We start from the raw sequence: 144,179 nt of genomic DNA, 5'->3' as shown, positions 1-144,179 counted from the left end.
ACATCAAGTCAACTCTCACATAGATTAATTTTAAACTCATGTTAAGTAAAGAGTCAAATTAAAAGGTTTTAATCTTGACACAAAATTTACCCATTAGGTCAGATTTAATAATAATACTAAATCATTTTCTATAGTTTATATATGTTTTGTTACATTCAATTTTTTTTATTCGATTCCTAGTATAACAGGGGTCTATAAACTAATATAATTCAAGACACTACTAATATTTCTCTTCTTTTTTTTCTTAATCTTCAATTTTAACCTCTCTTTTATTAAAAAAAAAATAAGAATAAAAACTTTCATGATCACACAAACTATATAGCACTGCATAATCTTAGCTAGTTGCATTTGCACAAAATGTAACATAAATTGATGGTGATAACTAGTGAAAGTTATTCAATATATTCAAGTTCATATTTTGAAACTGTGTATTAGGGATTATAAGTAACCTTTCAATTTTGCAAGGGTCATTTTGTATAAAATAACAAAGCTTCTTTTAAAAAATTTCGTTCAACTTAAGGGATTATATATTTTGAACATTGGGAGAAAGCATCACTCGAGGACTCTTTTGGCTTTGCCAAAGTATTTGTATCTAGCAATCATACAAAATATTCATATCAATGTTTCAATTAAATAGTAAGCATTAATGGCCTTATCATCCTAGAATAATTCTCTAATTGTTTTTATATCCCTAATTGATTTAAATATACATTACGTTTTGAATATATTTTTTTGACTAGATTTTCATGTTAAATTATTAGAATTAGTTAAGTGATTTGCACATGAGATTTTTATTTGTTTGATTGGTAAAGATATTTAGAAATAGAAGATAATCACGTGCAAATCAAGTAGCTAGTTATAATGATTTGGCTAAAAAATCTTGCTAAAAAGATAGATTAAAAACTTAAGGTATATTGTAGAATGAAATTGATTTAATTAAAAATACAAGAATAGATGTAACGTGTTCTCCAAATATGGTTGGTGTATCGTTAGTGACTCTTTCTTTTTTTATTCCTTTATTTTCTTCTCCTATTGTAGTAAATACATTATGGTCCAAATTGTTATTGTTATTTCACATTCAAACATTTTAGTTTTGAATTATTGTTTTTTAGTCATTTTTTTGTTGTTGAAGTTTTGTTTGTTTTCAATTGAACCCTTTGTGTTTAATTTGTATAAATAAGGTATTTCAATTTGGTCATTCTACTTTAAATTTCTTATTTTTTTCCTTTTTTTTGTCAAAGTTTTTATGGTTTTTGATTTTATCATTCAAATAAAGTTTATGATTTTTGTTTTTTCAATTATAATAATTATTTTAATTTGATCCATTTTCTTTTGATTTATTTTTTTTTTCTTGGCCCTTTTGTCAAAGTTTTTATAGTTTTCAATTATATCATTCAAATCAAGTTCATGGTTTTTATGTTTTCAATAATAACAATAATAATTGTAATAATATTCATGGCAATATGAATAATAATTATGATGCTAATAAAATAATAATAATTTTAATGTTAGTCATGATGATGATGATGATAAAAATTGTAATGAATATAAAAATATTATTGATTATAACAACAACAATATTAAATTAGTAGTAGTAGTAGTAGTAGTTATTGTTATGGTGGTAACAATATTGTTGCTACTACTACTATAAATAATAATAATAATAATATGAGAGAAGAAGAAGAATAGTGATGATGATAAAAATACTAATAATTGTTGTTTTGATGATAGTGATAATATAAATAGTAATACCAACAATAATAATAATAATAGTGATGATAATTGTGATAATAATTATTAAAATAGTAATAATATTAATGTTAGCAATAATTATGATGGTGGTGGTGGTGGTGGTAATGATAATAATAATAATGGTATCACTTATTAATAACAGTAGTGATAGTGATTTCGATCTTTATTTTTTGAATTGCTATTTTTAAACAAATATTTTGTATGATTATGATTTTTTTTATTTCAATTTGATCTTTTACAATATTTTTTTTAATTGGATTTTATAATTTTTCTAGATTGGGTGCTTCAACTTTAATAACTTGGGTTAGTGGTTTAAAAAGTTAACATAATTTTTATTAAAAGAATTAATAATTTTTTTATTTTTAATTGGGTTAAACCTAACTAGTGTTTTTACATATTTGTTATAAATAGTTTTTATATCTTTTTTTACTGGTTATTTTCAATACCTTAACATTATTTTTTGTTCAATATGTTCCTCCATTTACCTCTATGAACTACATAAAACTTGAAAGCAAATATGTCATTCCATTATCCTAGCTAGCATTTACTAAGATAAAGCTGTTAAGTAAGGTCCCAAGATATAATTTATATTATTCTCTAACACACCCGCTAAAGTGAAAACCCCTTAAACTTGAAACTTGCATAGGCTTACATTACCTTGTATTTAATTTTTGTATCAAATAAATGTGAATGATGAGATTCGAACTCATGACCACTTGATTATCAATGCTCTGATACCATATCAAATAATCATCTCAATCTAATAATTTAAGTTGTTAGATGCTAAATAAGGTCTTTAAGTACTGCTTATGTCTTGCTATGACACTAAATCTGTAGAGCAAATATTCGATACCCAAGAAAAACTACATCGTCACACACACACACAAGGGAAAGTATCCATGCATTTTTTGTTTGACGTAGACAAATAATATTCCAGCATAAAGAGCACTTCTAGGTTCAATTCATGAGCCACATTTTAGTCTTTGATGCAATCCCGGTGTGTATCTTGCTGTCGTTTCCCCCAGTGCCTGGTCTCTTTATAATTAATGTATAACCACGAAATTCATGATTATTTTTTTATTTAAAAGTAAGGAGTTGCATAATTCCTAAATAATATGAAACTTACAAGATTCATGAATCATGGCAACTTCCAAGGGTTCCACTTCCTAAATCAATTACATCAGACCACACAAAAGAAAGCTCAAGCTTCTCTTAATTATGCCAAAAACAATGCTCCTTTTATTTTCTTTTTTCCTTTTTCGACGAGCAACACAATTCCCCTTTTGTACTGCACTGCGCTCATTGATTCGTTACTAATTTACAGACACAAGTACATATGACACAGAAAAGAACCTGTTGTGTCTACATCAATGCAGGCACTTGTGTATACGTACTCATTGCATGCAGGCGACATAAGTAAGTAAAACCCTAATGCCCAAATCCAATCGAAACGGCCAAAGAAGAGCGGGTACATTCTGTGACGTTGACCCAATTTGTATGTCCATGCTGTTGCCTCAATTACACCATCAAATTAAGTTGCCAGATCTTACTTTATTCAATTAAAACACTCTTTGAGGGGTTTTTTTTTTTTTTTTTTTTTGGAAATCGATGAATATATTAACAGAAACACTCAACCAGCTAGCTGCTGGCTAGTGAAAGAAAGGATAGTTTGAATTACAACAAAGCACGAACTCTTCACTCCCTGAGTAGGGGAGATTAATCAACCCCCTTGTGGTTGATCTTGATGCAGATGACCATCATCAAGGCAGTGCATTGATACAGTTGTAAATTCTTATAAATCGTGATGCAGAAGCAACATTATTCCATTCACCAACACACAAGACATTACTTTTCCTAGTAATTCCAGCAAAAAAAGTACTCATCGAAAGGACAATCTTTAATTTCAAGCCAACTATGCATAGTTTCAGAGTCTAATTGATCAACTTGAAGAAAAATAAAACTCTTCTCGTTTCCTTCTATTGAAATGTATGCTCCTTGATATATGATCTTAAAAATTCAACGTGAGTGGAGAAAAACCGTTGTTAAGCAAGGGAGTTGAAGGATTATAAGACACGCGTCATATCTTTCAATTTGTTCGGTGAGGTATCACATTTCAGTCTCAACCATGGACTATTAAATGTAAATTCTTCAAGCACGAGCTTGTGTTGTGTGTTCCTCTCATCAGATAGCGATATCGCTCAGACAAGCATGTGTCCATATTTTCATGCTAAATTAAAAAGGTTTTCTATCCAATCTTGGCCTTTATTAATTATTGAAGGACATATGATCGATCTTATCAGAAGTTCAAATACTTCAGACACTTTTGAGAATTCTACGTATGTTTAGTATTTGGTATTGTGGTAGATTTTATGATTATAATTTAAAAAAAAAAATTTATAAAAAGCACTTTTGGTTGAAGTTGGTTTGGTAATTATATATGTTTGGTGAAAACTGTCGTTAAAATTAAGGTTGAACAAAAAATAGTTTAATATGTTTTGTTAAGAATACTTTTCAAATTGAGGTTATAAAATAATTTTAAAAAATATATATTACTATTGATGATTTTTAATTTAAATATTGTAGATTTAACTATTGTTATTACATCATGAAATAAATAATATTTTATATCAAATATTGTTTATTATTCCATTAAACTATCTACAATTCCATCACGTATGAAATACATCTGACAAGGATTACAGTTTCCTTAATTTCTTAAGTACGCAACAACATCAGGTAAAATATCATCACGAACAAAATTGGGATTGTGATCAAATTCTATAAATGTTACGTCATCAACTGATCTTCGTCTAATTTATATAGTGTCATTAAATAATGTTAAACACTAGTTTTTCGAATAAAACACAATTAAAAATAAAAAATAAATTTAAATTTTTTTTTTACTGGGTCGAACCTAGTTCAATGCATTTAGCCTTGAACCAGACCGGATTCGGCAGGAACAATGAAAAGTGTCTCCACCGTTCACGTGAACAGTGGAGACACTCTTCACGGCAATAATAAAAGAAAGAAGAAGCATCACATAGCTGCCTTTTAGTAACACTGCATTTTAAACATCAATAATGATGGGTCATGAACAATAAATTACGTTTTATTTGTTATTCCTGCAATTTACTTCAAAAAAAGAATCGATAACAGAAACAAACATAAAAGCAGGCAGAATGAAGGATAATGTTTCAAGAATCCTGATATCAATACTCCTTGTTTATCGTGTCGTAACTTTCCATGTCCTATGTAATTTTATTTTATTTTCCTTTTTTTAACAACCAACAATGTCCTATATAATTCAAAAGGAGAAAAGAAAGAAAGAAAGAAAAGAACTTCCCTAGTACTGGCCACATGCAGCGGGAAAGATGACATGAAATTAAGTCAGGCGACCTCCACATCTGGTGATAAATGCATGCCGTTCTAGGATTAAGTTCATCAAGTCCCATTATTAATTCAAGCTACCGCTGCCGAAAGGAAAAGAAAAGAAAAGAAAATGCATCAATAAGTAGTCAGTAGACAAATAAAACGTGTTCAAGTTTATGATTCAGACACGTACTCTTGACAAAATCAGGATCTCCATCATTTTCTGCGCATAAAACCAAAATTAAAAAATAAGGAGCTAGTCAAAACAGTAATCCAAGGAAAATGTGGAAAGCTAGTAAGATTGAAAGTTGGGAGACTGTGATAACGAAAGCCATCGGATTCATTTGTCTCATGTGGTGGTTTTGAAAGATACATCCACAAGGTTGGCCGTATATGTCCAATTTTTGCCTAATGGTTTTTGATGGGAATGGCGGCTGCCACTAGTGATGGCGATGGAGTATTTCAGGATCAATTTTCTAATATATTCATATTCCACTCACTAGAAAGTAATAAATTTAAATATTTATTAAGAATCACTATAGATTTAACTGTTTTACTGACGAAAATTTCTATCAGTATTTAAACTCACATTCCATCGATAAATACTTTATAGACAAGCTTACAGACGAAAACATACCGTCAAAAAAACCCTCATCAGTAATTTATGGTCTGTTAGTAATAAATATACTAATGGATTAACAAATTGACAAAGTGTGCTAAAAAAAGTTTACCAGCTTCATTCCATCGATATTTTCTTCGGGAAGTTTCTCATATAACCGATGGAATACCGTTTGCAATTCTGTCTGTATTTTTAATTTTTCGTCAGTATATCAATTGGTAAATACAACATATCACTAATGGAATACCATCTGTAATTTCGTTGAAGAGTTAACAATAATAGTGGTATTTGTAGTAATTCTTTTTCAACTTTATGAAATATATCGATAGAAGTATTCCGTCAGTAACCCCATCAGTAATATTTTTAAATATTTTAAAATATATATATTGAACAAGAGTAGAAAATAATTAAAATAAATTAAAATCAAATATATAAAAATAAATTAAAATAATATAAAAATTAAATATTTATTATAAATTTAAATATTTTTACATTCAAATACAATAAATGTAAAACAAAGACGACACTGCAAAAGGAGGAATAAATCTAAAACAGAGGTTGCACTAGAGGAGGAGGAGGAGGAGGAGGCTGATCATTGCTAGAATCATGGGAAAAATAAGGAGGAGCGTATGTATCACCCATGTGTGATCTCATTTCCATTACTACTCAGCAGAGTTCTTTATAATCTGTAATGCTTCGTTCATGTTTTTCATTGAGAATGGGTTATTCGACCCTATACTTGATGGTCTAAAATCGCCTTAAACTCGGGAGTTTGAGTGCTCAAAACCGATTGCAAGCATCCAACAGTCAAAACACTACGGGTCATCAGCAAGTTCTCGATTATAGTGTTAGAAAATCAATACACTCGATTTATATCGAGTCCACCGGATGATCTTACCTCCAACCACAAATCCAAATTGAAATTTGTTGTGTTAAAGGATTGTCCTCATATCTCTCCTTCAAACGGTTGTTATATGTATCATAGAAAGAAAAAATAAATTCATCAAATTTAAGCAAATTATAACTTAATAAAAAAAAATAGTTGAAAACCAACATACCACAAGGTGTTGAGCTTGGTTATCCATGAACTGTTGCACCCCTTTTTGACGGTCATCACTCCATGCATGCGTTTCAACAAAAAGTTCCATCATGCTTGCCTTGTGTCCAAGAATTGTAGCTTGCAAGATAAAAATGTTATCAATTAAATATATTTATAAAAAATAAAAAATGAAAGTAATAAAAATATCTTACTATCCACTTCACATGCAAAACAAACGGAATAGAGCCATCAATATACATTGTAACAAAACCGTGAACACACCAGTGTCAATTCTTCGTACCGGATTGTGACCGTCGAGTGAAATGCGTAGATGTCACATGCTGAATGTAGTCCACCCATACAGCCTCCAAGATGTATGGCGATCTGAAATCCTTCCAAACCATCACGTCATTCCAAACTGAAAGATATCTTTCTCTTGCATAATTTTTTTTTTTCTTTTGTATCTCGTACCAAAAAATCATGCAGCCTATAACCACTACTACTTCAACTCATCAATCAACGGCTGAAGATAAATATCTAAATTTCAACCTAAATTATTAGCATTGAGTATGATCATAGATAAAAGCATGAACTCCAGCCTCATACACATTCCTAGTGGCAAGTTGTGAGTATCACTAGTCAACAAGAATAAAGATCAACGAATGACCTGAATGGATTGAATCCGTTTATACATAACCCATAATGTACTTTCTTTTATTTCCACTGAAAAATAAGGATGCACATTATTAAAGTGTTTACAGGCTTTACTATCAAAAGGATGTATCATCACTCCATCCACTGCATCATGTGATTGGTGTCATGTCATGTGCTCAGCAGTCATTGGTGACATGAATAACCTCTGTAGTTTAGGTGTAATTGAGAAGTATCTAAGTTTTCTATGTGCGAAAAGAGTTCTTCCCCTATTAATTTTGGTTTTATAATGAGAATGCCCATATGTTCTGCACTCGATTGACTCTGTATTTTCAATGTAGTATAATATGTAAAAGTTTGGACACATGTTAATTTTCTGGTATCCTAGACTTAGAGGTTTCATCATGGACTTAACAATATAAAAGTTATCTTTCTATTTGTTCCTTTTAGGTAAAATGCTTCTCGCTCATTTGACAATTCTATCATAACCGACCTCACTCAACCCATGATCCAACTTGATGGTAAACACATGTGCAACAGCTGATAATTTACTGAGATTTGTGTAACTATCCCATAATAGTTTCAAAAGATTAAAAAAACTTGGTCGCGTCTATATTAGGCTCTTCCTCTATGATTGGACATTAACCGACATAACCCTGATTCATTCTCATCACATCCATAACCATATTCCTATAAGGATTACTATTGTCATCTATAACTCCATGCATGTTGCTAGCACTAAAAGTTAACCAAATCATCCTCTCTACCATGGTACGTGAAGAACAAATGGTTCTCTGTGTGCATACCAACACAGGTATTTCTCTATGAACCTTTTTTGTAAAAGATGCATCGTTACAACATTTAGCTCGATAAATTTTTATTCTTACACTTCTTGCATGGATATGTACATAAACAAATCATGAATCCATACAATAAAATTATATGAGAAAAAACTATAAAACAAGTAAACACCCAAACAAAATACATATACTATAAAAATATGAAGAAAAAAAATTTACATTTTAAAATTGTGTTCAAATAAAAAAAATGATAGATTTGCTTACTTAATGTAAAGAATCCTTAATAAAATTTGAATTAGAACACAGATGTTGACAAACCGGGTATTATGGTGATCGGATTTGTTGTGGAAGGTTGAATTATGTTAAGATTAAGGGGGGTGGATGTTTGTTGTAGGAAAAAAATGCATAAGAAAGAAGAAGAAATGGAAAAAAGGAAAAGAATAGTCTATCGCTAAGTCATAAATTAAATAGTACCGATGAATTTAGCAACAAAATTATTCCATTAGGCATTCTGTTGGTAAAAAATATCACGTCAATATATGATTTGTTTTTTTAAATCCCACTATAATATCATCTGTAATTCTGTCAATAGATACTTAAATCCCACTATATTCTATTTTTTTAATTCTGTCAATAGATACTTGAATTATTTTTATAAATGAACTTTACTGTTGGGCTTATTGTATCAGTAAAACCATCATAAAACTTGTGTCATTGTACTTTTTTGACTTTTTTTATTTTTTTAATTTTCTCACTATAATTCTTTCGATATATAATATTGGATATAACAATAAAAAAAATTATCAATAAAATTCACCGCAATATACCAATAAAAAAACTCCATCGTTGATCATGGTTGTGTATGCCAATTTTTTTATAGTAATATATACATATGAGGTTTATAGTCAAGTTTGATAATTCTCATGCTATATACCTAACATATTGGGATAGAAATTCCCGTCCCTAACAAAGCGACAGAAGCGGACCTATAACATGCCATTGTCGACCATACTTTTGACCTGGAAAGAGATAACAAGAAATATTAGTGAGATGTCACAGTTTTGTCCATGTTAAGGAAACAAAATTGAACTCACTTTCAAAAAGTAGCATTTATTGACTCAAAAGTCCCAGATTCCACTCCTTTAAAGACGACTCCAACTTTTAAGAGAGATAACCCTGCTGTCACACTTAAATAAGTGGAGCTTTTGGCACATCAGCTGCAGAGTCGAGAATATATCTGTATTCTGCAGAATCAATGAAAGAAACGACCGATGAGAATGATTGAAGAGGGAATGAATTGCACGAGAGCATGACGATATACAGACCGCCCCTCTAATACAAGACTGGGTCATGATTTATTTTTCCTAAGAAATGGCAGAAAAATCTTGAGCCAGAATATTCAAATCAAGAATCCATGTAATACCGCTCCTAATTTCTCCCAAACATTTCCAGACTCTACAATAACCCAAAATAAATTGCAGAACAGAATGAATTACCAAAATGGCCTATGAAGTCAACTAGTGAAATTATAATCGGACTGTATATGTGTAACAGACAGGCAGCGCATAAAGGAGCAAGTTCTCAATTGAAGCCGGGGAGAAATGAGGGAGGCTTGTTGGAGAAGACTTACCTGCAGCAAAGAGATAAGGTGAGCACGTGTATGGTCAAGATTGGATAAGAATTACTTACCTGGAAGGCTGAGATAATGAAGCTCCTGCAGCTGACAGCTGGCAATGAAGTAAGCTTAAAGGCAAACAACACCGTTTGAGAGAGAATATAGAGAGTGTGTTTGGTATTACAGTAGTTGTTATGATTATGATTTGAAAAAAATTATTTTATAAAAAATATTTTTAGTTGAGGTTGGTTTGAAAAAATAGGTGTTTGATTAAAACTGTGGTTGCAATTGAGGTTGAAAAAAAAAATAGTTTAACGTGTTTGGTTAAGAATGCTTTTAAAATTAAGGTTATAAAATAATTTTAAAAATATATATTAATATTAATGATTTTTAATTTAAATATTGTGGATTTAACTATTGCTATTATATCATGAAATAAATCATACTTTATATAAAATATTTTTTTATTTTTCCATGAAACCATTTATAATTTCATTACTTACGAAATACATCCGACAAAAACTACAGTTTTTATAATATTTTTAGCATGTAATAAAATTAGATAAAATATTATCAGGTATAAAATTCACTCTAAACTTATTTTTTTAAAAAAAAATGTTAAAAAATTAACACACTAAAAAAATATAAAAAATAAAAAAAGATTCACGCAGGCAAGTGAACAGTGCAAGAAAATTGCACTATTCACTATTTTTTAAGTGAACAGTGCAATTAACATGAATAGTGAAAAAAAAGTAAGAAATCGCTGTTTTTTTTACTGCGTTTCTAAATCAGAAATCAAGTGGGGCCTAGTGAATAGTATATTGCTTTTTTTCTTAACCAAACAATTACAAACTACATTTTAAATAAAACGCAACCGCAAAGCCAAACAGGCTTAAAGTCCAACTACAAAATAAATGAATAAAACAGCTGGCAAGCCTATTTGTTACTCTTAATTCTTAACTAACCGAGAATTACAATAAAAGGGGGAGGTAGGTCTGCAAAAAGGTAAGAAATTGTTTTGAAGCAAATTACATTCATTCAGAGGCCCAGGCCCGAACTAACTTGAAACTGCCCAGAAACTTAGTTAGGGTTTATCAACATTGCATTTTTCTTTCAATTTGAGTTCTTTAAAATATTTAGTTTTAGTTGTTATTTTAATTTCTCTAATTTTTACCTGTAAGCTTAGGTTAAAGAAAAGCTATAATAAAAATTCCAGTATCTTTCCCTTAATTACCAAGACCATTACAATATACTAAAAGTAAACAATTTTATACATCTCAGCTTCCCTTTTATATCTAACAAGGAAAAGCATACTCCCTGTATGTCTTCCTTTATGCAATAGCTAAATTAAAACAATAGCACAAAATGTTGAAGAAAAAGTTTAAGAAATGTAAACAGTAGCATAACCTCTAAAAATGTCAAACAACAGCTGCTGATCAACTGTCAAACTTATTAGCCGGTGCATTAAAGTGTATCTCTTCTAGGCATAATTAATCCATATACGTAGTCAATAATGTGATCCAATGTCCCAAACACTATAATTGCTGCAAAACAACATGACTCCCTGCATACCAAAATGGGAACTAAAACCCTTTTTCCATGTACTTGAATTATGAATTGCAAGAGAAGGTTCATCACAAGAAACTCTGAAAAAACAATCAAGATTTCCCCAGCTATAGCACTATCAGAATCCCACCTGCCCCGCCCCCAACAAACACAAATAAATAAATAAAACACAATGCAAGCCTCCTCGGTGCCTGAGTTGTTTAAACCTAAGCTTTCTCTGGTAGCTAAATAAAGTAAATAACACCGACCAATGTCCTCTAAAACCCATTGCTAAATAGCATAAGCTTGTGTGTATTGCTAAATAGCATAAGCTTGTGTGTATCTCAATGTCTACATCAATTTTATTTAGCATGGCCACTTGCAATCCCCTGGCTCAACTGTCCAAAATACTTACGAGTAGATGAATGCACCCAAAATTCATGTCCAAAACCCTGACTGATGAAAATAGCATGCAGAGAACACATTCACATGCAGGAACAGAATGCATGTAAGATGCAATGAAAGGGCAAAAGGTGTGGAACTTATGAAAGCTTTTTCAAAACCCATTTTGGCAGATGACAACTAAAATAGAGATCACCAACTCATAAACAGGACAGGTAAAGCAAAACAATAAAAATGGATGAGTGACCAAAAACCAAATGTTTAGGCTAAGACTGAGAAAGATCATAAGGTTTCCATGGGAATTGTAAGCAACATACATTGACTTAAAAGTCGAATTATTTATTCTGGGTGCCTCTGTCTTTGTAAAGCAAACAACTTGGAAACAAGTTGGCTTAATATATAGCATTCAATCATATTTGACATGCTAGTTATGCTATGAGAGAGCAAACAAAAAGATTTCTAAACAAAAAATTACCACCCTAACATCTGCATTTTATTTTGAGAGAAAAGTTGAAATGGATTATTGGAAAACATTGAAACCTAAATGTCACCCATCTCTCCTTCATTAGGAAGACCCCTAATAATAACAATGATAAAATATAGAACAGTTATGAGGTTCACAAAAAACCCCATATTACTTGTGAAATTTTATTTTTGCAAGGATAAATCAAATGTCGCTGAGGGATAGATTGATTACTTCAATGGACTATAGTTATTTTTATCAAAATCAAAGTGATGGACATACTCTGATAGGTGCTACCACAAAACTAACATATATCTCATCATACAGGCACTATTAGAAAACTACTCCTAATTTGACTCAGTTTTCAAAGATCTGGGATTAACACAAGAGTTTAAGACATGATAAATTGATAGTAAAAATTATAAAACTCTGCCTTAAGAGAGAAGCAAGTTCCATCAGAACTGGAGTCTATATACACACTAAAAATTAGGATAGGATCTCAAGAAATTGAAGTTAAAAATCATGTTTGAAGTTAAAAATCATCACTTATTAAGTAAAACAAGGAGGATGTATTTTTCGTTATTTTCCATGTTTAGCTACAGCTAGCTAGACATCTTCCCATATTCTGTTGAAAGTCAAATTAACTAGGAGCAAAATTCACTGAATACAAAATAGTTAATAAAGTCACTATCAACCAAATACCTCTCCTCAGCTCGCCTCCAAAAAATTAAAAGGGGGTAGAAACTTCAAATGCATGTAAATGAAACATTTAAAATAAAAAATGGAAGCGCAGATACTTGATGATCTGATCCTCGGAAATCAATTGCACAAATAACTTGCAGACACATTTTAGAAAAATGTCAGCATGAAATCGAAGCATAATGAAAGCCATGATTGACAGACAACTACAGCATACACTTAACAATCTCGTTCTCATTTCCAAAGTTTTGACAGTCTCCAAAACTTGAAGTGAGGTCCCAAATAATTCTTCAAAATATAATTGCCAGAATAATAACTACTACACAAATACATCATTCTCAAACGCAAGGAATTTGACTTTGGAGTGACACAATAGAGCACCCTAAAATAGATGTATAAAAATCATCAAACAGAGGCTTCTAGTCCAAAGTTTCTACCATGAAAAACATTTATAGGAAATATGAACAACTGATCCTATCTAATGTATACACTTGGCACTCGAAAAAAATCTATATATGTATATGTATCAGCAGAACTAAAAGTTATACCTGTTCCACTGTTCAGATAGGGCTCTCATCCATTTGTGCCATAAAAACCATTATCAGAGTTGGTCCACTACATATGTTACAGAACTATGGAACCCAGATCATCACTCTTGTAAAAATAAAAAATCAGAAAATTATCAGGGGAAAACATGAAAACTAGAGACTGGATGAAAGAAGAACGACAAATTCAAAAGCTTTGAAGTAAGATTTTAGAAGGGGAAAAAGGGCTGGTACCTTGACTATCCCATGATCCATGCACACAGAGATTGAAGGACCCCCAATTGTAAAACAGGCTCTCGAGACTATATCTAATTACGATTAAACAAAAAGAGCAATAACAGAAAAGAATGCACAGCATAGGTTATCGTACGAGGAAGTCCCATCAGAAGGCATCCCTAAGTATTGCTCCCATGCATCTGATCTCACCATCCTCCTCTCTCTCTTTCTATCCGTGGACAAATGCATCTCTATTTGAGATATCAAGAAAATGTGCCAGAGCAGCAGGACCTATCATCTACTTCAACAAAATAATATTATAACAACAATGATATTATTGATTTGCACCTGAAACCTAAAATCACATCTATTCAATAATTATCAACTTTCTATGTTCAAGTGACCATTGAATGGATTAGGCAGGTTATCTATCACCCATGCAGATTCTTTAACAATGGTGTCCTTCTATTTATCTTACAAAATAGATAATTGGATGCCCAAGCGTGCACCAAGGCAAAGCAAATAAATAAGACAAAATTAATTGTCTTCTCAGATACCTATCTATCAAGACCCACACTATGTATCTTTAGAATTCAATAAGCAGATCTAATCAAGAATCAATAAGAAGAGATTTATTGAACCATCTTGAATATATTAATTACAGATAAATTGAACATTACTAGTTAGCTCTAGCACAAACATTTACAAAGCCTCACGACTCTAATCAGCACCTGAGTCAATTACAGGCTACAATGACATTAAATGGTCAAAATGCAGGAAAGGAGTTTACTCAAAATGAACAACCAATTTATAAAACAAAATTGCTGACACCACTCCTTAAACTACCAATTTTGGTTCTTCCACCACATGACCTTGAGGTGTAGTAAACTTCAAGCTTCTAGCAACTTCAAAAAAGTGTGCAACAGCTTCTTCTGGTGTACCAACAAGAACACCATGCCCAAGATTAAGAATATGTCCCCTTGGCCCAGCACATCTCACAACTCTGAAAAAGGTAAAACAAATAAATGAAATCCAATCAAGAATTTTGAAACTCATCTTTAGTTTTAGTTAAGCACAACAAAATGCAAGATCCATGAGCCAATGCAGTTTATGAACATAAAATAGTAGTCCTATTTTATCCAATGTTATCTCTTACATCATATACCAATCTGGTTTGGAAGTAATAGTGCCTGGACAGATATCTCAAGCATGGTTTGGAAGTAATAGAACACCTTATTCTTGAGTTAGCAATCATCAATTGCACAGTTCCTGACACACTTGTATGCAACCATTTGTAAAGAAGCTAATTCAAGTAATCCATAATTACAAATCCAATTAAATGTCAGTAAGTATATTAACTAGAGGATAGCTTTCTATAAATTGAATTCAAGGAACATCGAATTCACTCAAGACAAGTTTCCATGAACTGAAAGCCAGGACTCAATCTAAACTAATTGAGTAGTCTTGAAGGTCAATCAATATGATGTTAGGCTACAGACAACAAGCAAGCATGTCTTGGCTCATGAATATTGAAACTCCAAGTACGGGCGCAACGGTAAAGTATGAATTGGAGAGAATGAGAATCAGATATTTTCTTAATTCATCTCACAAACCTTTTAATTTCATCGGTCAATGCCGGAAGTGGTGAAAATAAGTAAGCAGGGTCCACATTTCCTTGTACACTGATCCCACTCCCCAAACGCTTCCTTCCATCTGCCAAATCCACAGTCCAGTCCAGCCCAATCACATCGACTCCAGTTCCCTTCATACGCTCTAGAAGGCCACCATTTCCATTGATGTAAAGAACCAATGGTGTTTCAGGGCATTTATTCCTGACTGTACTGACTATCTGCAATTTCAGAAAGGCTAAATAGTCAAAAGACTCAAAACAATACAGAAGACATTTCTATACATGCATAAAGTATATAACTATAAATATAAGGCTAAATAGTCAAAAGACTCAAAACAAAACAGAAGAAATTTCTATATATACATAAAGTATATAACTATAAATAAATAGCATGTATAGCAGTTTTTCTGTCAAAACCAAAAGGCCAAGGCAGTACTGAAATAATTCTGAGATTGCTGCACTATATTTTGTCAATTTAGAAGCCATGTTGTCCTATTTAGTGTTAATGTATGGGGTAAGACAGACTGTGATTCATAACTAGTCAGGATAAAGGTAAAAGATAATCTCAACCAAATTAATAGAATCAGATCCAACTGACCTCTTCAATATATGGCTTTGACCAACGATCCCACATGTCAGGAGGTAGCTGTCCACCCCACGAGTCAAATATTTGTATGCAATGAGCCCCAGACTCAACTTGAAAAACAATGTAGTCAGATATCGCCTTTGTCAGATGTGAGAGGAGAGCCCTTAACACTTGTGGTGCTGTATGGCACATGCTCTTTATGTTTGTATATGTACGAGTTGTACCCCCTTCCACTATATAGGTAGCTATTGTCCAAGGTGCTCCTACAAAACCCAAAACTGCAGCACGCCCCTCAACCTGCATAAGACATTAAGATATTGATTCAGAAAAGTGAGTTGATACAATCTATTTTGCCCCAGAAGTATAATAATAATGATAATAATAATAACAACAACAACACTGATCTGAGATTTTTGAACTGATACATAGATATTTGAAAGGATGGAATTACCTCATTGCGCAATATCCTAAGCGAGTCTCCCACAAACTGAAGTTTCTCTAATTCAATCGGATGCAAAGCCTTCAAACCTTCTTCACAACGAATTGGAGATTGAATAACAGGACCCCTCACTTCTTCTATGTCAAACGGCACACCAAATGCTGGTAGAGGTGTAAGTATGTCGGAGAAAATAATAACACCATCAGGATGAAAAGCTTCCCAAGGCTGCAAAGAAATTTCCACAATGAGATCTGTCGTCTCTGACCTCTCTCTAAAGGATGGATATTTCTCTGCAAGCTTTCTGTAAACAGCCATATACCTTCCTGCTTGACGCATCATCCATGCCGGAGGCCTACTTACTGGTTCTCCTTTCGCAGCCTTTACCAGCAATGGATCTGATATGAATCAAATGACAACGTTATTAAAAAAAATGATAATAAAATTTTAGGTCAGGAATAAAAATGGAGCACTTAAATATAATAATTTGTTGTTAACAATTTCTCATTATAGTTTAAGCATTTTATATAATTATCACTACACGACGCTTAAATTTTAAGAATAAATTCCACATTGGAAATGCATTGATTTTAAGTAATTCAGATTTTGCTTCAACTATCCTAACCAAAATTGTTGATGAACTGGATTCCCGCTAAAAAAAATCAAGATTCAACAAAAGGAGTTGATTTGAGTAAACTCGCAGTGTATTTAAGAGCTTGAAAATTGCAAAGAGAAATGATAAAGTCAAATACCAGAAGAAGAGGAGGAGGATGAGCAGGCGATGTGGAATCTTCCGGGAGAAGATTTGTATTTTGTAGAGTGATTAAACCCTAGCTGTACGGGCACGATTGAAGAGGTTCTCCATGTTAAGCAACTGCAGGCACTGCAGCAATTTACAAAATCAGCTGATGAATTGGAGAGAGCTTAAGAAGTAGAATACTTTGAAATTCAAACTTAAGAACTAATAATAATAATAAAGGAATGATAATGTGAGTAAATTTTTATTGAATGAAGAAGATAACACCTTTTACCTGCTAAGAGAAGCAGAGTTCATCATTATTTCGTTTGTGAACGAGGAGGAGAGTTCCGTTATCTGTCTTTCCTTTCCTTTTTCTATTTATTTTTTCTTCTTCTCAAATTTTCTTCTATCAGTGAGACGGGGGGTGGAAGGAGTGGTTTTGACGATTGATTTGTTTTCATCAGCTCAATCAATGGCTGTGATCTTGCCACGTCCGTTGAATTATTAGAGTAAAACAGGCCCCTATGTATATATAGGGTCCAGGTCCAACGTCAACATGTTATTAGCTAATTATTAATCTTAATTTTAAAATTAAGTTATGATAATAACGTTGTTAGATGCATCGTGGAAGGGGTCTTTATAATGCGTTTAAAATATTGTTTGTTTAAAATTTAATTAAAAAAATATTTTTTTTATGTTTTTTAATAATTTAAAAAAAATATATATATATATATATTTATATTTTTTTTTAATATACCTTAAAAAAAAAAAAACTTTAAACACAATTCTATCTATCATCTCTTAAACAATCTTTTACTCTCTCTCTCTCTCACACGTATTCTATTTGAAAATGTGGTTATTATTACTTTTTAAATATTTTTTATTCAAAAATTTATTAAAATAATAATTTTTTTAAAAAAATTATTTGTAATATTAATTTGATGCATCAAAATAATCTAAATATACAAAAAATAATATTAATTTAAAATAAAAAATATATAAAAAAATTTTAAAAATACTTTTAAAATACAAAACAAACAATGCCACAATCTTCCAAATATAAAAGGGCTGCCCAACAATGGTGGGCCTTAACATCTAGCCCATGAAGCACAAGTCTTCAATGCTTTTTCTAGGCTTCTAGCTATGCACTTTGCTTCACACAAGTGCTAGAGCAATGTTTTCTTCTAGTGAAATTTATCTAATTGTGTAAAGCAGTTGCAGATAGTATTTAAAAATGTGGGCCAACTTGCATTTAAAAAAATAATATTTTTTTTTACTAAAAATTAATTTTTTCTATATTTTAAATCATTTTGATATGCTGATTTTAAAAATAATTTTTTAAAAAATAAAAAATATCATTTTGACATATTTCAAAATGAAAAGCACTTTAAAAATCAATTACAACTATACTCTCAAACAGGCCCTTAGCAACATAAAATATTTGAGGGGCAATTTGAAACTCAAGTGGCAAAATTACTTTTAGAAAAATTTGCATTTTTCATGCGTTTCAAAAAAAAGATGATTGCTATGCAAAATGATTTACCAATACTTTAAAAGATCTTGCTTCTTTGTTAATAGCTAATGTGGATAGGTGGCTCTACCTACTTAGCTTAGTTCTTTGTTTATTATAAAAAAAAAATGAAAAATTAGATGCACTTGTAATGTTATTTGTATAGACTAATGGAAAATAAAAGTTTGTTGTTATTATGTTAACGGTTATTTTTCAAATTGATTTTTATTTAGAAATATATTAGCTAATATAGATGGGATAACTCTACCTTCTAGAGTAGTTCTTTGTTTATTACCAAAAAAATAGCAAAATTACATACACATGTTAAGTTATTTAAGAGACTAATGAAGAATAATAGTATGTTTGTTATTGTGATAACAATTACTTTTCAAGTTTTTTTTTGTTTGAAAATACATCAAAATAATATTTTTTATTTTTAAAAGTTATTTTTTACACCAATATATTAAAATGATTTAAAAATACCAAAAAACTTAATTTTAAGCAAAGAAAAAATTTTATTTTAAAAAAAATATTACCCATTCAATAACAAAGAACTTCTCTATTTCTTTAAATAGAAAAATTCAAGATAACTTTCAATAACTACTCATTCACCTTTGGTAGATACTCATTCAATGTAACTTTTACTAACTACCCACTAATCCTATTTAAGGTAACTTTTGGTAGATACTCACTCATCCTTTTTCATTCTTTTTTTAAGGATCTTGTACCATATAGAGTCTTTATATCTTTCTTTCATCACCCATGTTTAAGTCAAGTCTGTACTTTATCAAGTATGGTCTACAATCAAAATTTACATGTTTTTCATGGTCCAAACTCTATAACTCTTTGGTCGATTTTAGTGTATGATGTTAGGCAACAAAAATAACTAAATGTATAGAATTAATAACTTTAAAAATGGATATCTTATATTTTGAGGGATAAGGCACCACAACTAGTATTACATATAGCACAAGAACCAAAAATGAAAGGTAACAAGAGCTATAGAAGTCCACATTGACTCTTACAACCTAAAAAAGGGTTACTAGTTTTAGTCATGAGATCTTATATATATTTTTTATCAAGAGAGAAAATTTTCTTTCTTAGATCAAGATACTTTAATGCCCAAGAAATATCTTAAAGTTCCCAAGTCATTCATCTTAGATTTCTTAGCCAAGTAGTTTCAAAAAAAAATATATCTCACTATATCAGCGTCGGTAACAAACATTTCGTCAATATAACAATATAATATTACCACCTTCCCTTTTATAAAACAAAGTGTGATTTACCAAGGCTTGTTTAAAATCACACTTCCTCATTGAGTGACTCAACTTGTAGAACCAAGTTCTCGACAATTACTTTAATTCATAAAGTGCATTTTTTAGCTTGCATGTTTTACCTTCTTCTAATATAAATTCTAGAGGTGGATCCATATACACCTCCTCCACTAGATCATCATGAAGAAAGGTAGTCTTTATATTTAGTTATATTAATGGCCAATCCTAGTTAACTATTGTTGTTATCTATTTTGGGACCCATATAAACATGCAAGGAAAAAAAAAAAGTACAAAAACAAATGAGGAAATGTTGAAGAAAAAAAAAAAAAAATATATATATATATATATATATATATATATATATATATATATATCAATGAGGAGAACATGGAGAATGCCCTAAAAACTACTAAAGATTGGATAATGAAGATCAAAATACACAAGATTGAAAAATTTAACAGTTAAATTTTAACTAATAAAGACCATATTGGTAAGAACATTTCAATTTAAGGGCAAAATTAAAATTTTGATATTTAAGAAGTCAATTAGAGTTTTTTAAAGTTTAATCAAATTTATTGAAGGCTTAATTGCAAGAAAAAATGATTTTTGAAGTCAATTTAGGCTTTAATTAGAATAAATTAAAGTATGAGGTTGAATTGCAATTTAAAATAGTTAGTTTGGTCAAATCATGGGCTTAGTTGTATAAATATAAAACTTTGATGAATAATTAGGGACTTAATTGAAGAAATCCAAAACCAAAGACCAAACCAAAAAAATGTGTGAATACAGAGGTTGAATTTGATCAAATCAAGGCCAAATTAAATAAATTAGAAGTTTGTTGATCAATCAAGGGCCAAAATGCACAATTTCATAACTAAGGACTAAAATAAATTAAGCAATCAACTTTGAGGTTGACATTTAAGTTTTGCAGGGGTAAAATTGCTTGCAATTAAAGGTTGAGAAGCAATTATGAATGCAATTAAAAGTAATTGAAAAAACAAGGACTAAATGGAAGTTTGCCAAGTACTATATTAAAAACCCTATTTTTAGGGTTTAACCTAGACAATGCATTGTTCGGCCACTATTTAGTTTTTTTTTTTTTAGCAATTTTGGTTGATCAAGTAGACATCTTTAGGTGAATGAATGTAGCATTTTCAACCACCATTAAGGTTGTAACCACCATCATTCAACTAAGAAACACCCTTTCTACAAAGAGTAACTACTTTTATAAAATGTTTACATCCTATTTTCTTCAACAAACTCAACAATAACTTGTCCTTGATCAGTCATCACTGTATTTTCAGATTATATGTAGATCGAGTTGGCACTTTCAAATGAATGAACAAAGAGTTATAAACCTCTAAATTGAGCAAAGACATGTAAAAAATAGGTACAACCTTTACCAATCTTAGGTGATCTCTGATGATGTTTATATCGGAGTTGCTCCGACAAAGCCTTTAAATTGATCAACTCAGTTAGCCTTGATTAAGATACCCATTTGTGTAAAACCACTCAGTTTTTTTATGTGTTCACACTTAATAACTTCCTAGAGGTCTCTTATCAATGGCTTAAAACATTTCTCTCAAGATCAAAGGTCCAAAAACACCTTACCCTGGCCTTTAAGTTTGATAGAACAAAAATCATTCTTAAGTTAGTTACAAAACCATCATCCTAAAACCATTGAAGGTATAGAGCTCATAATTGTAAAACATACCCGAAACTCTCTCATTTTGATCAAAAGGCTAAGTTTTGATGAATGAGGATCAATCTATGATCAAATCCAAAAACATCCTAGCTTGAAACCTTATAAATACCCCCTATAAAATCAAGATGGAGAGAGAGAGAGAAAAAGGAGAGAAAATGATAAAAGAGAAAAAAAAAAAAAAAGGAGGAAAGTATTGATAATGAAACCCTGAATATGAAGGTTCAAGAGCATAGCAACAAGTTTTCTCAACTTTGAGAGAATGTAGCAAACTTAGAAAAACAAAGTGCAGCAACCATTATTAGAGCTTGGAGGGTATAAGACCTTCACTTAGTCTAGTAGATGATATTCATAGATCTCTAGCTTATTCATGCATGTTTAATGATGTTTCTAACCATTTTTTTTTAATATATATCCCATTGATTGTGGTTTTGTTTAAACCTTGCTTAGAGTTGTTCTTAATGTTATTGGATGCAAAAACAATATGTTTGTGATTGATTTTAATAAAATAAAAATGGTTTTTTTTTTATTTTATCAAATATGGCAATAGGTGTTTGGTGTCTTTTTAGGGCTTACTGATGCATGTTATGGGTTCATGGGTTTTTGTTAAGGTCTTTTGAGTGTCAAAATGTTAATTTTGAATCCCATATTGTTAAATATATAGGTTGTTTTAAGTTGGTAATTTTAAAACTTGGAACTTCTTGCATGATTTAGACGTTTTGATGCTATTTGTTATGTTTTTATTCAAACATATTTGGTTATGGTAATGTGGTTTGTGAGGACTAAAAACAGTGTGTTTAGAAATCTAAAATGTCAGTTTTGAAGGCTTAACAGTGGTTAAGTTTCTAGGCAGTGGTTGGGTTTTCTAAGGCAATGTTCTTCATGTTTTTAGAAAGAACATTGCTTTAGCTCTATGGTTTGGATGACTTTTGGTCCATTCCTTTGCATTAAAAACTTTGTTGGACTTTATTAATTAATAATTTAGGTTTTATTTGCATCAATAACAAATTTTAGGGAGTTTTAATCTTAGAGTTTTAGTTTTGAACTGAAATCTATTTTGACAAAATCATGATGATTCTTTGATAATCGAAGTGAATGGATGTTAGATTATTAATCATTGCATGATTCTTAACATGTTTATGGCCTTCGTTCGATTGTATATGGTTTGGTTAGTGCTCATGTTGTTGGAATTTGTTTAAATGTTATTCGTGTTCTTTGTTTTTTTTTTTTTTTGTGTTTGATCCGATTTGACCAATAAATTTTTAGTTTTTGTGTTTGTTTTTGTTTAATATGTTTTTGGCTTTGTTTTTTGTTTCTGGTTTGTTTTTGGGTCAAACCCAAATCTTTGGTTCGGTTTATGGTCGAACCAAAGATTTCGGGTCAACCCAGTCAAAATCAGGTCAAATGACCAAGCCCTTTGTTTGGCTGGTAATGTTTTTGCTAAAGGTTTTATTTTTTAGGTTTAAAAGTATGTTTGGCAAACACCTCTTGAGACTTGTTTTGATAGTTTTATTACAAAGAAAAATAAGTTTTTGCCAAACAAAGCCTAAAGAAAAATTATTATATTTGACCAAAAATCCTTAAAATTATTTAATCATTTAAAAAAATATATATCGAAAATACTTTGACATGTTTTAAAAAAAGGTGTTGAACATATTTTACAACAAGTTTATAAAATTTGAAAGTGTTTTGGTCTATATTTCAAAAATATTAAAAATTAATTTTTGAAAAAAAGAATACATTATTCACTTGTAATTTAAGGATAAAAGACCTAAACAGGGTTAATATCCAAAATATTATTAGAGATAATAATTTATTATTACTTACTTTAATATAAAGATAAAAAAAACTTGTATAAGGTTAATATCCAAAATATTATTAGGAATAATACAAATTATTCATTCATAATATAATGATTAAAAAAAAAAACTACAATGAATTTTATCTAAAATATTATTTGAAATGATATGATAGCTAAAAATTTCAAATTTATCCCAAAAACACCTTAATGATAATTAAGAATATTTCATTATTCTAGATCAAGTTCTTGATCTACAAAAATCAAGATTTGTTCATCATAATAAATCCATCATCATAGGCTTTAAATTAGTCTTCTCAAGGTCAATTAATTTTAATTTGTTTAACAATGTGTGTGTGTGTGTATTTGCTTAATTTTGTTATATCCATCCATCCAAACATATCATTTTGGTCATTGACTACACACATATACTTTAAGTTTATCAAGATCTGGAAATTTGAGTGTATTTCTATTTTTATCAACCAATTCACCCCCTCTTGGTTTCTTCCATAGCTTTGAATTCCATGTGAAGTCCCACCCAAAAGCCAGTATCTCTCCCAATGCAAAGAATCGATCAAAGACCCTATCAAGTGGGGAGGTGTGTGTTTAATGCAGCATTGAACCAATTCCCCCAAAGACTTAGGCCCACCACAGCACCGAATAGAAGGGAAGCTGAAACCCTGAGAACCCAATCCAAACCACTCACCAGCCACCATCAACAAATTGAACTGGAAACTTGAAGTGGAGCCATTAACGAAACAGCTTCATTCCACATCGCCTCCCCCCTGAAGCTCAACAATGACACGAGGCACCTCCCAAGCACAGAGAAGCCACACAAACAACCAAGTCAAACTCACAAGAGAGGAGTGAAAACACATTACTCCAATCCATAGTGGATTGGCTCTTCATGTATAGTGTATTTCCCTTCTCTTTTGTAATTCTTTGTAATTGCAATGATAATGTATTTGTATTTGTAGTTTTCAAGATCATTTTCCATTGAAAACTTGTGCAAAATACTAAGCTAATTCCATGCTTCTAACTTAAAAAATCATTTATTTTTCTAACCTTTTGATCTTCCAATTCATTCCCGAACCACTCACATATAAAGCACATTTTACTAAGATAAATGTAGTTATATGTAAACCTAGATCAACTCAATTTTAACATCAATACAATTATCATTCATGTTTTTTTCTTTTTACTCTTTGCCCGCACAACTTAGATGGAAGGCGAAGAAGGCCCCCTTCGGCAGAGGTATGAGCCATCAGTGAGATACCACATTGACATTATTCTCTTAAACTCTAGTTAAAACATCGAAACATAGAGTTATGATACCTAGTAACACCTGAAATTTTTGTCATGAGTTTTCCAAATTAATCCTCCAGGACTCAAGATATAAAGTCGGTATATGAAAAATTGAGTATAACAGTTTTATATGCATGAGCTTGGCATTGTAATTAGAGAATATTATTACCCATAAGAGAAAAAGAAAGAACAGATAAAACTGTCCATGGCCATTTATCATCTGTACATAGCTTGTATACAGTTGCTTAATGAAGTTTCTTTATAAATCGTTTTCCTAACAAAAACTAGGTGCTTCCTGCCTGCTCTCGGACTTGTTTTCACACGCTTCTTACAGGGCCATAAGAAATTCATTAGCCAGGAGAAATTTCTTCTCAGAGGTCTGACATTTCTACTTGTTTTTCTTCTGGCAAAACTTGTAATTAGTTAGTTATGTACATATATTCTGAAGAAAATAGAAGGATGCCAGAAGAAATTATCTCAGTTATCATACAGCAAATAAAAGAGTACAATGCTGAAGAAAGAAAATGATTTACAAATTCAGTTAAGAGAACGGTTTAAAACTGACAATTGACCTGAGTCTCCGTTCAATAAGAACACTTCTAGAGGAACATATGGAGAGTCCAATGATGATCCAAACCTGTATGTTGGTTGCAGTAATTTACTACCCTTGCCACATTGAATTGTTAGCAGACGTGGTCCAGTTCTCATCTGCCAGACCTGCATACAGTGATTGGCCAATGAGAATAACTTCAATCAAGTCCGTATCTCAACTACCATGTAACTTGCAATTTCCAGACCAAGTACAATGTCAAGGCAAAATGTAGTTTTTGTACACATTATAATCTAGGAAGTGAAAGGCTATATTCCAGCCAGAAGGAACAATCAAGCAAACTAGAAGCATTGGACTTCTGAATATATAATACACACTGCAACAACACCTCCAAACCCTGACATGGGGTCACATATCCATGAAAGATGAATTTCATCAAGTCAAATCAGACCTTGCAGTGATGAATGGAAGAATATCAGCCAAAGTTGTAGATAATGGAAGCATCTTCTGATAAATTTTATTTAGTCAAAGCTTGCATGCTATGTTAGATGGATCCATAAAAAGCATTTGCTTTACTAAACAAACATAGAGGCCAATAAAGAAATTCTTTGAGAAAATCAATAGCAAGGTCAAGCAGTCTCACATTTGACAGGTAATTATCATGGCAATATAAATGATCTCACGAGGGAGACTTGGGATTAGTGCTCCCATTTCCACCTTGCCAACAAACAGGAGGAGATTTTCCAGCACCCAAAAATCTAAAATTTAATCAAATCTAGTCACCTCTTTCAATTCTCTTTTCCAGCCTTTCTATCAAATTTATGAGCAAGCTAACCATGTTTCATCTGATCACTTCTTTTCAATCCCTTAAAGTGCAAATCCACATTGGTCATTTAACAATTGTGTCTGTATATCTCATTCAAGAGACAAGGACTATAAACTATCATTGTTTTTTCTAGTTATAGCTTAAGCCAATAAGCCAGATGTAGCACCAAGACGAGAGAAAAAACCTTTTACATTTATGATCTATCAAGAACACTATACTATGAAGAGAAAAAAATTTAAAGTACTAAAATTAAGGAAACCTACACTCATCCACCATGTAGGATGAACACAAAAAAAAGGAATACCTCAATGATCCCTTTCCGAGGTGCATGAATTGCTAGACAGAGGCAATAATCACTCTTTGATGGTTCGTAGCGCGAGGAACTTGCCCCCGCACTGTTCATGCTAACTAGCATCTCCATAAACAGACAGTTAGCATCACGATATCCCTGAGAAGAGAGCGAAGTTCAGTGTTAGACTGGAGAGATGTTGCCCTTTCAATATATTAAAATTTATGTATGTTGAGAGTAAACCTTCCATAGTCGCACAACCACCAGTGCCTGAGTGTCCAATAACAATATACGACCAAGTGAATCTGTAATAGCAGCCAATGTTCCACTAGGTGATAATGTGAGCTTCTCACCTTTCCTTGGGTGATCCTTCAAACATGTTAAGGGAGAAGCTGTCACAAAATTACAGAGCAAATAATTTAATTCATCAAAAAAAAAAAAAAAACCATTTAAGAAGATTTTTTTATCAGAGCATGCAAAGATGGTCTTTCTTTATTAAAAAAAAAAGAAAGAAAAGAAAGAAAAGAAAAGCTAGTTGACAATTGCAAGACCATATTTCTTTTAACTCCCATCCATTTAAGCCTTGATCCCAAACTAGAATAAGAGGTCAGTCAAAATGACCTGCTTTCTTTATTCAGTTGTGATATCAGCAAAACAAAGTGAAGAATGGTTTTTGTGGGAAATAAAAGATTATATGCAAGAAAAGCATTGGCATTTTATGCATATTGGATGGTGGAGAAGTGTGACAGAATAAAGAATTACAATAACTTTTTTCATCTAATCACTTAGAAGAGCTTGACACTACATCATCATAATTCATCAAGGGAAAAGCATCTTCCTTTAAAGTTAGAGCTACTCTCTCACACTACAGATTCAGCATAGAATATTACACAAAAAAAGGTAAAGCAGGATGTTGAAAGATATAATTTACAAATGTTTTCTACTTATACATCATGAGTGAACATCATGTCAAAGCTAAAACGCAACTAAAACAGAATCAACTTGCATTACCTTTAGCAAATGATTGAGGCTTTACTTCCGGCTTTTTGGTTGGCGTTCGTTCACTCCGCCATATCATTTTAGAAACAGAAGATATAGTTGAGAATGCTGCGGGCACAACTTTTGACAAAATAGCTCCCACCAAAGACCTGCTTCTGTCTTCTGAAAGCCTTTAGCAGGTAGAAATTAAATTTAGTCATCATACAATTGCAAAGAAAACCGATCTGAAAATTGGAAGTAACAAATCAACAGGACAGTGAGGTGCAAGCACAAACCTATAAGCTGAAATCACAGCATCCTCTCCAATTGTGACTGCACGATAGTAACGTTGACTTGACTGTCCAACAATAAAAGCAGCTGAATTCAAATACCTGAAGTAATTGATAAATCACCAGTAACATTACATTGTAATGTAAAACTAAAAGGAAGAAGAACTGAACACAAGACCCGAAAAAGAAGAGCAATATGTTCCATAAACAAATCTTAGAAGCCCACATGATCATAACACAACATTCAAAGCCACTAATAAAGAAGAGATCTTGGATCCAATCCTAAGGCATAAAGTCAACCAATGGGAATGGCTACTCAAGAAAATACCAATAAGTTCATCAGTATAAGAAACCCATGTGATCACCTGAATTTCCATTAGCGGAGGAGGCATTATTCCAGTGATAGCTGCATCAGCACACAACCCAAATTTATCAACACTCCACAACTGATGAGGCAATCTCTTAAAACCATTTCCTAGCTCCTCGTAATCTCTCCTTTTCGACTTTTCATCCCAGAAATGCGAATTCGTTTCTTGAAACCAATCTTGCAATATATTCTACATTAGAAACAATACAAAATTTACCAAAAAAATAAAACACCTCCACCCTCATACCTCACTAATTGCAAAATTAACAACATCAAAATAAAAACAATGCCAACACTAATACCCGAATATTAGCGCCATCGAAACGCGCAATGACGCCTGGAATAACAACCGAAACCTCCTCACTGGACCCCTCATGACTACTCATCATATCTTTCTTAGTTCCACGGACTCTTAATTTCAATATACGCCCAGGATACACCAACTGTTAAAATTAAATAAATTTATCATCAAAACGATCAAACAGAATTTAAGAGAGAAGATGGATTAGCTATTTGGACAGACCTGTCTATGAATTAAAAGACCATCCAATGAATAAACCATGAAATACCCACGTGAAGTGCCAACTGCGATCACTTTAATCTCGTCAAACACTAGCCATTCTAGAGCGGAAATGATTTCCGATTCGATTGGGGACAGCTCGGGTCGGATCTTGATACGGGGCCCATCGTCCCACCCAGTGATTAAAATTAAAGACCGATTTGCAAGAGCGAGAGAGTGAGTGTCTAGAGCGCAAAGAAGGTTCGGGTTTTCAACGAGCCATCCTTCCTTGCCTGCACCGAGGTCGGTTAGCTCCTCGCTGGCTATGCAGCCGAGCTCCGTCGTGTGACTTCGCTTAGACGACATGTCATTCGACCTTTTGGAGTGGTGATGTGTTGCTGGGTTGGGGTTGGATTGCTTGCAATCTTTGGAAAGAAGGGAAGAAGAACGAGAAATGAAGCGAAGGATAAAGATTTTTAAAATATTTTTTATTTAGAAATATATTAAAATAATATTTTTTAAAAAAAATTATTTTTATATCAATATATTAAAATATTAAAAACATAAAAGAAAAAATAAAATAAATAAAATACTTATAAAAATATTTTTTAAATATAAAAATAAACAGGATTAAAGTATATTTAGATAGTATAGTTTTAGCAATTTTTCATTTGGGTCCTTATTTCAGATCCCCCACGAGGTGGCGACTGTTTTGCTTAGAATTAGAAGACTACGGTGAAATAATAATAATACTAATAAATTAATAATAATAATCAACGTAAATAACATGTTAGTGTGTGGTCGAATTAAAAAAAAAATCTAGATAATGTTGTTAAAAATTTCAAGAAAATGACAAAAGAGAGAAGTGAAGAAGAAAAGTAAATAAGAATATATATATATATATATATATATATATATATATATATATATATATATATTAAACATAACAGTGATTAGTAAATACAAATATAAGTTATGTTATAGGTTAGATAAAAAAAAAATCTTTAACATAATAAAAACTATATTGTTCATAGAGAATTATATAGTGTTGTTATTAAACTTGATATGGCAAATTAACCTTCAAATCTCTCAATTTAATTTCTTTCTTGGTACTTGTTTAAAATTAAATTATATAAATACTGACTCAGAATGACTTGATCAATTTTTTATATTAAAAAATAACTCGATCAACTAAAAAAAAATTTTAATAAATAAAATGAGAAAAAAATAAAATTGATAAGAAAAACATATTTCGACTCGACTTCTTACTTAATCTAAGTTATAAATTAAACTATTTAAGAATTATTTTAATATAATTAAGTTGATTATCATGTTCATCCCTCACAAGATTCATCCTTACTAGCAAGCAGCCATGCAAATTAATTAACCATATGCTAATAGATTCATAGAGAATAGTTACACAGTGAAGTCATCTTCCTATTTCTTATGAGAAACACTCATGTCGGACTCTTATTTCATGCCATTATACATCAAAAGCTAATAAGAAACTAGAGCATCAAATTATCTAATATGTAATCCAGTAATAAGAGTTTTGGATCAAGGGGTTTGCTCATGTTATGGTCTTAGGTTCGAGCTTTGTGTTTGCTAATATGATGGCCACTAAAGACTTACATGGTTGTTAACTTCAAGACCTGTGAGATTAGTCGAGGTACGCGCAAGCTAACTCGAACATTCATATTAATAATAATAATAAATAAATAAATAAAAACTAGAGCATCAGCCTTGAATTAAAGACAAGATCATATCCTAGTTACCAAAAACAGTTCTCTTGTTATATTAGAAGCTAAAGATTTCAAGGTACTGTTTTTAAGGAAAATATCATACCAGGGAAAAAACTTTATGCAAAAAGGATTTTATTATTATTATTATTAATATGATTGTCTGAACTAGCTTATGCACATCTCGACTAATTCCACGAGTTTTGAAGTTAACGACTATATAAGCCTCCAATGATCATCATATTAACAACTACGGGGCTCGAACTTGAAACCACAGGGGAAGCAAACCATATAAATTCATTTATATAAAAACATGATTTTAAACTAAAGCAATAAACAAAAAATCCTTCATTGTTCACCACTAGAACCAAATCAGCACCTAAAATAACATAAACCAATGACAAGTACTAAAGAAATCAACTCTGAAGAACTAGCAATGCCCACTTTGAGCCATTAGAGACCAAAATAACAAGAATTCATCGTCAAACTAGCAAAATAATAACAATATTAATAGCAAAACCAACCCAGAAAAGAAAAACCATGGCTTGAACACGGCTTTCTAATAATTTTAGCTTATTGTTCAAAACTCATATAGGATCCAAGGAAATAAAGTCCATCATTCTTGATTAGTTAAGGGGGCAAAAAATAGAATAATTTTGGTTTTCCCAAAAATTGTCATTTTCTTTTAAAAATGAAAATGAAGAGAAAAAAAAACAAGTAACTTGGCAAAAAAACATTGAGAAGGGTTTGAGATTTATGGAGGAATCAAACTGAGATTTTGAACAAAAATCAGGACCCAATTATATCCAAGATTAAAAGACAATGTAGATTCAAGGTTAAATTAAAGGATTATTGGATAGATTTTCATAAAAATTAAATTTAAGGACTTCATTAGACTTTGAATAGGATAATTTCATTTAATCATGAGCTAAATTAAAGGTTTAATTAAATTTAAAAATTGATTTGGGTCAGATTAAATGAATTATTTAAGTGCAAGGACTTAATTAGATTTTTAATTGGTCAAATTAATTTTATTGGAGATTTAATTGGTGAAAATTAAGTTTGAAAGCTTGATTTGGGCTTAATTAGAAATAGTAGAATTTTAGTGCACCAAATTTAATTTTTTTCAAACTCAATTGGGTGACATCAGGGACAAAATTTCAAGAAAATCAGAGTTTGAAGGTCAATTAAGTACTAAATTAAAGAAATTAAAAACCAAGGATCTTTTTCAAAAGGTGTGTTAATTCAAGGACCTAATTCAATTGAAAATAGGGGTGAAATAAAAAAAATTAGAAGTTTGAAAGTCAATTAAGAATGAAATTAAAAATATACCAGATTGAGGATCAAGTTGAAAATCTCGCTGAAATCAGGAGATGTTTTTGAAACTTGATGGGGCAAAATTGAATTGATTCTTAAAATCAAAAATCAATTGAGGCCATAATTGAACAACTTGAAAGATTAAGGGCTGAAATTAAAAGAGAAAGTTTAAAACATATATTAACCTTAAACACTAAAATGACATCATTTCATTTAAATGAAACAATGTGTTTTTGTGTTGTTTTGACCAAAACAACAAATTTCAGATAAAAACTATGTTATTTTGGTCAACAAAAATCAAAAAATAAATAGTGTCAGGCAACATGTCATCTGACATTATTCGTCATCTTCTTCAAAGGACCCATGAACAACTGCATGTGAAGCCACTTATCAGAGTCATTTAATGTCTTGTTTCTCCCCTAAACAAGACAAAAAAAAAAAAAAAACACACTACCTTCAAGACCTCACATTGTACTACACCTTTAACCCTTATCCCACTGATTTGCCACTCAGAAACCACTGAAAAGCTAACCTAAAGTCACTGACCTAACCAACCTTTACAATCTAATTTTACAGTTTATGATGGTGACTTTTGCCCAATGGTTGGAATCCTTTCTGTTTGAATCAAGGTTCAAGATTTATGCTAAAACAACACCCCATACCTTTTTGTCATCTCCTGTAAATATGATTGAATTTCATTGAGTGGGGAGGGAGAAAATTGGAAGAGAACAGAGGCAAAAAAACATTGTTTTTTTATATGCCCAACCAGCCACCTTTCTCTTCCTTCAGCAACCATTGTAAGCCACCACTAGCACTGACGACACCACCAACAACAACCCAACACCCCCCTAAGGCCAGGTAACATCCTTTTCTTATTTGTCTTCAATGTTTATGTCATAATTTTGTTGAGAAAACCATCTCTCATGCATGAAATAATAGCCTGAACGAGAGATGACATATCATTTGGAAAGAAAGAAAGAAAAAGCATGGGATAGACTCTATTCCAGCCTAACCCATATGGTTAGGCTAGGTCTAGCCATATAAAAAAAACAGTTTATTGGGTTATTTGTTAGTCCAAAAAATTAGTTTGGGTTGGGTTTGAGCCCAACACGTGTGTATGACATTGGGCCTTGGGTCCAATAGACCCGAATCATATAGTTGGGCTAAGCCTAACCCAAAAGCTAAAGGTGTGTTTGGCTCATGCCAATTTTGTTAAGGAAATATGACCTTATTTAGTCCTTAAGCAAACACACCCTCAGACACTTTTAATGCCTATGACTTTAGATTAAGGGCGTGTTTGGCAAAAAAAACGTGAGTCTTTTCTTTTTGGTTTTAATTTGTTTTTATTTATATGTCTAGCCAAACATACCTTTAAAAATTTTAAAAACTTCTAACAACATTTAGGGACCATTTTGAAATTATTTGAGGGTCTCTCGTATGTTTTAATAACAATTTTTACCTAATATCGGACTGTAAACTTACATTGTAAAATATGGACCCAATATTAAAAATGCCTGATTTTTTTTTAAATCAAAACAATTCATTTGTTTCATAAAATACAAAAAATATATTTTTTTCAAGAATTTAATTTCATATTGGGTTATAGACTTCCACTATAAGATACAGACCCGACATTAAAATACATAGTTTTCTCTTAAATTTCAATATATATATATATATAATATATATATATATATATATATATATTCCATGTATATGGCCAAATTCTAAAGGTTTTTCATGCATATTTTCTATAAAAAAAAAAAACAAATCATATTTTTATCATGTTTTATAAATATAAAATGAATATTGTAACCAGATTATGATTTTTCACAAAATACCAAAAATTCCACAATAATTTATTTATTTAATTGACATTTGGAATATTAGGATTTAGTTGTAGACTTTAATATTTGAGGGTATAAAATTACATTGTAAAGTATACCCTTAGGTATTAAAAATACATGATAGAAAATAAATGTGATGCTAAAATTAGGGCCTTAGAAAAATTGGGGTTTAACGTAATGATAGAAATATGACTTAGATTGGCAATCAATCAACAATGCGGTTTATCGTAAGTAGGGTGCATTGGGATGGTAGGTCTTTTCTTTGCACAACTAATCCCCTTACATAAACTCTTGCAAGCCAATAGGTTTTCTAATGACTATAATACTAAGTGGTAAGTTCCTTAAATCATAACTTTATAATTAAATCCAAAACTCTTTTAATTCCAAGAAATAGATCCACTATTCGATGCCATATATGTCACGACAACGTATATCAACAAGGAATGGTAAACTAAAACATTATCCATCAAACATAAGGTTCCATCTTTCTTAATCATGAAATAGGTTTATTTTTCCTTTAGACACCATTAAATAGTATGAAATGGTAAACTAAATAATATCCATAAAACATATTAAAGACATTCACTTTCAATTCACTCTCCTCCGAGTATTCTTCATCTTTATCCCTGAAATACAATCTTATCTTAGTTCACATCCCACAGGTTCATTCCAAGTATCCTCATTTATCACAGACACGTCATATGCCTTTGATTCCCACACATGTATGAAATCCACAACTGCATGTATTCAATCTTTCCAACCCCAACATATAATAAGCTAATAAATATCCAAAAACACTTATTATTTGTCATCATTATGCTTAATAATGACTTAAATATAATTAGCAACAAGATATACAAAGTAGAACCTAACTCCGACCAAAGATCACTCATACTATAAGAGTAGATGGAAGAGGGAGGAGAGGCTACTATTTTAGAAATCAAAGATCACACAAATTAGATACATAATTGTAAGAAAGTATAAACTAAAGATTAAAGAGGGAGGGGGAGAACGGTGGTGGACAAAGGAAATTGATAGTGGTTAAGAGAAAGCTTGGGTGAGGGAATATAGTTGAACTTAGTTTAGGGTTTGAGAAGAATTTTCAATTTATACATGATTTGGTTTTGGGTGATTTGATTTGGCTCGGTTTGGTATGTTCTAAACTTCTTAAACTATAACCAAACTTAACCAAAATTGTTTTTAAATCATTTTTTTTTTCATTTGGTCAAGGTTTTTTTGGTTTTTGGTTTTCTTATTTCTTGGTTATTCTAAACACCCCTCGTAGCATTACTATCAATAAAAGTCAAACTTATTGATCATAATATTAAAATCTAAGGAAAAAATTAGAAAGTGAAATAATAAAAGGTGGAATTTTAGTCGTTAACAATCTAATGTCATAAAGATATACATCCACTTTTCAAGAACTTCAAAGTTTTTCTTAAATAAAATCTGAAGTTTATATAGTAAAAGTTTAAATGATTAATAGAAGCTAAATGATAAGGTATTTTATTTTGTGAGATTTCACCATGCATGCTCTCACAATTCATTATGAATTAAAATAATGATTTTTTTTTTGTCATCAAATTTTTTATTTCAACCTTTTATTTTCTATTTTTTTGTGTGTTTTTCAATTGAAATTTTCTAACCTTTGCATTTCCTTGGGATATGAAGGTTTTGAAAATATTGTAAAGCTTGATTATTGATTGATTTAGAGGGCGTTTAGGTATGGTGGTGATTGCTTTTAAAAGTATTTTTTGCTCAGAAATACATCAAAATAATATTAAAAAAAACATTTATTTTTTGTATCAACACATCAAAACGATCCGAAAATATAAAAAAAATTAATTTTAAGCAAAAACAATTGAATTTTATCCAACCTCTATTTGGATCGCAATCCCAAAATGGAAGCTTTTAGATATGGTTTAAATTTGTGGTATTAGGACACAATTTAAAAATATGGACCAAACTAGGAAACAAAAGAAAATTGGGTGGCCTAACTCAAATTCACACAAAAGAGTTATTTTTAGTCCCTATATTTTGTGTTGACTTTGTTTTAGATCCTTTTAGTTTTGGAATTTTATGTTTTGATACAAGATTTCATTTTGTTCATGTTTTAATCTTTGAGTTTAAGAGAGGACAAAACAAAATCACTAAAAATAAAAAAAAGAAAAAGAAAAAAAGAATGTTGTTGGTTAATCATATTCTAGCAATGAAAAAAAAAACATTCATATTTCCAAAATTTTTATTTACTCTTTTGATGTCAATGAGTTATATTTAGCTAAAAGGATTCCACTGAAATGTTTATTTACCCTTCATCTTGCCAAAACAAAATAGGCCAAACACATAACTTTTTTTGAGTTTTGTCTTTTTTATTCTTCTATTTAATTACAACTCATTTAAATAAATTACTTAATAATTTATTTTGAATATTATTGTATCAAATGCCATTTTATTTTTACCTTATTTTCAAATAAGATCATAGTATTCTTTTTTTAATATTAGGAAGAACTCTTTTTGCACAACTTTTCAAATGTTTTTTGAACTTTTTTAAAATTTATTCAGTTGCTTCCTTGTGCATGCTGATTTTTATTATGATATGATTAAATAAATAAAGATTAAAAAAAATTATTAAATTCAATAATTATATTTAAGGAAAATGATTCCATTGAAATGTTTATTTATCCTTCATCTTGCCAAAACAAAATAGGCCTAATGCATAACCTCTTTTTGAGCTTTGTCTTCTTTCTTTTTTTCCTTCTATTTAATTACAAATCATTTAAATAAATTACTTAATAATTTATTTTGAATATTATTGTATCAAATTCCACTTAATTTTTACTTTTTTTTTCAAATAAAATCATAGTATTCTTTTTTAATTTTAGCAAGAACTCTTTTTGCACAACCTTTCAAATGTTTTTTTAACTTTTTCAAAATTTATTCAGTTGCTTCCTTATGTATGCTAATTTTTATTATCTTATGATTAAAAAAATAAAGATTAAAAAAAAATAAAATTATTAAATTCAATAGTATCTATGAATTGAGCGGCAAGTTTAGTGGGTGAACTCGAGTTAACCTAACTCAATTCAAGATGTCATCGTCTTAGTAGATATAAAAAAGAGGGCTAGGACTATGCTGTCTTAATTTTATTTTATTTTTGTGTTTTTAAGTCACACTGGGTTTTAACTAAGTTATATTTTGACTTGCTAGGTCAATCAAATCATATCAAATCAATTTTTATTTGGTTTGATTTGAAGCCTAGGCCGGGCAAGGATACAGATCTAATCATTTTCATACTAACCCTCTCATTAAAGGTAAGTTTGACAAAACTTTCAAAAAGTCTAATATGGCAACATGTAGGCAATGTATTATTTTTATATTTCTTAATACATATTCATCGAATATATCATGATATCAACTTTTAAATTAAAAGTTACTTATATGATTATGATAAGGTTTCTAAAAAAAAAAAGAATATTATGGTGGAAAAATACCAAAAAAAAATGAAGTTGATCAAATAAAAAGATTTTAATTAAAGAGATGTCTTTCTTATCCTTATTTCAAACTATCAAATATTTTTTTATATTTATTCTTATTTTTTATTAAATAAAGAACATAGAAAAAATCAATAAGGAAATGAGAAATCATATTAATGGATTACTTTGTTTCAAAGAAATTTAACTTATTACTATTCTTACAAAAAAAAAATTATTTCTATATGATTAAATAAAACAAATTGAAGAGCTCCTCTAAGTACAAGATTATATATGTTAATTTGCATCTGTCTCTCAACTTATTGATTTAGTATTTGATTAGTATAAACAATTCTTTTTAATAGTTAATGACACATATTTCTTTATTTTTTTTTTATTAAACACACACATCAAATTTTTAGTTCAAGGTTAAAGTTTTCTTGGTATTAAAAAAAACATGGATAATGCCTTCATATTTTTTTGCATTAAAAAAATTGATGTGACTAGTAACATACATGACAAATAATCAGTAGAAACATAAATGAACTAATTTAGGGTCAAAATATATTTTAGATTTAATTGCATCAAGCCTCTTATAGTTTGTTTATTTGTTTTATTTTACTTTTATTTTAAAAAAAAAATTTAGGGTTTGCATGATTCCATTTAATGTTAATTTTCTTGTGTAATAAAAAGAAAGCATATCAATTAGATTTTTTTTTTAATTTCTTTATGATTTAAATTGATGGGTTTTTGATACTTGAGTCTTTGTACAAACTCTCTCATTTGTTCAAGCACTGAGTGAAAATAAAAAATGCACTTTGACTTTTGAATAGCCACTTCACTTTTACACTTTGACTCTTTTTGTTCAAGCATTGAGTGAAAGGAGCGAGACAATAAGATAAAAAAAAGAAATGCATCACGCATTTTCTATTCTTAGACTGAAACTCGTCGTGTATATTTAAAAATATAATTGTGGTTGTTATTTAAAATATTTTTTATTTAAAAATATATAAAATTAAAATTTTATTTATTTTTTAAAAATTATTTTTAATATCAGCGTATCAAAATGATCTAAAAATATATATAAAAAAATTAAAGCAAAAATAATAATAAAATTTTAAATTTTTTTTAAAATATTTTAGAAACATAAAAATTAATAAAAAAAAGGAAAAAAATATGTATCAATTGGGTTTTGAAAAAGCACTTTGTGCACTTCAATTAATGTATTAAAGAAATTATTTTACCCTCGTACTTGTCGGGTATGGAAAGTTGTACATGGAGAGGATTTGGATTTTGCTGTGAAAACCATATTCAGATTTAGTATTGTTGAGCATGAGCGATGAAGAATTCTTTACCGAAAAATGTCATTTATTTTGGTGCTCTAATGAAAAAACAACTCAATTTGGTAATTTAATGTACTTTAGGCTATCAGAGTTTTAGCCAAAAGCCGCAAACGTCAGAAGACCATTATTGAAGTACTGCGGTCCAAACGGCTCTTTGTACAATTTTATTTTTTTTTTTTTTTGCTAAAATTGAGTTCAGTTTATACTTTCTGGATCGTTTTGATGTGCTGATATCAAAAATAATTTTTAAAAAATAAAAAAACATTATTGGCATACTTTTCGGCACGAAAAGCTATTTGAAAAGCAACAGCTACCACACTCCCAAACACCCTAGTCTCCAGACAATTGATAGGTTTAGGTGACCAGAAGAGGGGTGACAATGGTTGCTAGAGTTTTTTAATTTAATGATAAAGTTGTAATATTTAATATAAAAGTTATTTAATCATTAAATAACTTATATAATAACAAATTTATAAATAATTCTATTATTGATTATTTTTTGACACATCAGCATCGAAAGTTATGAAATCATATAGAAGATTTAGTGATACGTCCAAAGAAAAAATTCAATAAGAAAATATGGATTTTAGCTTTTACAATAATAATTATAATTCTCAATTCAACTATTAAATTGATTGAAAATTCACCCAGAGTTTCTTAGTATATTGTTTTATATTGGGGTAAAATTACAAGTTAGTCGGGGTTCAGAAAGGCTTTGCGATATAAGTCAAAATAAACTATATGAATTTTGTTATTTATTTTCTTTTGACTTGTAGACTTTGTATTTGACAATGATCATTTTCCTGTAAGGATATTACATCTTATTTTGAAAATTTTCTAATTCTATAAGGATTTTTAATGGGCTGCAACATAATCTTTAAATATAGCAAGGATTCATTAATGCTCCAAAATCATTTTCCTACAAAGATTTCTTATTCATCTTAGCTACATAAAAAAAAGGGCCAGTTATCTTAAATGTCAGATTGGTCAATTTATTTTGAGAAGTTTCCTAATCCTACAAGAAAGGTTAAAGGAAAGCAACAATGATTTTCATGTTTTGAGATGATTCTTTAAAGCTATAATTAATTATCCTAAACAAACAAGGGGACTAAAGGAGAGTTAACTTCAACAATCAATTTTCTAGTTTTTTGAAAATTTTGTTTATGACATTATTTAAAATAGAAAAAAATATTTATCTGAGGTTATTTTGATACATCAACTTTAGTTTATGGGTTAAATTTGTTATTTTTATTATTTTCTTCATGTTTGGGCTTAGTAAACATACTTTGAGTTTATTGCAAGTGAGTAAATATTAGCCTATAAGTTTTGGGTCTATTAGGGTTATTAGTTGAACCATTATATAAGGTTTTGTAAGCTGAAATTTTCAGTAATGATGAATTTATAAAATAAATTTGTGTTTTGCATGATGCAACATGTTTTCTTTGATGGGAAAAGGAACGAATTAACCTATCAATGTACAACTGACCTTGTGGCATTTTCTTTATACTTATCATTTGCGAATTGGTATTCGTTAGATGGAGGTTTTTTATTTCAATAGTATTGGCACCTTGGGACAGATTTTCATTGTGTCATATTCCTAACAAACCTGATTTCTTGGCTTTTTTAGATTTGTATCTTCTTCGTTGTGGGTTACTTGACTACGTGATTAAAATGTCCACATCATTTAGTGTACTTAACACTTTAATGAAAATTTATACTTTTAGATGACATTTGATTACAATTGTAATACAAAAGAGATGGAGACAAAAGAGACATAAATGTATTTGATTAAAGAAACAAAGACATAAAAATGAATTCATCTCTAGAATAATTTTGAAGTGAATTTATGTACTTCTAAAACGAGATACAGAGGGGACATGTCTCCAGAGATAATATTTTTTTAATTTTTATTCCTAAAATATACTTGTAAAAAAATCTCAATTCTAAAATTGTCCAACTAAAACATGTAAGGATAAAAATGATTATTATTATAGTTTTAAAACTCGATTCAAGGGTCGACTCGAGTCACGTGTTGGGAGGGTCAATATAAAAATAAAAAAAAATATTATTATAGTTTAAAAACCTGATTCAAGGGTCAAACCACAGCAAGTTCCGTGTCAAGAATCGAGAGGGTCAGCTCGGGTCAATATAAGAATAAAAATTGTTATTATCATAGTTTTGAAATTCGACTTAGGGGTTTACCTGGGCAAGGCTCGGGTCATGGGTTAGGAGGGTCAACCTAGGTTAACTCAAGTCAACATATAAATAATAGTGGTTATTATCATAATCTTAAAAACTGGCTCGAGCGTACGTCAACATAAAGCAAGGTTTAGGTCACGAGTCGAAAGGTTAACCTAATTGATCTATTTAAAAAAAAATCAACATGTTTTTTACCCATGTTTTATCACAAGTCAATCTGGGTTTTTGATCAAGTCGAGTTGAATCAATATTTAATTTGTCTTTTCTTAAACTCAGATCAGTTTAGACCCTGGATCGACCCAATTTCGGGTCAACTTACCAGGTCAATTTTGGTTTTATAACTATCACTTTTATAATATTATTAATTTCACCTCTAAATATAACCTAAAGTAAAAAATAAATATCTGATTATTTTTTAAAATAGATAAGTTTTATAATAATACATATTAAGAATAAATTAAGTTTTTTTTATATTTTATTATGTCTTGTCAATCATAATTAAACAGGATATAAAAATAATTATTTTATCTTGTAAACTATTTACCAAATATAATTTTATTTTTATTATCTTTATATTTTCTATCCCAAGAGAGTAATTAAATAGTATAGTACTAATCAAACACAATATTAAACGCTACATTAATTTATTAATTTTATGTTAAGCAAGTTTGACGAAGAAAGGATGACGTTGGCCATGAAATTAGAAAAAGAAATAAAGAGAGCGACGTCATAAATTGAATTATAATTATCCAGGATCTTACTATCACCTTCACTCAATCCGAAAATCTCCAAATGTTGCTACATCAGGACCTTTCATTCTGTAAAACCCTAAACCCTAATTTCTCACCTTTTCCTCCCCGCCCCAAAACCCTAAGCCTAACCCTTAAACCCCAACTCCTCTCCACCACACTCTCATTTCCCAGCCAAACCCCCCAATTATGGCGCCAAGATGCCTCTCTCCGCCGAGACACCCGCTCCTTCGCCGGCCGGAGCAAGAAGGAACCGGGCGCTCCATCTCCTGGTCGAACCGGAGGTTACCGCAGACCGAAGCGGAAGGCACGCATTAGAAAGGTAAATATAGAGGAATCCCCTTACTTCCGGCTGAAAAACTCCAACAAAAACCACCCAGATAACTTGACAGAGGACCAATTGAACCAAATTGGTCTCGGGTACGATTACATGGCTCGGTTCATGGACAAAGATGACCCAAATTTAAAACACCCGTATGATTGGTACCGATATGGAGAGTACGGGCCTTATTCATGGCGAGGTGTGGTTGTTGGTGAACCAGTGCTAGGAGGGATTACTGATGAGTGTGTGACATTATATAGTCAAGTGAAAGATGATGCAGAGTGGGATAAAATTGAGCAACATGAAATGGCTGTTGATTTTGGAGAGAGGTTGAAACAAATGAATAAAGAAGTTGGGTTTCGGCATTTTTGGGTTTTTGTTAGACATCCGAAATGGAGGTTAAATGAAATGCCATGGGAGCAGTGGACACTGGTGAGTGAAGTTGTGGTGGAAGCCGGGAAACAGCGGTTGGATAAGTGGAATTTGATGGGGAGGTTAGGGAATCAAGCAAGGAAGTTGATAACACGGTGTGCTGCTTGGTTTAGGCCGGATATTATTTATGTTAAGAGGCCAGTTTTTCAGTGTAGGTTTGAGCCTCAAGATGATTTTTTTAGGGGCTTAATGCCGTTTTTGGATCCGAAAACAGAAAGGGATTTTTTGTTTGAGTTGGAGAATGAGGATGGGAGCGTGCAGTTGTGTACGTATTATGAAGGGTTGTGTAAGATTGTGAAGGTGAGTCAGAAGGCGTTTGTGGATGATGTGGTGAATGCGTATGAGAAGATGAGTGATGATAGGAAATCAGAGTGTTTGGGGTTCTTGATGAGGAATCATCCGGTGCAGTTGTTGCATCCGTATACAAAGGAGTGGAAGGCTAAGTTGGAGGAAATTGAGTTGGGTTGTGATGCACCAGATGACGATGAGGAGTATGGTAAGAATGAAACTGAGTACACTGAGTGGATTGAGGATGATGGTGATGGTGATGGTGATGGTGATGGTGATGATCAAGATGACGTGGTTCTGGACATGGAAGGAGGTGGAGTTGATCAAGATGATGATGATGAATCAACAAGTGAAGAAGAAAATGAAGAAGAAGAAGAAGAGAACGAGCAGTATTGGGAGAAGAAGTTTAAGAAGGCATTGAGTAGTTCTGAAGAGATGGAGAATCTTGTGAAATGGAGTGTAGATAGAACTGATGAGATATATAAGAAGCAGTCTAAGGCCATGATGCAAGGGGAAGAAGGGAAGGGGAAGAGTGAAGCGGATGGAGATGAAACTGCATTGAGAGGTGTTCGAGCTAAAGTCAGTCCAAAAGAATGGAAGATTGTGGGGATTGGTAGATGGGGAAGGAGGATCAAGAAGGCTAAAATACCTCCGGGTTTGTTTCTCAGAGCAGCAGTGAGACCTTTTAGATATAGGAATCTAGTCAAGGAGATTGTTTTGACAAGGCATGCAATCTTGGACGGTGATATCGGTGGGAATGATTGAAGTTCTGGATCTGCGGATTGTTGTTTTTTAGAAGTGATCCTCTTCTGTGAGCAATTGTGAAATTTCTTTTCCAAACCCAACTGCACATTGCCCGAGTCTTTGTTAAGTGCTGTGAGCATGTAAAACTAATCGTACAATTTCGGTCTGATTTTGTTCAGAGTAGAGAATGTTAGACTTAGTTTATTAAATGGTGTATTGATCCCTGCATGATGTGTGTTGTGATTACTGTGAACTTGCACTGCAAAATAAAGTCTGAGAGCATTGTATTTCTAGTCCATGGCACTTCAAACAGATTTTTCTTGAAAGCTTCCTCCTAAATTATATGTTAACAGTTTCCAGGATAGAAGACAGATGAAAATGGCTCTTGATGAGGCAGGCAGAGAGCCTAGGTAGCAGCAGAGGTAGGGGATGAGGATGATTCTCTTTGAGCTTGATGCATAAAGCAAAACCCCAAATGACGAAAGACGAAGGAACAGGGTGCTTAGGATTTGTGGTCGCTAATTCAATATCACCATGTCAGATTATCAGGTTCTGTGAAAAGTCGAACAGGATGAAAAATGCTGCTGCTTCCACGATTTTGTAAGGCTCGTTTTTCTCCCAATCTTTTTTATCAATACGTTAAGATAGTTTTCCAAGTTGGGTGAGTATTAAGCAAAAATCTGTAAATTATTAAACCGTCTACTGACCACTTGCATTTTAGGCAAGTTGGACATCAACAAACTCATCTGCGTCGGTTAGGCTGATTTTTTTTTTTATTTTTTTTTTTTTACATTTAATTCCTTCTCTGGACACTTTCAAGGACACACATCTAAGAACTCAAAGAAATGAATGAACTTCCAGAGGTTCATAGGTTAAGTTGATGAATTAAAATAAAAAATAAAAAACCGAAACCTCAACAAGATGACCATCACCCGAGCTATAATAATCACGTTTGACATGGGAAACGAGATGTCTTGCATACTTGCTACCATTTTATATTGCCGTAGCTTCTGCTGTTTGCGCATAGAAAAAATTATTTGGTCAGCTAAATAGCTAATGTTTTTTGGTAATAGATCTCATCTATACTTATATTTCAAACATTGTTTTTGTTGAAGTTAAACTAACCTGATTTTAGAAAGTGTTCAAAATATTTTTTTAAATAATTTTTTATTTAAAATACATCGAAATAATTTATTTTTAGATTTTCTTAAAAAGCTTTGTGGGTAACTAGGAGCTTAATAAAAGACAAGGCCATAGGTTTTTTGGCTGAAGGCGAATATTATAAAAAAAATTAAGAAGTTTCAATGTTTCATTATATACATAGACTCAAAATTGCTATAATGTAATGACTCTTCTTTTCTTCCCAAACAAAAACAATAAACTAGACATCAAGAGTAAATTTGTTTTTTTACTAGGATTTATTGGTTATTATTATATTAATCGGGACAATTTGATCTTCTTGTATTTTTTTAGTACAGTAAAATGATTTAATTACTTAAAAGCAAAAATAACTAAACTAACATCCATAAGCTTTTTAGTCTCTTTTTTTTTTAAATGCAATAAAATGATTGAATTATATTTTAAAGAAAAATTTACTAAAATGGAGTTCAAGGGCTATATGTTTTTTTATTATGTTTTTTTTTTTTTTTTGTTATGATTTGGTTGACTTTGGGGTAATTGGGTAATTGAACAAGTAAAAAAATATATTTTTTTAAAAAGGAGATGCATGCATTATACACATCAACATGTGGATTGTTTTCTTGTCATTCAGGTAGTGTGTATGGTATCTTACAGTAGACAGAAGCAAGTTTTCACAACAGCGTTCGAATCCTCTTGGTGTTCTTGCCATCCTAGGCGATGCGTGTAGCCAATTGACCTTCAGTTTTGTGTTCATGGGGTTTTCTTTTCTTTTCTCTCTTCTTCTTGATTTTCATGCCTAACCCTTTAAGTTTTAAACAACCTTTCAATTTATTTTTTCTTCAAATTTGATTTTTGTTCTTTTTATTACTGCTTGTTTTATTTGAAATAATTTATAAAAATAGATTGTTTTTCGATTTCATTCTTTGATTTTTTAATCTATCGGATTTAGTTCCTATTCTTTTTATTTTTGTTTGTTTTATTTGAGATAATTTTTAAAATTATATTTTTTTAATGATTTCATCCTTCTTTCATTTTTTTTTCTTAATAAATTTGATCATTTTTTTTTATTACTATTTTTTTACTTTGACAAGTTTTGAATTGATTTTTTTTTATTTTATCTTTTCACATTAAATTGGTTAGGAAATAAGTTTATTGATTAAATCCGGGTCTAAGATTTCACTGGTAACCTAGGTTTAAGAGATTCGTCCGGGTTTTCTTATTTCATCCATTATTTATTTATTTATTTTATTTTATATGGATTTTCACTAACTTTGAAAGTAACCTGTGTTTTCTTGAGTATTTTTATTTATCATTCATTGTTAAATTTAACTTTTTTAAAAATAATTTTTTTTACAATTAAATTAAATTAAATTAATTAATTAAATACAAGTATAAAATAATCATTTCATAATATTTTATTATTTTGTTTTACTTTATATACTATTACTTTTATAACATGTGCAACTTCTTTCAATGTTATCATATAATATTTAATTCAATGTTATCATATAATATTTAATGAAGGTATAAATAACTATCTTGATGATCTTCTTCTAGTAATAAAACAATATCCACATTAAAACAATGAATCTCCAACAAGATTTTTTTCTTCTCTCCCAAAAATGATGTTAACAATTCTTTTTTTATTGTTAATTATTACCATTTTTTTTTTACTTTATTTACTATCAATATTTTTTTAATTATATTATTAAATTAACCAAGCTTATTATAATAACCAAGATCTCAAAATTTCCTTCTTTAAGATCGTTAGTGTTACCTAAAAATATATTTTTTTTACATGAGGAAGAATTTGAACCAGTCCACGGCTTGCCCGGGCCACCGCAAACCACCTATCTAGTAGCAGTCACAAAATCAGCTCAACCATCCGAATTCAAAACAGAGTTAGCCTCTCCAAGTTACTGATGGTTTAACCACGTTTAGTTTTGCAAGTTCTGTTACAAACTTTTTAATAACTACAATAGAAAGAAGCCAGGGGATGCAGACGGAGAGAGACTTGGCATGAATCAATCCAAAGCATATCAGCAGCTTCCAGGACAAAAAAGAGATGTAAGATCACTGGCGACGCTAATTACAACTTTGATCTGGATCCTTTCTTGTTAGTCATACATCAAGAACCACTGTCACTAACCACGAATTCTTAGACACCAAAGTAGTCCTCTGGGACATGGAATTTCAATCCAATAACCTGCATCCAAAACAAACCTCATTTAACTCCTGAGCAAATCATTGAACCAATTTTCATTACCAATCCAGCCACTTATAAATTGAAACACAAACAGTACAGACAAATAAAGGATAATTTATTCAGGAAATAAGGGTAAATGATCTTCTGTGGATGCTCACAATGTATGCATAACTGATAAATCTAACTATACCTTTGCAAATTTTAAGTCAGCATCGCTATGATCATTGGGTCTCCCTGCTGCATCACCAACATAAAAGGATCTACAAACGCACAAAATGAGAAGCCATATCAAAGAACCATTCTGGTTCATAAATTAGTCACATTCTATAATTCCACAACTACATAAGATTGTTGATGGGAGTAATGATAATACAGCCTTAAAATGTCCTTCAAATGTTGAGAGTGATATCTTATAAAGCCAACAGGCAGGCCCCAAATAAAGAAGTGAAGAAATTAAGGGAAGAGGAAAATAACTGGTCCATATCAATGGAGATGCCAGAGTTAAAGTGTTTCTCCATAATCTGCCACATTCCAGGTTTGGGTTTGCGGAAGGGATCTTCTACTTTACCATCATACCCACAAGCTATAAAAACCTGCATGCAGACATTGCAAGTGAATTATTTCAATATGCTAATGATTATTTTCATGTTCTTTACACCAAATGCAATACTATCTGTGTCAGCTCCATACACCATGTCAGATGACAAGGGACTACAGGTGATGTGAGGGCTGTGGTAGAATACAGATGAAGAACGTGTTTCCATACAATGGACTAGTCAAAACCATCAGTCATGACCAAAAAACATAGCCAATGATAAAGATCTTCATAGGCAAGAGGATGTTAACCAGCTCGTCATTTGCTCTTCTTGCAGTACTTAGAATAGATATAACCAATCCTAGGAGAAAGAATCAGGCTGAGTTGGGCCATCCAATTAACACAATCTTATGAGTTGAAATTTCAGAGGCACCTTGTCAAGAAACTAACAATTCAGAATTGATGAGAAGCCAAACAACTTTGAATCTTTTGAGTAATATCAGAAAAAGGTCAGGGAAGTTGAAGCTATCAATAACTTCCAGGGAGACTATAAGCATTTGAAAATACTGGTGTGTCTTTGTGTAGATATGGCTGAAAATCTTCGCTTTAATATCTTATTTTTCTCTCAAACCTCTCTGAACCAAAAAAAAAGGACAAATTTTCAGCTATTGGATCACATTACAAAAAGATGAATGAATGTACAGGCTGATCTTCCAGGAGTTGGAATTCTACAAAATGTTCGCAAAATTCATATCTTAATGTCATGTACCTAAACATGTGTTGTTATCTCAAGGACACAAGGTCCTGGGTTTCATAAGGATAATATATGTCAACAGAGATTCTATCAAAAGAACAAAAATAATAAAACAAATCAGCAGAATGAACAACCTGGATTGGAACCTTGACATGCTTGATGAAGTTGTTTAGGCGTCCAATTTTTGAGTCCACGGCTACCTGCCTTTTGTTCTTCCAGCGATCAATATTGGATTCATTCGTGAATATAACCTAAATATGGCATAAATGACATTTTAACAGCATAAAAAAATTAACAGGAACAAAATCTGGTGACAAGAAGCTGGAAAAATACTTTTTTAAATCAAATTTTAATACACAAAGCCTTTGCAAGAAAACAGACAGACCAGCTTGAAGCCATCATTATATAAGCTCAGCAGCTTGTCTGGTATTGAGGGGAACATGATGGACCAAGCATCTGCACCTACTCTGAAATCAAAGAAGCATTATGAGGCAATCCATTAGATTCTCAATTTGATCCTTATAATGCAATGGAAATTCAACATAAGACTTGGAGACAGCCACTCAAAGAAATAGAGGGTTAAAGATTCCAAGTTGAAAACTCTGCCCAAGTGTCTGGTCACTGAAACTGATAGTGGAAGCAATTAATCACGTGGAGCAAAAGGAGAAACCCAAGAAAATACAACTTCATAGAAATCTGCAAAAGCAAAAACTGCTCAATGGATGACTTAAAAAGGGGGTGTATACCTCTTGACAGATGTTTTTGCGAGACAGCCATCAAAATCAAATGCAGCAATTTTATTCGAATCACGGAGACCATCATCCTGCAAAATGCTGAAGTTAAGTTTTCACGTGCACACCAACAATGATTTGCGAGCACAAAAAGAAATAGCATATTGCATCTGAACATTACTAAGAAAAACTTAGTCTTACTTTACTCACGCATATATACAAGAACTCTACACCTTTCAATTCAAGATGGAGAAGGAAATCAAACAAGAACAGATGCAAATGTTCTTTTTAGTTCTGTTTCCTTGGTCCATGCTTTGAACCATAAGATATATGGAAATTCAGTTAATCTGCAAGGGTGTGTAGTGTGGCTGGACAAGGGTGTGTCTTAGCAGCATTGCCCAAAAATAAGGCCAACAGCTTACCCGTTCAAGAAATATAATTGTCTGAAATGCCTTCCATTTAGGTAATAATGTAGCGTCCTGAATCAAAAGGAAAGCATAAAACAAGTAAGAAACACAGACTTTTTCCAAACATGGGAAAGGCATATAAACAGCAACAAAAGAAAGTTGATATATGAAAATGAAGTCAGAAAAAATACGACAATATGCATTCAGAATATAACTGACCTTATAATTGTCCCTAACATCAGAGAGTGAAAAGGCTATGTCCAGGCTGGCGGCTTCCTCATTAGCTATTGACAACTAGAAGCAATGATGTTCAAAATAAAATAAATAGATGTCCAATTGAAAATGAAAAGTTGTATCAAGAAAAGTAAACCGCCATTGGAATATGCCAACAAATTAAGGACTTTATAAATTAAACACTCAGAACATCACAAGACAACCTTACAATTGAGAACTTGAAAATTAAAATCAAAGAAACATAAATTTAGAGAGGAGAAAACAATAACAAGATAATCTACCTTAGTTTTCTTCGTATTTATTTTCTCCAGTTCACTTTCTTCCACATCTTCATCTGTTCTCTGAATCAGGTAATGAAAAAATATCAGCAATACAGATGTATGCACAGGAGTACAAACATAAAGATAGCTGAGTTTTTAAGATATCCATATGCCCTTGATACCTTGGAACTTTTCCGGCTTATTTCAACATCTTGATCTCCATTTGAAACCTGTAATGTTGGAATATGTGTTAATTATAATAGATAGATGCTTATAGAATAACCCTCTAGAGTCCAACCTGTACATCCCACCACACATTCGTCCCAAAATATAAACAAAAAACAGCACGCTAAGAACACAAATCCTTTGGCAATTTTTATATGCGCATTGTAAATTCATCCAGCCAAGACCACACATACCTTTGTCTTTTCTATAAAAAAAAAAAAAACCATTAAACGATAACAAAAGGGAATTTTAGCACTATAAATGAGAATTTTCGTCTTAAATCTCTCAAGCTGAACCAGACAAAACACAGCAAAACTAATAACCATGACAATTACAACAAAACCACCATTAATATCATAACAAACCCTAGCTAATGCTCCATAATCATCATAACTGCCCAATTAGAATACAGTCAGTTGCCATGACGAAAAACCAAAAAACATCAACTGCTGCTCGTGTTCATAAGGAAGAGCATCGATAAATATTAATTAATACCTGTTCCGCCAATTTCTTCAGGGCTTCCTGATCACAACTCTGCAAGAGCATCAAACGGTTAAATTCTCACTTACCATTAACCGGTAATTTTTTATAATTAAAACCAAACAACATAAAAATCCCCAACACCCCACAGAAACCCTAAAACCAAAAAACTACCTGGAGAGAATCAAACCCTCCAATGTGCTCGGTAGAGTCAATCTTATCAGAGAAGCAACCCAAGTGATGCCATTTGGTCATATCAAACCCTCTTGAGTCTCTACTGACCAAACCCAACCTGAGGGCCTTAGCAGATATTGCTTTCGAGCATGTCTTGCACGATGACCTGCTCGATTTCGCGTACTCGGCGATGATTCTGGCTTTTGAAGTAGGAGGCATTGCTCTTTTGGGGTTTTGGAGAGTGGAACAAAGACTAGAGTGTTTTGTAATTCTGAAAAAGAAAAGACAAGAGTTTTTGCTGTTGGAGGTGAGAGCTGTACAGTAATGGGCGAGCATAGAAAAGTTGGGTCCTTATCGGAAGTCGCTTAGCCAGCGGGCTATTAGCCTCAACTTCTTCCCGCCAGTTTATAGGAGCCGAGCGAGCGAGCTACTTATCACATTACAGAACTAATGTGAAAAATAATGTGAAGGCCCGGCTAGCGAGTTTAAAAGAATAAAAAAATAATCCTAAAAAAAAATTGAAGACCAAATCCAAATCAACCAAATATTGAAATTAAATAAAAATATTCAATAAAAAACATAACTAATAATTAAAAAATAATAATTAAATTTAACATAAAAATTAAATTAAATATTGATGTATGAAATTAAAAAAAATAAATCAATTAAGAAATGATAAAAAAAAACAAATAGTAATCAAAAGAATAATGATCAGATTTGACATAAAAATTAAATAAAATACAATATTAAGGGATGAAATTGAAAAAAAAATTAAAACAAAATAAAAATAAATCAAAAGAATAAAAACTAAATTTAATACAATAAACAATTGACAGAATTCCTCTTAATTTTTATAAGCAAACATTATTCCTGAGAAGAGAAAGGAAAAAAAGGTCATATTGGAACCCTCCAACACGAAACTTTCAGCACATGATCAATTGCCTGGAAAAGCCCAGCATAACATTTCCAACACTGTCATGAAAGCTGTCATTTGGCCTTAAATTGACACCTTATTAGTGCCTAAAACTCATAGACGCCTCCCACCAGTTGACACGTGAGGTGCATGTAGCAGTTAATTTGCCATGCCCGTTTACCACAGTCACCATATTTGTTTTAGTTTCAATTTTGATTTCTTAACACTTAAATATTTTAATTTAGCCAAATTTTGTTTTATTCTACAAAACCGAGTATTAACCAAGCACTAGAATTTTCCCTTGTCATTGTGAGAATCCCATGCCCAGATAACCAAAATAAACCACCAAGTAAATCTCAAATAAAATCAATGTGAAAGGATCAAAATAAAAATAAAATAAAAGTTAAGTGTCTAAAACAAATCATTTCATTGACCTTGTAAATTAGTCTATGGTCTTAGCAAACAAAAAAGACTCAATATTTGTCTAAACTTCGAGTTTAGTTTCCAAAGCTCCAATTCTTACAAAACAATAAATTTAAATCATATTTTTGTTAACCTAGAGGTCTTTAAACTTTTATAATTTATTTATTTATTATGATAACAACAATTAGTGGATTTAATATGTATGTCAAAGGTCTTACTATTGTAGGAATCTATACACATCATTTAAAGTATAATGAACTTGAAGATGCCTCAACATGTTTTAATATAATCAAGTCTTTATGAAATTTAATTTGGCATTATTAAATGATTTTCATTCAAAAATACCTACATTGTCAAAATTCATCATCCAATTTATTTTTATTACCAAAACTTATATAGAGATAAATAACTATAAAAATCATGTTGATCATATATTTTGGTATTATCACTGAATTCACTTTATATTAAGAGCAAAGCTTCTTATCTATTCTTAGCGAAGATAATTTATCACATATGTTCTTATACTATTTAATTATTCTTAGCTAAGGTGGAAAACTTATAATTTCAGAACAAATGTGTCAAACATTCAAGTTGTTTTGTAACAACAATTTTTCTCTAAAAAATGATGCCTTAGCCATTTATAACAAATGAAAAGAGCACAATGAAAAGCTAAATTTCTTGTCCTTATTTATTCTATACGAGTAACGACTAAATTTCTCCTATAATAAATATCATTCTTTGACTTCATGAAAGTACTCTCACACTTTCTAATAATTTTACAATCTTACATGATTTAATATTCTAAAAGATTTTACTACTCATTCTATTATCCTAAAGTTTTAACCATAAATTGCATCAAATTTCTCTTTCACATCTTGAGCTAAATCACATCTTTATAAAGAATTCAGCTTAATCCTTTATAATATTCTTTTTCTAAAGTGTGATAACTCTTGTGAGAGTTTTACTTATTATGAAAATATAAATAACACTTAAACCACTTGGATAATCTTTGGTTGTAAGTCAATTGAGAGGTTTAGATCTTGATCCTAGAAAAATATTGTGAAAAGTTTAATCTTGATCCTTGAAATAATATTATGTAACGTTTTTTTAATACATGAACATAGTTTCAATAAGTGGAGTAAATGGTTGTCCAAACCACTATAAAAATTGGTGTGGTGTGTCATTCTCTCATTATCTATCTTATTATATTTGTGCATTGATTAATTACGTGTTGTTGTTGCCAAAATTTGAGGTGATGCTTTTCATAAAGATTGTAAAATTCAATTTTACCTTAATTTCAACCCCCCCTATCTTAAGCTATTTTAGACTTTTAATTTTTTCAAACTGAATAACAATCAAGCGACAAAACATGTCCCTCATATTGTGAGGCCCTTACTGAGCATCAACCGAGATATTTTAGAATTAAAACTTGCTATGTGTGTTGGTAATGAGGTGCATAGTGCTTTCGTGAAAATGTTTTTCAATTAAAAATGCTTTAAAATAATGTTTTTTTAGATTTTTTAATTTTTGACATCAACACGTCAAGATCATTAAAAAAAAAAAAAAACTAAAAAGACATTAATGTAATGTTTTTAAGGTGAAAACTTATTTGAAAAGCACTTTGAAAAGTTGCCACTTATCTAGTGAACCTTCATTGTATCCTTAATTATTTTCATTTTATAAACTAGTTGAACGCCCTTCAATTACGAGGATGATAAACATTGAGTTATTTGTGTTTTTCATTATGTTGAATGTTAAACTCATGATTCTTTATACATTTAACTTCATACATGTTTTTTATGGATTAATAATTAGTTTTTTCAAATAATCAAAATATATAATTATAAATAGAAATTGAATGTAGACCAACCAAATTATGAAACAAAATATGATAAAATGTAATGTCTTTCGCATAATATTATGCTTTGAATTTTCCATTTATACATTCATTTGAATACTTTATCCTATCAGAGCAATAAAGAAAAAATTATCTTATTTTCCCCTTCATTTCTAACATTTCACTTTATATTTATAATTATCTTATATGTTTTTATATCCACCAAGTATTTTTCATTTCATAATTTTTTTGAGAATTGATATTGTAAATTTCTTTTTATTCATATTCTTTAAAGAGTTGTTGCTATAATTTTTCTTTTCTTATATTTATAAATTAATCATATTATTTAGGACCTTTGATTTTTTTTATAGCACAATACAAAATAATTAAAAATTTAGAATTAAAAGGTCATGCAAAAAAAAATTAACACATTTTAAATACATGTAAAAAAATAATTATCAATATCTTGTTTATAAGACAATCACCACTAGAATAGTTGTCTCATCACCATTATTAAAACCACTATCACCTTACTATTATTATGTTGCCACTATCAACATTTGCAATTTAGATAGTCATAATTATATTCACTACCTTACACCCATTGAATGACCACATCATTATTGTCCCTCGACTTCTATCACCATCTTTGCTGGCTTTTACACACATAGCTATTGTCGCAAAGAACATCCTGATGAGTTGATTATAATTGATATGGGTAAAGTAAGAAAGAATAGTCACCATCTAGTTTTATGGTAACCAGAAATCCTAATTGATTATGTTAAAAGAAAGGAAACAATCATTATAAGGCAATATAACTAATATGGATTGCTTTATATTTGTTTTTAATAATATTTTCACACTCGACATTATGACGAACCCATAAAAGCAAAAACTTATTTTATATTAAGAAAGTATGGTACAAATGAAAAGATGAGTTGTCACTTAGTATTATGGTCATTAAAAAATCATAACCGGTTAATAGATATTCACTACCTTACACCCATTGAATGACCACATCATTATTGTCCCTCGACTTCTATCACCATCTTTGTTGGCTTTTACACACATAGTTATTGTCGCAAAGAACATCCTGATGAGTTGATTATAATTGATATGGGTAAAGTAAGAAAGAATAGTCACCATCTAGTTTTATGGTAACCAGAAATCCTAATTGATTATGTTAAAAGAAAGGAAACAATCATTATAAGGCAATATAACTAATATGGATTGCTTTATATTTGTTTTTAATAATATTTTCACACTCGACATTATGACGAACCCATAAAAGCAAAAACTTATTTTATATTAAGAAAGTATGGTACAAATGGAAAGATGAGTTGTCACTTAGTATTATGGTCATTAAAAAATCATAACCGGTTAATAGATATCCATGATAAGAGACTGAATATGCTAAAGAAAATATATTATTACTATAAAGCATCTTACTTAAGGTAGTTTGCATTGTTTATCTTATATTTTAATCCTAATATTTTATTGTGTCTTATTTATCACTAGTCTATCTATAGAATAATAACGAGTCTAATGCGATAAGTTAAATCCTGATTGTTGCTTTGAACCTAACCATTTTAAAGTCTGATTTATTTTTGTCACTCCAAATTATTACCTTTGGATAACACTTGGTGAATTGACAATTCTAAAGTTAGTCACTCCTAATCACAATCTATGATTAATTATCAATTGAATTATGTTAGTGAGTTATTTATGTGCCTATGTTAGGCTTATTGGACCAAACTCAAATAATAAGGAAGGTCTATGGAAGGTGACTCAATGAGGTTCACCTATCTTATTGCATTTGTGTTTCACTCCTAATATTTGTTAAATGAAGACTTAACACTCTTAATTCACACTTATATGTACTTAATGAATATTAGACTATTTTTTAATATTCTTGATTTTTTTTATTGGAGAATATTATACTAAAAAATTTAATACTCGTGATTTTGTTATCAGTGAATATTAAACTTTTATTATTTGAAAAATTAATAGGACGCATTACTCCTACTAATATCCAAGGGAATAGCCCATATTGAGTTCATTTACCCGAAATACCAAAAGTAAATAGCAAAATATATTTTTTAACATGCTTTGTGAGAAAATAAGGATTAGTTTTTTAAAGGTTTGAAATGTCAGCCTAATTGGCCTTTTAATTTGGGCAAAATCTCAATGAATTTTATAAACTTCTTATGAAACCCTAAAATATACATGACAATTTCTTTTTCTTTTTCCTTTACTTTTGTAAAAATGCTAAAATAAACATTAAAACATGTAAGGATATATATATCCTTACATGTTTTAATGTATATATATATATATTAGATATTTGAGAGACTTAGCCATGATGCATGAGATTTGATGGTGATAAAGTTTTTTTATATTTTGAGTGATGAGGATCATGTATTTACCAATAAAATAAACAAAAATCAAACAAGGTTAATTGTTCATGGAAGACATTATAAACATATAAGAACCCTAACTTTGCATTTATAAAATGACAATAAATAATGAGCACAAACTCATGAACAAGGCTAAAATCAATTTCAAGAATGATATTACATGTAATCCTTACACATAGAATGGGTATGCAAGATCAAAATATTTGACCAACATTATGTACGGTGAATAATATTTTATTGTTTATGTACGACGACCCATTTTCTTTATAATTCACTTATTTGTTTATAGCCCATAAATTTTAATTTTCTTTATTGTTACTTGGTCCCTAAATAACTTAATTTTATTTTGATCCTTTGTTTTTCTTGTTTTGAAATTTAGACCTTTATCCATTTTACTCCCTATTTTGATTTTGATTTTGATTTTCTCTTTGTTTTATCGGAGGTTGCAAGAATCCTCAGATTCTCCCTCGAATCTTTTCCTTTTCGACTTTTACTACAGCATGTCACTCACCAATCTCCCTTACTACTACTTAAAAATGGACATCCACATCCCCTACTTTCCAATCAATATGATTTATCCAATCCCACTTGGTAAATTTCATCCCAAAATTTAAGCAAAATATCAACACGAATTTTCTTCTTCCTTTTCTTCTTCATAATCAAAACTTTGCAACTATTGAATCAATCAATCTTTGTGATTAGTACTTAAAAGTATATTTTTAACAAGGTTTTATATCATCATTTTGCACTTGAAGTATCAATAACTCCTTAACTAAATCATGTTTTATAATAACAAACCTAATAATATAAGATACCTTTAATTTATGGTAAATGTTCATCTTAAATGCAGGCCTATCACATAAATAAAAGGATTGATTGATGAGTTGAAGTATTGAAATTAAAAGGACAAAGAGAGGGCCAAACTTAGAAAATAAATGTTGGTGCAGTCCAAACTAGAACACTGTTCGGTAATTAGATCATATCTCGGGTTCTAGATGTCCAAATGACCTTAAATTTTTGGACAAATTCGGTAAGACATAGGCCTACAACTTTCATGTAGAGTCCAAGATTTAAAAAGGCTATTTTCAAGTTCAAATTATAGCAACAACAGAGAAGTTCGAATCTGTCCTGCAGCCCAGACACTGTTTAGTGTTCAACCCATATCTCGAGTTCTAGAAGTCCAAATAGCCTCAAATGTTTTTTTCCTGGAAAGATAAGACAATTTCCTAGAACTTTCATGTGTACAGGTGGTTCCAGTTCTGATTCTAGTAATGACGTTTTATTCAGACAAGAAGATAAAGATTTTCACCAAGTTAAGAGTTGGCCACCCACTCAAGAATTAGTCATCAAATCAATAGTTTCAAATTTTGGCCTATAAAAGGAGGCATTTGCCATGCATTTATGGGCTTGGTTATTCAAATTAAGAACTTGCTCTTGCTCTCTCTCTTTATATATATATTTTTTGTAATTTTTAAGTTTTGCTTTCATTAATATCTTATTTATGCTTTTCATCTCCTTTCCTTTATGTCAAGATGAAAATGTTACACTAATGGTGTAAGAATAAGTATGGTGTAAACTCAACATGGACCTTAATGTTTAATATTAACATGTCTTATCTTTTTATCTTACTAATTCTTAATACCTTGCTTGTTAAATGGTTAATCTAGATTTGTGTTGTATAACACTTGGTACAACAAATGCTTGGCACTCTCATGGCCCAACCGTATGGTATTACCTATATATGTGCTATGAAAGGAACTTGATTTGTTGTTAACATAAGTTAGCATTATGAATTCCTAACAATATTTAAAAGTTTAATTAATATGATCATGTTAACAATTTATAATGAGCTATTAATGACAAATCATCCGATCAGAACCTCCTTTGTATGTGGTTTCCAGTTGACTAATATAAGTTTATACTATACTTGTTTAAAATACCATTAGTGGATCCTCTAACATTGACATTTTTTTTTATAATTGTTTAATCCTTACATTAATCTTTCATCTCAAAGTTCTCATCAACTTCTTTATTATTATTATTGTTGTTGTTGTTGTTGTTGTATTATTGTTGTCTATAAAATATACAATTAACTTCCCTGTGGTTCGATCCCGGTCTTGTTGAGTTATTTATTACTTTGACACTCTTACACTTGAGAGAAACATCAATTTTTTGATCGTGTCACATGGTCAACAAAGGCTCAGGCTCTAATATCAATAGCAGACAACCAATAGACCATGTCAAAGAAATATATCCAATTTCAAGCGCAATCATATAACCACTATAGGATAGTCTATTGATCTAATCTTCCACGGTGGCTTTTGACATATATCATCATCATTCTCTATTGTTTTCGGTGACGCGTGTAGCAATGAAAGGCATGGTGCAACTACGACAACCCTTTTCTGTTTCTTCTTCTTCTTCATTTTTCTCTATTCTCATCTCTTTTTCTCTTTCCCATCCTTGATTTGCATGTTGGTCCTCTCTAAAATTAAAAGGTTTCCAAAATTTATGTTAAATGTCGAATTTGGTTCTTATTTTTAAAATTGTTAATTGTTAATTGCTATGTTTTGTTTCATTTTTATATATTTTTTTTCAAATTTATCCTTTAATAATGGATTGGTTTAAAATTACGGTCCATTGTTTTTGCTTTCCCTTTTATGGTGTTATCATGGTTTCATGATCTCGGTCATGGGTTTGACGAGTTAATCCGGGTTGACTCGGGTTTTTTTTTCTTGTTTTCTGGTTTAATGTTTTCCTAGTTTTACCCTATAACATTTGGCTTGTTTGAGAATTAGTGATCATGATTCTTTTTAGTTTTTCTTCTATTAAGTTTTTTCATTCACATGACCAAGATTGTGAGGTTTGGCGGACTTACCAGAGTTTAAATATTTTTTAACCTTTTTATTAATTATTTTTTTCATTCATCCTAGTACATTGAGTTTTTTTAATTGAAATTCATGTTTTTTTCTTGGTTTGCATTTCATATGGTTATCATGGTTTCATAATATAAGTTGCGGGTATGACAACCTTCCTCAACTTGGCTTGACTCTCTTTCCCCTTTTTTTTTTAAATTGATTTTTTTTGTTTGGAAATTGAAAAATGTAGTTATTCTCATATTGCTTTCTATTATGTTATTACGGTTGCTTGACCTAGGTCGTGAAGTTTGGTTTTTCTTAGTTGGGTTTATAAGGTCTTTTTTTTTGTTTTTTTTTTATTTTTTTGTTTCATCCTTTTATTTTGTGTTTATGTGGAATTGAGTTTTGTAATTTTTCTTAAAGTTTATCTTATTTTCACAACCTAGATCACATGTTTGGTAAGCTCACTTGAGTACACTTTGATTGTTGTTTTTTCTTTACTCCTTTTAAAATGATTTTGTTTTTTAATTTTATCACTTAAGATTGAGTTGGCTAGGAAATGAGCTTTTTGCGCTTTGCATTTTACTTTTTATTATTTTATCATATTCTTATTACCAGAGTCATTTTAAAAAATATTTTTTTTTTTAATGTTTTTTTCTTTATATTTTTTTTTTGTAATTATTTGATGAACTAAAAATATTTTTAATATGTTTTAAAATTAAAATCCATTTCTTTTTGGGTTTATTATCAAGTCCGACTATGGTGATTTTTTTTATAATACTATCAAATTTTTTTTTTTCAAATTATCACAATCACTTTTTTTTATTCAGCTTATTTGTTCGCATTGAGTTTTTTTTCTTTTCTAGATGTAATTAAATGAAGCGAAGAGGACTTATTGAACCCAATCATGTCTATAATTTGAATCATGGATTTTCCTTTCTACTTTAAAATATGTTGATTATACCCTAAATCTTTTTTAGATATTAAAAAATAGGCTCATCTTGCGGTGAAGTGTAGACCACTGACTTAGTTTTGCTTAGTAAAACTCTTAACACATCAAAAGTAAATTCTCCTTCCATCATATTTTGAGTATTTTTCCTTCCTAATGCCCTTGGCCAAAAGTTTTGGAAAAATAATATAGAACAAAAAAGTTATAAAAAAAAATAACACATTTTAGTCAAAATTATGAATGGTAGTCACATCTTTAACCTAAACAAGTGAATAACAATCGCATCTTTAAATAAAAAAACTTGAATTCCAATCATGTCTTCAATTGAAACATCAAATTAGCCATAAACCCAAACCCTAAATTACCATAACATCAAACCTAAACCCTTAACTACAATAGAAACAAATAAACTTTTAATCTTAAACTACCATAAACAAAAATTTATCTCAAATTAACCTCAAATACAAATCCCAAACCCAAAACTCTTAAATCCATACTCCAAACTCTTAAATACACCCCTCTAAACTCATAACCTAGAACCTTAAACCCTAAAACTATTAAATCCAAACCCCAAACACATAATCCCTAACCTTAAATACAACCCGCAATCCATAATTATTAAACCAAAAATGACCCTAAATACAAACCCATAATCCCTAAACACTACTAATGCTCTTAAAAACACAAATAATCAAAAAAACATAAGGAACAAAAAATGGATGGATATTGTTTGGTTTTAAAAAAACACAAAAACTAAATTAAAATATTATATACATTGATGTGATATTTTAAATTTATTTTTGTTTGTTTATTATAACTTGATCTTTGCAATAACATAACATAACAATGCGACGTATCCATTCACCTATAAATATTGTCACATTTGTTAACATGTAAATGCCTGCTTTGCAATTATAAATAACCTGTTATTGATATCACATGTTCACTTATAAATTTATGACTTTAAATTCTACCTACTTGTCCAAAATAAATTTGAATGTTCATAATATAGAAATATTAAAATCTTACCATGACAAGTCCAAAATAATTATTCACAACTTTAATAAAATACACAAACAAAAAAACACAAAATGCTTAACTAAAAAAAATAACACAAACATAATTATACTTTCTACATATATCCTAGTTTATCTGCGTCTACGATGATGAGTCAATGTTCTGGCATCATTAATAATATGGCTTCCTAATGTTTAAGTTATTTCGTTCTCTGACACAACATCATCTGGACATAATATCTCTCCAAGCATTTCAAGTGTCATGCAACATGAGTCAAACCAACAAGTTGTATAATAATGAGCAAGTGCATTATCTTTGATCCTATAAAGATTAGTAGCGGCCCCTTGACCATCCCATGTCAAATTACCAACCTAATTTTTTTAAAATACAATTATAATCTATAAATAAAACATGATCAGCTTCACATATTAACTTTAAAAAGTTAATAGTACTTGGAAAATTTTGAATCTATTGTGCATATAGCTCATGCTTTATGTTATCACATAAAGGAACTTACATTGGGTTTGGTGTGATAATATACCTTGTTATGCGACAATACGACTTCATGTATTCATTCTTTGAAATAATAGGCTATATCTTTGTAAGAGATCTCATCTCTTTGTGCATCCCATTATGCTATATAATAAAGATGGTGAGTCATCTAATTATAATTATTATATTTGCCTTAACAAGTTATGGCATACAATGCATAGATGGTATATCAATTAAGATGTGTTGTAACAAGATAAATTATCACATTATACTATCCGAGCAATGTAATTTCACAATTTCAAAAATATAAGTAGGACTACTGTTGTCCATAAGTTCGTGTTTATTGTGCATATAGAATGAGCAACTTTAAAGTTATCATCCGAGTATGAATTCTACATAACCTATAACACCATCAATAATGAAATTATTATACATATATTTTATGTAAAAACTAACCAAACTGATAATTACTAATAACAAACTAATAATGGACATACCTAATAATGTTATTGTCTATCCAACTTGTAATGATAAAATGACAAAATATATGTTGAATTATTTTCATAACTCTTGATCCTATAACACCTAAAATTTAAAATTGATAAACTAATTAAATATATTATTTTTAATATAAAGATATGATTATAAATAACATATTACCTGTTTTCTAATGAGAGTTGTAAATTTACTCCCCCAATTATCACAAATGTATTAGTTTTTGGGTCAATTTAAGGATGCTCTCAATGCAAATGATCCCATGGCCATAACTATAAGACAAATAGAATAAAATGCAATCCAATCAGTAACCAACTCAAAACCAAGATACTCATTATGATAACAAAGAAATATAATGTATGTTATAGAATTTGCACAAAAAACAAACATCCTCCAACTTGCCTTGCCTTTTTCATGCTTGCAACATGTAGGCACCTGTACAAACATTCAAGAACGCTTGACCCCTAGCTATACTACAGAATGGCCTTAAAGTTCTTAAATAAAGGAAGATAGAACAATGGCACATATATCCCACCAAGATCAATGAAAAGCATGCTGCCAAACATATGAGGTAAATACGCTCTATCATACTTGCGCATTATAACGCATCGTCATCACATATAACATCAATTGATTCCACAAATCTCTAGTTTGTAAACCTTAATTGTTTTGATGTAATTAGTTGCATAAATAACATCAATTATATAAAAACACCCTTAATTACTTCATTTAAACCATAAATTATTTCAATTATAAAAAATGCCCACTTATCATACAAAACCCTAAACAATAATAAATTAAAACTAAAAAATCTAATAATTTAACAATAATACCCAAAATATTAAGAGAAATATAGTGTTTTTATCTTGATTTATTGATGACTAGGTGGTGGTTCAAGCAATGGCCACGATTGAAAAACTAAAAAAGAAGATTGGGTTGATGTTTTTTTGTTTTTTTTTAAAAAATACTAGAATGATGTACGAAGAAGAGGGGAAGAAAATTTTGGTGTTTTTGGTTGAGGATTGACGGCTGTTTTGGGCAATCTATGGGAAGAACAATTGGGTTTTTGGGTTTTTTTAGGTGAGGGGTGGTGACTGCTAGAGGAAAAAAATAGGATGAAATTATGAATATCATTTTTGTTATATAATTGTAATTCATGATCGCATCTTTAAATAGAGATGCGACTAGTGATCATGTGTTTGGATAAAAACAATCATGTCTTTGTTCAAAATATATTATTTTTCAAATATTTTTTCGGTTAGGGTCATTTTAGCAAAATTGTTTTTAACTATGTTACTATTAAAAGAAATTCCTGTATTCCTTTCTTTTCCGAACAGGGATGGAATGCTTTTCGGTTTTTGAAGGTTTGCATGCAGCCCACAAGCCCATACAGAAAATGGGGCCCAAATTCATTAGGCCAGGATTAGGGATTAGTCTTGCTCGCCACGTAAAATGCAGATTCTTTTTTCTCTTTGGATAGCCCCTCCTCTTCTTATATAATGAGAAGCGGAAGCCAGTCCTAGAAACCAGAGATAAAGACACGCAACTACATATAAATCACCTAACCAGATATAGATAGAGAGAAAGATATTATTGTTGATAAAAAAAAGGGAAAAAAAATGTCAGGAGGTGGACCAATCTCACAGGACTGGGAACCCGTAGTGATCCGCAAGAAAGCTCCCAACGCCGCCGCCAAGAAGGATGAGAAGGCCGTCAACGCCGCCCGCCGCTCCGGTGCCGAGATCGAAACCATAAAAAAATGTACCCCTCCCCTCTTTAATCCTCTCTCGTACTATTTAGATGGTTAATTTAACTCAATCTGCCAATCCAAACATTCTGGTTTTTTTGTATCGTTGATGATGATAGTGAAGTTAGGGTTTGTTTCTTGATACAAAAAATTAAAGAACATTTGATGATTGTCTTGGATCCCTATTTGTATTTGTTATTTTGGAATCTATTGTGATAATAAGCACCATTAGGGTTCGGTTTTTTTTTTTTTTTTTTTTTCTTTTTTAGAGATTATGGTTTAAGTGGTAGTTTTCAACTTTTCTTTTTCAAATTATTATTAACCTGTTATGAATATAAAACAATTAAATGAAAGAAATATGCAACTATATTTCCTAATTTATAAATTTTAAAAACTTTAATCTAGGGGAAAAAGATAAACTATAATATGGCAGCCAGGGAAAAATAATAAACTACCATCATGTTTGTTTGTGTGAACTTAAAATGATTGTATTTTAATCTGACCTGCAGCAACTGCTGGTACGAACAAGGCTGCTTCTAGCAGCACTTCTTTGAACACAAGGAAGCTCGATGAAGAAACAGAGAACCTTGCTCGTGAGTATAGCATATATCTTTTTTTTCTTGCACATCTGCACACATGTGAAAAGTTCTATGCTGGGTAATTGTTTGTATCATTGTTAACATTGTTGTGTTTTGAGTCTTCATGGTTCTGTGTTTATATCACTGTTAACATTGTCGTGTTTGAGTATTCATGATTTTCTGTGTTTTATCTTGCTGTGTATAAGTAATGTTAATTGACTTTACAGTTCTCTATTAAAATTAATCTACTGAATGATGAATCATTGTTAACATTTTTGTGTTTGAGTTTTCATGTTTTTCTGTGTTTATATTATTGTGTTCTAGTCTTCATGGTTTTCTGTGTTTATCTTGTTGTGTATAAGTAATGTTAATTGACTGTACAGCTCTCTATTAAAAATAATCCACTGATTGATGACTTTTGAGGATCTTGAGGTTTGTTTGCTGATGAAACTTTGTGTTGTCATCGGCTTGCTCTGACTTAAAATAAAGGTAGCCTTATATATCATCTAGAGATAAGCTTTTCCTTTTTGATCTTTAGCTGAAGAGAGTTCCTAAAGGAATCTGTATAAAGATGCCTCTTTCTTGTCATCATTTTAGAATTTGACTCTTCATGGTGAAAATCCTGTATTTCAGGCTTTTTAAATCATCATGGGAATTAAAATATGAGGAACAATTGTTTAAAATTAATTGTGTTTTTTTTTTATGATTCTATGTACCGAGTAAGTAGCACACATCTTACTTCTAGATGCAACTTGCTCAGTTGAACTTCACACTCATTTCTTTGATCATCTTCATGTATAATGTTACACAAAATGATGATTATGTTTCTCCAAATCACCCCACATGAGTTTTTGGTGTTTTAGCATGTTCCTGTACCTCGCTACTTGATTTTAGCACCTCGCTACTTCGTTTTAGCTCTCTCCCAAGTTGCTCTTGTTTTTGTTTGATGATGTGTGATACTTTACCACTGGAAGAAAAAATCTTCCTAAAACCTTCTGGTCTGTTTGTGTTGTTTTCCCACAGATGACCGAGTGCCAACTGAACTGAAGAAAGCACTTATGCAGGGTAGAACGGACAAGAAACTTACCCAGGCTCAACTTGCACAGGTCCCTCTCGCTCTCTCATCCACAATAACTTCAGCTTTTATATCAGTACTCTTATTTTTTTCCTCCCGGTGCAGTTGATCAATGAGAAGCCCCAGATCATTCAGGAGTATGAATCCGGAAAAGCCATTCCTAATCAGCAGATTATAGGCAAGCTGGAGAGGGCTCTTGGTGTGAAGCTGCGGGGAAAGAAGTGAAGTAGGATTTGAAACACAGCAAGGAGCTATAAAGTTGTTTCCCGCTGTCTCTTGAGTCTTAAAATTGGTGGTGTAGATGGACCCTTTCTACCTTTGTCATGGCTCGCATGTAAGAAACAGTCGCTTTGACCCGTGTGATGTCTTTGAATTTAGATCTACCTTTCCGTCCCTGGTTCCTCTTCTGTGTTTTGTGGACCAAAATCTTTTGGATGGTTTAGACTTGCAAGAATTTTCTCCTAAAAACGAAGACCTATTTTGTAAATGACCTTCCACATTGCATAAAGTGATGAGATTGTCTACCTCTAATTTGGAAGTTCTCGGTTGAGGATGTTGGATCAGTGGTTGCACTGATCACAGCATTTAGATTAACAGAAGACATAAAAGCTAGCCTAGCAAATTTAATGAAATCTAAGTGGTTTAGTAGACTTCGAACGTTGTTCTGATATCCATATGTTAGGCTTCCCTTCCGAACCACGAAGTGTGTTTCCTGCTGGCCTTGAACTTGAACTTGTAATTTATATTACAGGGATGATGGAAAGTGGTTTTTATAAAATTTTCTGGGTTTGATGAAAAATATTTTTCAGTTAAAAGATAAATTTAACTTGATTTTAAAGTAAGGTTTTTTTTTTAAATATTTTTTGAAAATTTAGAAATGTTATATTATTATATTAAATTTAATCCTTAAATTTTTTATTGTTATATATGTGTGTGTATATATATATATATATTTTATGAATATATTTTTTTTTAATTTTATTCTTTAGAATTTATTGTTTATATTAACTTTGATCTTCATTTTTATAATTGTTATTTGTTTTTTCCTTATATTTTTTAATTGAAATTTTTTATATATCAAATTTGATCTTCATTCTTATTTATTTTATTTGAAATAATTTATGAAATGATAATTATTATTATTTTAAATTTTATTTATTTTTTAATTATTTATTTGTTAGAATTGATTTCTATTATTTTAATTATTATTTATTTTATTTGAGATAATTTATGAAATTATATTTTTTTTCAATTTCATTTTCATTCGGCTTTTTAATTTGTAAGATTTGTTCCTCGTTATTTTAATAAACTTGAAAAAAATAAAACATCAATAAGTTATTTTCTAACTTATTTTTCATAACATAACTAAATATTATAAAGTGTTTTCCAACTTAATTTTTATTATATTACCAACCATCAAAATATAATTTGCTTTCCTGAAATTTATTTTTTGAAATTCACTTTTTAAAAAGAACTATTTTTCAGTAAATAATCAGGATATATGTTTTGATTACAATACTAAACATGGAAAACCATTATAGATATGTTTTGATTTACTGTTAATTATTATAATGAGTTTGCGATTTTATTCTTAAAAAATCATACAATACTGTCTTCCAAGGATAATATTACAATACTGATTTTGGTGGGTTTTTTTTCCTATTTTTTTAACCGTTAAAGTAAACATTTAGCTTTGTTCTAGGGATGTTTTGGGTTTTTCAATTGTTTTTGCTAGAACATAATGACTCCATTGCCCTTGGTTTTAATTTTTTAATGGCTTTGCTACAAGTGCTTATTTTTCATTCCAAGGTGTTTTTTCCCCGTAATAACTATTTATTTATGGGGCAAAGTGGTATTTCACAAATTAAAAAAATAAAGTTGCTGACGTTTAATTTGCATGCATCAGTCGCTTCGCATCCTCGGGTGACGTGTGTGATTGATTTTGATGATTAAAAAAAATTGTTCTGCCACTTCATTCGATTTGCCTTGGTCTTCTTCTCCTTATTAGGGGAGTGCATCTTACCTCTATTGAGGTGTCGTTGATTTTCCCCCCCCCCCCTCTTTCCTTCCACATGTTTGACCTCAAAATTTGCATACCAACACTTCAAGTTTGTTTTATTTTTTTTAAAATTATTTATTTTATTTTAATTAATTTATAAAATTAGATTTTTTTCAATTTTATCCTTTAATTTCCAACGCTTTTAAATCTGGTCTCTATTTTTTAAAATCAAACAAAACATTAATTCAAGAGGTTTCAAAATTAATCCGATCTCAGTGGAGCCAATATATAGTAACCCAAAAAAATCTTCTGCTTTCTTGTGCAAAGCGCATTGGTCAGGACTAGAGAAAGACCTGCATCCAGCGACTTGAGGTGGTCTACAGAGCTTGCAACTCCTTACAATAGCTGAGGAGAACAGGACTGCAAAACTTTCTCAGGCCAGAACCTTGCGATTTGGCCACCCCTTCCCTTCTGCCTTTCTCGACGTCCTCGGCGGTGCAATTTGACTTTCTAGAGTCATAACTTGGAAACCAGGTCGGTACAGGAAATACTGCAATGGTAGAGCCTATATTTTGACATGGTTTGTGTTAAGATCGCTGGCGTTTGCCTTCTTGACCGTGTGTTAAGACTGAATTTGCCTTCTTGTTCAATTTAGATGGTCCTTTTCGTCGATGAAATATTGCGTCTTTAAAATTATAATTGCGATGATAATTTAAAAAAACATCATAATAATTTATTTTACTTTTTAAAAATTTATTTTTAACATAAATACATCAAAACAATACAAAAACATAAAATAAATTTTATTTTAAACCAAACAATTTTTTTTCAAAAAAAAAAAAAAAAACAAGTTTACACCATATTTCCCAACCCTCTTAATTAAAAGCAATTGAAAGCGCCAAATTCAAAACAGAAGATGTTCACAACATATCTCAAAACCATATCTAACATTAGCAAAACTTTATGAATGTGCACCACTGCTCTCAAGTACATTAGTGAAGATGGCAGAGACCAAATTATTGGAGATGAAAAATTTTAAGCTCTTGTCATTGATACAATAACAGCATTTACATCATTGGCTTCTTCCAGCCAGACCAACATTTGTAGAATGATACCAAAACATACACAGGAATCCATAATTTTAACATCATAATTATTCCATGTAAATTACTCACATGCCAGTTTCGTGCCAAAACTAGTAAGGCACATGGCAAATGCTTGAAAAGCTGAAAGTGGCTGCCTATAATCCATGGTGAAAGTATCATCGCCTACCTTCCCAAACTGGAGGAGGACAGTCTCCTCATCTCCTTTCCCTCCTGGCTGGCTTTGGTCCATAGTTGCAACCAGTTGAAAGTTCTTCACCGATGCTACTGTTACCCGACCATGGAAATTCAAGCACCAACACTGCAAATGCTCATGCCACCTTGGGGCTTTGTTCCGCAAAACTGTAAAACCAGAAGAAGCAGACTCCAGTTGCATCATCTTTGAGTTGTCAACATTTTTTACAATGGTAGTTTCTTCTGACACTGGGCACTTAAGTGAGCAAACCATCCTCCTTGGACCTCTTGACTTCAAGAGGTTAAATTTATACGAGACCTGCCCAACCTCAAAATTGCCCGCGGGGACTTGAGGGCTTATTTGCTTGCTTGCAAATCGCCGGCTAGCTCTGCTACTTGAGGGCTTAGCACCACTGTGTGGTGGCTGGCTGTCATATATTGTAAAGTTGGTACCGAGGAAGTCTGAACTGCAGTATTCAAAGGAGCAATGGAATTATTTTTCATGACTTGTATTATCACTAGCTGTCCCAGAGCCACAACCTTTTCTATTATTCAAGATACTAAGCCTTATTATTTACAAGACACTAAACAAGGTACCCTTCCAATTCAGATCCATATTACTTCTATAATGAAATGCCATGTATTATGAATAATAATAAAAAAAAGAGCTCAACATGTAGAAACAAAACCTTAAAACTTGATCATCCAAACACTGGCATTTATGTGAATGCAAAGCATGAACATGAGAACAAACAATGCTATCTGGATTCTTAGCAACTGTGCAAATGGTTCCTAAACTCCCAGGCACAAATTGATGGGTAGGCAGTAACTATATCCATTAAAAGCATTATTTTGGAAACAACCAATCAAGACTTCTGTTGATACAAAAATACCCTACCTTAACTTGCCAACATAAGCATTACTTCCTTGGGATAAGTCATCAGCATCAAGCGAGATAATATACTCTGTGTGAACACCATGCCTATACCTCCGCGCTGCCAGGAGAAACTTCCCCTTATCCGTAAACGCTAGATAGAAAAACAAAAGAGAATCTCAGATGAGACAATGCTCAATTGTTTACATTATGCCAGTCAAATGACAAGACAAATAATCTAGTGATGACCAGGAAATGAAAATAGAAAGTAAAACTAGAACATAATTTGCATCTCAATTTTTACAAACTTCAGAGCACACTGCATACCAAGTCAAGCCATTCATTATAAACTTGATTGTTCAGTATTGCCTACATACATCTCGAATTTTCTCCCTTTTCAAACATGGCTTACAACATCCTTACCAAAAGCAAGGACGATGTGAGCCACTGCTATAAAAGAAAAAAAATTGAAACCATTACCATAAAAGAAGTTTGAATACAATTCTAATTTTCTCTAACCAAACATTTTCATAATTTACTTTCCATGTGCACTTCAGAAACCAGTACCTGACAGTACATTTATGATCCTTTTTTAATTTTATATCTTGCTTGAGCACCAACTCTTTGTGGTGCAAGTACCAGAATTTTTCTTATAGAGAAACAATGAAATTGCAAATATAAACCTCATAGTTGTTGATTGATACAATATCTAAGCAAGTCCTTGCGCTCAACAGTTTCTACTTTGATAGATTATATCACGCACTGACCCTTAAAAAGTCCACAACTTGCCCAGATTGCTACTTCCCATCACATGATGATCAACACACGAAGGAATATTTAATGTTAAACTCCCTGAGTATAAAACTTGAATTAATGGAGGAAGTAAATGTATAATTTGTTTATTCGATATAACATTTTGACAACCAGATTTATACATGCAATGAAAACTCATCCCAGAGCCATGTGCTAATAGAGTTTTAGAAAATTATATGATTCTATAATTACCATGTCTGCAGAAGAAATGTTGGACCCGCTCAATTACAAATTTACGCTGAACCATTGACCATCACAAGGCACCAGTCATAACCCATAAACAATTGAAGAAACCAAAAACATTTTCACCACTCATAGTTCACCAAATTCAAAAGCTTTTTACCTTTTCTTTTTAACTTTTCTTTTTTTTTAAAAAATTAATTTTACATTACGTGCTAGTCAATATATAGGTGAGACACCTAAATCAAACAAATTTCATCTATTGAAAAGAATGCACAATATCAAAAGGACCGAGTCAAGTTGATTTGAACAAGTATTGGGCCACCACTCAATAATATCTACATAGACAAAAGTCAAAGTATAGGCTGACAAAATGAACCATGTCTCTTTCATCTTTGGTACTAGCAAGTCACATGTCATCAATTTACACAAAAACTAATTAGCTCCAAAACTAGCACATAGAAAAATCCTCTGTGCATCTTCATAATTTGCAAACACACGTCTACCAATTATTTACTTACATGGAGTAAGTGCAAGATATAGGGAAAATGTTGAAGTCTTCTTATTCCGTTTTATAAGACATTGATGGGGTAAGTCGCGTGGACCCGGCTGCATTTACAATGAAAAGAAAAAGAATCATCAATTCCAAAACTTCAAACATGTTTGACCAACAATGGCAGCAAGGCAGTGAGTCACACAACACGGATCAGCACGCTGAATAGAGAATCCAAAAGTGACTAAATTACCATAAAAACGTTTTGCACAGAAATGACAAATGGAAAGAAAATAACAGAACAAAAAACAGCAACGTAATTTAAGATACGGCTTCAATTATTCTCCAGGAATCACATCTTCAAAACCAAGTCACGTCTCAGCTCAGCAAGTTATACGAATAGATCTTAATTCTAAATTTACAAGTTGGTAACCCATGCCTTGTCTAATACCATATGTACTCTAACAAAAAATGGAAAACATGTTCTAAAATCGAGAAGAATATCTCCAAAATCTTAGGCAAAAGAACGATCCCATCAACATATAAAAACACCATGTCCCAGATGCAGACCCAACCAAAGTGGAATCTGAGAAGGAGTGTTTGATGAAAATGTCCATAATTTTCTAAAGAAGTTACTGTTTCCAATTTCTGAGATTCAAACCCAAAAGCAGGCCTTGAACCTACAACTTTCACCATTTCCCTAACACCTCATAATTCTCTGAACATGGATGAATATTCTAAAAGTCTAAAGATGCAATTGTGAGAGAAGAGAAATTGGAAAATCAATTCTTGAAACCCAAAATACAAACCTTTATATTAAAGCTATTTGCCTTCTAAAGTTTAAATTTTAAACAACTCTATTCTCCTTCATTGATTATTCCTAAATCTTTGGTTTTTCCTTTTCCACTAAAAGAAATTAATGCAATTTAAAACAAATTAAAAGAATAATTAAGGTAAATTATCTAGTAAAATTCAAGCAAAAGCACAAAATCTTAATCCCTAGATCCACAGTAACTTGAATCAATATAATTAAATAAAACCCAATCAGAATGACAGAATATTCCTTCACAAAATATTTATAAAAATTCAATAGAACCCCCTTAGATTCACCATAATAAAATAAAAAATCAGACCTGTTTAAGGCAAGAAGGGAAAGTGATTTTTCCAGAACTTCCATTATTGTTGTTGTTGATAGGAAGAGACTTGACGATGTCTTTGGTAACTTCTCTCCATTTCTTACAAACACAAGCACATGCGACGACGTTTTGTCTCTGTGGCCACCGATCCTCACTCTCTTCAACTCGTTTTATTATTTCTCCTAATAACTCAGGCAACATACTCCCCCACCCATCCGACTCACCCCCCGACTCACCAACGAGTCGCCCCGATTCCACTCCATTTCGTTCGTTTCTGTTCTGGTTATTGAACGATCTTGAGAACCTTCGCGATAAAAACGATCTTCTCAGCGACATTAGAAGGCAGGCAGACGGAGAGAAAGAAAGAGAAGAAAGCAAACTGTTTTTTTTCTCTCTTTTCTTTTCTCTTTTTTTTTTTTTTTTCCTGAGTGTTTTTGTCTTAAAAGTTAAAACTAAAGAAAAAAAAAACACGGGAGGCCGTTTCTCTCTCTCTCTTTTTTCTTAAATTTATTTTGGCTGGAAATGGAAACGGTTTATAAACTGGTGTGGCTGTATGATGTTAACTTAGACAGACGAATGGTAGACCTGACTTTGAACAGGTGGCGTGAGGATATTAATTGAGGGGAGACGAGGACGTGAGAGTAGTGTGATTGGAAGGTGAAAGTCAAGAGACGGTGCTGCTGGAGGTAGGAGATTTTTTTGACTGGGTCTGCTAAGAAACAATACAGCGCAAAACTGTGTGTTTTATGGTGTTTGCATCCGCTTAGCCATCCTGCTTTTATTTAAATCTATTTTTATTTTTATTGATTTTTTTTTATTTATATAGAAGCTGCAATGAGATTATAATTATTTTAGTTTTTAGCCAAGTTCTTTTGTCTAAATGGGGAGATCCGGATTAAACCGAAAGAAAAGCGATGATATATGCGGACAATAATCCACGTAATCTATACGATAAGTTTGCATTGTGATGAAGTGGCTAAGTCTGCCCTGTGGTGTTCAAAATTGTCCTCCGAATTTTGCCTAACAAAAAAGTTAGTGTCAAGACAAACTTGGATTAGTTTTCAAATTTTAAATCGTCTGAATAAATAATTTCCACTTCAAACCATTGTGTTTATTCTTGATATTTCTATGAGATCGAAGGAGAGCAAACTGTTAATATTGTCAAATGAGTTATCCTGTGTATAAAGAATCTTTTTATACGAACACTGTTTTTCAAAAAATGTGTGTGTGTCTATATATATATATATATATATATATATATATATATATATCGCTATTGAGAAAGATAGATGACATTTAATTTTTTTGTTATTTAGAAACAGATATCGTAAAATAAATTGGGAATATTTTGATGAAATAGCATAGTGTTTATATATCATAATTAAGAAAGACAATATTCATTCTTTTTGTTATTCAAAAACACAAAATTATAAAAAACAAATACGAAATAGGCTAGTACAACTTATGATAAGGAAAGAGAATAAGAAAAAAAAGAAGAAAAAACCGACCTTGAAGATACATCAAAGCTCCAATTATGATATCACGATAAGATGAATTCAATGACATCAAGAAAAGTCACTAACAATAATAAGAGTGGGCATCATTTGTTGTCCAAAGTTGGCAGGTAACTCATTTATCTTTAGCGACAAGTGTGGTCTACTCCAATTACTATTAGTAACCTTCCTTGATATTTTTGAATTCGTCTTGTCAAGATCTTTATAAAGGTATTGGTGCTGTTATAATTTAAGCTTTAGTGTGCTTCTAGGGTATTTTTTTTCCTCGACCTTGAAGCCACATCAAAGCTCCAATTATGATATCGTTGAAAAAATATGACGAGAAAAATTCAATGACATCAAAGAAAGTCACTAACAGTGACCAGAGCGGGCATCATTTGTTGTCCAAAATTGGCAGGTGACTCATTTATCTTTGGCGACAAGCGTGGTCTACTCCAATCACTATTTGTAACCTTCCTTGATGTCTTTGGATTTGTCTTGTCGAGATTTTTATAAAAGTATTGGTGCTGTTATAATTTGAGCTTTAGTGTGCTTTTAGGGTATTTTTTTTTCCTTTTTTTTTTTTTCTCTATCTCTTTTTCCCCTCATTATAAATGCTCACTTAACTTTGGGTGGCAAGTGTGGCCTGATTTGGTCACTGTTGATGACATTTCTTGGTGTTATTGAATTCAACTCATCGATATCTTTTTTATGATATCGGTTGTATTGTAATCAAAGTTCTAATGTGCCCCTGACATCTCTTTCTTTTTTTTCTTTCTTTCTTTATTTCTTTCTTTTTCTCCTTGTTGTAATTTGTACAAGTTCATTTCACAATTTCTTTATGTTCCGCATTTATAAATAATGACAAGTTTGAATATATTAATTAGTCATTAAATATTAGATTATATTATACAAATAGAAATTGGGAAAAGTTTTGTTTTTTGAATTAATTAGATTTTTATAATTTCTTGAAACTATTTAATTGGTTATTGTAGTATAAAAATTAATTAAATGATGCCTTCATTAGTCTTTTGCTCATACATTTTATGTGGTAAATATATTGATTAATATATTTTAATAATTTTTTTGAAAGAAAAAACAATTATATTTTAAAATTTTGAGCATATAATTAATTATTAATTTCATTGTACATATATATTAGGTTGTGTATTTTGTTATAGTTTTTTTTTAGCAAAATAAAAAATAAATCTTGTTTAGCAATTCAAATATCTAATCACATAAAATAAAAAAAAAATATTTTAAACTTCTTTGTCCTTATATATTTACATCTTCTCTTATATTTTATTTTTTGTATCATAAAAAAAATATTCCACGAATCACCATAAGAAAAAAAATATTTTTTTAAAAAATAAATCATAAAATAAAAAACTTGAAAACCCTTTAAAAAATTAAAAAAATCGTATAAATAAAAAAAAATTATGGAGAAAAGAGAATGACTGGGTGCGTGGGCCATCTAGGTGCACGAGCCTTTTAGCCAAGGCTGGTGTGCCTGGGTCATTTTAATTTTTTTTTTTCTTTTCTAAAGGGGCAAACTGCTTGTCATTGGATCCTAATTTATTTATTTTTTTAAAAATAAAAAGATGATATGTCATCTGGTTTTCTAGAATCCAACCATGATTATGGTGACCGAACATTTGGTTTTGATTTTTGTTTTTGTCTAAAAACTCATTTTCAACCTATTTTCACTTATAAACACTTTCAATACCTTCAGAAAACCATTTATCAACCCAAAAACTCTCCAATATGGCTAAAAAACACAAAATCAAACCTGAAAATAAGTTTTCCTCTCTCTCTCTCTCTCTCATGACCCGATTTGTTTTTCTAAGCAATATTAATGTTTGAAATAACCACCATCAACCTCTCCTCATTGAATGAAATATGTTGTCATCAAGATCGATGATTCTTTATATAGGTGGCAACTAATTATTCTCTCTCTCTTCTATCAAAATCTGATGACTTTCTCTCTCCTTTCTCATTTATAATAACCAAAATGTAAAAGAAATGAATATTTATATCCAATTTGAAATTACAAAAATTATAAGGAATACAAAGGTAAGGAAAGAAAAATATGAAGACAAATAAGATCATTCCCCCGTAATTTAATATTGGCCATGATGATGTGGAATTGTCTCTTATATTGTTAACTTGATAAATAGGCATTAACATATTAAAAGCCTAAAACAACTAAAATAATAAAATAAAACTTAACCCAAATAACCCTTAAATAATATAGGCTCTATGATAAACTAAAAGATAAATAAATAATAGCCCAACTAATTAAAACAAACCTATAATCAAATTTCATGATTTGTTGGTAGAATTAAAGCTCAACTTAAAACGAATAGTTCTCCTCATTCTTGATAAATTATAATGTATACCGTATGTTAGTGGAAATGAGTGGATATGTACTTTTCAATGCAACTAAAATTTGCATTAAAATTCATTATGTAGCTTAAATTATGGCCAAAACAATAGCCAAAAGTCAAAATTAGCATATTTAAATATTTTTATTCCAATATTTTTGTAATGTCTGGAAACTAAACTACAAGCCCTTCTTGAATGTGAATAAAATTAATTAAAAATTATTCTTCATTCTTTGATATCCTCTCAAAGTTCATCTTAACTCATGTATCTTAAAAAAAAAACACATTAATTGCCAAATTGAACCTCTTTGCTTATGTTATGTATACAAGACACATAAAATAAGACTAAGGCAACAACACATAATGAAAATATCATTTTTTTCAAATTTTACTATTTAAATATAAATAATAGATTGATAAATTAAATAACATATTTATTTTTTAAAAAAAACAATCATATAAAAATATAATTAACTAAGGATGAAAATAAAACATACATACAAATACAAACATACATAAATAAGTTTGCATTCTCTACAAGAAGAGGGGATGTTTTCCATTTCCATACGTGCACCATGGAAAAATTGTGATAGCATATATTAAGATAGTCTATATTAACATATATTAAGATAATGAGTCTATTTTTTTAGAAAACCTCCTTAGTGTGTGTTTAATATTGTGATAGCTTTTGTGGTTGCGATTTCAAAAAAAGAGGTTTAATAAAATCATTTTTAATTGGTGCTAATTGAATTAAAATATGTGTTTATTTAAAAATTTTGTTGATAATAAAATGACTAAAAAAGATATGTAGTAATTTAAAAATTCAAATTATATATATATATATATAAAATTATGATTATTAATATATAATAAATATAGCAAAACAAAATCAAAGTCCTAGTTTAACAAAAAACAAATTTACTACCTTAGTCATTGATTCTCGTTGATTGTTTGTCCTGTTGATTTAAAAGTGTGTTTATTTTTAAAAAAAATCCAATTGTATTCTTTGATAATTTTAAATTCTTATAGAAAAAACCAATTAAAAGAGATAGGTATAAAATTAAGATGTTTTAATAAGGCAATGGTTGATAAGAGTTAAGGGATTAAATTATGTATTTTCAAATATGAAGTATTAAATTATAATTATTTTTAATATAGGGACTAAACAATAATTTATTATTTATAAAGGTTGTTGTCTTGTCCGATACCTGGTTGCTCTTTTCTTCTAAAATAAATTTAGCTCCTCTAAAAAATATCAACGAACCCAATAAAAACTAGAGAGATAGAGACCGTTTTAGAATTCAAGAATGGCTTCCATTTCTTTATTTATAAAGGTTGTTGTCCCAAGCTTTTTTTGGCTAAAGCTATCTCTTATTATGCCATTAACCACTGTCGTGATTGTTGGTTATGGTTATATGTTACAATATACTTTGCTTCACTTGCCAGTTATGATACTGTCAAGGTTGATGGTTTCTTTCTTCTTGTTTTTTAAATTATATTATGATAGAAATTTTAATTTTTTTTATATATTTTTATTGTGTATTTTTAAGGAGAAATGTGTATTTACTTAATGGTCCCAACAAACTTCAAAGTGGAAACTTGTGAAATGATCTTATATAACGGCAAGAGAGTGAGGTTATTTTGGTCATGAGGGTAGCAAATTCAATGGCAATAAAAATTGGCTCAACAAAAAGCAAAGGAGGAGTGAACAAAAAAGTATTCAAAAGTAGCTTCTAAGAAACTGAGGTCTTACCTTATTTATTGGTGGGACTCAGGAACATAACATAACTTGCGTTTCCAAATGGGCTAGAATTGTGGTTGGGTATCAAAAGCAGAAGCAATTACACCACCAAACAGGTTTTTAATCCTTAGAAAGTTTAAATAAATTTATAGCTCTAATAAAAAACTATATTATTTTATTTTTATGTGTAGAAAATTCAATATATGAACACTTACGCGAGTCAGAGCCCGTTGCTCTGTAAAATGAAAAAATATCTTTGTTTATTTTATAAGACAAATCAAATATTAGAAATTTGAAAGGTATATATGTGGGTAACGTAGTAACCACTATAAAAACAAGAATGTTTTATTTTTTTGGTTCATAAATTGATAAACCTAAATTTAAAGGACCTAAAAAACTTGAAGATAAAAAAAAATTCATGGTCTCAGGCAACATGCATGGACCCAACACCATGAGTATAGCCAAGGGAAGAGTTTAACTCCCTTAGACTCAGCTAAGAAAAGGACTCGGCTACCTTTTATATCACACTCCCTACACCTCCAGGTGTATAAAAAATCTTTTAAGGGCCTATCATTTTTCCATCGCATTAATGTAATCTAGCCACTCATCTCCACTAAAGGATAATACTTGTAGATTATAAATATCCCATGAACCCTTCAAGATCCAGGTTTATAATATTTTCATTATTAACATTTTTAGCACATATATGTTTAGAGTCTATCTCTTTAAAATATCATTGTACTTTCCCTCTAAAAAGATACTTAAACATATGAGAGACTCTAAATCTACCAAAGGAAACTTTTTACAGGTATCACCCACCAGTCATATTGGCTTATTAAGCATCAAGCATCATGCACCAGCCACATTAGCGACGGAGAATTAATTAGATTGCTAGAATAAAAAGATTAATGAATTATCCAACATATTAATCTTGCTTCATAGCTATTTGGATTTTTTTAGGACCTTATCATTGACATCGTCTATAGGAAGCTTATCAAAAAGCCATTAATTTCTAAAACTTGTTTTGACATTTTCAGATCATTCCATGACACACAACCAAGACAAACCTAAGCTAGGATATAAGATTGATTTACCCGCTACCATGGATACTTTTACCAACTAGACACTCAATAACTCACTAGTCAATTGCAACTCCTTACTCAGGCCATATTGGCAATCCAATGGTAAAATTATACCTTATCACCCCAACAAGTCCTGACACTTAGCGTCACGACCACCAACAACATTAGACACTCGTAGATGATAACACTACCCAAATGAGACTAGACAGAATGACATTGATGAGATTCTCTTAAGAGGCCACTCGTGCCATTATGATACCCATGTATAAAGCTGACACTCCGAATGCACTCCTTCTAGCTGTCGTGAGATGGACACCAATTATTTTAACCATCATTTCATGCCAAACTCCCTGAGTTTTCAAGAGCTTAACGTAAAAAGAACTAAGAGATGGTTTGAACATAAGCATATATAGGAGAACGACAACAACTATAACAGATCTAACTATACGATTTGATCAACGTTAAAAGATCCCAACACGTGTTCTTAATTTGAGGATAATTTTTTTTTTTGTAAAGAATTCTACCAAGATTTCAGCAAAATTTTGTTTGTATTTATGACATCCAAAGTTATCGACTACTATCAATTTAATCAATCAACCCATCATCACAAGGTTCCATAATTTCAGACCTTATTTCAATCATCAATATTCAACACCTCATACAATCCACACACACACACACACACACACACACACACACACACACATATAGTTCAATATGAACATAACCCATAATTTTTTTTCATACTTGATTTGTTCTAATGCTTATTTGGTACTTCTGATAAATCTATTCTATAAGCATTTAGATTGCTTTTTTTGCCTGATTTCCAACTGGGGTTTACAACAGTCCACATCAATGGAGGGGTTTTCCCTTGTCCAGGTTAATATTGAACACTCGATTTTATAAGGACTATATTTCTATAAAAATGAGTATGAAAAACAATGATGGCCTAGTCGAATTAAGTGAGCATGTACATAATATGTGTGGTAGCTTAGAGTTGGTCCTCTAAGCCAATGAATCAATGTGCAAAATCCTCTCCTCAACCTTCCAAGGGTTCACGTGTGCATGGTATAATAATTTAGAGCCAAGCTCCATTGAAGGGTTTAATGACTTTTGTACCAAGCTAGTGACACGCTTTAGCATTAACATACCCATTAAGAAAAGCTTTACAAAGCTATTTGGAGTTGCCCAACAAGAGGGTGAGTCTACACAAACATATTTAAAAAGGTTCAATGAGAAGATGATCAAGATAGAAGAATTGCTTGAGTGAGTAGCCTTAGAGGCCTTGATAAGAAAGGCAAGAGAACATGTCACATAGAGAAAACTTTATGCCTTAGTAGATAAAAGCTTGCTCAAGGTGAACCAAGTTATGAAAAATCACATATGGATGGAAAAGGCTAGTTTGGTATGACATGGACCTCCTAGTTTTTATAAGAACAACCAACATGAAGGACCTTCTAAACAAAATTATTCTCCTAGTAGAAATGAAAGATCAAGGAAGAACCATAAAGGATTAACCCATGAGTATTTGGTATATCCTAAGGATTTATAACTTCATTGAATCAAAATAGGATCATCTATTTAAAGCTATCAAGATAGTTAAAGCAAACATCATGATGCCACCTTCAAGACATGTTCCTTTTAAGAACCTCCCTCATATCTATTATTTAGATCACCTCATGATGAATAATCCTTAATAGGAATGTAAGTTTATTTTTAAAATAAAAATAATTTCTCCGAGATATATTTCCTAGGAAATTATTGACTTGATCTTCTTAGGGCAATAACCCTATAATTTGAATGGAATGTATTGACCTGGTCTCTATAGTGCAATAACACTACTCTCCATGAAGGGGATTGACTTATTCTTCTTAGGGCAATTTCCAACCAGTCCAATATTGAAGAATAAAGTAAAAAGATAAATCAATTAGAAAAAACAACCCAAACAAACAACTCGAGTTAAACTGTTAAACCTGCAACTTTAATTATGAGATCGAGATAAATTCATTGATAACAAATAAAAAAAGATATGAAGCCCCACTTCCAACATATCTAGTATCAAAGGTTGAAATTGAGAGAGAAAAAAAACTAAATTCATGTAATTGGTATATAACCTAACAAAAAAATTTTAAAAAGTATCTCAAAATAACCTAATATTGAAGAGGATGAATTGAAAAAAAATTAAACAAAAAAAATAATTCTTAAAGGGTTATATTAAAAAAAAAAAGGAAAAAAACACAAAATATTATTACAATAAATAGTGTTTAGACATATTATTTAGTGTTGTATTAATATTAGCTAACGTAAACCTTTAATTACATCAAATAACACTCTATTCGTTTTATGATATTATGACAGACAATTAAGGATTTATGAATTGATGTTTACATGGACAAAGCTAGCTAGGAATTTAAAATTAACGAGATAAAAAAGATATTGAGGCGTCAAAATAGTTTACGCACACAAAAAAAATATACATAAAAATTATGAATTATGGGCTAAAATGTAGTATTTTTATTTAAAAGGAATCATTATAGATAAACTATTAAAACCTACTTGAAATAACCAACAAACTTCAGGGATCATTTTGAACTTAATTTGAGAGGATCGTGGCTCCTCCTTACACCCCTAGGTTTGCCCTCGTACGTGGCTGTATAAGATATTCATTTTCTTAAATTAGCATCTAATTATTCTTGAATATATTAGAGAGAAAAGAGGAAATAAATCTTTAAAATAATTAATTTATATATATAAAAATAAGTCTCCTATGACATGAAAGCTGGCTCTAGATGCCCGATCTTTGAACAATAACAAGGCTTTCTTTGAAAAGTCCCAAACCAATTACATCGTGCGATAGTTGAATTTGTGGGGTAGCTACGCACGTATGTTTTTTTGTTGATTCAAATTATATGAAGTTAATTTCATACTAAGATTTCGTTCGATGTAAATCAACTTTTAATAGTGATTTATTGTCATTTAATAAATGATTGTATTACATGGAGACAAGTTGCCGATGGAAAATTTTCATGTCGAGAAGTGCCTGGAATCTAGTGAGAAAGAAGGAAATAATGTTGCCTGACATCCTAAGTTTATTCGAGTATCATTGCATATTCCTAGATGCGGTAGCTTTATTGTTTGGCTCTCTGTGTTGAATATATTATCCATAAAGTTAGACAACTGTTTTAGAAATTGAGAGTTATCAGATTTTAAATTTATTTTATTAAAATTATTTATTTAAGATTTATAAAGTTTAGATCATTAAAACTTATATTATTTTTAATTTAAAGACTTACGATATTAATTGAGATACGTACATACCGCCCGAATATTCATATTCAAAAAATAAAAAACAACTGCAAGGGGGAAGAAATTAATATTGATATAACCTGCTCTCTATGTGAACAAGCTCTAAAAGACAGCGATCGATCGCCTATTCTTCTCTCACAGCTTCACCAAAAACATATGGCAGTGTATTTTGAAGAAAATGTGGGATTCATGAGCAGGTTGAAGATTGACATGGAGGGTTGGGTTGGGCTATTTCTTTTTTACAAAAGAAATGTTTTCTTTCTATTTTGTTAAGAATTTCTTGGTGCTCTTATATCTATCAAATTTTGAAGGAGAGGAACAGGAGAGTGCGTGGCTGGATGGGGCAATTGGTAGTGTCTTAATTTGTTGATAGAATTTTGCAAGAAGTTATGTAAATCCCACATAAATAGTTTGCTTCTTTTTTTTTTTTTTTTTTTTTTTTTTTTTTAACTTTGGTGTTTGTATATTATGCAAATTAACCTTGTAAGCAATTTGCTTAACTTGATTTTGATCCATGAAAAATCCATTCATTAAATGAAATAATTTACAGCGTAAGCAGTGTTCAGAATAATGAAAACATAAATTACAAGTTTAAATAGTGTCTAGAATCTTGAAAGCTTGACAAATCTTCAAGTTAAAGAAAGGTTAAAAAAATCATTTCTAAGTTATTTATTAGATGAAATTTTAATATATGATTTATATAATTTTTTAATATATATTTTTTAATAATTTTTTTTAATTTAAGATTTGTATAAATTTATATTATTTTATATTTAATTTTTATCAAATAAAATAATAATAGTAAAATTCAAACTTTTAAATATTGTTGCTTTCCAATGATAATATTGGCCACCATTTTGTTTGGTCAATAATGAATTATTATTATTATTATTAGTCTCTCTTGGTATATGACACGCTGCCATTCCAAGAAACGCAAAGTGTCACCATGCATGTTGCATACACTTGCAAGCAGCCACGTGCTTTCGTTAGGTTGTCGATTTGTGGGGGGAACCAAACTCTTTTACGGATATTTTACTATTCTAACATAATTTTATTAAAATTTTTAAAAATATTATAAGTTAAAAAAATTAAAAAATAATACAATTTAAATACTACCGTGATTATTATTCATAAAATTCACGTAAATTAATTTACATGTTAAAAAATCACAGTTTAAAATTTTATAAAGATTTAATATTCAATAACAAAAAAAATCACCAAGAAAAACTAATAAACTTTATATTAAAAAATCTGAACAATAACATTATAACAGCACATTAAAAAATCACTAAATTAATTCTAAATAAAATCCTTAAACTAAGACAACTCCAATCAATTAAGAGTGAGATTTGATTTACCTGTGGTCCAGTTTTAAGTGTTATAGTTGTTAATATAATATTACATAATTATTAATTTAAAAAATTTTAAAATTAATTAAAATACATATAATCTATTTATATATCCATAATAATAATAATAAAATAATAATTCGAAATCCTTTTTCTCTAGCTTCGATTCGACAAGCAGGACTGGAGTGGCAGACATGCTCCTTACTAAAACTTAATAAAGCTGATTCGACATTTGATTAGAGATCAGGACAGAAATAGATTAATGGCACTTCCAAAAAGTAATTAATTCTTTCTTTTTTGAAAAATAAAAATAAAAATAAAATAAAAGAAAAAACCCTTATTCGTCTAATTAGACAATTATGTTTGTCAAAATAGCATGTGCTTGATATGGTTTGTTTTTTAAATAATAAATATGAATCAATTAGTTAATTAATTTCAATTAGCTCGTTATTAAAACAAAAGCCAATTAATTACTTTACATTATATGACAAAACATACATTCAAGGTTCAATTTCGATTGTTAGTGCAAGATTTAAGAGGTTATCATTTGACTAAACAAAATCAACAAAAGCCAATCTCTCAAACATCTAGGTAAAACCCACATTCAATTAAGGTTGACGACCACCTGTTTTTGGAGATTCCTACATTACAAAACGTAAACAAACACATTGGACATCTTCTAGCACATAAAATTGTGGGTGAAGTACCAAAAACTTCTAGTATATTCGACATCTTCTAGCACATAAAACTGTTTTTGGAGATTCCTACAGTCCAAAACGTAAGCAAACACACCCAAATCTTGATTGTTACGGCATCAAGCACCTTGACATGGGCGGTGATCAAGCTTCCTCCCCCACCCGTAGACTCCAAACTGCAATTCACCAGCAGCAGCCAAGAATTCCACTGCTTGCTGCGTGGTCAATAATTCAACAACCCTCCTGATTGTTCTAAGCCTTAGGTCATCTGCCTTCTTCACAACACTCACCAGCCGTCCGACCTTGTCACCAAGATCTGTGAATGACCCCAACATTACCTCATTTGCACTATCTTGCCACTCTGATAGCTCACCTGTTATCGCATTCTCTTCTTTCACTGTCTCACATTGTAACTCACTGACTCTCCTGTTTTTAGCATGAAATTATTTATTTAGAATTATAACTGAATTTTTCTTTACATGTATTTACCAAGTCACAAACAATTATTAAAGAAAAAAAAAAGTAAGTAAATACCAAGAATATACATAAAATGTGAAAATTCAAAACCTGAATTGATTAGGTGATAGATCACCAAGATCTCCAGTACTTCGGCCCTTTAAAATATCAGCAATATGAAACTCAAAAAGAATACTAGACTCAGTGTAGACAAGGTGAAACAAGGTGGTGGGTCGCCACCCGGCAATCCAGTGAAGCGACCTCTCGAAGCAGGAGGCCCAAGGGGCTGTGAAGACTGACAAAACGTCACTCTCTATGGCCATAGATTTCACCCTGTAGAACTCGGCATAGTGGCTTACGATCTTCTGGGCTAGGCTGCTAAGATGGCTTCTATCATCTTGGCTGCTTGGTGGTTTGGGGGCTGTCCTCAATTGTTCCAGAAGTTGATTGAGATGGTCGAACCAGGTATCATAGAACCTGGTAAAGCTGCTGGTGCTGCTCATTTTTGTTGGTTAAGTTGAAAGGGGGCGTTTTCTTCTTGTGGGTTTCTCGTTCTGTTTGGGAGAAAGAGAGATTTTGGGTTTGGCTTGGCTTCAATGGATCATGAATGCATGATAAATGAAAGGGTTACTACTTGCTAGACGAGTGGAGGGGGCTATATGACACTTGGAGAAGTTGCATGTTTCTAATAGGATTGATATAAATATTGATACAGGTGCTTAACCACTTCAGACAGCAATGACGCCGCCATACTGTTGACATATACTATAAAATATTGACAGATTCAATCACGCTATTACCCAATTGTATTTTGATTATGTTTTGTTTAGGCTGGATAATTTTTATTATTTTTTTCACTTGTGGTCCGTCATCTTGTTGGTGTTTTCAGACTCCAAAGATAGTTCAAAATGGGGACAGTTTTTCAAGTTACGGAAATTTTATGGTCATTTGATGATGATGCCTTGTAGCTATGGATTTGGTTTTGTGCAAAACCAACCAGCTCTATGCCATGCTATTACCACTAAAATTAGGCGAGCACGAATGATAATGTGTGTCCACACTTGTATATGGTAGGCTCCCAAAGAAGATGAGTATAGCTTTTTCCAAATAAGACGGGATTTGAAATGATCAATGATTCCAATGGAGAGATATTTACTTCAAAAAAACCCATTTAGATCCCTTAATATTAGTGTTAGAGGGACGTGGCACTAGGTCCCAAGTTTAATTATCATGAAGAGCTTTAATCTCCTCATCTATAACAGCTAGCCAGTCTGGATTCTTAGCTGCAGATTTAAAACCATGAGGTGTGGAGAAATAGAGTAAGGCGTAAAGAAGACTGGAAGCTTGCTGGTTAATATAGTTATAAAGGTGTGGCATGAAAACACTTGTTTTGGCACGGGTGACCATCAGGCGAGTGGAAACAATGGCAGAGGGTCTTGGAGCAGCAGGAGGCTGATTTGGTATGAGAGCGAATTGGCTAGTTAAGACAACAAGATTCCATTGTGCTGGGGACTCACATGCGAGAATGGAGTTAATTTGATAAACTTGTATTAGCTCAACATATGAATTAGTAAAAAGATGACAGTTTATAGGCTTGGACTGAGTAATAGGTTTGGATAAAATGTTGTATGGTAATGGGACATAAGGTGGATATATGGTTTATACCTGGCTAGGCTCACTAAAAGTAGAATAATCCAAGATATTTAAGCGTCACTACTAGAAAATCAGCAAAAACCAATGGAATTACCGATAAAAAAATTTTATCGGTAATTTTTACCAACAAAAATAGTTCTGTCTCTAATTCTATTGGTATATACCAACATAAAATACTCGTTGGCGATACGGTCAGTATATACCGACAAAGTATGTCCGTTGGTACATATCGACTGTATCATTGACAAATTATATAGTTTTTTTAGAAAGTTACAATGGTGTGATGATGTGGATTTTTTTCAGATGATTTTACAAATGGAATGACTGAGGGATTCAAATTGAGATCTCCTTACATTGACGTGGCATAATCACCGGCGGACTCACTGACGGGTATACCGACGGAATGTGTCCGTCGGTGATTCCATCAGTAACAGTTGATATATACCCACTCTGTCAACATTCTATTTCTCCTTTTTATTCCCCTTCTTCTTCCCCATCCCACCTCTCCCTCTCAAATTGTAGCTAACCACCCATCCTAACTCTCCCCCTCTTCTCAACACAAGCACTTAAGTTTCTTATACTTTTGTACGTGGTCAACTTCTAGTGCTAGCAACATGCATGAAGGTGGAAATGACAATAGTAATCCTTACATGAATATGGTTATGGATGCAATGAGAATGAGTGAAGGTAATGTCAATGAATATCCAATCGTAGAAGAAGAACCTAATGCAGATGCATCAAGATTTTTTGATATGTTGAAAGATTCTGATGAACCATTATGGGATGGTTGCACGAACCACAATAAAGTATCGACCGTAGCACATGTGTTCACCATTAAGTTAGATCACTGGTTGAGTGAGGCCGATTATGACAAGATTATCGAATGAGCGAGGAACATTTTACCTGAAGGGAACATGTTGAAAGAGAACTTCAAGCATTTTACCTGAAGGGAACATGCTGAAAGAGAACTTCTATGTTGCCAAGTCCATGATGAAATCCTTCGGTTTAGGATACTAGAAAATTAACACGTGCCCTAACTTCTGCATGTTATATACTACCTTAAAAATATTGAGTTGACCGAGTGCATGACATGTGGGCATTCCCGTTACAAACTCAGAACTGGTAGAGGAAAGACTCTTGTGGCATATAAAAAACTTAGATACTTTCCAATCACACCTAGATTGCACAGGCTATTCATGTCACCAAAGACTGTTGAGCACATGATATGGCACGAATCACATCATGCGGTTGGTGGAATGATGGTGCATCCTTCTGACGGCAAAGCATGGAAACATGTTAACAGTGTGCATCATCACTTTTCAGTTGAATCAAGGAACGTGTGTCTTGAGTTGTGTACAGATGGATTCAACCCATTCGGGTCATTTGTTGCTTCTTATTCTTGTTGGCCGGTCATACTGACGGTTTATAACTTGCCACCGAGGATGTGTATGAGGTTGGAGTTCATGTTTTTATCTATGGTCATACCAGGTCTGAGCACTCCGAGGTGGAATATAGATGTTTGTCTTTGACCGTTGATTGATGAGTTAATGCAGTTGTGGTCCTCTGGAGCTTTGACTTGTGATATCTCGAGGAAGCAAAATTTTTTTTATGAGAGTGGCTTTAATGTGGACTATCAATAATTCCCTAGCTTATGTAATGATTTCTGAATGAAGTACACATGTAAAACTAGCATGTCCATACTATATGGAGAACAATAAGGCATTCACACTAACAAATGGGGTAAAACTTCTTTTTTTGACTATCACCGTTGTTTCTTGCCATCAAATCACAAGTACAGAAAAAACATAAAGGATTTCTTTGTTGGTAGAGTTGAAAATGATGTTGCACCCCCGCATCTTTCTAATGAAGAATTGTATGATGTTGTGTCAGAGTACGGTGACATTGTGTTTGGTCTTCATTCAGGTAAGCAAAAGTTTCCTGGTTTTGGTTTGACCTATAATTGGGTGAAGCAAAGTATCTTTTGGAAGCTTCCTTATTGGAAGACCAATCTTCTTCACCATAACCTTGACATCATGCATATTGAAAAGAACGTGTTTGAAAACATTTTCAACACCATCATGGACATGAAGGGGAAGACAAAGGACAACATCAAGGCAAGATTGGATGTAGCATTGTTCTGTAACCATAAAATTATGAAGTTGGTTTGTGATGGGTCATAGGTCACAAAACCAAGAGCAAGCTTCGTGTTAGAGAAAAATGCACAACTGCTAGTCTATAAATGGCTTAAGAGTCTGCGTTTCCCCGATGGACATACCTCGAACATATCAAGGCTAGTTAATACGGAGGAATGTAGATTATATGGAATAGAGAGTCATGACTGCCATGTGTTTATGCAAATACTCATTCCATTATTTTTTCGTGATTTGTTGCCAAAGGGGATATGAGATGCACTCATGAAGATCAGTCATTTCTTCAAAGATATATGCTCCACCAAGTTGAATGTTGATCACATTAAAAGGCTTGAAACGAATATCATCGAGACAATATGCAAACTTGCGATGATATTCCCTCAATTATTTTTTGACTCAATGGAGCATCTACCCGTACATTTACCATTTGAAGTAAAAGTTGGAGGACCGGTTCAATACAGATGGATATATCCATTGGAGAGGTTAGATATTATAATTGTTATATAATTCATAATTAAACATTTTTTTTCATTTTTTTTAATTGATACCAATCAGAGAAGGACCATTTGATACAGGATAAGAACTCTAAAGGGATTCATCTAGCCATGTCGAAGGATTTGAATGATCATAGCGATTCCTGCATTTATCAGTCAGTCATATTATCCTTAATTTTACAGATCTGACATTTTAGATTGTAAGGGCATCAATTACTTTCGGGTCCTTTAGGCTGACTATTGATGTTTCTAGATGAGGAGTGTCCAAAATACCTATGAAAACCACCACGGGAGTGATGATTACGAAATTGATTTCAATGTCCAGATAAGGAACGAGTGGCTATAAAAGCTACAGTAGGCAAAGACTGAGATTCCAATGATTTTTGGAAGAGATCATGACTCTCAGCCAGCAGAACCCGATCATGAATGGGAGTCAGCGAAGAGAGCGATAATTGCGTGGAGGAGAAACTAGCAAATTCAGTTCCAAGGCCACAGAGAAACCAATGGCAATGTGATTTGTCAACTTCATCCATAGGACGTCAAATGGCCAGTAACTGATCACGGAGAGATTTGAAATCTCAGGAAAAATCATCAATAGATCAAGATCCGTTCTTTATTAGTTGTAATTCATCTTTGAGATGAATTTCACAAGTCTTCAATCCATTACTGAAAACATGCTTAAGAGCTAATTAGACATCACAAGAGGTAGTGAGACCAACAGTTGCACCTATTGCCTTCTCAAAGAGGGAAGAAAGGATGAGGTTGAGAATCCGCTGGTCCTTGGCTTTCCATTCTAGGAATCTGAGAAATCTGTTAATCTAGGACTACTCCGATACGATGAGAATGTTTGTAAAACCACTCTGATTGAGAGATATTGAAATGTATTTTATTTATATAGAGATACATACACATATGACAATACATGAATAGAAAATATTGTGTATCTCTTGCATGTTATAACTTTACACAGGCTCTTGAAATAATGAACAGGAATTTATTTTATTGCATTTTCCCTCCAGTAGTTCAGAATCTTATTCTTATCTGTTTCATGTATCGCAGGCCGAGTCTTCTCTCAATTGATGAGTTTGGAAAATGGTTTAAATGACAATACCTTTGCTCACTAAGCACTTGCATGTAATTTGTCTGTCAGGTGGATAAGACAATCGGCTGCAAGAGAATGTCGAATACCTGGATGAACTTAATTGCCTGGCAAAAAGGAAGGAGTCTTTCATCTAGCGTCCTGCTCAACAGATGAAAGAAATAAACTTCTTTCACAGAGCCTCTGTGTCATTTATACTCCTAAGGTGCGATCCCATGCACTTGTCTAAAACATACATCGTGCTTTGAGGTGAAATGTGGGTTTAAAATAAGTAGTTTATTAATGGAGGATGAACACTTCGGCATGGTCCCTTTGGAGGCAATAGCAGCTCATAAGCCTGTACTTGCATGCAATAGTGGTGGCCTTGTGGAGACTGTTAAGGGTGTAGAAACAGGATTTCTTTGTGACCCTACCCTGAAGAATTCTCTTTGGCAATGGCTAAACTGATTTAGGATCATCGATATCAAACTTGGCATGACCCTATAAGTCAACCCAATTATTTGCAAACCCAAAGTTACTTTTCAAATTACTTGAAATTTGATCTAGTTAAATTTTGTTTACCTGGTAATTTTATTTTAATTAGTGCCCTTTTTTTCTTAAAACAAATTTTTTAATAAAAAACTTGGTAGTTTCAACTTTCAAGTTAATTTATAACACGCGAGTTAACTTGTCCGACCAACAACCACAACCCTAATCTTGATCAAGTCGTAAGTCCGTCAAGTCTCATGAATATGTTTAGGGACCCCAGATTGCAAGCAGAGTGGTGAGGGTCGTAAGCATGTAGCCATGTCATGTAGCCATGTCATTCTACAAAAAAAACGAAAAAAAGAAAAAGAAATTGGCCAGCATTTGAATCAATGTCCGGGAAGGGAAGCACGGTGGAAGATAATGTATTCATATAAATATTTCTCTTTTATAATGGGGGAAGTTCTATTGAACTTGGACTTGCAATGCTTAGCATACGTTACTTATATTAGTGTAAATATAAATTAAGAGACTTGAAAAGATAAAAACTCTTTAATAGTTATATATATTCCTATGAGACACTTGAAAAAACTAAAAGAACTTTGACTTTAAAATTAATTCAAACACCCTCTCTCTTTAAAGTCTCACAATTCTTAAAATTTCAAATTGGAAAAACTAAAAGAGCTTTAAATTAAAAATTAATTCAAACACCCTTTATTCTTGAAAGTCTCACAATTCTTAAAATTTAAAATTGAAAAAACTAAAAGAACTTTGACTTCAAAATTGGAAAAACTAAAAGAGCTTTGAATTCAAAAATAATTCAAACACCCTTTATTCTTGAAAGTCTTACAATTCTTAAAATTTGAAATTGGAAAAACTAAAAGAACTTTGACTTCAAAATTAATTCAAACACGTTATTCTAGGAAGTCTCACAATTCTTAAAATTTAAAAATGTGTCGTAGATTCTTGCAAACTTTAGTTATTGTTACCATTTATTGTTTTGTTAAGATCATTGTCTTATTATAGCTAGATCAACTTGATGCCACCATTCTCTAACCAAAAATCTCTTTTCAAGATTTTCTTTTCAAGTGGCAATTTCATTTTAGCCCACTTTTCTTTGTATTGTCACAACCAGAAAATTTATGAATACAAATGGAAATATTGACGGATTTTTTTTGTCAGTATTTTACGGTGATTTTTGTTGACTGATTTTTTTCCATTGCTAACTCTATCGGTATTTAACGATGGAAATATATCGTCAGTATGTACCAAGGAAATCCCAATTGAAATAGAAGGAAATAGAAAAAACAAAACAATACAATGACATGTGAGTTTTTAGGGACACCGTTACCAATGGAATCACAATTGTATTCAAACAGGCAAGTTGTATAGTGAAGTGTCACTTATACCGATATAATTGCCAACAGAGTCACCGCCGGAATAATTCTGTCAGTAAATCTATCGGTAATATTGAATATATAACCTGGCCCTCTTCCCTCTCTTATGTCTCCTTCTTCCTTAAAAAACCTATCTGCAAGAAAACAAACAGCCCCTCACATTCTCCCCTCGTCTCAACACAACTCATCATTCCGCAACTTTTATAGTCATAACAACACATTATTTAACAACATCCATGTTCTAATTGAAATTTTATTGTGAGTTTTTCATTTTAAGTAAGCAAATCTATTATTTTTTTTTTAATTTGAATTTGATCACAATTTTAAAATGTTAATTTTTTATTGCATATTTTTGTAGTATATGTATTTTGTTTGGGTGTTTACTTGTTTTATTGTTTTTTCTCAAACAAACTTGTTGTATGAATTTATGATTTTGTACATGTTATGGTTTGTTTTAGATTTTGTAAAATTATATTTCTTTGTAAATTGTTGAAACTCGTGTCGAATCATCGACTTAGGTGTGTCATGATTAAATAAATAATGGCTTGTTTAACAGGTCTATTTTATATTCTATCAATTTTATTGTCAAGTTGTAATTTCTATAAATGTGTACAAGTTTATATGCAAGTAGATAATTGATAATGAATTAAAAGAAGTATTAAAGTAGGTTAAATAATCTTAAGCTAAACCAATATTTTTGCAAATTTGTTTAGTTAACATAGTTAATTAATACATGTTGTTATCATTATTTGATATAGGTTCGATAGAAGTCATTGATAATCGTTCATAGATATATCGAGATTCACCCTAATGATTGTGAAGGATGAATTATTGTAATGGGGTTTAGGGTTTTATTAATTACGCAACATCTAATCCGAAAAATATTAGTGAAGATGGTATTAAGTGTTTATGCAAGAGGTGTAAAAATAAAATGTTTCTCGATCTAGTTGTTGTAATGATGCATCTTCTACACAAAGGGTTTATGGAGGAATACCTGTGTTGGTATGCACACGAAGAACCATTTGTTCCTCACGAGACCATGGTAGAAAGGATGCTTGGGTCAACTTCTAGTGCTAACAACGTGCATGGAGTTGTAAATGACAACAGTAATCCTTATAGGACTATGGTTATGGATGCGATGAGAATGAATCAGGGTCATGCTGATCAATGTCCAATCATAGATGAAGAACCTAATGCAGACACGACCAAGTTTTTTGATTTTTTGAAAGATTCTGACAAACCATTATAGGATGGTTGCATAAATCATAGTAAATTATCAGTCATTGCACGGGTGTTTACCATCAAGTTAGATTATAGGTTAAGTGAGGCTGGTTATGATAGAATTATCGAATGGGTGAGAAGCATTTTACCTAAAGGGAATAAGCTGAAAGAGAACTTTTAAACTACTAAGTTTATGATGAAACCCCTCGTTCTAGGATACCAGAAAATTGACATGTGTCTAAACTTTTGCATGTTGTACTACATTAAAAATGCTGAGCTAACCAAGTGCAGGACATATGGGGATTCTCGTTATAAACCTAGAACTGACATAAGAAAGACTCTTGTAGCACATAAAAAACTTAGATACTTCACAATCATACCTAGACTACAAAGGTTATTCATGTTACAAAAGACCGTTGAACACATGACATGACACCAATCACATGATATGGTGGATGGAGTGATGGTACATCATTCCGGCAGTGAAGCATAGAAACAGTTTAACAATATGCATCTTTACTTTTCAGTTGAATCAAGGAATGTGCGTCTTAGGTTATGTATAGAAAAATTCAATCCATTCAGGTCATTTGCTGCTCTTTATTCTTGTCAGCCGGTTATACTCATGATTTATAACTTGCCACTAAGGATGTGTATGAGGTTGGAGTTCATGTTTTTATGGTCATACCCAGTCTTGATAGTCCTAGCCGGAATATAAATGTTTGTCTTCGACCGTTGATTGATGAATTGACACAATTGTGGTCCTCTAGGACTTTGACTTATGATGTATTGATGAAATTTTTTTTTCTTATATCAGCTTTGATATGGACTATCAATAATTTTTAAGCTTATAGAATGGTTTCTAGTTGGAGCACGCATGGAAAACTAGCATATCCATACTGCATGATAATAACAAGGCATTCACGCCAACAAAAAAGTATTTATTTTATTATTGTTATGTGAACTTGTGTTCTTGTGTTATGCGTGCAGCTTTCAATTTAAGTATGTATAGAATGGATAGATAGGGAACTATTCCCCTCCCTTCGATGTATTCTAGAGACAAAGAGAAATGTTCCCCTTCCTCTGGCATTGTTCATGAAACATCACACCGATGAAAATATCGACGGTTCGTGTTCGTCAGTATATTCCAGAGGCGAAGGGAACTATTACCCTTCCCTTGGCATTGTTCATTTAATATCACACCGATAGAAATACTGATGGTTTGTGTCTGTTGATGTATTCCAAAGGTGAAGGGAATTGTTCCCCTCCCCTTGGCACTTTTCATAGAACATCACACTGATGGAAATACTGATCATTCATGTTCATCGATGTACTATAGAGGCGAAGGGAATTGTTTCCCTTCATATATCGATGATGGCAATTAAAGTTAACTGACTGAGTGGCAAGTTTCCCGAGGGAATCACCAACAAACTATGAATTACAACGCATTGGTAATTAATGCATCTCTAACTATTTATTATTTATAGTTTTTTTTTTTTATGGAATCATGAATGGACCAAAACATATCTAGAGGGTTTTTTGAAATTTTTAGTGCAAAATGAAAATATCAAGGGGACATTACCGAAGGAATCATCGATGGACTACTTTAAAATAATAATATTTAATAGTCCATCAGTGATCCCCTTGGTAAAACATAGTATAAAACCCAATGAACATATAAGAACTTCATTTTTTCTCTCAATCTCAAAATCACTCTCACTCTCTCAAATCCTCTCCTCAAATCTTAATTAATGTACTAAAAATTAAGTTTGCAGACGACCCGTAATGTCTCAACCGTTGGGAGATTGCAATCGATACCGAACACCTAGTATCCGGAGTTTGTGGCCTTGTTACAGCAAGGAGTGCAAGAACATACGACCCATCTAAATAAAAAATATGAACGACTCTCTATAGAATATGAAGAACTTTGTCGAATGGTCATAGATATTATATCACAAATGGACGGTACATATGCACCTCTTTTTTGGCCCTATGGCCTCGAGAACTACCAACCTTCTCCTCCTCATCCTACAGCGCTACCTTTGTTCTAGTTTCATTGTATTTGAACATATAAATTTGTAATAAATATTTGGATTTTATATTAAGATAATTTATTTTACATACTTGAATTTTATACAATTTTAATTTTCTTAATTATTTTCCTTTTCTTTTCAATAGATTTTAATATATATATATTTTTTAATTATTATGGACGGAGTTACCAATGGACTCAATCCTTCGGTATATTCCAGAGAATTAAAGGAAAATTATTGCATATGCCACTTCAACTGTAACATCACCGATGAAATTATTATGTCGGTATTTTACAGAGGGTTGGAATAAAATTACTCCAAATGCCATTGCAATCATCGATGGAATAATTTTGTCGGTATGTTCCAGCGGGTAATTTTTTTTTTGCATGTATTTTCTGTCTATAAAACCATCGGGTTTTTTTTTTTAACCGATGAACGGTTTTCCGATGAACAATTTCTATCCATGAATCAATCGGTAAAATACAAGCTGATGGAATGGTAAAGTAAATGCTAACATAATATTTCATCGGTAAAATTATTAAATCTAGTAGTGTGTTGTCTTTTTCTTGTCAATTCTCTTGTTAGACTCTATCATCTTGCATCTTTATTTTTTTTTATTTGGATGTCACTTGCTTTGTTGCAAGCATCAATTATCGGCCCTTCTCTATTCAGTGAAACATAAAATTGGTACTGACATTTTTTATTGTCTATCTTGTGTTTCTAACAAGTTGTTTAATAGTTGGCATGTTGAATTGTATGCATAGTGGCATGGTTTAGATGGATTTTAACTGAATGGTTATGAATTCTTTTTATATTCATATTTTATTTTAATTTTTTATTAAAATTAATAAAATTCAAATTACACTTCAAGTTGTCAATTTATGAAAATAGTTAACCAATTTAGAAAATTTCTAACACAAGTATTCAATTAGTTAATACTTATTTGGTGTTGAATTCAAACCAAGATAAAAAAAAAAAAAGTTCTTCTATCAAGAAACACGTGTTTATTTTGTTGAAGTAAGTATAAATGGTCTATATATATATATATTATCCATGTAGTAAGACGTTTGCTGCAAGCATCAATTGTCGGCCCTTCTCCACATCAGTACCAGTTTTATATATGTTTTACTGATGTGGAGAAGGGCCGACAATTGATGCTTGCAGCAAACAATTCTTACTATATATATATATATATCATAATCAAATAAGATAGGCAATTAATAGGCATGCGAGGCAAATATACAACTGACTTTTATATTACGTCCAAGCAAGGTTGAAAATTGACTAGCTTTGTTTGTGTAATTTCTTTTGTTGATTTCTAGTTGCCTCCTTGATATTGTTTGGTAATTATTTTTAGAATGGAAACATAGACGTGAAAAATAAATTTATTTTTTTTTATAGTATTTTTCAAAATAAAAGGTTCAGATGAGACATGTCTTCATCTTTTCCATCTCTTTTATTTTATTTTAAAATATTAATCAAATACTATATTAGTATATTTCAATTTCATGAGTGTTATCATGGGACCTAGCTTTGAGAATTAGAACCAATAAAGTTGTTCATGGCATTGCATTGCCTAGAAGCACTTCTTTCACGAGGATGGTTGAATGTTTGTGTAATAAACTAACAAGAATTTAGCATTATTGGCAAGGCACACCCAATTCAGGATTATTAATTAATATATATCATCAAGCCGGAGATCACTCGCAATCAAGTTCTCCGGGGTCCATGCCAGATGCTGAACTTTTCTATGTTATTCTTATATATCTATGACCGCTGGACTTTTCTAATAAGGCGTGCTCTTGTGCAATCAATCTCCTTTCGTTTGTTTTTTTTCCCATCTTCCCTCACTGCTCAAGTTTACGTAAGGGCTTACGTAGAATCAAGAAAAATGAGGCATAAGGACAATTGCTATTCAAATTTGTCATCTAATCACACTATTATTTACTCGTAAATTATCGGATGTTAGATTTATTTTATCCAACGTCCGAAGACGAGTTATATATATAGTTACTCGGAATGATAAAATTAATTAATACTTTGGTAATTTACAGGGAAGATTGCAAGAATGAGATTTTATATTTTTTCTTGAAAGACTTTGTATGGAATATAAGTTGGTTTCTCCAGCCCCACATAGAACCTCAGAAAACCAAACCTTAGTAGTATACCATTCGGGAAATTTATATGGCTACTGAAGAAGTAGGTACGATTAAAAAAGTAGGAGATAAATACAGATCTTTCTTGCATAAAGACACTGAGAATACCACACAGCGGAGGCATGGTGGCCCTCCCAGTTTCGATACAGTAAATCAGCTCATTGAAGAAGGCCGAGCTAAGGTCCTCAACCTTCTTTATACCCTTAGTGCATCTGCTTTATGTTTTTTTTTTTTTTTTTTTTTTTTTTTTGTGTATGTGTTTATGACCCTTGAATATTTTTGGGTCTCATTTTCTGTGTTTGATATTATATGGTTTGAAGGAATGGCCAAAAGGATCGCTAGAAGAAGAAGTGCAAAATGCTATAAAGACATGGGATATGGAAATCGAACACAAGACTCGCGCACAGGACATTTTAAGACCATCAACCCTGACACGTTCAAGCTCATTGTTAATGGTTCATCAAACTAAAACTCAATTTGGTTTCTTATTAAATTATTCTTATATTTGATTTAAGCTATTAAATATAATTAAAAGGGTAATAATTTTAAGCGTTGTAATTTTTTTACTCTATGATAGGAAGAGAGGGATTAGCAGCAGAAGAGATAATTAGGATGGGGAGCTACAATGCTTTGTTGAAGAATTCTCTGCCAAAGGAATTTCAATACTACAAAGTAGATGATGAAACCCTTGAATCATTCCATGATGCCTTTCGATTTGCCTTGCCTCGAGGGTTGGCATGGGAAGTGCTAAGTGTATATTCAGCACTGTCAAAGAACCCTCTTAACCTAATAACTTAAGCTGTTAAATGAAATTTTAAGATATGATTTATATTATTCTCTAGACTTCTTGTGATTTCTTTCAAATTCAGACATTGGGGTTTCTTTGAAGGACCTGTCAAAGGCCATGCTCCTAACAGAGAAAAGGTCGAGTTCTATGGCTCAGGAGTCCTCAAGGTATGCTGTGCAAAAATTCAAAACATCACATGTTAGAATGAGTATTGAGGGTATTAGAGACCTAGTCAAACCCACCAACAATACAATTAAACTCAGCTCATCCACTACTGCTGAAGGAGATAAGGATCAAGCTAAGATCACTTCAAGTGTATCTCAACCTTCATAGTTTATCTCTTACCCGTTTGTACATAATCATCTCCTACTATAAATATAAGAACATATACCTATGTTATGGTATTACAATAAATATATTATAAGATTTTTACATGGTATCACAGCACACGTGACTTACGTCATTTTTTTTCCTCCTTTCATCCCCTCTAACCATGTCTACAGTAGCAACCCTCTCCTCCACTCAAACCCCTCCTTTGATCACCTTCACCAACTTCAATCCTGTTAAACTCACTCAGGACAGCTATCCTTCATGGCTCCCTCAAATTGTTCCTCATCTTAGAGGCGGAAACCTCTTCAGGTACGTAGATGGCACTACTCCTCCCCCACCATCCACTATTTCTTCAACTATTGATGGTGTTACTATCACTTCTCCAAACCCTACCTTCTTACATTGGACCATGCAAGATCAAATCATTCTTGGTGCCATCAATTCAACTTTCACTGAAAAAATGCTCACTCATGTTACACGTTGCACCACTTTCAAATCTGTCTGGACAACTTTGGAGACACTATTCACGTCTCCATCTCGTGCACACACCATGCAGGTTCACTATCAATTGGCTACCTTAAAAAAAGGAAGCTCCTTTGTTGCTGACTACTTTCAATGGTTCCAATCTCTCATTGACTCCCTGGCTACCATGGGTCAACCTCTTAATGATTTTGAAATGGTGGCTTTCCTGCTTGTTGGACTAGGACCTGATTATGATCCCCTCGTAATGTCAGTTACAACTCGTGTTGAACCCCTGTATGTGGAAGAAATCTATGGCCATCTCCTCTCTCATGAACTCAGACTTGAGCATCATCACTCATCCATTGACCTCTTTATAACTAGGGCTCACTATGCTGCCCGTGGAGGAAATTCTTTCCGACCTCATCGTAGCGGCTACAACTCCATCCTTGGTTCCCCACCTTCTGGAAAGGGGCCTTCACGACCATATTTCAATATACAATCACATGGCAGGGGGTGCAACACTCACTTCTTTCCTGGTCGTGGCTCTTCTTATCAAATCCATAACTGTGTGGGACACATTGCTCTTAATTTTTCAAACCGCTACAACGAGTCCTTCTCTAGAGACTCTCCTCAATCACCACAGGCCTACCTTTCAACTTCTTCTTATGGTCCTAATCTCAATTGGTATCCAGACTCCGGTGCAACTCATCATGTAACTTCTGACATGAAAAACCTCAACCTCAAGTTGGAAGAATTTCATGGCCCTGATCAGATACAAATTGGCAATGGTAAAGGGTTGTCCATTCATCATATTGGACACACCTGTCTCTTTTCTCCAAATCTTCACTTTAACCTTCTTAATGTTCTCCATGTTCCTCAAATTTTCAAGAATTTATTGTCGGTTCATAAATTCACATCTGATACTAACACCTTTTTTTAATTTCACCCAAATTATTTTATTTTGAAGGTTCGACGTTCGAAGAAGTTGCTGCTTCACAGCCTGAATAGTTATGGTCTCTATCAATTCCCATCTTTTAAAAATCAAACATCCCCTTCCGCTTTAATTGGTGAACGTGTCTCTCTTACTCAGTGGTACTCATGGCTTGGCCACCCTTCCCTTAAGCTAGTCAGAAAAATTATCTCCTCTTTTCAACTTCCAGTTTTCAATTCTAAAGTCACTCATCCATGCTCCGCGTGCCTCAGCTTTAAGTCCAAACAATTACCATTCTCTGCGTCTCTTTCTTACTCTACCTGTCCTTTAGAGCTCATCCATACGGATGTTTGGGGCCCTGCCCCTATTTGCTCCAAATCTAGTTTTAAATATTATGTTTCCTTTTTAGATGATTTTAGTCGATACACTTTGTTGTATCCCATTTATTGTAAGGGTGATGTCACTAGAATTTTTCATAAATTTAAAAATTATGTTGAATGTTTTTTCAAGGAAAAAATTTGTACAGTCTAATCTGATTGGGGTGGTGAATACCGTCGCTTTCACACACTCCTTCAAACTCTCGATATCTCCCATCGTGTATCTTGCCCACACACACATCAACAAAATAGAAAAATTGAATGCAAACATCGACATATTGTCGAAATTGGCCTCGCCTTACTTTCTCACGCCAAAGTTCCTCTTCAATTTTGGGATGATGCATTTTCTACGGCATGTTATCTTATTAATCGCATGCCCACCCTTATGCTTCAAAATAATTCACCCTTTCACACTCTTTTTCACCGTGAACCCGATTACTCCTTTTTACACACTTTTGGTTATGCATGTTGGTCAAACTTACATCCTTATAATAAAAATGAACTCCAAACACGGTCTCTACTATGTTTTTTTTTTAGGGTGTAGTCCCCTTCATAAAGGGTACAAGTGCCTTCACTTACCATCAAATAGAGTTTATATTTCTCGGGATGTAGTATTTAATGAAAACTCTTTTCCATGCACGTCTGCTTCTCTTACATCTTCTTTCCCTTAACATTTCTGTGCAGGTATTCAACAATACAAGTCCATTACTCATTCCTCATGACTATCAGCCCACAAGAGCACCTTCTTTGGACTCTCCATCATCAACAAAAAACATCATCCAATGGACTCTTGCCACAACACGATCACTCACTATCATCTTCAAATTCCTTAAACCACCCTTCCCCACCTAATCCATCCTATCCAACTATCCCAGACATCAGCTCACAAACTCCCCTCCCCTCATCAACTCACCCCATGACCACACGTGCAAAGAACCTTATCACCAAACCTAAAATTCATACAGATGGCACTATCCATTATCCCTTACCCCAAGCTCTTATTACTTAATCTATCCAACCAATCATATAACCCACTTGTTACTCCACTGCCATGCAAAACCCGTGTTGGAGAAAAGCAATGAATACTGAGTTTGATGCACTACTGCAAAATCAAACGTGGACTTTAATCCCCCCTTCAGAAGCATCAAATGTCGTTGGCTGTAAATGGGTGTTCCGATTAAAACGAAAGGCAGATGGCTCCATTGATCGCTACAAAGCATGAATTGTTGCAAAAGGTTTTCATCAACAACCTGGACTAGATTATGGTGAAACTTATAGCCCTGTGGTAAAACCAACTACGGTACGTCTGGTTCTCTCTCTTGCTCTTTGCAGTGGCTAGCCTATACATCGATTGACATACAAAATGCATTCCTACATGGAACGTTAACTGAGGTTGTCCACATGACACAACCGCTTGGCTTCATTCATCCCCAACACTAGTCTCATGTCTGCAAGCTGCAGAAAGCCTTATATGGCTTAAAACAAGCACCACGGGCTTGGTTCTCACGGTTAAGCCTTATATGTTGGTATTAATTTACGTAGATGACATCATTATCACATGCTCCAGTCATGTTGCTATTCAGTCACTGCTCCGAGAATTACATAATGACTTTGTAGTCAAAAACTTAGGGCCACTGAACTATTTCCTTAGTATTCAAGTTATACCATGCAACCAAGGAATCATACTATCATAGCAGCGATATATTATGGACATTCTCAAATGAACAAAAATGGCAGATGCAAAGCCGATCAGCTCTCCAATGGCTGCCTCTACTTATCTCTCCAGTTTTGAAGGTGATCTCTTCTTGGATCCAACTATGTACAGAAGTGATGTTGACGCACTTCAATATGTCTGCATCACACGCCCAGATATTTCCTTTTGTGTGAATAAATTATCATAGTTTATGCACAAACCAACTGACCTTCATTGGCAGTCTGTCAAAAGTCTACTGCGATATCTAAAGCAAACCATCCAACATGGACTTCACTTTTATGCTTCCACATCCACTAATCTCCAAGCATTCTCTAACACCGACTGGGCAGGAAGCCGCGATGATCGATGATCCACTGGAGGTTATTGCATCTTTCTTGGCAGGAATTTAATATCATGGAGCTGTCGCAAACAGCAAACAATTGCTCGATCAAGCACTGATGCCGAATACAAATCACTAGCAAACATTGTTGTAGAATTATCTTGGCTCATGTCATTATGCTATGAAATTGGCATTCATATGTCTCAACCTCCAGTCTTATGGTTGACAACATCGGCGCCACCTATCTATGTGCAAATCCAGTATTTCATGCAAGAATGAAACATGTGGAAATTGACTTCCACTTTGTACATGATATGGTAGCCAAAAAACTTCTCTCCATCTACTTCATATCCAGCAAAGACCAACTAGCCGACATCTTCATCAAGCCACTCTCTTCCTCACGATTTGGTGTTCTACGTTCCAAGCTCAACGTTCTTCCCATACCATTGTGCTTGAAGGGGCGTATTAGAGACCTAGTCAAACCCACCAACAATACAGTTAAACTCAGCTCATCCACTATTGCTGAAGGAGATAAGGATCAAGCTAAGATCACTTCAAGTGTATCTCAACCTTCATAATTTATCTCTTACCTGTTTGTATATAATCATCTCCTACTATAAATATAAGAACATGTACCTGTATTATGCTATTACAGCAAATATATTATAAGACTTTTACAGAGGAGACACGTGAGAGAGAGAGAGAGAGAGAGAGAGAGAGAGAGAGAGAGAGAGAGAGAGTAGAGGTAAGAGAGAGCCTGCTACTCCTCGGTCACATGTTAGCATGAGTGTAAAAGAAAAGAAGGTAACGTGCTGTGCTACTTTTCGGCCACGTGTTAGCATGAGTAAAACAAGGTGTAAAAAAAGATAAGGTAACATGCTACTCCTCGACCACGAAAGGTACCCTAGACCTCGTAGATGACGAGAGAAATTAAAAAATCTCTCCCTCATCGAGAAAAGTGCGTGGACCGGCCAGTTTGCATTAATGCCCATTGATGCCGCTCTTGATATTATTGTGCGAGTTTTTCCTGGGTTTACTTGATGTGGCAGTGGACGAGGAGTGTTACTATTGAAAATGAGGAGAAAGAGGACGCCGGATACCGACTACGTTTAAGTGAGCACAGCCAAATCTTATAAGATTCTCAATTGAGCCTTCAGATTATTTTATGATGTAAAATAATCATAGAATAAGGGAAGAACGTTGAAGTTTTTTAAGCCCTTGACTAATAATCACTCAACTTCTTACTTTATTAGTTAAATGAAATAATAATTTAACTAGTAATCACCTGGGAAGTGGTGAGTGTATATTGAGGACCTCCTGTGATTTCTTTCAAATTCAGACAATGGGGTTTCTTTGAAGGACCTTTCAAAGGCCATGCTCCTGACGGAGAAAAGGTTGAGTTCTATGGCTCAGGAGTCCTCAACGTATGCTGTACAAAAACTCAAAACATCACGATGAACCAGTAGCCTTCAACTATTATCCCAACTTGCCTACTTGCTATGATTTGATTGCAAAATTAATGAACACGTTAATCAAGCTCATCAGGTAAATCTTTTTGTTCAAGTAATCGCACCTGGCAGCTAAATTAGTGATTTCATTTTGGACATGAAATGAAAAACTGAGATACCTCAGAACATACATAAATTACAGGAACACTTCATTGATAAAAAAAAAAAATGATTTTCTGTAAGAAAATTAAACTGGGTTATTTGTGATTTTACTGGTGATCATTCTCACAGGTGGATGAATCTATGAGGGCAGAAGATGTAGAGATTTACTATGACCCAGCAGAGTTAATTGGAGGGCTACTGATCTCACCATCCCAATCAGAACCAGAAGACAACACTGTCAACACTGCAACAGCAACACATGGCTGCCCATTTTCCAAAGAAAAGTAACTGGACATGTGAAGACATTAATGTGCTACTGCTAGCTGTTGTTTTGTTACTCTTGTTTGTACGATGAATCAAATAAAAGTAACTGGACATGTGAAGACATTAATGTGCTACTGCTAGCTATTGTTTTGTTACTCTTGTTTGTACGATGAATCAATCCACTTGTTTGCTTTTATTACCATTTTATCTATCTAAGGTACAATTATAGAATAAATTATTGGATATAAAAGCTAGATTAGCTAGCCAGTCAATCCCACAACGATACATGTAGACGAACTCCAGCTCCATCAGGCCCTTTTGCAGTTTCATAAAGAGCAACGAAATCCATCTCTTTTTCCACCTTCGTATGCTCTTGCTGAGTTGCTGTCATTTGTCATGCCATCTTAAATCAAACCAACAATTCAGCTTTATGGATGAACATTGACCCAAACAAAAAAAAAAGTCAATCCATCGTTTAGTTTTCTGGTTGTAATTGGCATTTGTGAGATGTCTCTGTCCTCTTTATTAGACCAGCTCTTTAAGATATTTACATTCATTCGAACATAAAAGTCAAACTATGATTAATATATGTGTGGTCAAGGGCCTCCAGTGATCCACGTTAATGAAAACTTTAGAAAAAATAAATGGGGTTTTTAATGCGGTGGACCAAATTCAAAATCCATCTTATTAAATCAACCACTAGTGATTGTATATCCAATAATTTCTTTTTTGTAAAATATGTTTCATGTTTAATAACTGCAGATGATAATTAGGTATTTATTGATCGAGTTATAATACCCTGTTTATTCACTAGATAAAAAAAATTTAGATATACATTTTGTATTTATGGAGTTTTAGTATCCAAATTGATATTTATTTTACAACTATTATTTATTATTCAACAAAAAAATAAATAATAATATTTATATAAGTGTGTTACGTGTGTGTATCTTGGGTTAGGTTTGAGTTGGATTTTCAGTTGGGTTTAATAATATTCATACTTTATCCAAGTTTAACAATTCTTGTCCTTTTTGAATTATTTGGATTTTTCTAATTGTCTGCAATACAATAGTCATTCTATTTAATTTTATGGTTATTAAAATAAATATAAGTGAGAATTCTAATTAATGATTTAAATTCAGGAGTAAAAAATGTATTTATTGGGTTAAAATTCCCTCTTTTTATTTATGCATTTCTTTTTTATTTGAACAAATTGACTATGTTGTTATAAGTACAACTTGTAATAATACTTTTTTATGTGTGTTTTTAATGATGATTTTATGTGTTAATTTTTATTTTAAAGATTAATTCTTAATTTAAATTCCAGTTTAGTTTGAATTGATTTAGGTGGTTGATGGTGATGTTAAGTAAAAGAAAAGATATAGACACTTCTTTACTCTTCTTTTTTTTTTATTTTTTAATGAGAACAGAAAGACAAAGAAATTAGAAAGATATTATGGGTTATTTTCTTTAGAGATTTTTTTCCACTTAAGTTCAGGGGGTATTTCGAATGCAAAAAAACATGTTTTCTAAGAGAAAAAAATTAATCATAATCTTAAAATCCTATGCATATTAGATAATTTTTTTAAAAAAATATTAAGATGGTAATATATTAGTCATTTGTTTTTAAAATATTAAGATTGTAGTATATTTAATAAACCTGAATTTAACCTGGATTAATTAGCCAAACTTACAACCTCAATTATGAGGCTATGATAATTCTATAAATAGAAAATCAAAACAAAATTTAAGGCCCAAATCTAAATAAATCTAATGTTAGAGAATGAAATTGAAAATCAAAATATTCAATTAAAAAAAACTAAAAAATACCTTAATGAACCGAGTTAACTTATCAAACTCGTGATATGGGTCATGCACCCTACTAGATTTAATAGCTTTTTATTTTATAAGTTATTTTTATTTAATTATATGATAACCAGGTACTCGGGATTCTTTTTGTATCAAATAACAAATATTTCTTTTAGAAAAAAGAATAAACATGACATATGCATGAGACTAAACAAAAAAAAATCTAATTTTTTTTAGTTAAATCACAAAAGGAGGTTTTTTTTAAGTCAAATAATAAAAAATATATATTTAAATAAAAAAATATGAAATTACTTTTTTGTTTAATTGTACGACAACCAGGCATTTAGGATTATTTACATATCAAATAAAAAATATTTTTTTAGAAAAAAAGAAAAAAACAAGATAAATGCATAAGAACGAGAAAATAAAAACATACCTAATTTTTAAAGTTAAATAACAAAAAAAAAGGTCTTTCTTAAGTCGGATAATAAACAGAGATCTTTAAATAACAAATGATGAAATTATTTTTTTTTTTCAAGTTTAAAGGGATGAAAATGCATTAAATAACAAAAAGAAATAAAGAAATAACAAATAAGCCGGGTGTATGGGTAGGCCTACACGCGCATGGCCTATAAAAAAGACTTGGCTCACTTGCCAAACCTCTCTTTTTCTATATTAGAGTTGTCCCTCTTTATTTGCGACACAAACGACGTCCCACATTTTGTAGCCTTAGAATCTAGCGATCCAAGAGCTGTCAAAAATTCAAGGTAAAGGTTTTTTATGCTCAAAAATTGATTTCTCAACCTATTCTTTACCCAAAAAAATCATAAAACACTTAGAATAAACTCATTTATAACCTAAAACACGGTCAAAAAATTCAAAATAAACCCAAATTAAAAAAAACTTTTTTTATCTTAAATCTATCCTCTCAAGTAATGGGAAGGCAAAAACAACACTTAAATGGAACTCCTTTATTGAATGTAACTTGTTGACACCAAAAACATGATAATTTAATATGTCTTGTAGCTAACTAATTGGTTACATGTGGTATTATTATTATTATTATTATTATTATTAATAAATACTTAATTTATTTTTAATATTCATATAATATTATATTTATAAATCTAATATTTGATTTATGAATATAAAGTAAAGATAAATTTCATATATAAAGATGTTTTACAAAGAAAATTATAAAGTCATTATAATTATAGGTTCTTATTGTATCAAATCATTGTTCCTAAAATACTATTGGTTGATGCTCTTTTAAATATTGTATATTTATTAGAGTCATAGAGATTTATACATGTTATATTCTTTCTTTTATGAAAGGAAGCGGTTGTTTTCATAAACTGAAGTATAAGGGATACTTAGAACTAATATGTAGGTGTTTGTCATAAGATATGTACACTAAAGTAACCATAAGAGAATTCCATATGAAGAAACCACTAATAATTTTTTCAATATTTAAGGAGATCATGATACGTTGCTATACAAAAGGCACCTGATCTTGAAATTAATGTAAATTAATTGATTATTAAATTAATAATAAATTAAATTATTTAATTTATTTAATTATAATTATAATTTATATTTGAATTAACATATTAGGAACTTAATTGGTAACATACATTAAAAACCATTAATTAAAAATTAAATTAGGATAATAAATCAAGTGTGATTTGATTAAAAATAATTTTAGAAATTAAACTCTATAATATATTTAATTCATATATTATAATTCTAGTCCTAAAATTTATTATAGTGCTTAATATATTTAAATGTGTGTAGGGTAATCCTAAGAGGGATAATTTAAAAAATTAAGTAGAAAGTTGATTGAAATCTCGTTTACAAATGGTACCAAAATCACTTTTCTTACATCTTTCTCTTTCCTTATTTTCTCTTCACATCTCCGCTATCTTCTTTTTTTATCATGTAATATATCAATTTTATTCAATCAAAATTAAAATTTTAACTTAATAAATAAAAGTAAATTAAGTAAAACAAAAAATAATAATAAAACATGATCTTTCAAGTTATTATTAGCATTTTTACTGATGTCAAACTGGAACATTTTATTATTTATTTTCAGGTTTTATAAAATAAAATTATTGTTGTATCTCACGTATAAAAAAAAAAGGCATCGATCGAGTTACTATAAGTCAGTAGAAGAATTATGGGAATACCATGTTCCATTGATTAAAAATCGTTTCTCTACCTAATTGTCAAAGAATATCAATCTTTGTAAAATCTCTTATGTAATTATTTATTAAAAAAATCCGTAAAAAAAATACGGATAAAACCAAAATATTGATTAAAAAAATATATAGTATATAACGTTACAATCTTTGGTGACATGCACAATATCTCCATGATCCTCAACCTTTGCATCACGGAGCAATCTCGAGTACACAGAAAAGTCTCAAGTTACCATAGATTAATCTAGGAATTATTGCGCTAATATACTATAAAATTGAAGTGAATTATACAATTGCTGTGCGGTTATCACACACAACCACAATAAAAGGTCAAGTGATTTTATTTCTTTTCTGGTTTATATCACACATTATTTTGCCAGCTCCTCCGGCCTCCTATAAAACCCTCAAAAAGCCTTTGTAGTTTTTGCCTCTAGGAAAGTTGATATGGCAGAAGAAGCTTTGATTAGAGAAGCAGGAGATAAGTACAGATCTTTCTTACATGATGAAGCTGAGAATATCACACAGTGGAGGCATGGTGGCCCTCCCATGTATGATTCCGTAAATCAGCTCTTCGAAGAAGGCCGAACTAAGGTTATCGACTCTCTTTTTCTTTTTCTTTTTCATTTCCTTTGTCCTTGTATATGTCTAAATTAGGCGTTAGTGCATGTGTGATGAGTGTTTCTTTTGCCTCTCAAATCCTGTGCTTATAGACATGGTTTGCAGGAATGGCCAAAAGGATCTCTAGAAGAAGTGGTGCAAAATGCTATAAAGTCTTGGGAAATGGAACTCTCACACAAGACTCGTTTACAGGACTTCAAGACCATCAACCCTGACAAATTCAAGCTCATTGTTAATGGTATACTATACCAAACTTGAAACCCAAATTTCATTTCTTACTTACTTATTCCTCTTTGATTTAAACTAGACTAATGTTTCAGAGAGGGGAGGATCATCAATTAAGGTAAGTTGACTTGAAACTCACCTGTAAGTGTACTGATATCGACATATTTTCGATTCTATGGCAGGAAGAGAGGGTTTATCGGGAGAAGAGACGCTTAGGATTGGGAGCTACAATGCTTTGTTGAAGAGTTCTCTGCCGAAGGAGTTTCAGTACTACAAAGCAGATGAAGAAACCTTCGAATCATCTCATGATGCCTTTCGATCTGCCTTGCCTCGAGGATTCGCATGGGAAGTGCTGAGTGTATATTCAGGGCCTCCAGTGATTTCTTTCAAATTCAGGCATTGGGGTTTCTTTGAAGGACCTTTCAAAGGCCATGCTCCTACTGATGAAAAGGTTGAGTTCTATGGCTTTGGAGTCCTCAAGGTATGCTTTAATTAAAGATACTGAAAAGATTAAAAAAAAAATCCAAACTAGTAATCATAAAAGAGAGAGAACAAATTCCTGACTTAGCATGCTAAGACTTCTACTGAAGAAAAGGTTGAGTTCTATGGCTTTGGAGTCCTCAAGGTATGCTTTAAAAGATACTAGTAAAAACACACACACTAGTATTCGAAAAAGAGAAACAAATTTCTGTCTTAGCATGCTAAGAACATCAAAATTAATATCGTTTTCTTTCAAAAAACCATTTCTGGAAATAAATACATCAACTTTCAAGTTTGACGGGTCTTATTCGTTGTTTTATGGAGGAATCGTCTTAACCTTAGAGATTATTTGTTTTAATGATTCAACTAAATTTTAGAAGTATTTTTTGATTGAAAAAAAATTAAATTAGTATTTTTATTTTTTATAATTTTATTATGTTAACATCTAGAATTTGTATTTTATTAATAATTTATTCCGTTAATATTTAGACGCTAATTTTATCAGAAAAAATTTTACTATAAAATCACAAATAATTATTTTAAAAACTTATCATTGATGGTTCTATTATATTAGTTATTATGTTAGTAATATTATTAGCGATAAAATTATAGACCAACAAAACATGCCAAATAAAAAAATTATTAATATCATTTTATTAGTAATACTATCATTGTGTGTGTCATATTACTAACAAAAAATAATATTTGTAATTTTATTGGTGAGTATATGTTAGTAGTGGCATTTGCTATAATTTTTCTCAACTCTTAGAAATTCTTCAAAGAAATTATTTTGTCTGTGATTTTGTCCACGGTAATATATATACACACACATCCACACCCACCAAACACACTTAATAATAATAAAAATTATTTGATATATTTTTAATTAAAAAATATAATTGACATTACCAAGCACACTTAATTTATCATTTGCTAAAAAAAAAGGTAGAATCTATGGTAATTTAATGTTTATTTCAAAGCATAGTAAATAATATTGTTTTTCAATATACTTTTTATTTGAAAATACATTAAAATATATTTTTATTTTTATTTTTATAAAATTTATTTTTGATATCGACACATTAAAATAATTTAAAAATAAAAAAAAATCAAAATATAATTTAACCACAATGTCATACAAGGTCTTGAAGCTTAGAAAAAAATGACAAATATTTTTTTAGCTTTTTGGTTAAAAAATATTCTTAATAGCATTTTATTTTACAAGTTGGTATCCATTTGACAATATCACAAGAAATTATAAAGAAGTTGAAAATTTTGAATTTGTGGAACTCGAAAAGGAAAACTAAAAATAAAGGACGACCTAATACATAAGACGAAATAACTGTGATTTCTTTCCGGGTTCCCAGGTGGATGAATCTCTGAGGGCAGAAGATGTGGAGGTTTACTATGACCCAGCAGAGTTGTTTGGGGGGCTCCTGAAAGGGGCGCTGATATCGCCATGCCAATCAGAAGATAACACTGTCAACACCGCCACAGCAACGCGTGGCTGTCCATTTTCCAAATAAACATAGCCTGGCACGTGTTTGTCGTTGTGCCATTAGTGTTGTCTTGCTTTCGTTTGAATGATGAATCAAACTGCTTGCTTGCTTGCTTTTATTACCATTTCATCTGTTGTTGTGTTTCTGTCCATTCCTCACAAGGCAACATTTGCCTCTTGGTGTGTGTAAGAAATGGTCACGGGTGAAGTGCCTATAAATAATACCATCACCTTGTTTTTCATTAGCAGATTTTTCCAAATAAACATAGATCAATCTGAGGCGCAGGTTTTTTAAAAAATTTAAAACATACTTCCGGTGCTTGAACATCCTTTTTTATGCTAAAAAAAATAATTTTGGTACAGAATTACATATATTGGATATTGCCAAACTCTCCCTAAAATGGACCAAAATGAATCGACCCATTCAAGGACTTCAGATTCCACATACATTACAACAAGAACGAAAGAGTATAAATAGTGTCATTAAAAATGACTCATTTCAGCGGAATTCAATTTTGGGGTCTATGCCTCGACGACCTTCATCTACAAGTGCCAAGCTCAACATTTCAGTGCAAAATTGATCATCTGGTTTCAGCCATAAGGCCTGATTGAGAAAAAAATATGATAAGACCAGGGCTTAGGGGATTTTAATGACGAAGAAGATGGAGGGGTTGGGGGAAGCACACTATAATTTTGTGTTTGAAAGCATACAACACTCTTACTTACCTTGTGGTAGCATGTGATTGCAGCAGTAAAGTTATCCTGCGCAAAAAGGGGAAAAAAGAGGGGCACCAATGAGATGGCTTTTAAATCATGATAGTATCAAATTGTAACATTGCCCCCATTTAGATGGTCCAACTATTCCGGCAACCTAATGGCAAGTCATTATAATTTGCATTAAAACTTGTTCATTCTTCCAAGTCAGTCCAAGTCCGACAAGATAATCTGCAAATAGTAATTTAGGGAATCCACTACTACTTAAAAATGAAGTATAAGAATGGATTTTAGCTTCAAGCAAATACAGGATGTTGTTGGATGGATGACTTCAATAATAGAAAAGATTGTCAAGCAATCAACAAGAGAAACTGAACTTTAGTCCCATGTTAATTTGTGTACATGTTCAAACGATGACAATATATTCTTTTATGGGGACCCAATCCACCTTTACATTGTTGCCTGCCTTACCAGACCAGTAACTATGAGGTATGACATTTAAGCGCAACATAGATCGTGACTACAATTTCATGAGAAAGATAGGTCGAGAGAGTACTATTTCCTGGTTTATTGAAGATCTAGAACAAAACCAAGTGCAACCCCAATATTCTATAATAGTTTTCGATATCAAAGACTTAAACTTCAGGAACCTAGTTCTCTTTTATCTGTTTGAAACTTGAGGTACTTGGCCCTTGGAATAAGCCTATTTGAAATCATAACAAGGCCACCAATTACTGAGTTCCACACTACACATCATGCATATCAAAGTTCATAGACTAGTTAAGGACCTCATCCTTCTTTTTTCCTTTTTGAGAGTGATTTTAGGGCTTCTTATTCATATAATAAATATTCAAAATTCCATAGCAGTCATAGATGGTGCTCATCTTCTCATAGTACTCCTCCTTTATAATAATAAAATATATTCTGAAATAGTTTTTAGTTTTGTTCCCTTGCGCAAAAGTAACTGGAAGTACAGCCTATAAATTAGCAATGATATCATAATCCGATTACTCTTCATAACATTTTGGATTTTCATGACCACTCATTCATTATCCCCCCCCTTCAAGCACTTACAATTACTTTTCTCCAACTATTGCTTTCAACTACAACAGCCAAATGAAATGTCAGTTTAACAGACTTACATTGAAATGAAAAGAGCTCAATTTACCTGCAAATGATAAGTGTATGCAAGACCAGCATAAGTACTCAAGCTTCTAGGTGATAGTGTAAGTGCTCTCTCATAATATGAAATTGCTTCATGGTAAATCCTGGCATAGTAGTTTGATAGGATTAATGAGCAATTATATGCCATGTCATTTATTTATACACAAAGTAAGAAAATTGTATTTCTATGATGATGGCTGCAACAAGTGGATGAGAAAAACAAGACTCCAACTCGAATATGTACAAAAATTCAATTCAAACCATAAGTCTCAATGTCAGCCATGCTGCTCAACAAATCAATCATGTGATAATGAGGAGCCTCTATATGACCACATTACACAAGCATTAATGTATTCAAGAAAATTCTTTCCATCCTATTCTTGAAGAGTTGTGGGTTACAAAGGCCCGAGCTGATCTTCCTATAATCTTATCAATGGAATTTGAGCAAGTAGTTGCTATAACATGATACTAGATTCCTATCTGTTGTATTTCACCAAGTGCACCAAGAAAGCTCCCAACTTGAACCTTAAAAATACTCACACAAAAGCTTTGAAAGGAGAAACAGAAACTAATAAGTCTATAAGAACCTTGCTAAGAACTAAAAAGATCACCAAAGGATTACAAAAATAAAAAATAAAAAAAACTGTAACTAAAAAGCATTCATCAATATGGGTTTGCTCAGTGAACTAATTGAAATTAACGGTTATGCAAGTTCAAAGCAATTTATTTGTCACAACTACCAGAAATAGTGTAATTAGAGGGTTAAACTACTTTTCTTTCATTCAGGTTGATAAAGACCTTAGCAAGCGAGTATTGACAAACAAATGCTAAACATAATATACTAATCATCGCTACAACAATATGAAAATATCAAAACATGAATTATAAAAACAATCTTTCAATTTGAGGATAAGAGAGATATTTCATTTCAAGTATAAGGAAAATTATAGATAAAAGCACACCAATCATACATCCTGCAGTACCTAAATATGGCAAGAAGCAACAGAAAAAAGTGAGTATAACTGCCATTCCAACAAATTTTAAAACGTACTTCAACTTTCTGTAGGCATGGGCAAGATTAACGATAGTTGGTTCCCACAATTGACTTAAAGACGGAATGTGCTTCAAAGTCTTCTCAAACCACAACACAGACTTATTGTACCTGAAAGTGTTTGAGAAACAAAATTATGCAGGTCAAATAGCTTGACTGGCATCAAAAAGTATACATCCAATTACTTTTAGTACAGAGCACCATATACAATAAATGTCATACAATGAAAATCATACAATACTTAATAATGAATGCTGTTTGCAAAATTGATTATTTTATGCTTTGAAAAGCCATGAACATTAACAACATAAAAGAGACATGTTAGTAAAATTTCCAAGTCAAACTTCCACAGAATGATGAGAGGAATGAAATATCCTTACTCCTTCATGTTATAAGCAACAACACCAAGTTCATTGTATACAAGTGGATCTGAAGGGCAAATTGCCTTTGCCTGCATGAAAAACTGAAAAACAGAGGGTGAATCAGAATGTTGACAAACCATAACAAGAAACAGGATGAAAAGTATAAAAGGAAACAGGATTCCTAAAGACAAATGAGTAGAGTGAAATAATATTATGTTCAAAGTCCATCCAACTTATACTCATTTTGCAAGCAAGCTACAAATAATTCCCCAAATTGAATCATTTGCTTAAACTACAAGCAAGAATTTGAAGTCAATGCAACAAATAATATCCTACCAAGGGTTCAAACTTCAAATCTAGCATTCTTGAACTGAAACATAACAAAACCAAAGCTCCCATTTTCATTTTTATTAAAAACTAAAGCAGAGTTTTCTCAAGCATAAGGGAAGAATCATGCAGCGCCCGTTAAAACACCAGTGGCTAATTGTGTTATTGAAACTCAATTTTTATCAATTTCCCAAATTCAAACTAAAAATTGCAATTGGCCAATGTTCAGAAGATAAAACATCACCTGCTCAGCAAGCTTATAGCTGTGAGTTCGCATGTACTCCATCCCAATATACAAAGTTGGTAAATGGCACCTGGAATAACAGAATATCAAGATTCAACCTGTAAAAAGACAATTGATAAGTAATAAGAGGTCTTCAAAAGTGCATAATTTTGGAACAAAAAAAACACATTAATTTCAAAACATTATATCAACAAGTAGCTTCTTTGTCAACTTAAACTACCTAAAGAGATTTTGCGAGGCAGGGCAAATCAACTACCACTTTTCTGGTTTAAATTAACAACTCCAAACCTAAAAGAATCTTTAGCTACCAGCCAGTAAGCCAGTCAATCACCCAGAAAATATCAATCACAACAAAGTGATAAAGACCAAACTAACAGGCAACACTATAATGCTCACATATAAAAATTTCCACCTCAAATTCCTATTATAAAGGCAATACCAACAATTACACTCAGAGAACACAAGGAACAAGAGCAACAAGAAAGTACAATACTTAGCAAAGGGCAGGTTAACGACAAAAAAATCGAGGATTTCATCTAAAAGTTTCACAGTTAAAATGTTAGCCTGTAGCTGAGACTCTGCAAACAATAAGCAAAAGTGGTACTGCCATGAATCTAAAGTTTTGACTCAATTTGAGCAAGGAAGAGAGAGAATAAAAATGTATGTTATAGGAAAACACATTACAGTTAAGGAAAGGGCTGGTTAATGACAAAATCCAGGATTTCATCTAAAAGTTTCATAGTTAAAACGTTAGCCAATAGTTGAGACTTCACAAACAAAAAGAAGTGGGACCGCCATGAATCTTAAGTTCTGGATCAATGTAAGCAAGGAAGAGAGAATACAAAAGTATGGTAAGGAAAGACATACTTCTATTCTTTCTTAATGAGGCCAAAAAAATTCTATGAAAAAAAAGAAAGATGAAGGCCAGAAATATTCCATGGTGAACCTTTACAATTCTTACAAGTAGAAGGAAGTACTAAAAGATAGTGATCCTTTTGAAAAGGTTGTGATAAAGGTCCATATGTACCTGCAACGATGGGGTTGGGTATGGAGAAAACACGTTGGCCCCCAAACCCGCATATATTTATAAAATTTGTATATTTAGGATGTTTCCATTTATAGTTATATCAATAACTTTTCAAAGAACATGAAACACTTCAATTTTCTTATGCTGCTTGTAAGCCAATTCTATATATGTTTTCTTCTTCATATTTATTTTAATTTATAAATTAGAGATTTTTTATTGAAGATATTTAATAATATATGGACCTCTCTTGGAGGCTGGTAGAGAGGCCTCAAATAAAACTCCTAAAGTTAGAGAGGCAGGGAAATTCAACTATGCAGGGAAATACTAAAATATTTTCTTAGAACAAAGGCAGCCTAACAAAAGCACATAATGTGCCAAAAACATGCACTCTTCAATTACTACACAGTGAAGAAATATTATATTATTTTCAACTAGAAGAGATGATGAGGTTCTAGTCCAAATTACCCTGGGAATAAACGAGCAGCAGTGCGGTATGCCGACATTGCTTGATCACCCTCTTCTTGAGCAGCATAAGCATTCCCAAAGCCAATCCAAGCAGGTGCAAAGGTTCCATCTAGACTTGTAGCCTTGCTGTAATGTAAAAAGGAGATAAAGAGGAAAATCAAATTTGTTCCATAAGGCCAAAAGAAGCAAAACAGGTACATGGTTTACCGAGCTTCAGGCAACAGTTACCTGAAATAACGCCGTGATTGATCATACTTCTTGATACAGTAGTAGTAGCAGCCGACAGCAAACCATGAGAGAGCCCTAAATGACAAGAAGCCCTAATAAGTAAACATGATACATGATTACATAATATCTAATGGGTACTCCTTGTATTCATGCTTAAGCTGAAGTGAAGTCTATGAGAGAGAAACAATCTCCTTTAGTTTTCCTGTTCCTTTTCTCTTCAAAACTTCATAATTAGTAATTCAAAAGCACTTAAGAATGAAATACAGATAAGCATCCAGAAGATTTCATTTCTCTACAATTTTGAGCAGGACATAACGAAACATATAGAAAAATACAAAAGGAGGCCAATACCCAATTATCATCCAACAGAAGTGAGGAACAATACGAGAATGCACTCACTTCTTTTTTCTCTTTTTTTTTTTTTTGACAACCCTGAAGCCATCTTCACTTCTAATGTACCATTTCATTTTATTGATATAAAATCTTCTGCACTGGTTGTTCTCACTTTCAATGATTTTATTGTATTTGAGGAACTGAATAATAACTTACATGCAATACCCCTTGGAAGGAAGAATCGTGCAGTCAGAGCATCATATTCTAAAAGGTCCACCATTACATTACCTCTTCTTAGGATTTACAATCTTTCCATTTATGATGGTAGAAACGTATGCAAGCTGATAACTGTTGCTACCAGTTATATATCAGGTAAATTTTAGCTTTGTGGAAGAGAGAGTGACTGTCATAATGGATGAGAAGCCCAATAACTACAATAGATGAATACTACTCCTTGCACAGTACTTTTTATTGGACTATGCAAGTAATCAGTGGCCAATCACATGCATATCCCACATGTTACTTGTGAATGGTATTTCAAGTGTTGTGGACACATGGTTGCCAAGAGTTCTCTTTAACTTCTTTATTTATGTTAGCTAGCTGAGCTGTTATTGGAACACCAAATCATTTGAGATAATAACCATGATTACATTCCATCATGATGAGAAGCAAACCATCCTGTGCCCTTAACACATCTAGCGAGCAAAGAAAATAGATGTAAAAAGGGAAAACAGAGAGCTCCATCAACGCATAATCCTTCAAATTGAAAGGGAAATAAAGAAGTAGCTTCTGAGAGTAATCCTTCAACTCCAAAGAGCACAAGTCATATGAGCATATCATAAAAGTAAAGACAGAGAAATAAAACTCACTTTTGAGGATAATCCTTCACTAAGTTCGATGCCATAAGATAAAGCTCATTTGAATTTCCAAGCTCCATAGCAGCAGCTATGTGTACTAAGGTACATTTCAAATGAAAAGGGTCTTTCTCAAGCAGGCTGTGAAATAGAAGATAAAGCTCAGATGACCTGATACATCTAAGGTATGTTCTTAGATGTATTCTGTTTGAAACAAGTTAAAAACTCACTCTGAAGTTAGTTCGAAGCATTTCTGATATTCACCACACTGATTGAAGTACTCTGCTTTGCAGGCCAAAAGATCAGTATCATTTTTTAGTGTATGCTTGATAGATGGGCTAGAAGGATTGCTATTGCAGCTTTCTTTTTCAACTTCTCTGAATTTGGCTTCTACAACACTCTTTTTGTCATACTGAGACCATGGTACTAAGGTTAGTTTCAAAGAAGCACGGAGACTAACTAAAGCAAATAGATTATCTGGAAATGGTTAGTTTGGATTCATATTGACTGGTATATTCTGAACTTGTGTGTGTTTACCTTTTTTATCAAGCATGAGTAGAATGAAGAGAGCCACCCATCTTCTGGACCGAATTGCAAGGAGGACAGCAGCCTTGTTTCTGCAATTCAGTATCAAATATACAGGGTTAATTTTAATTTCATTTGGTTAATGAAGCGAATGCTGGAATAGTACAGCATAGAGGAATTCTCAGCAATCAACACATTAGCAATAAATACTCCGGTAACATTAATTCTCCACAGTTAAATGGCAATGTGCAGCTGAATGTATTTAACAAAAAGAGTTTTGGAGAGCGTTACCTTCTTCACATGTGAGCATGTGATTTTCAATAAGGCATTCCAAAGCCTGGGGAACAATGAAGATACAGCCATCATTCATACTTCCAATCCAAATCAGTAAAAATGATGTGCAAAACTAAAGGAAAACAAGATTATGTCCAAAAAACAAAGACTAAAAACTTCAGTTGAATCTATCAAGAAAAATCTTAGATCTTTGTCAAGCTCTTAATATGGAAATTCACAGTTTTTCATAGAAAGCTATGTTAATGACCATTGCATGCACAATTACAATAAAGCAAAGAAACTCTATGATGCAACCTACAAAACAGAAGGAAAAGGTAAAACAATTGCAATAGCAGGGTACCTCATAGCATAAAGGATCGGCCTTGATAGCAGCTTTGTACCTTAAATCATCATAAATAAGCAAATCAATCATCATACAGAAAACAAAAAAAAAAAGTGGCAAAAGAAACAGTAATCTATCTTGATAGAGAAGATCGCTGAGAAAAGCTAACCACTGTCGAGCCAGGGCACGATTTTCCAACGCTTCATAAGCCCTGCCTCTTAGAAAACATGTTGCTGCAGAAATCTGTCCCAAAACAGAGAAAACAACATTTCGCCAACCAGTATTTTTAGTCATAAGTACAGGTACAATCTATGCATATTCAAGATAGCATATTTTACATATTTATCACAATCAACTGATAGAATGCACCCAAAAAAAATATGTGTTCACAATTTCACACAAAATTGTAAAAGAGAAAGAACAAAACTTTTAATGTTAAAAATAAAATCCAATCTTGCCAATTAAAAATAGCATAACTAACACAACGAAGCAAGAAAAAGAACAACTTCTCATAAAAAAAATAAAAAATAAAAAACCTCACATTGATCTCGCGATCTTCACTATCCTTATCTAAGTACATAACGTTACAATCTTTAGTATCATATACATCTCCATGCTCATCAACCTTTGCATCACCGAGCATTAACAAACACTGGTCCCACTCTTTCAATTCCTCCTGACCACAATTTAAAAAAAAAAAAAGTTGAGAAAAAAAAAACCTAAAGGTAATAAACCATCAAATTTCAAATTAAAAATCCAAAACCAAACACTTACGAGGCATTTAGCGGCGAGGTAGCGGAAGCGGAGGTCGCGAAGGACGATTTTGGAGGCGTTGAGGAGGTGGTAGGCACGACGGTAGTGGCGGCCGAGGAAGAGAGCCTGGGCTTGCATGTAGATGTCGGCGGGGTCGTTTGTTAAAGCGGCGACTTTGTCGGCGAAGAAAATGCCGGAGGAGTACAAGTGCTTGCTCACGCAGTCGCGCACTACCCCTCGCAGCTTCTCTATTTGCTCTTCTCTCATTTTTTTATTTTTGGAGAAAAAGGAAATGCAAGAGAGAGGTAGAAAGATTTTGGGGTAGAACTGAGAAAAAGAAATTAAGGGTTTTTGATTTGTGTTGTATTAGTTTTGGAAAGAAAGAAAGAAAGAGCAAATGAGCGGGAGGTTTTCCCTTTGTTTTAACTGTTAAGGCTGTTTGATAGTGCGTTTCCACCGTGCAGGGTGTTTTAAAGTTTATTTATTTGGAAAAAATATTTTTTTTTTTGGTGTTTTAAAATAATTTAGATATGATGATATTAAAAAATAAAAAAATATTTAAAAATTATTTTAATATATTTTTAAATATAATATAATTTTTAAAATCACTTTTATAATATCAAAGTACACATAAATCAGATTGGTTTGGGTTTAATTTTTGAAATATTGTATTCTAATTACCCATATACCTAAATTTTACTTAACATTGCCAAGTTAACATTAACATTAATGTTTTTGTGGCAGAAAGCATTCTTTTAGTTGCTCTCTCTCTTGACTCTAATTATTTTTCTTATAAAAAATGATATTCAAATGTCATAAGCAAGTTTTAAATAAAGAAAATAATTTGTAATTTGAGTTATAAATTTGACCAAGTTAATTTATTATAATTAGATTATACAAAAGAAATTAGATGATGATACAAATAGATTAAATAAAAAAATTGCAATATCTTGAAAAGAAATCTTTTTCAAAAGGTAAAAAATATATATATAGTTTAATTATTAACTAATTAAATATAAAAGAATAAAATTAGATAAAATAAAAAATTTAATATGAATTAATCTAAGTTAGCATAACAAATTTATAATTTAAGTAATATGCAATATGCATCGAGCCATATTTATTTTTGGAGGAAATGCCGGAGGAGTACAAGTGCTTGCTCACGCAGGCGCGCACTACCCCTCGCAGCTTCTCTATTTGTCTCTCATTTTTTTTATTTTTGGAGAAAAAGGAAATGCAAGAGAGAGGTCGAAGGTTTTGGAGTGAGAACTGAGAAAAAGAAATTAAGGGTTTTTGATTTGTGTTGTCTCAGTTTTGGAAAGAAAGAAAGAGCAAATGAGCGGGGGCTTTTCTTTTTGTTTTTGCTGAGGCTGTTTGATAATGCTTTTTCACCGTGCAGGATGTTTTAAAAGTTTATTTATTTGTTCAAAATATATTTTTAATGTTTTAAAATAAATTTAACGAGATTATATACCCGCGTGCCTGCTGAGAGCTTATAAAATAAATATATTTAATAGTGTTATAATTGTGAACCAGCACTAGATAAAATAATAAAAACTAAAAATATGATGAAACAAATATTTCATGACGGAAAAAAAAAGTTATATTGGTGATCAAAAACTTAGAGACTGAACAAAATTATTTGTAGCAATCCACAGTGTTTTGTGATGAAAGATACAGTACATTCACCACATGATTTAACTTTTCTGTTAATAAAAAGCAAAAACAAATTACAAAGCTAAATTCTCTACCAACTTAATATTAAAAAAAAAAAACCAACAAAGATAATTTTGGAAGGAAAAAAAAACCTATGAGAAAAAATGTTGTAGCAATTGACAATGTTTTATGAAGAAAACTACAGTGTTTTCCCTAATAAAATAAAAAATAAAATAAAAACCATTTAGAGAAATATTGTAGCAATCCATAGTGTTTTGTGAAAAAAAACTACAACGTTTTCCCCATATAATTTAGCTTTATTGTAATTATAATTCTTAACCAACTTAATATTAAAAAAACTGACAAATATAATTTTGAAAAAAATCATAAGAAAATAATATGGAAAAACATTACAACAATTCACAGTATTTTGTGATGGAAGCTACAGTGCTTCCCCACATGATTTAGCTTTATTTGTAATGACTTGTAATTGTAATTTTCAAACAACTCAATATTAAAAAAATAAAATTAATAAAGATAATTTTTAAAAAAATAATAAGAAAAAAAAACCATGTGAAGAGACACAATATGTTTTGTGAGGAAGCAATCCACAATGTTAAGTTATAACCAACTCAATATTAAAAAAAATAAAATCGACAAAGATAATTTTTGAAAAAAATATTACAAAAAATAAAAACACAAAAGAAACTGAAAAAAAACCATGTGAGGAAAAATTGTATCAATCCATAGTGTTTTGTGAGGAAAAACTTGTATTTACTTACAATTGCAATTCTTAACTAGCTTAATATTTAAAAACCAAAATTAACAAAGACAATTTTAGAAAAAAAAAAATCATGTGGGAAAAAACACTATAGCAATCAACAATGTTTTAAAAAAAAAATTACAAAACTAAATTTTCAATCAGCTCAATATTAAAAAAATTCAACGAGTATAATTTTGAAAAAAAAAATAAAAAACTATGTGGGAAAACACTGTAGAAATCCACGGTATTTTAAAGAAAAAAATTACAAAGCGAAATTTTTAACCATCTCAATATTTAAAAAATAAAATAAACAAAAAAAAGTTTTGAAAAGAAAATAAATGAAAAAAAAAACAGAGAAAAGTTGAAAAACAAAAAAGAAAAGTAATTTTGGGAAAAAAAAGAAAAAACAAGGGGGGAAAGTTGGAAACAAAAATAAAAAAATGCAAAAAAATAAAAATAAATGCACTGTGGATTAATGTTGTAATCCACGGTGATTTTAGTGTGGGGGAATCACTGAGTGTTGTTAATGTGTTGATATTAAAAAAATTATTTAAAAAAAATTATTTCAATATATTTTTAAATAAAATATAATTTTAAAAAATCACTTTTATAATATCAAGTACACATGAATCAAATTGGTTTAGGTTTAATTTTTGAAATATGGGGTTCTAATTACCCATAAACCTAAATTTGACCTAACATTGCCAACTTAACATTAATATTAATGTTCGTGTGGCTTGCTATTCACACGAGAAAACCATTCTTTTAGTTGCTTTTTCTCTCTTTTTTTATGCCTCGGACTCTAATTATTTTTCTTATAAAAAATGATGTTCTAATGTCATAAGCAAGTTTTAAATAAAGAAAATAATTTGTAATTTGAGTTATAAATTTGACAGTTAAATAAGTTAGTTTTATTATAATTAGATTATATAAAAAAATTAGACAATGACAACAAATAGATTAAATAATAAAAAATCACGATAATTTGAAAAAAAATCTTTTTTTCGAAAGGAAAAAAACATGTAGCTCAATTATTAGCCAATTAAATATGGAAGAACAAAATTGAATAAAAAGGAATAAAAAACCTTATCCAAGTCAACCCCAGTTAGCATGACAAACCTATAACCCGAGTAATATGCATAGAGTCAATCTAGGTTAACTCAAAGCTTAGGTCATAAGATCAAGATGACCCAAAAGAAAAATAAAACCACAAGGCTCATTGTTTTTTTTTTTTAAAAAAAAAAAAACAATGATTAAATAAAAAAAAAAACAAGTAAAAAAAAATGATATCAACTCATGCTAGATTCTTAAACTCATGATTTGGTTCATGAGATTAGAATTTGGAAAAACCACGAAACTCACTTCTTAACCAATTAAATATCGAATGATGAATTTGGGAAAAAGAAATCAATTACACAAAAGGATTCAAAACCAAAAATTAAAATTAAAATAATGAGGATCAAAATTGAAAAAAAAATTATAGGATATCTACAAAGTTTCGATTGAATGGTGAAATTAAAAATAAAAAAATAATTTAACAAAATGATAAAAATAAAATAAAATAATGAGGACCAAACTATAAAAAAATAACATATAACAAATTAGAATTGAATGATGAAATTGAAAACAAATCAAGATTTTATAAAAGGATTAAGAACAAAAATTAAAAATTAAAAGAATAAATATCAAAATTGAAATATCAATAAATAAAAGAACAACTCTAAAACTTTGAATGGTCAGCGTGAATTTCACGAGAATGAGAGAGAAAACAAGAAAAAAAGAAATAAAGGTCACCGACGATAAACCATCACACTGTCGTTGCCGCAAGCCACCTCATGAAAAAGAAGAACTTGTGAAGCTCCCCATGTTACGATGGAGGGAGATTTTTGGTCATCGGAAGATGCCACATGCGCCATAGAAATTAGTAGGTGCCTCCCACAAGCAGGCGCATTCGCATTACACGTATCAAACACCTTTTATTTTAAAAAAAAATTTATGTTTATTAAAATATCAAACTATCTTGCTCAACATGATAATAACAAAAAAAAAATCAGATGAAAAAGTCCTTGGAAGCAAGTTTTTAAAATTTTATTTTGAAGAATAAATTAATCATTTTACTATGTTTAAAAAAGTAGATAGACAAAGAGGCCAATAGATGCTAGTTTTTTTCATTCGAAGGATTTTTGCAATTCAATCATTATAATTTATTTTATTTCAATTTCATCATTATAAATATGTTTCCATGCATTTAAATATGTTTTGGTCTATTTTCTCTTCCTTAACTCATATGTCGTCGAATGTGTTTGGTGTTAAATTTACGATTAGTTTTATAAAATTGAGTTTTAGCTTCTTCAAAAACAAATTGAAAGATCAAAGGCCAAATTTGATACAAAAAAATAATCAAAGGACTTCTATAAAAGGTGTCAAAGTTTCATTTGATCCCTCAAGTTTTGATTTTCTCATAGTTCATCCCTCTTATTATAGGTTATTGCATTTTAGTCCTAAACTTTGTTTTTATATATATGTGTGTGTGTGTATATATATATATCAAATTTAAGTTCTTTTAATGTGATTAGATTATGACCACCCCGATGATGGTGGTGTTGCTGTTGTGGCTCTAGATGGTTGTTGTGGTGGCGATGAGAAAGGTAGCGGTGGTGGCCCTGTTTTTTCCCGTTGTTGCCTCTATTTCCACTGTTTGTGCTCTTCTTCCTTCTTCGTCTCTGCTGCGTTCTTTTACTCTGCAAGTTTGTAACCCATGTGCAAGAATCTAACGTAATGTACCATGTGAAGAGTAGTATTGTCTTGTATTGTGACATAACATGTAAAAAGTTTTTTTTATCTCTGCAATTCACCATTTATGACTTGTTGCATTTCAAATCCTTGCATTTCAGATCCTTTCAAATCCGTTCTATTGGTGCAGCCTGTGATGTATGATTTTTAATTTTTTTTAATATGTTTAAAATTTTGTATATTCTATCCTTTAACTTTTCGTTAATCCACATGAATTATGTTAATGAGAGGACACAATTTTTTATTATTGGATTTCAAATTGTTCTGTCGATTAAAACACTACCCTTTATTTGCATCAACAATTTTTTTATAATTGGATTTCTTTAACATGGAATTTATGATTGAAAATTATTTTATAGATTAAGAAAATATCCTTTGTTTGATCTTCAACCACTGGCATTCATCTGCAAAGTTAGGTTATGTATAATCTAAAAGCATTGTCCACATCATATGACATTAATATTACATAGTATTTTTCCAGATCACAATTCATAATATTCAACAATTATCGAATAACACGACAATTTTTAACCACATTAATATACAATCCATAACATGAATATAATAAATATTAATGCTCCATAACCTAACTTATAATGTGCATTATTAAATTACAAATAGGGTCCCGAACCAACATAATTGCAAATGATTACTCCATATCATCTTTAGATATCTGCAAATTTAAATAATTGACAAGAAATTTAAAAACATATTAGATAACAATTTATATAATAATATTACCCACGAGTAAATGAAAGCATGCATTTTGGATCAATATATACCTCTCAGTCTAAGATGCTTTGCGACGTGTATACATTTTCTGCAACCATTTCATCTTGTTTTCAAGATTACCCATAGTTGACCACATTTCTCTATTCCTTCTAAAACCTAAAACCTCAGAAGCAAACCCATGAAAGTCATCACCGATATGAACTCCTTCAATTGAGTGAAGCTCGGTCATAACCTCATGAATACTACACCCTTTCTTATCTCTATTGATAGATGTTGAATCACTATTCTTTAACAAGCTGTCAACCATTTGATCCCACCGTGATAATAGTTGCATCCCAATTTCAGAACTTCTTTTTTTTTCCCGAGCTTGAACCTCAACACGTTCTCTTTCTTTTCTTTTCCTACTGCTGCATGTGTTGCTATTGCTGTACATATTAACCCCTCTAACCATGTTGCTAACATCATCAGTGAAATTTGGTATTTCATCCTCTTCTGAATCACTGCTTCCTTCTTCCAAGTCAAGTTGTTCCTCATTGGCATTTGGATCCTCAACACTATCATCATAGAGGACTCCAGATGATGGTGCCCATGCATACTTTCCAGTTGCAACAATATTCGAGAACATTCTATCGAACTTCATAAGTAAAGACGGTTCGATACCAGATTGCCTAAACTTTTTTGCTCCTCTTATTTCCTACACAGAACAAATTAAATTAAATTAATGTAACTTCAAATAATTTAGTAATTACTAAACTGAGATTTAAAACATTAAAAATTAATGATCATGACAAATAACCTGAATTTTTGTTTTCCACCACTCATCACTTGCAGAAATTGTTCCTAATTCATTACTCCATCCCACGCCAATTTCAGAAATGAGCTTCGTCCATATCCTCCAATCTTTTTTGCAGCCATCCCATTTGTTCTTCAGTTGTGTCTTGGTGAATGCATGACCTGTTTGTTCTTTAAAAGCTGTCAACAAATATTTCCAACCAGCTTTGTTGAAATTCGTATTCGGTCTCATTCCCATGTAGATGGCCTCGATGCAAAGGTCACAAAAGACATGCAACATTTCTTTAGTCCAAGCAGCTTCATCCAAATTTTCAGGCCCTTTCATTCCTAGTTGGATAACATTTTTGAATTTGGCTTCTACAACACTCTTTTTGTCATACTGAGACCAGGGTACTACGGTTAGTTTCAAAGAAGCACGGAGACTAACTAAAGCAAATAGATTATCTGGAAATGGTTAGTTTGGATTCATATTGACTGGTATATTCTGAACTTGTGTGTGTTTACCTTTTTTATCAAGCATGAGTAGAATGAAGAGAGCCACCCATCTTCTGGACCGAATTGCAAGGAGGACAGCAGCCTTGTTTCTGCAATTCAGTATCAAATATACAGGGTTAATTTTAATTTCATTTGGTTAATGAAGCGAATGCTGGAATAGTACAGCATAGAGGAATTCTCAGCAATCAACACATTAGCAATAAATACTCCGGTAACATTAATTCTCCACAGTTAAATGGCAATGTGCAGCTGAATGTATTTAACAAAAAGAGTTTTGGAGAGCGTTACCTTCTTCACATGTGAGCATGTGATTTTCAATAAGGCATTCCAAAGCCTGGGGAACAATGAAGATACAGCCATCATTCATACTTCCAATCCAAATCAGTAAAAATGATGTGCAAAACTAAAGGAAAACAAGATTATGTCCAAAAAACAAAGACTAAAAACTTCAGTTGAATCTATCAAGAAAAATCTTAGATCTTTGTCAAGCTCTTAATATGGAAATTCACAGTTTTTCATAGAAAGCCATGTTAATGACCATTGCATGCACAATTACAATAAAGCAAAGAAACTCTATGATGCAACCTACAAACAGAAGGAAAAGGTAAACAATTGCAATAGCAGGGTACCTCATAGCATAAAGGATCGGCCTTGATAGCAGCTTTGTACCTTAAATCATCATAAATAAGCAAATCAATCATCATACAGAAAACAAAAAAAAAAAAAGTGGCAAAAGAAACAGTACTCTATCTTGATAGAGAAGATCGCTGAGAAAAGCTAACCACTGTCGAGCCAGGGCACGATTTTCCAACGCTTCATAAGCCCTGCCTCTTAGAAAACATGTTGCTGCAGAAATCTGTCCCAAAACAGAGAAAACAACATTTCGCCAAGCAGTATTTTTAGTCATAAGTACAGGTACAATCTATGCATATTCAAGATAACATATTTTACATATTTATCACAATCAACTGATAGAATGCACCCAAAAAAAAACAATATTCACAATTTCACACAAAATTGTAAAAGAGAAAGAACACAACTTTAAATGTTAAAAAGAAAATCCAATCTTGCCAATTAAAAATAGCATAACTAACACAACCAAGCAAGAAAAAGAACAACTTCTCATAAAAAAAAAAAAAAAAAAAAACTCACATTGATCTCGCGATCTTCACTATCCTTATCTAAGTACATAACGTTACAATCTTTAGTATCATATACATCTCCATGCTCATCAACCTTTGCATCACCGAGCATTAACAAACACTGGTCCCACTCTTTCAATTCCTCCTGACCACAATTTTTTTAAAAAAAAGTTAAGAAAAAAAAAACCTAAAGGTAATAAACCATCAAATTTCAAATTAAAAATCCAAAACCAAAGACTTACGAGGCATTTAGCGGCGAGGTAGCGGAAGCGGAGGTCGCGAAGGACGATTTTGGAGGCGTTGAGGAGGTGGTAGGCACGACGGTAGTGGCGGCCGAGGAAGAGAGCCTGGGCTTGCATGTAGATGTCGGCGGGGTCGTTGGTGAAAGCGGCGACTTTGTCGGCGAAGAAAATGCCGGAGGAGTACAAGTGCTTGCTCACGCAGTCGCGCACTACCCCTCGCAGCTTCTCTATTTGCTCTTCTCTCATTTTTTTATTTTTGGAGAAAAAGGAAATGCAAGAGAGAGGTAGAAAGGTTTTGGAGTGAGAACTGAGAAAAAGAAATTAAGGGTTTTTGATTTGTGTTGTCTTAGTTTTGGAAAGAAAGAAAGAAAGAAAGAAAGAGCAAATGAGCGGGAGGTTTTCTCTTTGTTTTTGCTAATCTCGAGGCTGTTTGATAGTGCGTTTTCACCGTGCAGGATGTTTTAAAGTTTATTTATTTGTTCAAAATATTTTTTTAATATTTTAAAATAAATTTAACGAGATTATATACCCACGTGCTGCTGAGAGGTTATGAAATAAATATATTTTATAGTGTTATAATTATGAACCAACACTAGATAAAATAATAAAAACTAAAAATATGATGGAACAAATATTTCATGATGGAAAAAAAAAGGTATATTGGTGATAAAAAACTTAGAGACTGAACAAAATTATTTGTAGCAATCCATAATGTTTTGTGATGAAAGATACAGTACATTCACCACATGATTTAACTTTTCTGTTAATAAAAAGCAAAAAAAAATTACAAAGTTAAATTCTCTATCAACTTAATATTAAAAAAGAAAACCAACAAAGATAATTTTGGAAGGAAAAAAACCCATGAGGAAAAACGTCGTAGCAATTGACAATGTTTTGCAAAGAAAACTACAGTGCTTTTCCTAATAAAATAAAATAAAAAAACCATTTAGAAAAATATTGTAGCAATTCATTGTGTTTTGTGAGAAAAACTACAACACTTTTTCCATATGATTTAGCTTTATTGTAATTATAATTCTTAACCAACTCAATATTAAAAAAAAAACGACAAAGATAATCATAAAAAAAATCATATAGGAAAACATTGCAACAATTCACAGTGTTTTAAAGAAAAAAAATTACAGAGCCAAATTCTTAATCAGCTTAATATAAAAATAAAATCGATAGAGATAATTTTAGAAAACAAATAAAAAAACACAAAAAAAGAGGAAAAAATCATGTTGGAAACACTGTAGCAATTCACAATGTTTTGTGATGAAAGCTACAGTGCTTCCCCACATGATTTAGCCTTATTTGTAATGACTTATAATTGTAATTCTCAAACAGTTCAATATTAAAAAAATAAAATTGATAAAGATAATTTTGAAAAAATAATAAGAAAAAAAAGATCATGTGCAGAAACACTATAGCAATCTATAATATTTTGTGAGGAAAGCTACAGTGCTTCCCCCACATGATTAAGCTTTATTACAAAGTTAAATTATAACCAACTCAATATTAAAAAAATAAAATCGACAAAGATAATTTTGAAAAAAAAAAGATTACAAAAAATGAAAACACAAAAGAAACTGGAAAAAAAACCATGTGAGGAAAAACTGTATCAATCCATTGTGTTTTATGAGGAAAAACTTGTATTTACTTGCAATTGTAATTCTTAACCAGCTTAATATTTAAAAAAACAAAATTGACAAAGACAATTTTAGAAAAAAAAAAAACCATGTAGAAAAAAACATTGTAGCAATGCACAGTAATTTGCGTGGAAAGTTACAGTGATTTTCTCACATATTGTAATTGTATTTTTTAACCAGCTCAATATTAAAATATAAAATAAAAAAAGATAATTTCCGTGAAATTCATAAAAAAAAATAATAAAAAAAACATGTGGAAAAACACAGTAGCAATTAACAATGTTTTAAAGAAAAAAATTACAAAAATAAATTCTCAATCAGCTCAATATTAAAAAAAATCGATGAGTATAATTTTGAAAAAAAAAATTGAAAATCTATGTGGGAAAACACCGCAGAAATTCACGATATTTTAAAGAAAAAAATTACAAAGCAAAATTTTTAACCAGCTCAATATTTAAAAAGTAAAATAAACAAATAAAAGTTTTTGAAAAAAAAAAATAAATGAAAAAAAAACAGAGAAAAGTTGAAAAAGAAGGAAAGTAATTTCAGAAAAAAAAAAAAGGGAAAGTTGAAAAAAATAAGTTAAATAAGTTAGTTTTGTTAGTTTTAGATTATATAAAAAAATAAGACAATGACAACAAATATATTAAATAATAAAAAATCACGATAATTTGAAAAAAAAAATCTATTTTTGAAAGGAAAAAAACATGTAGCTCAATTATTAGCTAATTAAATATGGAAGAACAAAATTGGATAAAAAGGAATAAAAAACCTGATCTGAGTCAACCCGAGTTAGCATGAGAAACCTATAACCCGAGTAATATGCATAGAGCCAATCTTGGTTAACTCACGGCTTAGTCATAAGATCAGGATGACCCAAAAGAAAATAAAACTACAAGGCCCATTGTTTTTTGAAAAAAAAAAAACAATGATGTAATAAAAAAAAAAATAAGTAAAAAAAATGATATCAACTCATGCTAGATTCTTAAACTCATGATCTAGTTTATGAGATTAGAATTTGAAAAAACCACGAAACTCACTTTTCAACCAATCAAATATCAAATGATAAATTTGGGAAAAAATTACACAAAAGGATCCAAAACCAAAACCAAAAATTAAAATTAAAATAATGAGGATCAAAATTGAAATAAAAATAAATAAATTATAGGATACCTACACAGTTTTTGATTGAATGGTGAAATTAAGAATAAAAAATAATTTAACAAAATGATAAAAAAAAATCAAAGAATGAGGACCAAACTATAAAAAATAACATATAACAAATTAGAATTGAATGATGAAATTGAAAAAAAATCAAGATTTTATAAAAGTATTAAGAACAAAAATTAAAAATCAAAAGAATAAATATCAAAGTTGAAATATCAGTAAATAAAAGAACAACTCTAAAATTTTGAATGGTCAACATGAATTTCACGAGAATGAGAGAGAAAACAAGAACAAAAGAAATAAAGGTCATCGACGATAAACCATCACGTTGTCGCTCCTACAGGCCACCCCATGAAAAAGAAGAACTCGTGAAGATCCCCATGTTATGATGGAGGGAGATTTTTGGTCATCGGGAGATGCCACATACACCATAGAATGTAGTAGGTGCCTCCCACAGGCGGGTGCATTCAAATTGCACATATTAGACACCTTTTATTTTTAATTAGATTTTATGTTTATTAAAATATCAAACTATCTTGCTCAAGATGACAATAATAAAAAAAAATCAAATGAAAAAGTCCCTGGAAACAAGTTTTTAAAATTTTATTTTGAAGGATAAATTAGTCAATTTACTATATTTAAAAAAGTAGATAGACTAAGAGGCCAATAGATGCTAGTTTTTTTCTTTCCAAGGATTTTTGCAATTTGATCATTATAATTTATTTTATTTCAATTTCATCATTTGAAGTATGTTTCCATGTTTTCATGCATTTAAACATGTGTTGATCTATTTTCTCTCCCTTAACTCATATGTCTAATTCATATGTCGTCGAATGTTTTTGTGTTAAATTTATGATTAATTTTATAAAATTAAGTTTTAGCTTCTTCAAAAATAAATTGAAAGATCAAGGGCCAAATTTGACACAAAAGAATAATCAAAGGACTTCTATAAAAGGTGTCAAAGTTTCATTTGATCCCTCAAGTTTTGATTTTCTCATAATTCATCCCTCTTATTATAGGTTATTGCATTTTAGTCCTAAACTTTTATATATATATATATATATATATATATATATATATATATATATCAAATTTAAGTTCTTTTAATGTGATTAGATTATGACCACCAATAACTTTTGATTTTAATGTATATGGACTTATCTTTAAGAGATGAACTAAATAAAGTTAGTTTTCACCTTCAATGATGTTAGGAAAAGTAGATCCAGCCTTGAAAAAAAAAATTTAATTTGATTTTAAGTTTTATGCTAATTAAATTGTATTTTGTTATTGAAAATGGAGTTTCAAAGGTACATATTTTTTTTTATGTTTTGGCCAGAAAAAATGGTTGAAATCTAGTTTCTTGATATTCAAAGATTTGAATCCCGATTTTTCAATCATGAAGACAAGTTCGGTGATTGAAAATATTTGTGAGTCGATGACACATTGTTTGCAATCTATATATATATAAAATTGGCTTGGCTCTAAAGTTTAGGTACGTACATATAGGTCATCCTTTTAGTCTCAGACATCTCTGATCGAGATTCTCTGAGACCTCTTTTTTTTTTTTTAAAAAAAAATTTTATATCTTAAAAAAATACTATTTAGATAATTAATTATAATAATATTTAAAATTGTTTAATTATTCCATGATTTTTAACAATATTTTAGATTTTTATTGTAATTGTTTACTATAATATTTACTTTTTTATAATTATATATGAAATTAATGTGCACAAGTTAAAAAATTGGCATAAATAATCAATGGGAAAAGAATATATATTTTTATTATTTTTACTATTATCAATTTTTATATAATTTTATTCCGCTAGTTATTCTTTTATTTTCTTATATAGTCACATGAAAATAATTAAAATATTATATATATTTTTTATTTTTTTTCTTTTACAGTGACTTGTCATGATAAGCTTCTTTATTTTTAATCGTGTTTTTGATAAAAAAAAAAACAAATATGTATTTTCAAAATTAAAAACAAAGTAATGAATAAAAAGAATGAAGTTTTGGCTAACTAATTGCATTTTGTTCTCATTTTATTTAAATCATTTGAGTTTTTACATATATTTATTTTAATTAAATCAAGGTTTTTTTTTCAAATAATCAAGCTATGAATAAAAAAAATAATTGCTCTATCAAAATAATAAATAATAAAAAAATAATTCTGACAAGAAAAATACATTTTTTTCTCATAATTTAAATCATTAGAGTTTTTAGGAACAATTATTTTAATGATAATAAAAAAATGTTAAAGAATTTATTGATATCAAATTTTAAATAGATGAGTTGTATTTGAATAATCCATTTACGAGAACGAAATTCATATAGGACTATAATTAGCATCTAAGATAAATAAAAGAAAGTGAATAAAATGAGAAGAAAAATCAAAGCATTATATTTGCACTTGCATCTATTATTTACTTTTTACAACAAAGATCAATTTCATATTTTAATTTTAATTTTTGTTAACAAATCTTTTTAATGATTAAAAAACTTATTTTTACAAGAATTCAACTTTTTATTGTAATATTATCAATTAATTATATATATATATATATTAATATAAATGTAATTTATAATGTTTTTAAATATTGCACATGAATACTCAATGAAAGTATTTTTTTAATTTAATTGTTAATATAATTTTTTTTAAATTAATCATTATTTATTTTTTATACTGTTATCATGACGGTTTTTTTTTTATGAAATTTACTTTCATGTGATGCTAAAAAAGAAATGCATTGATAAAAAATGAAATTTTGACCGACTAAATTAATTACTAGAAATTGCAGAATTTGGATGATCGACTATTAATGTATAAAACTATTTTTTGAATGATAAAATAATTAAATAGTTTAGTTGAAAAGGAAATTGAAGTATATACTTTGCAAGCTAACATTTTAAACCCCAATTAAAAAATAAAATTGTGGCAGTAGTAATTAAACGTCAGTTTTTTTGATATGTTTATTTTCTCTTTTCTCAATGAAAAGGGTTTTAATTTTCTGTCTCAACAATTGCCAAGGAGCCAAATAACAAGTTATTCTTAGAAATTGCAAATGCCCCTTCCTTTATTTTTGTATTTTAAAAGTATTTTTAAAAAATATATATTTTTTTACTTTAAATTTTTTTTTGTTTTTATATCTTTTTGATATGTTGATTGTTAAAAATAAATTTTTAAAAAATAAAAAAAATATTATATCAATGTATTTTCAAGTAAAAACTACTTTGAAAAAGAACTATAATCACAATAGTAAACAGTGCCTAAATCACTGTGATAACCAAGATCTCGCTTGTTTGCTATAAAATAGTTTCTTTTTGGAAAGTGGTTTTCTTAAAAGATAAATTCCTGAAAAATAAATTATTTTATGATATTTGGTAGTATCATGAAAAATAAGTTGGAAAACATTTTCCAGTGTTTGGTTATGTCATGAAAAATAATATAGAAAATAACCTACTAATATTTTTTTTTCAAGTTTATTAAAATAAAAAGAAATAAATCTTACAAATTAAAAGTTGAACGAAAATGAAATTAAAAAAAAAAATTTAGTTTTATAAATTATCTAAAATAAAATAAATAATAATCAAAATAATGGAGATTAAATCTAACTAATAAAAAAAATTTGAAGATGATGAAATTAAAATAATAATAATTATATTTTCATAAATTATTTCAAATAAAATAAGTAACAATCAAAATAATAAGGGCAAATTTAATACATAAAAAATTTCAAAAAAAATAATAATAAGAGAAAAACAAATAACAATCATACAAATAAGGATCAAAATTAATATAAAAATCAAATTAAATTAAATTCTAAGAGATAATTTTTTTTTTTGAAAAAGATTCAAAACAAAATATAAAGCAATCAAAAGTTTGAGAATCAAATTTGATATAATCAGCAAATAATAAGACATTTCTAATTTTTTCTCAACTTCTAAAAAATATTTTCTGCTTAAAATAAAAAAAAAATATTTTCCTCAAAACCAAACTAATTTTTTTTAATTGAAAATTATTTTTCATTGATGAATTTTGTACTTGTTAAACAAATTCAATAAAATTTAAAAAGTAATTTTCATAAAACACACCGGCTAACAAATTCCATATTGCTGATCCAAAGTAAATGATTACCACGACAATCACATCTAGCATTTAGGGATTCAATGCATGTTTAATGATCAGGACTTCTTGGTGCTATTGGAGTTGCATGCATTCAAGTTTGCCACAAACTCCTCAATGTTCTTGTCGGAGCTTCCACCTTCATCCATAGCCATTTCTGCTAGTTTCTTCCATTTCTCAGAACGAGTTCTGATCTCATCCCTTCTTTCACCTTCCGTCATGACTTCCCTTATACACCTCTCTATCTCTTCTTGTGTCACCATCCCATTTTCACCTACCTTTACTCTAACCCCTACTTGCCAAACATCGGCAACAAACTTCGCATTAGTTGGTTGATCTGTCCACTGTGGCATTGCCACCATTGGCACTCCCAAGCTCAAAGCCTCTAGTGTTGAATTCCACCCACAGTGAGTCATGAAGCATCCCACCGATTTGTGAGCCAGGACCTTTAGTTGAGGACTCCATGTTATGACCAGACCCATCTCTGTTGTCTCCTCTACGAAGTTGCCAGGTAGCTTTTGCTTTTCTGATTCTCTTACAACCCATAGAAAGTGAGTGTTGCTTCTTTTCAGACCCCAGGCCAACTCTGCCATTTGGTCTTCTGTCAGAGCAGCGAGGCTGCCAAATGATACATAAACAACCGAGCCTGGCACCTTGGAGTCTAACCATTTCATGCAAGTTTCAGAATTTGGCTTGAAGAGGCTGAGACCATAGTCTTTGTCGTCCTCCAGCCGCTTGTCCAAGAACATTGATGGAATTGTTGGTCCTATTGGCTTGATTGGCCACTTGCTCGCCATCCAGTCGACAATCTGAATAGAAACATTAAGGTGTTTAAATTACTGTTTAGCACTGACGTCAAAGAAAGAAGTTAGAACGAGTATTTTGAAGACTACTTGGACACGGAGCACAGGGTTTAATGACCAACTGAATGAAAATAATAGAATGCTATTATCATTTTTTTTTTCTTTTTTGATAATAAGAATGCTATTATCAATTAATTACCACAAGTACTGTTGAGAGCTCAAGTTCTTGGGTATAAGTTAAAATTTTAACATCTTAACTCCATAAGAAAAAAAGAAAAAGGTTCAAAGTTTGAACATTGGCCGTCAATTAGCTACAACTTGAGTTTACACCATCACCAGATGAAAAAGAGCTTACAACAAACATTTAAACCCTAAGAGGCTGATTGACATTGTGTTTTTATTTGCGCGTGAGAGTGTTTTAAAGCTGTGTTTAATATGAAAAATAGTATAGGTTGATCAAGGCCGTACTGTCTGACTTTGACTAGTAGTTCAAGCCATGACCAGTTCATTATCCACACATAACCACACTTTTCTTCTTCTTTTAACCACAGGAAATTAATTTAATCGAACTAACATTTAGCAGAGGCCTAAGAGCAACCACAACTTGATTGATTTCAATCTATAGAACTAGGAATTATTAATTATGTGTTGAATACTAAAGTGCACAGAGAGTGTAATATTTCTTGCTGGGAACTTGGAACGTACCTCATCTTCAAGTTCATTGAAAGTGTTCCAAAGGAGCCAGCTCGCTTCATCTATATTTGAGAACTGGCTAAAAAGGAGGTCATATATACCGGGATACGAACCTGGACCATGAACAAGGGATGGGAGATCACTGAACTCCAACTGTGGCAGGGAAGGCAGGGACACCGGCGATTTTTCTTCCATGGGAATTTTCAAAGCGCCCCCTTGTAGTGTATGGTAATATAAAACCGTAACCGCGCATGATTGGGTGAAAAACGGACCTCCTTCCAGGCCCCAGCTCTTCGCCACATCCAGAACCCATGGTAGAATGGAGTCATAAATGATGAATTTAGCAGGGTATTGGCTGGTACTGTTTTTGCCGATGAGCTCTGCTAAGCTTTTCGGGATTGTGTCCTTGAAACGCTCGATGTATTCCTCTGCGGTTGCTGCTCTTTCACCTTCTCTGTAACCATCGAAGATGGTTTCCATGTTGATGGAACAAGCGTTGTCTTGATGCATGGAGGTGCCCATTGAAGTGGGGGTGATTAGCGTGACCTTGAGGCCTTTTGAAGCTAAACGCTTACAGAATTGAAGCATTGGGTTTATGTGGCCTTGTATAGGCAGCGGAAGGACTAGCACATGACTTGCACTGCTGGTTTTTTGTTCCCTCTCCATTTTTCTCCGGTACCTGCAAACTCTGATCTCTCTCTCTCTCCTACCCTCCTCTGCAGTTAGATTGATTGCCGTGCTGAATTTATAACCAATCAATCAAAGCAAAAGGGAGATTTTTCTACTACTTATTTTTCTCTCTTTTGGATTTTAGTGAAAATAATAATTTTTAAAAAAAAAGAGAGAATCATGGATTTTTTTTATAAAATTATTTAAGATTTGTCGGAGATTAGGTGAACATCAAATATTTTTAGGGTTTATAAATTCTTAAAGGCTAAGTTGTCATGAATTAGAAATGCCAAAAAAAAAAAAAAATAACACTTAATATTATTAGAAATTCTTAGAAGAATATCATATTCATAAAATAAAAACATGGGTGCATTCCTATGAATGTGGAAAATATAATAAATTATTTGAGTCTAAACTAATTGTCAGTTCATTAATAACTATTTAGTCAAAATAATAATTTATTTTAATTGAACTCTTAGTTTTGTTTGTTGTGATACTAAAAAATACAAGCATGATGTTACATTTATAGAAAAAAAACCTAATATTTTTATTAATAACAAGATATCACTTAATTTGTCTCTTAAAAAATATTACATATTTTATTTCAGGATAGTTATTAGAAATTTATGTAATCATATTCTTGTTTGATTTTTCTAGTTTTAAAATTATAATTTTTTATATTAATTACATTTTAGTTTGTAATTTTTTAAATTTATTAATAATCAAGTCAATTTTGTTTAATTATCCCAATTTAATTTCTTACTAGTGATTCTTGATGCAAGTGAGCTATTAGATTTTTAATATATTGATTTAAATAAAATCATGATCTTATTAAAATAAAATTAAATAATTTAATTTATTATTAATTTAATAAATTGATTGATTTATATTTAAAAATCAAGTATAATATTATGTAGTAATATGTCATGATTTCTAAATATAAAAAAATTATATATGGCTCAACTTAGCTTTTCATTAATTATTTTCTTTAAAGAAGTAAAGTTAGAGGTAAATTTTAGCTAGTAATTGTTTGGAGAGAGAGATATAAACCAGATTAAGTAACGAAGTATAAATTGGTTATTATGATATCCGCACAAATAAAAATTGATAATGCTAATTAAAAGTGGAGGACACTTGGATAATTAGAGATGAAATACGTGAGGATGTAGGAGCAAGAAGGGAAAAAAAGAAAAGAAAAAGAAAAAGGACACGTAATCTGGCATGCAGTCAAGACGAGACAAAACGTTGAAAACAACGTCCTTAGAATATGAATCCCAATTTGCATATGACGTGTGAACTTACGTTAATCGCGCTATCGTCATTTTGAACCTAACTATACTTGTGTTGGAGCTACCATTCAAGGATGTAATTTGTATAAAATCTATAGAATCTAACTATACTTGTGGCACACACATAAAATCTATAGAATCTAACCATACCATTCTAGGATGTAATTTTGAACCTAACTATACCTGTGGCACACACATAAAATTTATAGAATAAAATTAAAGAAAAAAAAAAAAACTATGCAAGGATACATATATTAAATATCATAAGAAATTGATTTTTAATATATATAATATAGATGAATGAAACAACCCTTTTAAAAAATTAAACACATCCAATACAATAATATTAATTAAAATGAGCCAAAAAAATCATAGAAAAAGGTATTAATTAAAACTTAAATTTAAAAATTACTTTAAATTAAAAAAGTATTAATAAAAAATCAAAGTTAAAAAAAAAGAAAAGAAGAAAAAGAATGATACGAGGCCGATTCAAAAGATATTTGAGAAAATAATTCGGTTTGTATCTTGCACTCTTAAGAGCAACGCAACCTATATTATTCTGATAGGTTGCACTGTTTTCAGTAACAAAAACCAACATTTTTTTTTAAATATAAAGGTTGCGTTGAGCAGAATTACATGATAAATCAAAACTTCTGAGGTTAAGCTTTTCCTATTAGCATAATCTAAAAAATAAACACAGACTCAACAGATTATGTTATAACCTGGAACAACATAACTTGTTGAAAATATAAAAAAATATTGCGAAGATTATGCTAAAAATAGAGGGCGGAAGATATGTTATTTCCACCTATTCATTCTCCGTTCTTCATTGGAAAAGCGGGTTTAAAGTTTTTGGATTCCGAAACTCGAATTTAACTTTAAAAAACCAAAAAAATCTTAGAAAACTTAATAATACCAGTTTCAACCCAAAAAAAAATATCAATTGGCTTATTATATAATATAATTATAATTGTAATTTATAATAAAAAAAAATAACCCCGGGAAGCCATAACATCATTGCTCCCGCGTAGTGACACCAATCTCATCTTTTCAAGGACAACGCATAGAAACATGATCGAGAAAAACACGCCAATTAGACCTTAGAGTAAAACACACCCATTAGATTGTGGTTGATATTGGTAGTGAAAATTATTTTTTAAAATATTTTTTAGCTGAAAATACATTAAAATATTATATATATTTTTACTTTTTAAAATTTTAATTTTAATATTAACATATCAAAATGATTAAAAAACATATATAAAAATAAATTTTAAAAAATAAAAATTCAAAATAATTAAGCATGGCTACACGGTACAAACAAACCAAGTCTAAGACATATATTTCACAAGGATTAAAAGACATTAGGGTCTTAATCCTAAACATTTATTTTCAAACACTTGCATTCATTTTATCAAATATTTAATGGATATCCTAAACAATCATTCTTTTACATAAAATTTAACTATATCCAAAACTTTCCAACACATCAAGCATGACTTAAGCACAACACAATAATTCACAAGTACTTTCACATCATTAATACATAGAAACAACACAATATATCAAATTTTCCAAATCCCCCTCCCCCCCAAAAATTCCTTGCAATGGTCGGCCACTTTAGGCTCAATTTTCTTCCAAATTGGCTTTCAATTTCTTTAATAACACACCTTAATCATGCTGTCTAAACTTTTTTTAGCTAATAATTACATAATTTTGAGTTTCCTTTAATAATTACTCATGAACCCTAAAAAATTCAAAAATTAGATATCCATTTAAATTGGTTCATGAAAATATTCTTCAATTTCAAACTAGATTATCATTTCTATTTGGATGCATGTATATGGAGATATTAAAACCAAATTGTGTAAACCAAGTTAGTAACATAGCATACACAGTTGGTTAGGGTTGTGTTTATTTAGAGAAAATCCACTCGTGGGCAATTGCCCTATTAATTTCCCTAAAATGTAAGTAATAGTCCTTATAATTTAATAGAATTTCAAAATAGTCCTTATATTAAAATTATTTAATTTATCTCTAATCAACTTCTCTTTTCCGTAGAGAGCTAAATTAAAAGATATGAAGATAATTCAATGTATATATAATACGAGCATCGAGTTAGTAATTCTTCTATCATTTTTTACTTTTTCGAATTCATCCTTTTGTGTCTAAATTGGTGACCAATTGTTTATAATTCATTAAGAAAGGACAACATTTTAAAAAAGGACGAAAGTAAAAAAATATAAGGAATCAGATGGCTCTTTTAAAATTGGTGTGAAAAAGATAAATTTGATTCTTCTACTTTTCAATCTATAAATTGTTTGTCCCTTTCTCTTAATTTCTAGTTCTTAGGTTTATTTCCAGTTCTTAGGTTTAAGAGAAGAGAGATAAGATAACTGAATTTTAGTAGTAGAGAGAAAAAATAGTCTGTTGACACCAATTCTAACCATAAAAAATATCAATCTTAGTATTAATGAGTTTTCATTCGATGAGATGAGTTCCATTGAATCCTTAACCTTGCTTAAGAGGGTATATATGATTTTATGATTTTTTTTAAAATTCAGGTTGATTTTTGTGTTTTTTATTGATGTTTTGGTTGTTTGAAGTCATAAATGAGTTTATTATGTAGGCTATTATTTAGGTTTTTTGAGTAATAAATGGATTGAAAAAAATTTAGGCGTAAAATACCCTCGCCTCAACTTTCAAGCAACCTCGCTAAATTCTAGGGCAACAAACATTGTAGCGTTTACAATTTTTTTTTAGAAAAATTTAAAGGTGGATGACACATTATCTCCTCTAATATAAAAACATTAGAGGCATGGTCCAATACTTATATTTTTTGGTATAGCAACCCAAGCCTAAATGCTTGCTTTTTGTTTGTTGGTCCATCAATTTTTTTTGCTTCTTTTTAATTCAATTAATTTCATTCAAATAAATAATTATATAGGATTATATTTGTCTCATGAACTGGGTCATGATTTTTGCAAGTTTACACAGGTTAACTTGAGCTTTTTTTAGGTTCAATTTTTTAGAATGATTTTTTTTTAATTTAATCATTTAATATTGAGATGATTATGAATTAAAATTCATATATTTTTTTAATTTTATTTTCATAAGGCTATCACAGTCTTATGACATGAGTTGCAGATTTAACAGGTTAACTCGGGCTAACTTGGATCAATTTTCTTTAGTCAATTATTCTTTTAATTTTATATTTTAACACTCGGTTGATTGGGGATTATGTTTTGTATTTTTTTTTAACACTTGCTTTAATGTAGTTATTACAATCTCATAATCTAGATTGTGGATTTAACATGTTAATCCTAATTGACCTGATTTAATTAAATATATTTCTATCTTAATATTATTTTTATATATTTTTAGTTAAATTATGTTTTAGACTTGCTTAGTCAATTGAGTTACATTAGTTATTGCTGTTAGTAATATTTTTTTGGCATCCCAAAAAAATTGATTTGGCTCATGCTACAATGATGTAGTAAACTCCTACCTAATTAGCCAATGGGGTGACACACGAATGATTTACCCACAAAACCCTTGCAAAGCTTGACAAAGAATGCAAAAATCAAGCCTGTTTGATTAATTAAGTTACATACAAGTTAACTCAAATAACCACAAGAAGAAGATGAAGAACTTACCAAGAAGTCTCTCGGAGACTGATTTCGAAACCATTTGAATACTTGGACTTGCCAGCGAAGAACTTCCTGGTGATGATGCCGCCTCCGACATGTTTTTCACTGAGAGAAAAAGTGTGTGTTTTGGAATTTTCTCTTTGTGATTATGCAAGAGATACGAACATGACGGAATAAAAATAGCGGAAAGTGAGCTACAATTAGATTTGCTTGTATACACTTTCATGGACCAGAACTTACTTTGGACGAGGACGGATTTTATTGTTTGGTTGAAAAAAAAAGTTACGGTTTGGTCGACGATTTCAATGGTATTTAAAGATTAGTAAAGATTTAATTTTGAAAGTGATTTTTATTTAGAAATATATTAAAATAATATTTTTTTTTATTTTAATATATTTTTAATAAAAATATTTTAAAAAATAATTTTTATCACAATATGAATTACTATCTTCTTAGGCTCATTAGTTAGTCTAATTGGTGTGTATTGTCACATGTCATGACTCCTTAGATATACCTCCTAGTCATTGTTTCTTCACATTGTCTTGGCAGTGTTTGGAATTGTATTTCGGAAATATTTTTAAAATATTTGAAAAAATTTTATTTTTTTATTTTAAATTAATACATTTTTTTATGTTTTCAAATATTTTAATGTGTTATTGTCAAAAATAATTTTTAAAAAATAAAAAAATATTTTAATATATTTTAAAATAAAATACTTTAAAAAGCAACCGTTACCACGCTCTTAAAAACTTATTCTCTCCTTCACGATTTTTTCTTTTGTGGAGACCAACAAAGGTGCTGGTAAGATTTTGTCTAATAAAGGGTATAAGCTGGGTGAAGATTATTCGAATTGGTAATCTTTTAGATTTCTAGTTCAAATATAGATTCACGATATCCCATATTTATATTATTTTTATGATTATCTTTTTGTATTCTTCCAAATTTAAGATTGATGCGTTACTTCCTGGTGATTGCTCATTACAAAATGTACGGATGCTATTTCTCATTCGAGTGTAAACTACAAACTGTGTTATTTTTTCAAATATGTTTTAAATTGTGCTACTTTGTAAATTAAAAACAGATGGACGGGTTCATTGATGGGGAAACTGGCTTGATTTTTGCGTTCTTTGTCAAGCTTTGCAAGGGTTATGTGAGTGAATCATTCGTGTGTCACCCCATTGGTTAATTAGATAGGAGTTTACTACATCATTTTAGCATGAGCCAAATCAATATTTTTGGGATGCCAAAAAAATATTACTGATAGCAATGGCTAATATAACCCGATTGACTAAGCAAGTGTAAAACATAGTCTAACTAAAAAAATATAAAAATAATATTTTAAAAATAATATTAAGATGAAAATATATTTGATTGAATCAAGTCAACTAGGATTAACATGTTAAATCCACAATCTGGATTATGAGAATGTAATAACTACATTGAAAGCAAGTGTTTAAAAAAATACGAAACATAATCCCCAATCAATCGAGTGTTGAAATATCAAATTAAAAAAATAATTGACCAAAAATAATTGATCCAAGTTAGCCTAAGTTAACCTACTAAATCTGCAACTCATGTCATAAGACTGCGATAGCCTTATGAAAATAAAATTAAAAAAAATATAAATTTTAATTCTTAATCATCTCAATATTAAATGATGAATTAAAAAAAAAATCATTCTAAAAAAAATTGAACCTAAAAAAAGCTCAAGTTAACCTATGTAAACTTGCAAAAATCATGACCCGGTTCATGAGACAAATATAATCCTATATAATTATTTATTTGAATGAAATTAATTGAATTAAAAAGAAGCAAAAAAAATTGATGGACCAACAAACAAAAAGCAAGCATTTAGGCTTGGGTGGCTATACCAAAAAATATAAGCATTGGACCATGCCTGTAATGTTTTTATATTAGAGGGGATAAGGTGTCATCCACATTATCATTAATTGGTGTGATATCAAATGTTAACTTTATTGTTAATTTTGAAAAATGATCAACAATAATATTTTTTATACCTTTCTTATCTTTGATTGTGATATCAAATTCTTGAAGTAATAGGATCCATCGTACTAATCTAGCCTTAGAATTCTTATTAAAAAAAAAGATATTTTAATGTTGCATGATCACTAAAAACAATAACAAGTGGGTTAACAAAATAATATCTAAGTTTTTCACATGCAAATACTACCGCAATTAATTTCTTTTTAGTGGTGAAATAATTTATTTAAGTATTATTTAAAGTTTTATTTGCATAATAAATCACATAAGGTTTCTTATGTTTTTTTTGTCCTAAAACAACACCCATGACATAATTACTAGCATCACATATTATTTCAAAAGATAATGACCAATCAGGAGGTTGAATGACAATAGTAGAAGTAGGAAAATTTTTA

At 31.2% G+C, this 144,179-nt stretch overlaps 11 protein-coding genes, 1 long non-coding RNA gene and 1 pseudogene across 13 annotated transcripts; 4 read left to right on the top strand and 9 right to left on the bottom strand.

The window, feature by feature from the left end:
• Nucleotides 1-9,050: 9,050 nt before the first annotated feature.
• Nucleotides 9,051-9,867, bottom strand: LOC140955568 (uncharacterized). Its single transcript, XR_012169816.1, has 3 exons — nucleotides 9,727-9,867; nucleotides 9,325-9,474; nucleotides 9,051-9,249 (listed from the first exon to the last, which is right to left on the bottom strand). It is a non-coding gene; the product is annotated as an uncharacterized lncRNA (long non-coding RNA).
• A 4,455-nt stretch (nucleotides 9,868-14,322) lies between these two features.
• Nucleotides 14,323-17,535, bottom strand: LOC118043390 (uroporphyrinogen decarboxylase 1, chloroplastic). Its single transcript, XM_035051355.2, has 6 exons — nucleotides 17,399-17,535; nucleotides 17,120-17,250; nucleotides 16,383-16,765; nucleotides 15,944-16,228; nucleotides 15,329-15,564; nucleotides 14,323-14,718 (listed from the first exon to the last, which is right to left on the bottom strand). Exons 1-6 carry the CDS (start codon nucleotides 17,422-17,424, stop codon nucleotides 14,553-14,555), a joined length of 1,227 nt encoding a protein of 408 aa, XP_034907246.1. The 5' UTR covers nucleotides 17,425-17,535; the 3' UTR covers nucleotides 14,323-14,552.
• A 7,300-nt stretch (nucleotides 17,536-24,835) lies between these two features.
• LOC118043416 (uncharacterized) lies at nucleotides 24,836-28,964 on the bottom strand. Its single transcript, XM_035051385.2, has 8 exons — nucleotides 28,519-28,964; nucleotides 28,298-28,438; nucleotides 27,994-28,185; nucleotides 27,635-27,696; nucleotides 27,372-27,529; nucleotides 26,604-26,752; nucleotides 26,376-26,519; nucleotides 24,836-25,412 (listed from the first exon to the last, which is right to left on the bottom strand). The coding sequence occupies exons 1-8, from the start codon at nucleotides 28,858-28,860 to the stop codon at nucleotides 25,233-25,235; spliced, it is 1,368 nt and encodes a 455-aa protein (XP_034907276.1). The 5' UTR covers nucleotides 28,861-28,964; the 3' UTR covers nucleotides 24,836-25,232.
• Nucleotides 28,965-41,150: 12,186 nt separating this feature from the next.
• On the top strand, nucleotides 41,151-43,237 carry LOC118043415 (uncharacterized). The gene has a single exon (XM_035051384.2). The coding sequence runs from the start codon at nucleotides 41,202-41,204 to the stop codon at nucleotides 42,963-42,965; it is 1,764 nt and encodes a 587-aa protein (XP_034907275.1). The 5' UTR covers nucleotides 41,151-41,201; the 3' UTR covers nucleotides 42,966-43,237.
• A 2,737-nt stretch (nucleotides 43,238-45,974) lies between these two features.
• On the bottom strand, nucleotides 45,975-50,514 carry LOC118043414 (polynucleotide 3'-phosphatase ZDP). The gene is made up of 12 exons (XM_035051383.2): nucleotides 50,091-50,514; nucleotides 49,932-49,970; nucleotides 49,394-49,441; nucleotides 49,233-49,292; nucleotides 48,937-49,011; nucleotides 48,733-48,789; nucleotides 48,326-48,402; nucleotides 47,965-48,046; nucleotides 47,714-47,830; nucleotides 46,765-46,883; nucleotides 46,481-46,550; nucleotides 45,975-46,290 (listed from the first exon to the last, which is right to left on the bottom strand). The coding sequence occupies exons 1-12, from the start codon at nucleotides 50,424-50,426 to the stop codon at nucleotides 46,243-46,245; spliced, it is 1,128 nt and encodes a 375-aa protein (XP_034907274.1). The 5' UTR covers nucleotides 50,427-50,514; the 3' UTR covers nucleotides 45,975-46,242.
• A 12,450-nt stretch (nucleotides 50,515-62,964) lies between these two features.
• LOC118043413 (multiprotein-bridging factor 1b) lies at nucleotides 62,965-65,422 on the top strand. Its single transcript, XM_035051382.2, has 4 exons — nucleotides 62,965-63,252; nucleotides 63,748-63,831; nucleotides 64,840-64,922; nucleotides 64,997-65,422. The coding sequence occupies exons 1-4, from the start codon at nucleotides 63,111-63,113 to the stop codon at nucleotides 65,114-65,116; spliced, it is 429 nt and encodes a 142-aa protein (XP_034907273.1). The 5' UTR covers nucleotides 62,965-63,110; the 3' UTR covers nucleotides 65,117-65,422.
• A 2,484-nt stretch (nucleotides 65,423-67,906) lies between these two features.
• Nucleotides 67,907-72,125, bottom strand: LOC118043412 (tubby-like F-box protein 7). Its single transcript, XM_035051380.2, has 4 exons — nucleotides 71,661-72,125; nucleotides 70,556-70,643; nucleotides 69,066-69,195; nucleotides 67,907-68,634 (listed from the first exon to the last, which is right to left on the bottom strand). Exons 1-4 carry the CDS (start codon nucleotides 71,997-71,999, stop codon nucleotides 68,058-68,060), a joined length of 1,134 nt encoding a protein of 377 aa, XP_034907271.1. The 5' UTR covers nucleotides 72,000-72,125; the 3' UTR covers nucleotides 67,907-68,057.
• Nucleotides 72,126-83,627: 11,502 nt separating this feature from the next.
• LOC118043411 (protein DOG1-like 4) lies at nucleotides 83,628-84,817 on the bottom strand. The gene is made up of 2 exons (XM_035051379.2): nucleotides 84,281-84,817; nucleotides 83,628-84,139 (listed from the first exon to the last, which is right to left on the bottom strand). The coding sequence occupies exons 1-2, from the start codon at nucleotides 84,670-84,672 to the stop codon at nucleotides 83,833-83,835; spliced, it is 699 nt and encodes a 232-aa protein (XP_034907270.1). The 5' UTR covers nucleotides 84,673-84,817; the 3' UTR covers nucleotides 83,628-83,832.
• Nucleotides 84,818-96,747: 11,930 nt separating this feature from the next.
• On the top strand, nucleotides 96,748-97,672 carry LOC118043410 (pathogen-related protein-like; annotated as a pseudogene).
• Nucleotides 97,673-107,835: 10,163 nt separating this feature from the next.
• On the top strand, nucleotides 107,836-110,704 carry LOC118043409 (pathogen-related protein). 2 transcript variants are annotated; one of them, XM_035051378.2, is made up of 4 exons: nucleotides 107,836-108,229; nucleotides 108,362-108,494; nucleotides 108,664-108,962; nucleotides 110,329-110,704. In XM_035051378.2, exons 1-4 carry the CDS (start codon nucleotides 108,083-108,085, stop codon nucleotides 110,485-110,487), a joined length of 738 nt encoding a protein of 245 aa, XP_034907269.1. In that variant the 5' UTR covers nucleotides 107,836-108,082; the 3' UTR covers nucleotides 110,488-110,704. The 2 variants fall into 2 exon arrangements, with proteins under 2 accessions (XP_034907269.1, XP_073260514.1); XM_073404413.1 differs by having other exon boundaries at nucleotides 108,096-108,229; nucleotides 108,349-108,494.
• A 104-nt stretch (nucleotides 110,705-110,808) lies between these two features.
• LOC118043407 (anaphase-promoting complex subunit 6-like) lies at nucleotides 110,809-119,550 on the bottom strand. The gene is made up of 16 exons (XM_035051376.2): nucleotides 119,144-119,550; nucleotides 118,911-119,045; nucleotides 118,539-118,612; nucleotides 118,388-118,427; nucleotides 118,045-118,090; nucleotides 117,766-117,845; nucleotides 117,459-117,640; nucleotides 117,244-117,369; nucleotides 116,042-116,116; nucleotides 115,814-115,939; nucleotides 114,322-114,391; nucleotides 113,769-113,851; nucleotides 113,389-113,499; nucleotides 112,342-112,441; nucleotides 111,186-111,221; nucleotides 110,809-111,063 (listed from the first exon to the last, which is right to left on the bottom strand). Exons 1-16 carry the CDS (start codon nucleotides 119,387-119,389, stop codon nucleotides 110,959-110,961), a joined length of 1,635 nt encoding a protein of 544 aa, XP_034907267.1. The 5' UTR covers nucleotides 119,390-119,550; the 3' UTR covers nucleotides 110,809-110,958.
• A 5,276-nt stretch (nucleotides 119,551-124,826) lies between these two features.
• LOC118043408 (uncharacterized) lies at nucleotides 124,827-128,112 on the bottom strand. The gene is made up of 9 exons (XM_035051377.2): nucleotides 127,738-128,112; nucleotides 127,506-127,640; nucleotides 127,136-127,209; nucleotides 126,983-127,022; nucleotides 126,642-126,687; nucleotides 126,363-126,442; nucleotides 125,863-126,237; nucleotides 125,117-125,760; nucleotides 124,827-125,007 (listed from the first exon to the last, which is right to left on the bottom strand). The coding sequence occupies exons 1-8, from the start codon at nucleotides 127,981-127,983 to the stop codon at nucleotides 125,125-125,127; spliced, it is 1,632 nt and encodes a 543-aa protein (XP_034907268.1). The 5' UTR covers nucleotides 127,984-128,112; the 3' UTR covers nucleotides 124,827-125,007; nucleotides 125,117-125,124.
• Nucleotides 128,113-134,738: 6,626 nt separating this feature from the next.
• Nucleotides 134,739-136,926, bottom strand: LOC118043406 (mogroside I-E synthase-like). The gene is made up of 2 exons (XM_035051375.2): nucleotides 136,188-136,926; nucleotides 134,739-135,488 (listed from the first exon to the last, which is right to left on the bottom strand). Exons 1-2 carry the CDS (start codon nucleotides 136,839-136,841, stop codon nucleotides 134,739-134,741), a joined length of 1,404 nt encoding a protein of 467 aa, XP_034907266.1. The 5' UTR covers nucleotides 136,842-136,926.
• Nucleotides 136,927-144,179: the final 7,253 nt, after the last annotated feature.

The sequence above is a fragment of the Populus alba genome, chromosome 1, assembly GCF_005239225.2.
Source record: "Populus alba chromosome 1, ASM523922v2, whole genome shotgun sequence".
In the NCBI taxonomy this organism is placed as follows: domain Eukaryota; kingdom Viridiplantae; phylum Streptophyta; class Magnoliopsida; order Malpighiales; family Salicaceae; genus Populus; species Populus alba.
This window is presented reverse-complemented; position numbering and strand designations above follow the sequence as displayed.

Bases quoted from the DNA above. Each gene is read 5' to 3' on its own strand.
- LOC118043409 (XM_035051378.2), top strand. From the start codon at position 108,083: ATGGCAGAAGAAGCTTTGATTAGAGAAGCAGGAGATAAGTACAGATCT. The intron at 108,230-108,361 runs GTTATCGACTCT...CATGGTTTGCAG, and splicing joins TCGAAGAAGGCCGAACTAAG to GAATGGCCAAAAGGATCTCT. The intron at 108,495-108,663 runs GTATACTATACC...ATTCTATGGCAG, and splicing joins ATTCAAGCTCATTGTTAATG to GAAGAGAGGGTTTATCGGGA.
- LOC118043408 (XM_035051377.2), bottom strand. From the start codon at position 127,983: ATGAGAGAAGAGCAAATAGAGAAGCTGCGAGGGGTAGTGCGCGACTGC. The intron at 127,023-127,135 runs GTTAGCTTTTCT...TGATGATTTAAG, and splicing joins CGTGCCCTGGCTCGACAGTG to GTACAAAGCTGCTATCAAGG. The intron at 126,443-126,641 runs GTAACGCTCTCC...ACTGAATTGCAG, and splicing joins CATGCTCACATGTGAAGAAG to AAACAAGGCTGCTGTCCTCC.
- LOC118043415 (XM_035051384.2), top strand. From the start codon at position 41,202: ATGTTGCTACATCAGGACCTTTCATTCTGTAAAACCCTAAACCCTAAT.
- LOC118043413 (XM_035051382.2), top strand. From the start codon at position 63,111: ATGTCAGGAGGTGGACCAATCTCACAGGACTGGGAACCCGTAGTGATC. The intron at 63,832-64,839 runs GTGAGTATAGCA...GTTTTCCCACAG, and splicing joins AGAAACAGAGAACCTTGCTC to ATGACCGAGTGCCAACTGAA. The intron at 64,923-64,996 runs GTCCCTCTCGCT...CTCCCGGTGCAG, and splicing joins CCCAGGCTCAACTTGCACAG to TTGATCAATGAGAAGCCCCA.
- LOC118043407 (XM_035051376.2), bottom strand. From the start codon at position 119,389: ATGAGAGAAGAGCAAATAGAGAAGCTGCGAGGGGTAGTGCGCGACTGC. The intron at 113,852-114,321 runs GTGATGTTTTAT...TCTGTTTTTCAG, and splicing joins GCTATAAGCTTGCTGAGCAG to TTTTTCATGCAGGCAAAGGC. The intron at 111,064-111,185 runs GTAAGTAAGAGT...TTTCTCAATCAG, and splicing joins CAATCACATGCTACCACAAG to GCCTTATGGCTGAAACCAGA.
- LOC118043414 (XM_035051383.2), bottom strand. From the start codon at position 50,426: ATGCTCGCCCATTACTGTACAGCTCTCACCTCCAACAGCAAAAACTCT. The intron at 49,012-49,232 runs GTAGATTATCTT...CATTGCTTCTAG, and splicing joins TAAATACGAAGAAAACTAAG to TTGTCAATAGCTAATGAGGA. The intron at 46,291-46,480 runs GTATAGTTAGAT...TTTTGGATGCAG, and splicing joins CTGACTTAAAATTTGCAAAG to GTTATTGGATTGAAATTCCA.
- LOC118043411 (XM_035051379.2), bottom strand. From the start codon at position 84,672: ATGAGCAGCACCAGCAGCTTTACCAGGTTCTATGATACCTGGTTCGAC. The intron at 84,140-84,280 runs GTTTTGAATTTT...TGCTAAAAACAG, and splicing joins CTATCACCTAATCAATTCAG to GAGAGTCAGTGAGTTACAAT.
- LOC118043390 (XM_035051355.2), bottom strand. From the start codon at position 17,424: ATGATGAACTCTGCTTCTCTTAGCAG. The intron at 16,229-16,382 runs GTAATTCCATCC...TGTCTTATGCAG, and splicing joins TTAGGATATTGCGCAATGAG to GTTGAGGGGCGTGCTGCAGT. The intron at 15,565-15,943 runs GTCAGTTGGATC...CTGAAATTGCAG, and splicing joins CAAAGCCATATATTGAAGAG to ATAGTCAGTACAGTCAGGAA.
- LOC118043412 (XM_035051380.2), bottom strand. From the start codon at position 71,999: ATGTCGCTGAGAAGATCGTTTTTATCGCGAAGGTTCTCAAGATCGTTC. The intron at 70,644-71,660 runs GTCTGATTTTTT...TTGTAAATGCAG, and splicing joins TCCCTTCTTGCCTTAAACAG to CCGGGTCCACGCGACTTACC. The intron at 68,635-69,065 runs GTAGGGTATTTT...TGAATACTGCAG, and splicing joins GCTTATGTTGGCAAGTTAAG to TTCAGACTTCCTCGGTACCA.
- LOC118043416 (XM_035051385.2), bottom strand. From the start codon at position 28,860: ATGTCGTCTAAGCGAAGTCACACGACGGAGCTCGGCTGCATAGCCAGC. The intron at 27,697-27,993 runs GTGATCACATGG...ATTGTTGGACAG, and splicing joins CTCCGCTAATGGAAATTCAG to TCAAGTCAACGTTACTATCG. The intron at 25,413-26,375 runs GTATTCCTTTTT...CACTGTATGCAG, and splicing joins CTCGGAAAGGGATCATTGAG to GTCTGGCAGATGAGAACTGG.
- LOC118043406 (XM_035051375.2), bottom strand. From the start codon at position 136,841: ATGGAGAGGGAACAAAAAACCAGCAGTGCAAGTCATGTGCTAGTCCTT. The intron at 135,489-136,187 runs GTACGTTCCAAG...GTTTCTATTCAG, and splicing joins TCAATGAACTTGAAGATGAG to ATTGTCGACTGGATGGCGAG.